Genomic DNA, 128,852 nt, shown 5'->3' on the forward strand with positions numbered 1-128,852 from the left:
TCGGTGGGCCCATGACTCCTCAGGCCATCAAGGGAGAGATGCGACATATAGATGGGCTCGTGACCGAGGGGTGGACTTGACCATGGACACTATTGCACAGGTCATCCATGAATGTGAGACATGCGCTGCGATCAAACAAGCCAAGCGTTTGAAGCCTCTTTGGTATGGAGGGCGATGGCTGAAATACAAATATGGGGAGGCCTGGCAGATTGATTATATCACGCTGCCACAAACCCGTCAAGGCAAGCGCTATGTGCTCACAATGGTGGAAGCAACCACTGGATGGCTGGAAACATACCCTGTGCCCCATGCCACTGCCCGGAACACTATCCTGGGCCTTGAAAAGCAAGTCCTGTGGCGACATGGTACCCCAGAGAGAATTGAGTCGGACAATGGGACTCATTTCCGAAACAGCCTCATAGACACCTGGGCCAAAGAGCATGGTATCGAGTGGGTGTATCACATCCCCTATCACGCCCCAGCCTCTGGGAAGATAGAACGATACAATGGACTGTTAAAAACTACACTGAGAGCAATGGGTGGTGGGACTTTCAAACACTGGGATACGCATTTAGCAAAAGCTACCTGGCTAGTTAACACCAGGGGATCTAACAATCGGGCTGGCCCTGCCCAATCAAAACTTCCACGTACTGTAGAAGGGGATAAAGTCCCCGTAGTGCACATGAAGAATATGCTAGGGAAGACAGTCTGGGTTAGTCCTGCCTCAGGCAAAGGCAAACCCATCCGTGGGATTGCTTTTGCCCAAGGACCTGGGTGCACTTGGTGGGTGATGCGGAAGGATGGGGAAGTCCAATGTGTACCTCATGGAGATCTGATTTTGGGTGAGAATAGCCAATAAATCAGATTGTGTGCTGTTAATTGCTAAGTAACACCGTCACTGTATGTCCTCATTGCTATAATTGCTATCAGTTGTACTACAAGTAAGGCACAGGGATGATGGGATAAGAACTGATCTCAGCAGCTGGCGCCCAGCAGTTTCCTAAAGATCTACATCTTCAGCCCATGGACTGCGTGCATGAGCCACACCAGGTGCACCAGTCACAAGCTCCGAAAAAAAATACAGCATGCAACAGACCAGCACCACCCAGCATCTCACCTGCCCTGACAGACTGTTCTAACAGATGGAGCCCAAAGCCGTGGATTAAAAGAACTCAACGGACACTTTGGAGGGATGACCCATAAACTAAGGGCATTATATGTGTGTGTATATATATATATATAACAGGGGAAAGTGGTGGCAATTCATTGGAACCTGCTGGGCATGGCATAGATGGTATGGAATAAGGGGTGGATAATGTCCTGGTTCCGGTGGGGATAGGGTTAACTTTTCCTGGTATTCCATGCCATGTGAGCCACGCCCACCCTGAGCTGCCGGGGGAGGGGGCAGGAAGTTGCTGCTTAAAAGCGGGCTGGGGCGGCCTGGGTCTGGCCGGCGAGCAGCGAGGGAACGGTGGTTCCGTAATCGCATTTGTATATTCCCCTATCCGTGTTGTTGTTGTTTGCCTGTTCCCTTTGCTGTTCTGTTAAACTGCCTTTGTCTCAACCCAAGAGTCTTGCCTTTTCTTACGATTCTTCCTGTATTTGGAAGGCACGAGCGAGCGGCACGTGGTTCTTTGTTGCCGTCTGAGGCTAAACCACGACAACAACCTACTTGGATCCTGCGGACACGGGTACAGGAGTTGCAAGGAAGGACAACCACAAAAGGGGATCCCTCCAGGAAAAGTGCCGCCCCACTTTCCAGCGGGCAGTTCCCCAGACAGAGCAGAAGGCCTGATCTTGCTTCTGATCCTCTTGAAGGAACTTCCAAGTCATTTCTGCAAGAAGTGAGTGAGTAATGGATACTATGACTGGTATTAGAGGGGCCCTGCCTCCGGCCAGGTGGAAGAAAGGGACAACCGGGTTTATTGGACGGTGTGGGCTCGATGGCCTGGCACATCAGACCCTCAGGAGTATAAGGCTCTAGTGGACACAGGTGCACAGTGCACTCTAATACCGTCAAGCTATAGAGGGTCAGAACCCATTTGTATTTCTGGGGTCACAGGGGGATCCCAAGAGTTGACTGTACTGGAGGCGGAAGTAAGCCTAACTGGGAATCATAGAATCAGAGACTCTTCATGGCTGGAAAGGACCTTTGAGATCATCGAGTCCAACCATACACGCACCAAAAAAACCCAAAACCAAAACCAAACAACCAAAAAACCCACAAACAAACAACCTGCAATCTCTGCCACTAGAGCATGCCCTGAAGTGCCAAATCTAGATGTTTTTTAAACACCTCTAGGGATGGTGACTCCACCACCTCCCTGGGCAGGTCATTCCAGTGCCTGACCACTCTTTCAGTGAAGTAATTCTTCCTACTATCTAATCTAAACCTCCCCTGCCGCAGCTTCAGACCATTTCCTCTGGTCCTGTCATTATTCACCTGGGAGAAGAGGCCAACACCCACCTCTCTCCAACCTCCTTTCAGGGACTTGTGGAGGGCAATGAGGTCTCCCCTCAGCCTCCTCTTCTCCAAGCTAAACATGCCCAGCTCCCTCAGCCTCTCCTCATAGGACTTGGTCTCCAGACCCCTCACCAGCCTGGTAGCTCTCCTCTGGACACGCTCCAGCACTTCAAGGTCCCTCTTGTACAGAGGGGCCCAGAACTGAACACAGCACTCCAGGTGAGGCCTCACCAGTGCCGAGTACAGAGGCACGGTCACTTCCCTGCTCCTGCTGGCCACGCTATTCCTCATACAAGCCAGAATGCTGTTGGCCTTCTTGGCCACCTGGGCACACTGCTGGCTCATGGTAAGCTGGCCGGCCACCAGCACCCCCAGGTCCTTTTCTGCGGGGCAGCTTTCCAGCCACTCTTCCCCAAGCCCCTAGCGTTGCTTGGGGTTGTTGTGACCGAAATGCAGGACCCGGCCCTTGGCCTTATTAAACCTCATCCAATTGGCCTTGGCCCATCCATCCAGCCTGTCCAGGGCCCTCTGGAGAGCCTTCCTTCCCTCAAGCAGATCAACACTCCCACCTAGCTTGGTGTCATCTGCAAACCTACCGAGGGTGCACTCAATCCCCTCATCCAGATCATTGATAAAGATTTTAAACAAAACTGGCCCCAAAACTGAGCCCTGAGGGACACCACTGGTGACCGGCCGCCAAGAGGATTTCACCCCACTAATCACAACTCTCTGGGCACGGCCATCCAGCCAGTTTTTAACCCAGCAAAGAGTACACTTGTCTATGCCAGGATTCGCCAGCTTCTCCAGGACAATGCTGTGGGGGACGGTGTCAAAGGCCTTACCAAAGTCCAGAGAGACAACGTCCACAGCCTTCCCCGCATCCAGCAGGCGGCTCACATGGTCATAGAAAGAGATCAGGTTGGTTAAGCAGGACCTCCCTTTCCTAAACCCATGCTGGCTGGCCCTGATTCCGTGGCTGCCCTGCACTTGCCGTGAGAGCTCACTCAAGATGATCCTCTCCACGATCTTCCCTGGTACCGACGTCAGGCTCACAGGCCTGTGGTTCCCCGGATCCTCCTTCCGACCCTTCTTGTAGATGGGAAAGAAACACATTCCAAAGGCTGCAGATCGTTTATGCTGACATGCCTCCTGTGGAAGGTGTTAAGCACCTGCTGGTAATCATGGATCAACCCTCAGGAGGAGTAGAAGCTTTTCCTACCAGGAAAGCTGATCCCCCAGGAATGGTCAAAGCACTTTTGTGGGAAATCATTCCCAGATACTGACTGAAATGAAACCAGACGGTCAGACAGGGGTTCTCATTTTTCAGCAGGAATACTGAATAATATCTATAAAAGTTCAGTCTGGAGAAGAGAAGGCTCTGCGGAGACCTTGGAGCCCCTTCCAGTCCGTCAGGGGGTTCAAGGAAAGCTGGGGAGGGACTCTGGATGAGGGAGGGGAGCCATGGGACGAGGGGGAAGGGGTATCCACTGCAAGAGGGGAGATTGAACTGAGATCTCGGGCAGAAATTCTTGGCTGTGAGGGCGGTGAGCCCCTGGCCCAGGTTGCCCAGAGAAGCTGTGGCTGCCCCATCCCTGGAGGGGATCAAGGCCAGGTTGGACGGGGCTTGGAGCAAGGTGGGCTGGTGGGAGGTGTCCCTGCCCAGGGCAGGGGGTGGCACTGGGTGGGCTTTAGAGGTCCCTTCCCACCGAAACCATGCCCTGAAAGGGTGGGGCCCTTCTCCTTCTCCTTTTCCCCTTCTCCTTCTCCCTCCCTTCTTGTTATGGTTTGAGAAACCCACCACAATTTCTTATCCTTTAGACAATTACTCTCTCACCTGATGACCCCTCCCCACCCGGGAAGGGGAATTGGGGAAAAACAAGGAAACAGGAGGGTTGCAATAGAAATAGATTTACTAGGATAAAACTAAAGAATTAACATTAATAATGCTAAAGAAGCAGTGTCGATCCCGATATCAATATAAAATACCCAAGGACTACACCCAGCCCATTCCATCAGCAGGAAGCCGTGCACTCCCAGCAGGGGACAGCCAATGGGGGACACTGCGAGCGCTGCGGCTTCACGAGGAAGGGAAGGGCTCAGGGCTCCGAGACTACAGCAAGGAGTTCTCTGGACCACCGCCATCAAGGGAGAGTCGAACTACACAGCAGACTTTATAATTTATATTGAACGTGATGTTCATGCTATGAAATAGTCCTGTTGGCAGCTTGGGGCAAGAGCCCTCCTTCTCTTACTCTTCCTCATCCCCTGCTGAGTGTCACCAAGGGGGGCTTTGACTGCCCCACGATGTCAAAAAGGGGGGATGTGCCCCCCTGCCACACTACAAAAGAGGGACGCGGTCCCCACTGGAGCCGTCAGCGGATGCTGGGCACCGCAGTCTGGCATTGTCTGGGCAGACTGCAGCCTCGGCCTCTGACACCCCAGCAGTCTTGCGGGTCCCGTCACTGGGGACCCAGGAGGACACTGGGGAGCCGCATTGCGGTTCTGTGCTGGTGACTGGGAGCACCGCAGCGACACCGGAGTCGGTGCCATGGGGCGCTCTGACGCCGTGTCTCCCCTAGGCCATCTCCTCCTGATTGTGATGGGGCTCAGCATATTCTCATCTGTGCTGCAGAGCAAGCGGCTTCAGGTAGGTGACTGTTGCACCACACTGTGCTGCACCACACTGTGCTGCGGCGTGGAGTGGCGAGGAATGGCGTGGGGTGGTGTGGGGTGCCGTGGGGGGCTGTGGTGTGGGACTGGGAGGTGCTCCCGTCTCACCCAGCTCCTCGGAACCTTGCAGAAGTGGTTTAAGAAGAAGAAGAAGAAGAAGAAGAAAAAGCGTCAGACAAGGAAGACAAGAGCCCGGACAGAGAAGCAGAGCGGTGAGTGGCCCCAGCACCGAGCACCCTGCAAATGTCCTACACCCCACGGCAGCCCTGAGCCGGGGCTGTGCCGGCAGCTGCTGGCCGCTCACTCTGTCTCCTCCCTCCACAGCTTCTCAGCCAGTGGATAGAGGAGTTAGGAAATCCCGGCCCAAGCAGGAGAAGTGGTGAGTGTGGGGGAGACCCCAGATGCTGCCCCAGACCCTCACCCCGTGCCCTGCCCCTGCCTGCGCTGGGCAGCCCTGCCCACCGGCCAAGGAGGGGTGCTGCCCGCGGGTCCCGCTGGGCTCCGGGGTGCAGCGGGGTCTCTTTCTCCTCCTCTGCAGGGCGAGTGCGGAGGCCTTGAACAGGAAGCCCCTCTCCCCACGGGCCCCGCTGGCCACCATGGACTCTCTGACAGACAGAGGCTCCTCTTCCTTCAGCTCCCTCTACTCCTTCCCAGAGCCCTGGCCTGGTGTGATGGTGGAGCTGGCAGCGCTCAACCACTCAGGACCCCGCCATCCCCCCAGGGCTGTGAAGGGGAGGGTGGAGGAGCCAGGGCCAGCCCTCTGCCAGGAGTCCCCACTGGAACTGCCAACAAGGACTAAGCAAGAGTGGTCCCCAGGAAAGCAGGGACAGGGCGCAGAGCCCTGTGCACACACAGCCTTCACCCTGCAGCCCCCCAGCCATGGCCACGGACCAAGGGCAGCTGATCATGGGGCTCCTCCACTCTTTTGAGTCCACCCAGGAGATGGCCAGGCAGTGCTGTGAGATGCTGAAGGTGCTGCAGGCCCGTTGGCAAGGGCGGGAGCCTGTGACCAGAACCTCCCCGGGGAGCCCTTCCATCCATGGTGGTGCAGGAGCAGCTGGGGGCCACAGTGAAGCCCCGGCACCTGGGAGCGGAGCAGCCGTGGGTGGCTGCAAACACGGATAAGACTGAGGATGGGGACATGGACAAGGAGAAGGACACGGGACCAGACACAAGTGTGAAGGAGAAGGAAATGAGCAGCCCTGTGGAGCTCGGCAGGGGGAGCCTGGCAGAAGTGAAGAGAAACAGCAAGATGGGGCCGGGCGAGAACAACTCCATGGGGCCAAGCACCAGCAGCCCCCCAGGCTCAGGCAGGAGCACCCCCATGGATGTGGAAGGGAGGACGGACAGGGCGCAGAGCCCCGTGAACGTGCAGCTGCCCCCCAGCCGCCCCCCAGCCAAGGCCACAGACGAGAGGGAGCTCTACTTGGAGCTCTTGGACGCTTTCAAGACCTTGGAGGAGGAGGGGCAGCACCACAGCGAGCCCGTGGACAGGGAGTGTGACCAGGCATCCCCAGGGCTGTGCCCGCTAGGACGGTGCCTGTGTCACTGCTGCACCCGGCTCTGCCACCGCCTGAAGGACTGGTGGAGACGCTGCTGCCGGCCGCGCCGCATCTGCTTCAGCAATTTCCCCTAATGGCTGGGAAATGTGGGTCCAGGAACACACATCCTCCGTGACACCAAAGGGCTCTGACATGGGCACCAGTTAATTTACATCTGCTCTAGACGTTTGTGTTTTGCCAAAAGGGAGCAGAACCATGAATGCAGGCTGACGCAGGCTACAGCTCTGCAAGCAAACAGGGTGCACGGACTCCTCTCCTCATGAGCAGATTGCCCTGCAAAAGGGTGGGGTTCAGAAAAATCGGAAAGGATAAGAAAGTTGTCAGTTACTAGAACAAGCCTAAAGCTTTTTCACAAAATTGAGGTTTTCCTGCCTGAAAAGCTCTTTTTGCTCACAGCTGACATCCCAGCACCAGTATTTTGGGTGTTTCAGCTTTTTATGAGGGCAACCTGACATCAGCCTGACAGTGAAGACTGGCATAACGGGCATCGCAACTGGACAAGGACAACAACCTCAACCAGGCTAGAGTGGAACACCGCAGTGGCTCGCTTATGAAAATGACCCTCTGGCCATAACACTGAAGTGGTCAGGAATTCCTCCTGCTGAGCGCTGCTATGCAGAAGGCCCGGAGGATCACTTTGCTTAGCTTTGTGATACCGCGGTGAGATGTCACTCTGGGTTCCCGTACCTGCAGAACACACCAGGAGGCTGGGAGGAGGTTGGTGAGGGTGCGTCTCATTCTCCAGCCTGGGTCTCTGAAACTGTAGCTCCGCAGACTCTTATGCTGCTGACTGGCATCTCCGCTAGCAGGATCCTGGCTAGGTGATCGTGCTTCGTGACTCTTTCAAAGAAGAGGTTCACGCGCAGTTTTGGGGCTCTCTTGGCCAAGTTGGCCCACGACGTTCCCCTGACCACTTGCCCATGAGGGTCGTGGATATGACATTTGATATTCAAGGTGCACAGGGAACGAGTGCTGTGCTCCCGCAGGGTGTGCAAGTCAGCCCACCACGTTTCCGTGACGGTGACTACGTCATAGCTGTCCTGCTGCACAATGGCTTCCAGCTCCTCCTCTTTGTTGCCCATGCTGCAGGCATGAGTGTGGAAGCACTTCAGCTGGCCTGCTGATCCTGACACCTTTTTGCTGGAAGAAGGCTTCACTCCTACCTGACCATTCCCAGGAGCAGCCGTAGCTTCTAACCCATCAACGACCCTTGTGTCTCTGCTGCCGGATTCATCCCTTTCCCCCTTCAAATCTACTTGAAAGCCCCTTTGATGAGCCCTGCCAACTCCTGTGCAAGGATCCGTTTCCCCTTTTGAGGCAGGTGTATCCCATCTGTCTCCAACAGGCCTGCTGTCCTGTCAAACCATGCTGTGATCAAAAACCCCAAAGTCCTGCCGCTGACACCAGGCTCGCAGCCAGGTATTGATCTGCTGGCTCTTCCTGTTGCTTTCCTCATCCTTCCCTGGGCCTGCAACGACAGAGGAGAACACGACTTGCGCTCCTGAGCCCTTTCCTAGTCATCCCAAGGCCCAGAAGTCTCTCTTGATCTCCCTTGGGATTCTCGGTAACAGATCATCTCTGCCTGTCTGAAAAATGAGGAGCGGTTAATAATCTGAGGGGCTTACCAGGGAGAGAAGTTTTCTTCTGGTATCTTTAACCCGGGCCCCTTCCCTGAGCACACTTCCCTGAGAAGTGGGTCTGGTCTGCATATCGGGCCTTGCGCTCCCTTCAGGATGGAGTCGCCTACAACAGTGACCCGTCTTTTCTTCTTAACTGAAGACGTTTTGATGCGAGGTGTGGTTTGGCTTAACCTTGGCAACACCTCTGTGGACACTGCATTATCTTCCTCGTCAGCATTAGGTTCCCCTTGCAGAGCCTCGTACCTGGTTTTTCAGGGTACCTGGAAGGCCAGGGAGTTACTGGGGAGACACGCCTGCTTCGCCGGGCAGGAACATGTTCCCACAGCCCCCTGTCCTCTTAGTTACCTTCTTCAGCTAGGCAGAGGGAGGGCGGGGAATCTGCTGTGTCCCCCATCTTGTCAGCAGCCCCCCTGGGAGCTGCTGGCTCTGCTGGGCGGCCTGCGCTCTCCCGGCCTTTCCCCAGCTCCGGAAAAGCCCCTGTTTTGCCTTTTTTCGCCACCAACCCCCGCTCCCTTGCGGACGTACCTGCCCCGAAGCTGTCCCTCGGGAAGCGACCGGTGGGGGCCGTTACACCCCGTTTAAATTGAGCGCCGTTCCTGCTCGCCCCGGCCCGGCCCGTCAGCGCCCCCCCGCCAGCTGCCGGCCCTCGCGGCCGGCCTGCGCCCTCCCGGCCTTTCCCCGGCCCCGGGCAGCTCCGGAATAGCCCCTTTTTTGCCTTTTTTCGCCACCAACCCCCGCTCCCTTGCGGACGTACCTGCCCCGAAGCTGTCCCTTGGCGAGTGAGAATTCGCGAGAAGACACAGACGGCCCTTCAGCACTAGTTCCTGATCACGTTGCAGGGATATGCGGGGGGAACACCGCCGCCTCCTCGGAGGGAACCCCCGAGCGCCGCCATCGGCCGCCGCTGTGGGCCGGGCCGGGCCGGGCCGGGGCCGGGGCCGGGGCCGGGGCCGGGGCCTGGGGCGGGGCTGCGGCCGGCTGTGGGGCGGCTGAGGGCCCGGCGCCGTGGCCTGTGCTCCAGAGCCCTCAGCAGCTCCCTTGCCCTTCTCTGGACACACAGAATGGGAAGTGGGAAAGGGAGGAAAGTCGTGGCGTGAGAGAAAGGCAGTTTAATACGCAAAGCAAAAGCCGCGCGCACAAGCAAAGCCAAACAAGGAACCCGTTGGCTGCTTCCCATTGCAGGCGGGGGTTCAGCCGTCTCCAGGAAAGCCGGGCTCCGGCAGCGTGACGGTGACTTGGGAAGACAAACGCCATCACTCTGAACATCAGCCCTTCCTTCTTCTTTCCCCGGCTTTATATACTGAGCGTGACGTCAAATGGCACGGAATGTCCCTTTGCTCAGTCGGGGTCAGCTGTCCTGGCTCTGTCCCCTCCCAACTCCCTGTGCCCCCCAGGCCACTGTCGGTCGGGCAGCGTGAGGAGCAGAAAAGGCCTTGAGAGCTCAGCAACAGCTAAAACCACCAGTGCGCTACCAACACTGTTTTCATCCCAAATCCAAAACACAGCGCTACACCACCTGCTCGCAAGGAAGTCATCCCCACCCCAGCCGAAAGCGTGACACCCCAGTGCCTTGGGAGGGAGCAACTGGGGCTGGGGGCAGACAGGGACATGGACGCAGATGCAGACGTGAACAAGGACAGGGACACGGACACAGGAGCAGGCAGGAGCAGCCTGGGGAAGAGCAGACACAAGAGGGAAGGCTTGCGGACAGAAAGGGAAGGGGGTGGAGGGTCAGCAAGGGATAGAAGGGGAGGTGCGGGCATCCCTGAGAAGACACACCTTTGAGTCGATCCCTTCCAGGCAAAATGCTTTCAGAGGCTCCACACATTTGCCTTCTGGGCCCACAGAAAAGTGTGGGAGCACAAGTCTGAGGCCTGTGCGCCCCAAAGGGAGAGAAGGAGATGTTCAGCAAAGGGACAGGAGGACTTGGCATTACCCCTTCACGGGTCTCACACCATCCCAAAACCTCCCATGAACTCAGCAGCGCCCCGAGCTGCTGCCACTGCTCACGGCGGTGATGACCAGCTCCAGCCTCCGTCCTCTTGGCACCCTCCCTGCAGGTATTGATGTGCGTGGAGGAGATCCCCCTGAGCCGCCTCTTCTCCAGGCTGAGCACTCCCAGCCCTGCCCAGACTTGGCACTTGAACTTCAGCAGCAGAGACCATTTCACTGTTTAGCTAGACCGAAGGCCAAAAAGTTAAAGGATGTGGCCTGTGCTTGTACCGTGATTCTTTTTCACTCATTGGGCTGGTTTTGGTTGTTTTGTTGGGGTTTTTTTAGGCGTTTAGTAACTGGGAACTTTCTTATCCTTTCCGATTTTTCTGAACCCCACCCTTTTGCAGGGAAATGTGCTCATGAGGAGAGGAGTCCGTGCGCCCTGTTTGCTTGCAGAGCTGTAGCCTGCGTCAGCCTGCACTCGTTGTTCTGCTCCCTTTTGGCAACACACAAACGTCTAGAGCGGATGTAAATTAAGTGGTGCCCATGTCACAGCCCTGTGGTGTCACGCAGGATGTGCCACCAAAGGTGTGCGACAGCCTTGACCCGCGTCAATGAGCATCAGGTCTTTGCACGCCTGAGGGAAGCACACGGCCTGATGGTTGCTGACAGCGCTCTTTAGGTTCTGTTGCGCTGCAGAGCTTCCAAGGAACAGCCGGGATCTGCAAAGCTTTCTAGAAATTGTCTTTGGATCTACTCTCGTACCGGGGATAATTTCCAATATGTCAAGTAAGATCATGGCATGAGCTGAGGGTACGACATCTTCTAACGGTAATAGAAGTTGTCTATCTCTCTGGGTGGGGTGTAATGCTCAAGGGCCCCCCCATCTCCACGGGAGAGTGGGCATTACTGTAGCATCTACTGTTGTCGTTACCCAAAACTGATTCTCTGCTCCTGTCAAGGGACAAAACTGATCTGCTGACAGTCACAGGGATAGAGAAAATATTGACTTTTTTATTGGTTCAGAAGAGGGGCACCCCAGGGGGTTCCTGGCCCCACACTTCCCACCCATTGGGGGAAATTGCTGAAGCAGACACGGCGCGGCCAGCAGCAGCGTCTCCAGCAGTCCTTCAGGCGGTGCCAGAGCCGGGTGCAGCAGTGACACAGGCACCGTCCTAGTGGGCACAGCCCTGGGGACGCCTGGTCACACTCCCTATTCAAAGGCTTGCCATGCTGCTGCCTCTCCTCCTCCAAGGTCTTGACAGTGTCCAAGAGCTCCAAGAAGAGCTCCCTCTCGTCCGTGGCCTTGGCTGGGGGGCTGCTGGGCGGCGGAAGCACAATCATGGGGCTCTGCGCCCTGTCCCTCCTCCCTTCCGCATCCATGGGGGTGCTCCTGCCTGAGCCTGGGGGGCTGCTGGTGCTTGGCCCCATGGAGTTGTTCTCGCCCGGCCCCACGTTGCTTTTTCTCTACACTTCTGCCAGGCTCCCCCTGCCGAGCTCCACAGGGCTGCTCCTTTCCTTCTCCTTCACACTTATGTCTGCTCCCGTGTCCTTCTCCTTGTCCATGTCCCCATCCTCAGCCTTATCCGTGTTTGCATCCACTCACGGCCACTCCACTCCCAGGTGCCGGGGCTTCACTGTGGCCCACAGCTGCTCCTGCGCCGCCATCGTGCCCAGGGGATGGAGGGGCTCCCCGGGGAGGTTCTGGTCACAGGCTCCCGCTGCCCCTTGCCAACGGGCCTGCAGCACCTTCAGCATCTCACAGCACTGCCTGGCCATCTCCTGGGTGCACTCGAAACAGCGGAGGAGCTCCATGACCAGCTCCCCTTGGTCCGTGGCCATGGCTGGGGGGCTGTAGGGTGAAGGCTGCGTGTGCACAGGGCTCTGCGTCCTGTCCCTGCTTTCCCTGGGGACCGGCTCTTGCTTGGTCCTTGTTGGCAGTTCCTGTGGGGGCTCCTGGCAGAGGGCTGGCCCTGGCTCCTCCACCCTCCCGTTGACAGCCCTGGGGGGATGGCACGGTCCTGAGCGGTCGAGTGCTGCCAGCTCCGCCATCGCACCAGGCCAGGGCTCCGGGAAGGAGTAGAGGGAGCTGAAGGAAGAGCAGCCTCTGTCTGTCATTGTGTTCATGGTGGCCATTGGGGCCCATGGGGAGAGGGGCTTCCTGTTCAAGGCCTCCGCACTCGCCCTGCAGAGGAGGAGAAAGAGACCCCGCTGCACCCCAGACCCCAGCGGGACCCGCGGGCAGCACCCCTCCTTGGCCGGTGGGCAGGGCTGCCCAGCGCAGGCAGGGACAGGGCACGGGGTGAGGGTCTGGGGCAGCATCTGGGGTCTCCCCCACACTCGCCGCTTCTCCTGCTTGGGCCGGGATTTCTCCACTCCTCCATCCACTGGCTGAGAAGCTGCGGAGGGAGGAGACAGAGTGAGCGGCCAGCAGCTGCCGGCACAGCCCCGGCTCAGGGCTGCCGTGGGGTGTCGGCTGTTTGCAGGGTGCTCCATACTGGGGCCACTCACCGCTCTGCTTCTCTGGCCGGGCTCCTGTCTTGCTTGTCTGACGCTTCTTCTTGTTCTTCTTCCACCACTTCTGCAAGGTCCCCAGGAGCTGGGTGAGACGGGAGCACTTCCCAGTCCCACACCACAGGCCCCCACAGCACCCCACACCACCCCATGCCATCCCTCGCCACCCCACGCCGCAGCACAGTGTGGTGCAACAGTCACCTACCTGAAGCCGCTTGCTCTGCAGCACGGATGAGAATATGCTGAGCCCTGTCACGATCAGGATTAGAGGGCCCAGGGGAGACATGGCGTCAGAGCGCCCCATGGCACCGACTCCGGTGTGGCTGCGGTGCTCCTAGTCACCAGCACAGAACCGCGATGCGGCTCCCCAGTGTCCTCCTGGGTCCCCAGTGACGGGACCCGCAAGACTGCTGGGGTGTCAGAGGCCGAGGCTGCAGTCTGCCCAGACAATGCCAGACTGCGGTGCCCAGCATCCGCTGACGGCTCCAGTGGGGACCGCGTCCCCCATTTATAGTGTGGCCGGGGTTTACGTGCCCGCTTTGTGACATCGTGGGGCAGTCAGAGCCCCGCTTTGTGACATCACAGGGCAGTCAGGGCCCCCCTTGGTGACACGCAGCAAGGGATGAGGAAGAGCAAGAGAAGGAGGGCACTTGCCCCAAGCTGCCAACAGGACTATTTCATAGCACGAACATCACATTTAATATAAATTATAAAGTCTGCTGTGTAGTTCGACTCTCCCTTGATGGCGGTGGTCCAGAGAACTCCTTGCCGCGGTCTCGGAGCCCTGAGCCCTTCCCTTCCTCCCGAAGCCACAGCGCTCGCAGTGTCCCCCATTGGCTGTCCCCTGCTGGGAGTGCACGGCTTCCTGCTGATGGAATGGGCTGGGTGTAGTCCTTGGGTATTTTATATTGATATCGGGATCGACACTGCTTCTTTAGCATTATTAAGGTTAATTCTTTAGTTTTATCCTAGTAAATCTATTTCTATTGCAACCCTCCTGTTTCCTTGTTTTTCCCCAATTCCCCTTCCCGGGTGGGGAGGGGTCATCGGGTGAGAGAGTAGTTGTCTAAAGGACAAGAAATTGTGGTGGGTTTCTCAAACCATAACAAGAAGGGAGGGAGAAGGAGAAGGGGAAAAGGAGAAGGAGAAGGGCCCCACCCTTTCAGGGCATGGTTTGGGTGGGAAGGGACCTCTAAAGCCCACCCAGTGTCACCCCCTGCCCTGGGCAGGGACACCTCCCACCAGCCCAGCTTGCTCCAAGCCCCGGCCAACCTGGCCTTGAACCCCTCCAGGGATGGGGCAGCCACAGCTTCTCTGGGCAACCTGGGCCAGGGGCTCACTGCCCTCACAGCCAAGAATTTCTGCCTCAGATCTCAGCTCAGTCTCCCCTCTTGCAGTGGATACCCCTTCCCCCTCGTCCCATGGCTCCCCTCCCTCATCCAGACTCCCTCCCCAGCTTTCCTGGAGCCCCCTGAGGGGCTGGAACGGGCTCCAAGGTCTCCCCGCAATCTTCTCTTCTCCAGGCTGAACTTTTATAGATATTATTTAGTATTCCTGCTGAAAAATGAGAACCCCTGTCTGATCCTCTGGTTTCATTTTAGTCAGTATCTGGGAATGATTTCCCACAAAAGTGCTTTGACCATTCCTGGGGGATCAGCTTTCCTGGTAGGAAAAGCTTCTACTCCTCCTGAGGGTTGATCCATGATTACCAGCAGGTGCTTAACGCCTTCCACAGGAGGCACGTCAGCATAACCCATCTGCAGCCTTTGGAATGGGAAGTATGACCACGGTTGCCCTCCAGCCTCCTGCTTGGGTTTTGCACCGGAAAACTTCCAACCTGTGGGCCAAGAACTCACAATCCCCTTTACTGCCATATGTCTTCCGGGGACTGTCCACCTTTTCTCAATCTGGTTAAAAATTGTCACCCGTGTTGAGGAATGGCTATATGAGAACGGACACGGCGCCATGCAGGATTGTCAGAAGTAAGCTATGCCTGCCTGCATGGAGAATTCCGAGTCACACTGATAAGAAAGATGCTGAAGGCCGTGCTGACCTTCCTTAAGTCAGATAAACAACTTTGAGAAAGTAGACTGTGAGAGAACAGGAACTAACCTGGACCCAAGAAACTGCATGTAGGAGGAGTATGAATAATGTAATCTTTAGCGCACAGCCAATGGTTGTAAGACAAATAGGCATATCTAAGTATAAGAGTATAAAAGTCTGATGAAGCTGCGATGAAGCTGCAATAAATCTGAAGCTTGCTTTATCACTCATATTGAGTCGACTGCTTGTTTCCCTCACTCGTCGCACACGCGTCCATGTGTTTTATCACAAAACCGCCTAGCCAAAGCCATTGAGTATTTTCTTGGTAAGACGGGGCTTCCCCCAGTAGTCCAAATTCCAGTTTCATCTTTTGTGGAGGAGGGAGGGATCCCGAGTGCAGGGCCCAATTCCATTTTTACAGAGCAAGGCAGCGTTACATCTGTCCCTGTCGTCTGACCAATGGAAGACACGTCTCAGACAGACATCAGGTAGGTGAGCCCAGCGATTCTGCTCAGCTTCGCTGTCATCTTCCATTGAGAAGACAGTTTTTCACTTCTCCTCTGGGTGTTGAGCCAAACCTAGAGGAAGACTCTCTCCAGCAGGCTCCTGAAAAGACCAAAGTCCCCCCTCCAGAAGCCCATGGTGGCAGTTCTGCTGGCACCCTTCCTTGCTTCCCTAAGAATCAAAAACTCTGTCATTTCATGGTCACTGTGCCCAAGACGGCCTCCAACATCACATCCCCCACAAGTCCTTCTCTGTTCACAAACAGCAGGTCCAGCAGGGCTCCTTCCCTGGTGCGTTCCCTCACCAGCTGTGTCAGGAATTTATCCCCACACACCCCAGAAACCTCCAAGACTCTTCCCTCTCAGCTGTATGGTGTTCCCAGCTGATATCTGGTAGGTTGAAGTCTCCCATCAGGGCAAGGGCCAGCAATCGTGAGATTTCTCCCACCTGCTTACAGAATATTTCACCTGCCTCTCTGTCCTGGTTGGGCAGTCTATAACAGACCATCATATCAGCCTTGTTGGCCCTCCCCCTCATTCTTACCCAGAAACACTCAACCCCAGTGTTTACCATCATTAAGGTCTCGATGTTCACAACACTCCCCAACATACAGGGCCACACCACCTCCTCTCCTTCCTTGCCTGTCCCTTCTGAAGGGTTTGTAGCCATCTAATGCAGCACTCCAGTCGTGCGAGTCAGCCCACCACGTTTCCGTGACAGCGACTACGTCATAGCTGTCCTGCTGCACAATGGCTTCCAGCTCCTCCTCTTTCTTGCCCATGCTGCAGGCATTGGTGTGGAAGCACTTCAGCTGGCCTACTGGTCCTGACACCTTTTTGCTGGAAGAAGGCTTCACTCCTACCTGACCATTCCCAGGAGCAGCCGTAGCTTCTAACCCATCAACGACCCTTGTGTCTCTGCTGCCGGATTCATCCCTTTCCCCCTTCAAATCTACTTGAAAGCCCCTTTGATGAGCCCTGCCAGCTCCTGTGCAAGGATCCTTTTCCCCTTTTGAGGCAGGTGTATCCCATCTGTCTCCAACAGGCCTGCTGTCCTGTCAAACCATGCTGTGATCAAAAACCCCAAAGTCCTGCCGCTGACACCAGGCTCGCAGCCAGGTATTGATCTGCTGGCTCTTCCTGTTGCTTTCCTCATCCTTCCCTGGGCCTGCAACGACAGAGGAGAACACGACTTGCGCTCCTGAGCCCTTTCCTAGTCATCCCAAGGCCCAGAAGTCTCTCTTGATCTCCCTTGGGATGCTCAGTAACAGATCATCTCTGCCTGTCTGAAAAATTAGGAGCAGTTAATAATCGGAGGCGGGGGAACACCGCCGCGTCCTGTGAGGGAACCCCCGAGCGCCGCCATCAGCCGCCGCTGTGGGCCGGGCCGGTGCCGGGGCCGGGGCCTGCGGCGGGGCTGCGCCCGGCTGTGGGGCGGCTGAGGGCCCGGCGCCGTGGCCTGTGCTCCAGAGCCCTCAGCAGCTCCCTTGCCCTTCTCTGGACACACAGAATGGTGGGAGAAATAAGTTCCGGTCCGAATGAAATAGGCTCAGGCAGAATCCTCTGGGAGGCACATTTTTATTCACGCTCTTGCAAGAGCGGGTGACCTAGCAAGTAGGCACACTTTCCGTTCTTGAAACACCACACCTTTTTATTTCCTAATCCCGGCCCAATTTTTCCCTCCCCTCTTTCCTGTTGGTTGGGTACTCCAGGGTTTACAGTCTGTGCGAGGCGCCTAAAATTCTTGCCGCATGTCCTGCCGCTGTTTGCTTCTCTTTATGCTACACCTAAAGGGATTATCTGACTGGTTGATTTCTTTCCTTTTTGGTAAAAAAATTGCTCAATGTCATTAGCCCTGGTTAAATGTATGACTACCCTTCCAGACGCTAATCCAGTAGGAATCACTTTGTCCTTTTGTCTGTGTGATAAGAGATGTTCTACAAGCCTTTGCTGGAGCCTCTTTGTCTCAGTCATTCCCTTATCGTGTCACCTCTGATGGAAACGGCTTTTCTCCTTCGGGTCAGGCATGACAGCTTTTGAGAATTTTGAATATCCTTGGGATGCTCAAACCAGCATGTTCCTAGTGTTATGTCTCTTGAATACGTTGCAGGTCTTGTTTAGGGCTAAACGACTATTTAAGACTACCGCCCAGAGATCTGCTCCGAGGCTGGCTAGGTGAGGAGAAATAACTGGCCTCCAGACGATCCAATGTGAACCAACAGAAGCCGTTTATTAAGCACAGATCATCACCTTTTATACCCTGTGTTGTCGCCGTACACGCGACTCGCTTATTTCTGATTAGCTAGTTACGCTGTCCACGCGCTGTCCATGCAGTTCGTTCACACAGCAGATTGGTTACAAGAATTCGCATAGTAAATTGCTTAGTCATTAGCACAACATGTTTTCTGCCTTCTCAGTTCCCGTTTTTGCCATGTACTGATTCCATCTTCTACCACCTGTTTTGCTCTTGCTCTAATCTCTCATAGTAGGGAGGCTGGCTCACATGACCATTTTCTCTCAGACACATTCCTACAATCCCCCCTTTTTCTTCTTGAGCCAGCCAGACCTTATGCATGGCATTTTCTATCATGTCAGTCACTTTGCGGAGAACACACGAGGCTACCATAACCAATAGTAATATAACCAACAATAGCATGAGCCCTTGCTTTAGTAAATCTGATAACCATCCCGTTATACCCCATGAGCTTAACCAATCATCGAAACCTTTTTGACCACTTTTAATTTGGACATGTTATCCTTCAGATCCCGCAACTGCTTATGAATGGATGATGAGTGGTTGGAAAGGTTCATGCAACACATACCTTCAAAATCTTCACATCCATGACCCTGAGCTAACAGCAAAAAATCAATAGCCGCTCGATTTTGCAACATAGCATGCCGAATGCTATCAACATCAGTGAGCAAGCTAGATATGATTTCAGTTGTAAGGTTTATCTGTTTACTTGCCCAACACCCTATCTTATTCAACATATTCAATGCCATGGCTGTTCCCAGCGAAGGAAGAATACTTAGCCCTATTCTTTGTCCGAGATTCGGGAACGTTATATGGTCGTCACAGGATGGAGTGAAGGTACGAACTGTTCTCTTGGCTCTGTGTTTACTGTGTGCTCTGCTCACTGTGTCTTTGGCCGTACGCAGGCCTCTGCTCGTAGATCTGCCCCATCTCCCCCTTTTTTGTTTAACACCAGACCATTTATTAACAAGGTGGCCATGACTCGTGCTTCTACTCGTTGTGACGCTCTTAGCAGGTTATATATCATACTAAACACAATTAAAAACAGAATCAAGAAGAACCCTGCTAAGGCAATAAATACCCAGATTCCTAAACTTAGCCCAGAAAGCCAATTTCTTTGGATTTACCCACGAGAAATCCTTTTGTAATATTTCAAATACATTGCGGTTCATTAAGTCTTGAATGTTTAGTATTTGGGCTTTTAGCTGGTCATGTAAAGGACGAATATTTTCTTGCAACGACATGTCAAAAGCACCTTGGAGATGGTGTTTAACCATTTCTCAGCCATGTAGCAACGTATTCCAGGGGAGAGATGTAACACAAAGTCTTCGAGAGTTGTACTCCCAATCACAATACAGAGAAAGACGTGTTTTTAATGCGTTTTGCCGATTCCCTATCCATATTACTGCTGTTTTATACCTTACTAGCATTAACTTTACACAATAAGATTGATTACATTCTTGTATACTTGCATTTTGAGCCGAAGCAAAGAGACGGATGAGAAGTACAAATCATTACAGAATTGTCTTGCTCGCAACTTCTATTTGTTGCAGTATTATCTGTGGTTAGCATGCACCCCGATTTAGGGTGCTTATAATACACCTTTGGTTGTTCAGGCCATTCAACACTTCTTACAAAATGTCGCTCTACTGCTGTGGATGACAAAGAAGACATGTTTAGAAAACTTAAAACATGAGTTGCTTTATACACTCACTCTTGAGGTGTCATACCTACGGGATTCCCCCTTTTTTGTTTAGCAAGCATGGTTTTTAAAGTATGATGCATACGCTCCACAATTGCTTGCCCAGTCGGGGAATGAGGAATACTGGTGACATGTTTAATACCTCATATCTGTAAAAAAAAAAAGACCTGTACTTTAGCGGACACATAAGCTGGTTCATTATCAGTTTTTATAGTTTTCGGTACTCCCATGACTGCGATGCATTGCAACCAACGTCGAATAACATCACAAGCCTTCTCTCCTGTATGAGCAGTAGCTACAACAAAGTGAGAAAACAAATCAACTGAAACATGTCCAAATTCCATAATGCGCGTAACATCGGATTGCCAAAGTTCATCAGGTGTAAGCCCTCGCGGGTTAACCCCCGCAAAGGATGGCAGAGGAGCCAGCTGCTGACAACCGGCACACGTTCACACAGTATCACGTGCTTGTTGTTGTGTCAAAAGAAAATTGCTTCCTCAATGCCTTCGCATTTTGATGAAAAAAAATCATGCGACATTTTAGCTTGCTGCATAATGTTGGGAGTTGTTACCAACAGTGTGATAATCCGCAACTGTGTTTCCCTCAGTTAACGGGCCAAGTAAACAGCTATGAGAGCGTATCTGGACAATAAAATAAGGAAACTGTCTTTTTCATAAAAGCAACAGTAATTGCAGTAAGAGACTAAATAACCATTGGTTCTCTACTTGTTTTAGAAATGCTCCTTCAAGTCTTTGAACAATACCAGTAACACATTGAGATTCTGCCTACATTTAGCAGTTCCTGTTGAAATAAGTCCAAAGCCTTTACTGTGTCCCTGAACCATCTGCAAACACCGAACAGGTGCCATCAAGAGGCTTTGGTGCTAGCAGGATGCGCGGCTGTAAAGGAATTTGTGAAAGTGACTGTAATAGTCTGTGCCAGGGGAAAGAATAATTTATTTGCCCAATATAATGTACTAAGGAGGTTAAGACTTTGTGCTAACCAAGGGTCAAGGTCATCCTTTTTGGTGGGGACATGTATGTGGCTTGGATCCATTCCAGAAAGCTGCTGACAGCACAAACGACCCTGGAAAAACAATCGCGGTAACATTTCAATCATCGTAGTTACTGGTTTTGAAAAGGTATGTGGCAAAAATACCCACTCTAGTGCAGTCAGGCTCTTTGCGAGTGCATCATCCCACTGTCCTATCAGGGCATAAAGTTGAAATTCTTGTAGGAAGGTGTTCAATGCGTCTTGCAGCAGTAGTAGACTATATCTTATCTTGCAACATGCTGTAATGCCTTCGGAGCTGTTGGGGTTAATGAACATAGAACTTATGGGGGGGGGGCGGGGGCAGACACAGTGCTTCAGGGCATCCCCTGTATCTTCAAAGTGCGCTCATGTCTCTCTCCCCCTCGCTCATGTCTCTCTCCCCGTCTCTGACCCGAGACAGCCCCCTTATATCCTGCACTGGATTGAGTGGAGAAGTACAGGCTAGAGTCACTGCACGCGTGGCCAGTGCACGCAGCAAGTCCCACCAGACTCTCCTGCACTGGACTGAGTAGAAAAGTACAGGCCAGAGTCGCTGCACGCGTGGCCAGCGTATGCAGCGAGTCTCACCAAACTCATGATCCAGCTTTGCTAACAGCGGCTGTCTGATACGTGACTACATTGTTGTAATCCCGTCTTAGCTTCTTCTGTGAAGGTCGGGTTCTCATGGATACACACATAGTTTTTAGAGCAACATATTCTACAACTCGTACGAGGGTACGATGCAAAGCGGCATTTACAACTGATCGTATAATGCTTATTACACACGGCAAACAGCATACTAAACATAACAGACAAATTCCTTCCACACAGGCAATGAGTATAATTTGCTTCAACCAACCCCACCCCCAAGTCCAGCCAGCAAAGAGATTTCACCCAGTGGTCTCCACAAGTTGCTGGTTCGGTCGGTGCAGTTCCTGCAACTGGGCATGGATGGATTTGGAGTGGTCACTTAGATTCATACAATGCAGTCCTTTAAAATCTTGACAACCATGTCTGTGAGCTGAAAGCAAAAAATCAGTAGCAGTTCTGTTTTGCAACATCGCATATCGAATACTATCTACATCCAGCAACAACTCAGAAATAGCGGTACTAGTAGCATTGTTAAACTTATCCTTGGCAGCAAGAGAGTCCTTGTTATCACGAATCCTTGGCAGCAAAAGAGTCCTCGTTAGCAGGAGCGCATGCGGACTCCCTGTTCTTGCTGGTACTGTGCTTTGATCTTCTTCCACAACAGGCCAAGATTCTCAAGCAGCTAGATGAGGTGTCTGTGAGTCCATCACAGGCTTATGTCATCCAAACGTTTTTCTTGCCAGCACCCGAGACTGAATAACGATTGGTGTGATATATGTGTTTTCCAGCACCCAGGTGCGAGTCCCTTGAGTGTATTTACAATCCTCCTCGCTGATCTGCCATTGCTTTCCCATATTCCACCCCCTTGCTCAGGAGACCGCTTCTGCTGGGTTCATTTTAGTCTCGCAGGGCATAACACAGAGCAGTCTACTAAGGCATGCAATAACATACATGTTGGGGGATGCGGCGGGCCCGTAGACCCTTTGACAGAAGAGATAGAGATTGCAGTGTAGCCGTAAGAAGGCCGCGAGTTGCGTCATATAAGGGCAAAGTAACAAAAAGGAGAAAGAAGAAGATCGCTTCAGAGAAGAAGGAGAGTCAGGCTGTGAGGAAGCCAGATTTTGAGCAATGCGAACAGGATTTCAATAACCAATCGTATTGTAGCTACGAGCGCGTGTGCTATGTAACCTAACCAATTGAAAGCGTAGAAAGAACACGTGAACGGAGTGTCAACAAAAGATTAGATATATAAGAAAGCCAAGTTTGTAATAAAGAGAGAGCTTAACTTAACTTTTCAAGGAGAGTCTTGTCGTTTGTCCGTCCCGACTGAAACGACAATTGGTGACCCCGACGTGATACTGAGGAAGAAGACGACTGGAAATAGTCGTGGGGACGGAGCCCAGTGAAGCTGAAGACAGCGGGCAGAGCTGTTGACGGATCCGGATCATATTTCAGAAGACACCTGTAGTAGGTGAGCCACTGGGGACATGGGAGAGAAGTTAACTAAGGAAGAGCAGACTGTACTCTCCACATGGACGCTGCTGTTAAAGCGGCAGGGCGTAATCCTCCCTGAAGTGACCTTGCGAAAAATGCTATTGTGGGGAAAGGAAGAGGGAGTAGAAGTAACGTCGGTTACGGCATTTAGTGTAACGCAATGGACAAACCTAGGGCAGACATTATTTGAGGAAGCTACGCTAATGCGTAGAAAGAACACATGAACAAAAGATTAGATATATAAGAAAGCCAAGTTTGTAATAAAGAGAGAGCTTAACTTAACTCTTCAAGGAGAGTCTTGTCGTTTGTCCGTCCCGACTGATTCACCCAAGAGTACTCAGGGAGCTGGCGAGAGAGCTCACCACGCCTCTCTCCATCATTTATCAACAATCCTGGTCAACAGGGCAGGTACCAGATGACTGGAGAGTGACTAATGTGACGCCCATCTACAAGAAGGGTCGGAAGGAGGATCCGGGGAACTACGGGCCTGTGAGCCTGACGTCGGTACCAGGGAAGATCATGGAGAGGATCATCTTGAGTGAGCTCTCACGGCAAGTGCAGGGCAGCCACGGAATCAGGGCCAGCCAGCATGGGTTTAGGAAAGGGAGGTCCTGCTTAACAACCTGATCTCTCTCTATGACCATGTGAGCCGCCTGCTGGATGCGGGGAAGGCTGTGGACGTTGTCTCTCTGGACTTTGGTAAGGCCTTTGACACCGTCCCCCACAGCATTCTCCTGGAGAAGCTGGCGAATCGTGGCATAGACAAGTGTACTTTTTGCTGGGTTAAAAACTGGCTGGATGGCCGTGCCCAGAGAGTTGTGATTGGTGGGGTGAAATCCTCTTGGCAGCCGGTCACCAGTGGTGTCCCTCAGGGCTCAGTTTTGGGGCCAGTTTTGTTTAATATCTTTATCAATGATCTGGATGAGCGGATTGTGTGCACCTTCAGTAAGTTTGCAGACGACACCAAACTAGGTGGGAGTGTTGATTGGCTTGAGGGAAGGAAGGCTCTACAGAGGGCCCTGGACAGGCTGGCTGGCTGGCTGGATGGATACACTACTACTGGACTGCACCTTCAGTCCAGTCGTGCTCATGAACTAGCACGGCCACTCTCGAGTCTTTGGTCGCGTTCGGTGAGAAACCAAAAGGACAAGCTACTTCAAAAAGTGCAGTTTATTTAAGCAACAGATAGATAGGTTCTTAGGGCAGCCGGTGATAAATACACTGTCTGCAAAGCACGTGCAAATGAAAGTATTGTTACATCTACAAAACGCGGGACAAAGTTCTAACGATACAGCCTGGCTATACATGTAGAAAAGAGAGTCTCTAGAGAAATTTCTAAGTTTCCCGAGGAAGCCCTCGGTATAATCTAAGTCTTACCCAAAGGCGTCCCTATGGGGGGGAAGAGAGGCTCAGCCCGTCGCCTGCTCCCAGAAGTCAGTGATGGAATTCTTTGCGATGGTGTCTTCCCTGGGTATCCCCCCTCTCTCGGGCTATTTTTCTACTATTTGTTATCTTCGAGGTGGAGTTTGAGTGACTTTAGTCATACATACTTTTATCATGAGTGGTGTAAATTTTTCTCGCTTCACAATTAAAGGTCTAGTTTACGAGAAGCTCAGGGCGCAGGCTCAAGAAGGAGCAGTTGCACCTTGCAGGCGGGTAGCCTTCAGGGTGGAGATGTGTTTTGGTATTATAATGACATTCTAATGAGCAAAGTTCGCACAAAGGACAGCATTTCATCAAAATTTGACAAAATGTTGGCTCCGAGTATGGAGCAGGCAGCTAATTGGCAGCTTATCTGTTTCCTGGTATCATCCCATTCCCGTATCCGCTATACATCCTAAGGTAAAGCCGCAGAATAATTGCATCCCGTCCCGTACCTCATGTAGCTTATCAGGGAACCACAGGTGTTGTATTCTTCATGCCAGCTGCGGCTGTTTTCTCCCTCAGAAGCCTCTTGATTTTCTACTTTTCCTTCCTGTGTGAACAATGCTGTACTTTTGTGTTTTTAGCCAATGTAGTATTTATTCCACAGGGGGGCAGCGAGGTCTGTCCCTGTCCCCCTCCCCCACCCTCTGCCCTCGGCAGGACAAGGTGAACCAGGTCCTCACCTCCTACCTGTGGGTCCGTCAGGCCTGGCTGGACGCCCACCTCGCCTGGGACAAGGACGCTTACGGTGGCATTGACAGCATCCGCATCCCCAGCAGCTACGTCTGGCGGCCGCACATCATCATCCTCTACAACGAGTGGGTGCTGCTCACCCTCCCCCACCCCCCGGCTGCTCCCGGAGCTGGGGGGGCTGAGGCTGGGGCTGGGGGTGTTGCCAACGGGGAGCAGGGGGGGTCCTGGTGTGGGGGATGTGGGGAGACGGTCACCTCGACTGGGTGAGAAGGCGGCGGCAGGAGGTGCTGGCATCAGCCTGGTGTGCCACCCACCTGGCAGCTGGGATGTGCCACCACGGGGGTGACCAGGGGCAGCGAGCCCCCTCTTCCTGGGGGTGACGTGGGGAGGGGACACGGGGTTGGGGACCAGTGCTCGGCCCCGGCCCCGCAGACCCTTGCCCCACGTGGGGCTCGGGGCCATCCTGGCCCCACAGCGATCCCTCCCCCAGCACCGACGACGGCTTTGGCGGCTCGGTGGAGACCAACGTGGTGCTGCGCTCCGACGGGCACATCACATGGGACTCGCCCGCCATCACCAAGAGCTCCTGCAAGGTGGATGTCTCCTACTTGCCCTTTGACGGGCAGCGGTGCCGCCTCACCTTCGGCTCCTGGACCTACAACGGGAACCAGATCGACCTCCGCAACCGGCTGGGCACCGGGGACCTGACGGACTTCGTGGAGAACGTGGAGTGGGAGGTGCTGGGCATGCCGGCTGTAATAAATAGAATCATGTTTGTTAATCAAATCAGGCTTTCTTAAAGGCTGGTGAAAACTTACACTGTTTCGACTCTTCACATACTTAAATCCCAGGCATCCGGTGTGCTGTCTGGTGCACTTTGATACCTCAAGGCCTAAATCACAGGCATCTGGTGTGTTTTAACACTTCAAAGGGAAGAGCTAAGTTGTGAGATAAGCTGAAAAGAGTCTCCCCAAGGACACTGATAAAGATGAGGAGCCTTCAGCCCCACCACCATCAGGAGGCGGGACAAGACCGACCCCCTAGCAACACGTCGCTCAGACACAGAATATACCAGGATTGACACATATACGGGAACCAGAAGAGTATATAATCAACTACTTTCGGGAAGTGGCTGTGCGCCGTTGGCGGAGCAAAGACTCCCCGGCCGCCCAGCGCTGTTTTGCTTGCTGCCGCTTGCTTAATAAACTAATTTGATTAATTGGACTGGTTCCTGTCAATTATTGGGCCACAATCTATAACAAATTTGGTGCCGTGACTCGGATAGAGGCAATTTGGCTGTAAACCTCACAGGGGGGCGCCCCGCTGAGTAAGCGGCCCCTGTTGGGGGTTTTTACACCCAAAACCTCTACCGACGAACTCGAAATTCGGCAGCAAGCAAATAAAAGCCGGCAACCCCGTAAACTTTGTGCACGAAGACCCGAACGAAGACTCAGGAGTGAGTAAGTATAGGCCGGTGATCCGTTCGGTTGGGGTTGGGTATCCTGGAGTGTGCCTGTGTGAGACGTCCACTTGAGGACGAAGCAAGTGCGGACCCCTTAGTAGTGTGGTTCCCATCTCCCGCGAGGGACTGGGCCACGAACAGGGGGAAAAGATTGTGTGCGTGTGTGAAGGCACTCCGGAAGATGGGACAGAAGAAAAGCAAGCCTTCTGATCCCATGGGTGGGTCGGTGCCTAAGGTTAGGTTACCCCAGATACCGCCAGACAGTTCGTTAGGATTAATGATTAAATATTGGGATGATTACCCTTCTAGGCAGGGTAAGGATAAAGCAAAAATGATACGTTATTGTATGGAAGTTTGGGGTGGGAAACAAATTAGAAGTGACCACCTGTATTGGCCCGTTTTTGGGTCCTTTGAAGATTGGATATGCCAGGCTTTACATACTTATGTTAATTCTAAGGAACCCTTTAGCCTGGAGGAGAGTGAATATGCACACTTGTGGATAAGGTCAGAGACTAGAGTAAATCTATATCACTTGAGAGAGAAGAAACAGGGGGGTAGGAAAAAAACCAATTTGTAGCTAAATCATGGACGGACATTAGAAAGAAGCTGGAGAAAGTGGAGGATTGGCAGGATAGGGGTTTGGATGAATTGTTAAGGGAAGCCCAGAAAGTGTATGTCCGCAGGGAGGAGGAAATACATAAGAAACAAGCCAGAATGTTGGTAGCTGCAGTCAGAGAAGGGCAAAGGACGTCAACCCCTGGAAAAGGGTTTGAAGCTCGCCAGATAAGACAGGAGACCCGAAAACCTTTAAGAGGGAGAGAATGGGGAACTGTGGTTTGTTTTTATTGTGGAGGAAAAGGGCATGTTAAAAAGGACTGCAGAAAGAGAATGATGGATGAGAAAATGTTCAAAGACTAGGGGTGTCAGGGGCTCTATTTGCTGGGAACCCGAGGAAAAAAAAACAAAAAAAACAAAAAAAAAAAACACGAGAGCCCTTGATAAAACTAAAAGTGGGTCCCCAGCAACAAGAAATTGAGTTCCTAGTGGACTCGGGAGCAGAAAGATCTACCGTTCAAAAATTGCCCCAAGGATGTAAAATATCCTCGGCGACTACACAGGTTATTGGAGCAAAAGGAGAACCTTTTGGAATACCCGTAATAAAGGATGTGTTTTTTGAAACCCATTCTAAGGTAGGGGTGGGGTCCCTGCTACTCATGCCTGAAGCAGACTATAATTTATTGGGCCGAGATTTGATGATTGAATTAGGAATTGGCTTAGAAGTAAAAAATGAAACACTAAAAAAAATTAAACTGTGTCCCTTACGAGTAATAGATGAAGAGAAAATAAATCCTGAAGTCTGGTACACCCCGGAAACAGTAGGTAAGTTAGATATTGAACCCTTTTCAGTAACAATAAGGAACCCAGAAATACCAGTCAGAATAAAACAATACCCCCTTCCTAGAGAAGGGAGGCTAGGTTTGAAACCTGAGATCCAAAGATTACTTGAAAAGGGGTTGCTAGAACCCTGTATGTCTCCTTTTAATACTCCCATCCTGCCTGTAAAAAAAAAAAAAAACAAAAAAAAAAAAACAAAAAAAAAAAGCCGGATGGAAAATATAGGTTAGTACATGACTTATGAGAAATTAACCAGAGAACAATAGCTAGATTCCCGGTGGTGGCGAATCCACACACCCTCCTGAGTCAAATAGGGCCCGATAATCAATGGTATAGTGTAATAGATCTGAAGGATGCATTCTGGGCATGCCCTCTCAAAGAAGATTGCCGAGATTACTTTGCTTTTGAATGGGAAGACCCAGATAACCATCGGAAACAATTACGGCGGACGGTATTGCCCCAAGGGTTTACCGAATCTCCGAACTTGTTCGGACAAGCCTTAGAACAAATCCTGAAGGGGTATGAGTTAAGTGAAGGAGTCACACTGGTCCAATCTGTGGATGATTTGCTCCTAGCTGGTGATAGCGAAGAAAAAGTGAGGCAGGAAAGTATTAAGTTACTAAATTTTTTGAGTTTACAAGGATTGAAGGTATCAAAATCAAAACTACAATTTGTTGAGAAAGAAGTAAAATATCTGGGACACAGACTAAGCAAGGGAACTAAGAAATTAGACCCCGAAAGGGTGAATGGCATATTGTCATTACCGGCTCCTAGAACTAAAAGACAGGTTAGGCAATTATTAGGTCTCTTTGGCTATTGCAGGCAATGGATTGAGAACTATAGCAAAAAGGTGAAGTTCCTCTATACCAAATTAACTAAGGATGGATTATTGAAATGGTCGGAGGATGATGATAAACAATTAGAAACACTAAAAACTGATTTAGTAAATGCCCCAGTTTTGAGCCTGCCAGATGTAAAGAAACCATTTTATCTATTTATCAATGTTGATGAAGGGACCGCATTTGGGGTATTAGCACAAGAATGGGCAGGAAGAAAGAAACCTGTGGGATACTTATCTAAACTCCTGGACCCTGTAAGTAGGGGTTGGCCTACCTGCCTTCAAGTGGTAGTAGCCGCAGCCCTTTTGGTAGAGGAAGCCCATAAAATTACCTTTGGAGGAGAATTGAGGGTATTATCACCTCACAACATCAGGGGAATTTTGCAACAAAAAGCTGACAAATGGATAACAGATGCCCCGGCTCCTAAAATATAAAGGCATCCTAATTTCCTCTCCCAAACTGGAACTCGAGGTAACAAGCGTGCAGAATCCAGCACAGTTTTTGTATGGGGAGCCGAGTGACAAAATAAATCATGATTGTCTTTACAACATTGAGGAGCAAACAAAAATCAGACCAGATTTAGATGAGGAAGAACTTGGAGAAGGAGAAAAGCTATTTGTAGATGGATCATCCCGGGTAGTTGAAGGAAAGAGAAAATCAGCATTTGCAATCATTGATGGGAAAACATTTAGTGTAATAGAATCAGGACCTCTGAGTCCTAGTTGGTCTGCACAGGCTTGTGAACTATATGCTGTATTAAGAGCCTTGCAACTTTTAAAAGGTAAAATTGGAACCATATATACGGATTCAAAATATGCCTTTGGCGTAGTGCATACTTTTGGAAAAATTTGGGAAGAAAGGGGTTTAATAAATTCTCAAGGAAAAGGATTAATACACCAGGAATTAATAATCCAGGTCTTACAAGCATTACGAGGACCAGCGGGAATAGCCGTAGTACATTTAAAAGGACACCAAAAAGGATTAAGCCCATTAGTCAGAGGAAACAATCTTGCTGATCAAGAAGCAAAAAGAGCGGCATTAATGGTGATCCAGACTAAAAGAACTCGGGAGGACTGTATAACTTGTGGAAAGGAATCAGACGAATTCCCATGTTATGAGTGTTGGAAGGATTTTGGAATCGATGCAGTCCCTGAAGACTACCCCTGCTGCCGAGAAGATGATACCCCTCGTGGCTCAAAGCAACCGAGTTGACGAGCGAGGCAGAGGAGTACAAAGCTGTGGAGAACAGAACCCAAAGAGTGGGACTGTACAAAGACACTGGGAGGACTGCCTCAGTGTTAACCAAGGGAATCGCACGAAATGCCCCGGGAGGAGTGATAGCACTGAAAAGGACTGGGTAATTGGAGTGAGTGTTCAAACTAAACTTATTAGCCGGCCGGGTTTCCACCCTTCTCGCCACACTCTAATTTTAATTTTACTAAATCTTGTAGGTGTCTTATTGTTTGCACAGCAAGGGGGGTTGTGTGTTGCTCTGGATGAGGAATGCTGCGTATATGCAGATCACACTGGAGTAGTTAGAGACACCATGACAAAACTACGAGAAGGATTAGAAAAAAGAAAGAAAGAAAGAGAAGCACAGCAAAGTTGGTATGAATCCTGGTTCAATTATTCCCCATGGATGACTACGCTATTGTCTACCATTGCGGGACCTATGCTACTATTAATTTTGGGATTAACATTTGGCCCTTGTATATTGAACAGAGTAATTGAAATTGTAAAGGGCAGACTGGAAGCTGCCCATTTAATGCTTCTCAGGGCTAAATACGAGTCATTAGATCAGGAACCAGCAATAGAAGAAACATTAGCTTTAAGTCACGCTGAACTCCAAAGATTTGATGAACAAAATGGTAAATAAAAAAAAAAAAAAAAAAGGGGGGGGGGATTGTAATAAACAGAATAATGTTTGTTAATCAAATCAGGCTTTCTTAAAGGCTGGTGAAAACTTACACTGTTTCGACTCTTCACATACTTAAATCGCAGGCATCCAGCGTGCTATCTGGTGCACTTTGACACCTCAAGGCCTAAATCACAGGCATCCGGTGTGCTGTCTGGGGCACTTTGATACCTCAAGGCCTAAATCACAGGCATCTGGTGTGTTTTAACACTTCAAAGGGAAGAGCTAAGTTGTGAGATAAGCTGAAAAGAGTCTCCCCAAGGACACTGATAAAGATGAGGAGCCTTCAGCCCCACCACCATCAGGAGGCGGGACAAGACCGACCCCCTAGCAACACGTCGCTCAGACACAGAATATACCAGGATTGACACATATACGGGAACCAGAAGAGTATATAATCAACTACTTTCGGGAAGTGGCTGTGCGCCGTTGGCGGAGCAAAGACTCCCCGGCCGCCCAGCGCTGTTTTGCTTGCTGCCGCTTGCTTAATAAACTAATTTGATTAATTGGACTGGTTCCTGTCAATTATTGGGCCACAATCTATAACACCGGCCACGAGGAACGTCATCACCTATGGCTGCTGCTCTGAGCCCTACCCTGATGTCACCTACACGCTGCTCCTCCGCCGCCGCGCCTCCTTCTACATAGAATCATAGAATCGCTGAGGTTGGAAGGGACCTTTAAGATCATCAAGTCCAACCTTTAACCTACCCTGACAAAAGCCACTTCTAAACATGTCCCTAAGTGCCCCATCTACCCTTTTTTTTAAACACCTCCTGGGATGGTGAATCCACCACCTCCCTGGGCAGCCTATTCCAATGTTTAATAACCCTTTCAGTGAAAAAATGTTTCCTAATATCCAATCTAAACCTCCCCTGACATAACTTGAACCCGTTTCCTCTCACCCTATCACTTGTCACCAGGGAGAAGAGGTCAGCCCCCATCTCTCTCCAACCTCCTTTCAGGGAGTTGCAGAGAGCGAGAAGGTCTCCCCTCAGCCTCCTCTTCTCCAGGCTAAACAACCCCAGCTCCCTCAGTCGTTCTTCATAAGGTTTGTCCTCCAGACCCCTCACCAGCTTTGTAGCCCTTCTCTGGACACGCTCCAACACCTCAATGTCCCTCTTGTAGCGAGGGGCCCAAAACTGAACGCAGTACTCGAGGTGGGGCCTCACCAGTGCCGAGTACAGGGGGATGATCACTTCCCTAGTCCGGCTCACCACGCTATTCCTGATACAGGCTAGGACGCTGTTGGCCTTCTTGGCCACCTGGGCACACTGCTGGCTCCTATTCAACCGGCTGTCAACCAACACCCCCAGGTCCTTTTTTGACGGGCTGCTTTCGAGCCACTCTGCCCCAATCCTGTAGCGCTGCATGGGGTTGTTGTGACCCAAGTGCAGGACCCGGCACTTGGCCTTGTTGAACCTCATACCATTGGTCTCAGCCCATCGGTCCAGCCTGTCCACATCCCTCTGCAGAGCCAACCTCCCCTCAAGCAGATCAACACGCCCGCCCAGCTTAGTGTCATCTGCAAACTTACGGAGGGTGCGTTCGATCCCCTCATCCAGATCATTGATAAAGATATTAAAGAGAACCGGCCCCAGCACCGAGCCCTGGGGGACACCACTTGTGACCGGACACCAACTGGATTTAACTCCATTTACCACCACTCTCTGGGCACGGCCATCCAGCCAGTTTTTTACCCAGCGAAGAGTACACCTGTCCAGGCCATGAGCAGCCAGTTTCTCCAGGAGAATGCTGTGGGAAACGGTGTCAAAAGCTTTGCAAAAATCCAAGTAGATAACATCCACAGCTTTTCCCTCATCCACTAAGTGGGTCACCTTATCGTAGAAGGATCTTAGGTTTGATAGGCATGACCTGCCCTTCACAAACCCATGCTGACTGGGCCTGATCACCCTGTTCTCCTGCATGTGCCGTGTAATGGCACTGAGGAGGATCTGTTCCATGACCTTCCCAGGCACCGAGGTCAGACTGACTGGCCTGTAGTTCCCCGGATCCTCCTTCCGACCCTTCTTGTGGATGGGTGTCACATTTGCTAACCTCCAGTCAGCTGGGACCTCCCCGGTTGTCCAGGACTGCTCATAAATGATGCAAAGTGGCCTGGCGAGCACTTCCGCCAGCTCTTTCAATACCCTTGGGTGGATCCCATCCGGCCCCATAGATTTGTGCAGCTCCAGGTGCTGAAGCAGGTCCCTCACCGTTTCCCTTTGGATTACAGGGGCTTCATTCTGCTCCCCATCCCTGTCTTCTAGCTCAGGGGTCTGGGTACTCAGGGAACAACTGGTCCTACTGCTGAAGACTGAGGCAAAGACTGCATTAAGTACCTCAGCCTTTTCCTCATCCTTGGTCACTATGTTCACATCTTCAGCCTGCTCCTGCCCTGCATCATGGTCTCCTTCCTGGCACCCCTTGGCTTCTACCTGCCGGCCGACTCCGGGGAGAAGGTCTCACTGGGGGTGACAGTGCTGCTGGCCCTCACCGTCTTCCAGCTGCTGGTGGCGGAGAGCATGCAGCCCTCGGAGAGCGTCCCGCTCATCGGTGAGCCTTGATGGCACCCAGGACCCTCCCATGGGACCAGGGCGTCTGCACCGGGGTGGTGGGCACCCCCCCATGCCAGGGGGGGTTTCGATGGGGGGAGGTGGGCACAGGTCTCTCCCCACCCCGCTGCGGCATCACCACCCATTACCCACGCAGGGAAGTACTACATCGCCACCATGACCATGATCACGGCCTCCACCGCGCTGACCATCTTCATCATGAACGTCCACCACTGCGGCCCGGGGCCCCGGCCCGTGCCCCCCTGGGCCAGGTGGCTCATCCTCCACCACATGGCCCAGCTCTGCTGTGTCTACGAGGTGGGCGAGAGCTGCAAGAGCCCCCAGCGGGTGCTGGGCAGGCGGGCGGGCAGGGAGAACACTGGGGGGCCGGGGGAGAGCCCCATGGAGGGGGAGGTGGGTGCCGAGGCAGGGGGCTGTCCCCGGGACCGCTGCCTGTGCCACCATGATGGCCTGCTGAGGAACGTGGGCTACGTCGCCAGCTGCTTCTGGCATCACCAAGCCTCCCAGCGCCGGACCGGCGAGTGGAAGAAGGTGGCCAAGGTGATGGACCGCTTCTTCATGTGGGTCTTCTTCCTCATGGTCGTCCTCATGAGTGTGCTGGTCCTGGGCAATGCTGCCTGATGGCCCCGTGGACTCACTGCCCCCAGGGGCAGTGGTGGCCACGGGTGCCCCATGAGGGTGGCTCGTCCTGAGCCCCCCTTGGCCCTTCATGGACCTGCAGGGTGGAAGATCCACCAGCGCCAGGGAAGAGGAGCCTGAGAGCGGGAACCTGACTCGGCCGGGGCTGCCCCAGCTGCAGGGTTGAGGGGTCACGGCCCCCCGAGCAGTTGTCTGGGTGGTGACGTAGAGAAATATAGATGTAGAATCATAGAATCACAGAATGGTTTGGGTGGGAAGGGACCTTAAAGATCATCTCATTCCACCCCCCTGCCCTGGGCAGGGACACCTCCCACCAACCCAGCTTGCTCCAAGCCCCGGCCAACCTGGCCTTGAACCCCTCCAGGGATGGGGCAGCCACAGCTTCTCTGGGCAACCTGGGCCAGGGGCTCACCGCCCTCACAGCCAAGAATTTCTGCCTCAGATCTCAGCTCAATCTCCCCTCTTGCATTGGAAACCCCTTCCCCCTCGTCCCATGGCTCCCCTCCCTCATCCAGAGTCCCTCCCCAGCTTTCCTGGAGCCCCTTGAGGGACTGGAAGGGGCTCCAAGGTCTCCACGGACCTTTCTTTCTCCAGCCTGAACGCCCCCAACTCTCTCAGCCTGTCCTCACAGCAGAGGGCCTCCAGCCCTCCCAGCATCTCCGGGGCCTCCTCTGGACCACATATATATATTTATATATATATATAAAGAGACACCTTCCGCTCCTCCTGTGTCCCCACCGGTGCCTGCCACCCTGCCTGGCCAGGGGCCGGGTCTGCTGCAGCCCCCCGAGATGCCACTCCAGTGTCCGGCAGCCCTGCTGAGGGTCCCAGGGGAGTAGGGCAGCCCCCACCCCGTCCCCTCCGGGTGCTGGCTGGGGCCAGGATGGTGCCCAGGAGGGACGGAGGGGTCTGGCCCTCGATGCCTTTGGTGACAGAGTGCGGGGCTCGTGGAGCTCTGGGGCTGCTGCCCACCCAGGGCAGGGCAGGTCAGTGCTGGGGTCCATCATAGCACCCATGGCGGGTGTGGGGCAGCACTTGGGTGCCGCGGGTGGCTGGCAGGGTCCCGCAGCAGCTGCAGGGCTCTCGCCGGGTTGGAGTGGGGGAATTTGAAGGGGAAGCTGCCGTTGGAGCCGCACAAGGGGAAGCCGCCACGTTCAGGGGCGGGTGCAGGTTGTTGCGCGGGTAGGGGACGGTGGGTGAGGGGTGCGCCCCTGCTGTGTGAGCGAACCGCACTTGGGTGCAGGCAGATGCTCAGCCAAACCCAAGTTAATGCTCTTGCGTGAGGCCGTCAGCGAGAGCTCAGCACCAAAACCAAAAACCAGCCCTGTTTCGGCTGGAGATCGGGCTGGTAAGTGGCTGAAACAGCCTGAACGCAGCAGAAAACCCGACTACGACTCAACCCCTCGATGCTCTAAACACCCGCAGCCATCGGGTCTGTGGAGCTCCCCCTGCCCAGGTGGGGACTGTCCCCTGGAGCAGGGACCCCTCTCAAGGTTACCCCTCGAGGCTGAGAGACACCGTACCTGGCACCAACGGGTTGGTATGTGACATTTTTTGCATACCTGTGACATTAAAGGTACATACGGGAAGCCGACGTCATGACCTTTGTATCCCACCCAAACCCTGCGTGCCGTAAATAGCGGAGCATTTCCTGCTGATCCATCCGGGCTTACGGAATATCTCACCCCCCTGCATTTACTGATCCGTCCTCAATAAAATAACGACTCCATCAGCTCTGGCTGACTGACCTCTGGCTCTTCTCCTGCGACAGCGACGGCGGCTGGTCTGCGCTCACCCTGCCCGACAGCCTGTGCCGGGGGGGGGCTGGGCCCCTCGTCCCCATCCCTGCCCCACACCCCACGGACTGGCTGTCGGAGGCCTCGGGGCTCATGCCATCTTGTCACCGGTGGAGGGGACTGATCAGCTGGTGGGGAGGGGGACGGTGGCCAAACCCGGGGGGACACCCGTGGGTGATGGGGGAACCTGGGGATGAGAGCCGGAGGCGCTGGGGCAGCCGGAACAGGGTGCGGGGGACACGGAGTGCCCTCGGGCTGGCTGGGATGGCGCACAGACGCTGGCAGCAGGGATGGCCGTAGCGAGGGGAGTGCGGGGGGGCAGCAGCACCGCCCCCGGCTGAGTGCAGGGACCCGGCTGGGGGGACATGGCGAGGGGAAGGAGCCGCTGTCCCCGCGGGGAGCCCCGGGGTGAGGAGGGAGCCCGGCCAGGGCAGCCCCAGCGGCCGAGGAGGAAGGCAAAGGGGCCAGGCAGCATGGAAAGCGCAGGGCAGCGGGGACGGGTGTCCCACCGAGACCCCAGCCCTGCGCCAACTCCGCTCAGGGGTGTAAGAAAGGCAGGTGTTGCTTTTGCAGAGGAGAAAAGCCGTTTCCATCAGAGGTGACACGATAAGGGAATGACTGAGACAAAGAGGCTCCAGCAAAGGCTTGTAGAACATCTCTTATCACACAGACAAAAGGACAAAGTGATTCCTACTGGATTAGCATCTGGAAGGGTAGTCATACATTTAACCAGGGCTAATGACTTTAAGCAATTTTTTTGTTACCAAAAAGGAAGGAAATAAACTAGTCAGATAATCTCTTTAGGTGTAGCATGAAGAGAAGCAAACAGCGGCAGGACATGCGGGAAGAATTTTAGGCGCCTCGCACAGACCGTGAACCCTGGAGTACCCAACCAACGGGAAAGAGGGGAGGGAAAAATTGGGCCGGGATTAGGAAATAAAAAGGTGTGGTGTTTCAAGAACGGAAAGTGTGCCTACTTGCTAGGTCACCCGCTCTTGCAAGAGCGTGAATGAAAATGTGCCTCCCAGAGGATTCTGCCTGAGCCTATTTCATTCGGACCGGAACTTATTTCTCACAATTTGGGGGCTCGTCCGGGAGCAGAAGTCATCTTCTTGGGAGTCCGTGTTGCCGAAGGACGGGAAGACGCGTCCCGTTGTTTTCAACGGTCTCGTGGATCGTCGCAGGGATTCCGGGAGGAATCGACTAAGATCTCGAGACCCAGTTGTACAGCAGACTCTGTGAACCACAGGGGGAAAAGGGATAGGTGCAGTCGGCACAGAGAGTACGACCAGGCAACTCCGTGCACGGACCAAGGTAAGAAAAATCGGACCGTTAAAGTATTGCCTTGGTGGTCGGGACATTCTAAGAGACTTGTGTGTGAGTGACTGAGACGTACTGCGGTACGAAGCGAGTGTGGAGTCGGGGTCCGCGGTTCTGTAGTCCCGCGAGGGGCGCAGCCGGAGAAGGACGAAGCGAAAGGAAGGGGTGTAAGAAAAGTCTCTGTTCAGAATGGGAAATAAGGATTCTAGGCCTAGGGATGAAGAAGGGGATACTAAGAAAGACCCCGGGAACATTGCCCCAGACAGTCCTTTAGGGGAGAATGCTGAGGTTTCGGAATGATTCTTCTTGTACAAGGGATAAAGATAAAAAGAAAATGATTTGTTTTGTTCGGACCGCATCCCGGAGGAGCCGGGGGCGGACGGGGGGGCCGTGGACATCCTGGGAAGGGTCTCAGGGGTGTCCTAGGGGTCCTGTGTCTGTCTTAGAGGATCCCAGAGGTGTCCCAGGTGGGACACGTTTGCATTTGCATTTGAATTTGTTTGGACCAAAGAACCCATAAGACCTCCTAGTGTATTTTGGTCCAAATTTGGATCTGATGAAGACTGGGTCTGTCAGACTTTAAACATGTATGTGAATAATAAGGACTAATAAGGAAGTTGAAGAAGGTGAATATGCTTTTTGCTGGGTCAAGGTGAATAGATTCAGGAACGCCCAAATCCATTTTATATGTTCGCAGCCCAGACCGTCGGTGATGTTTCAATCGACAAAGAAATTGAATCCCCAAAGTGGGACCCCTTAGGCTGTTACTTGGGGGCGAGGGAGAGGGGTGAATAACAGGGGACGAGGACTGCCCCGACCGCTCCTACCAGCAGCTCGAGGTTCACCGGTAGGGTGTTATCATTGTGGGATTTACAGAATCCCCTAATTTGCTTGGCAAGTGTTAGAACAAGTGCTTGAACAATCCAGCCCTCCATCGGGAGTAGCCCTGCTTCAGTATGTGGATGATTATTGGTATCTGGGGAGGAAGAAGGCAGGGTAAAAGAAGCCACGAATGAGTTACTGAACTTTTTGGGACAGTAAGGTTTGAGGGTCTCAAAAAAAAAAAATAAAAAAAATTGCAATAGGTGGAAACAGAAGTGAAGTACTTGGGACATGTAGTCAGTGAAGGGAGTCGAAAAAATAAATCCTATAAATCCTGAGAGGATCAAAGGAATAGTAGACTTACCTCTGCCAAAGACCAAGAGGGAACTGAGAAAATTTTGGGGGCTGACTGGGTACTGTAGACTGTGGATAGAGGAGTATGCTCAAAAGACTAAAGGACTATATTCCAAACTGTTAGCTGAAGATCCGAATGTATTGGTTTGGACAGAAGAAGAGGAGGATTTAGTGTAAGATTGAAAACAGAGCCTAATCAGAGCTCCAGTTTTAGCCTTATCTTCTTTGAAGAAATCTTTTCAACTATTTGTAACTGTAGACAAAGGGGCTGCGTTAGGAACTCAAGAGTGGGGGGGGATAAGCGGCAGCCAGTGGCCTGTTCATCTAAACTCTCAGATCTGGTCTCCTGAGGGTGGCCAGGGGAATGATAGAAGTTAGCACCCCTCACCAAGTAAAAATCATTTTAGCCCAAACCACGGGAAAACGGCTAACCAATTCAAGAATACTGAAGTATGAAGGAATTTTAATTGAAAAGGATGATTTGATTTTAACTACCCGCCCTTGCCTTAACCCAGTGAGCTTTTTGTGAAAAAAATAGAGGCAAAGGATGAAGAACTTACACACGAATGCATAGATGTAATTGAGTACCAGACTAGGACACGATCTGACTTAAGGGAAGAACCCCTATCTGGGGGTCTTCATTTGTTCGTAGACGGTCCTTCAAGAGGGATAGAAGGAGAGAGGTGTAATGGCTATGCGGTGGTGCATGGAGTGAGTCGACTGTGGAATGTGGATAATGAGGTGAAGTCTCTGTGCTCAAAGAGCAATTAAGACTGGCTTTGCTATCTCTTGTGCAACCCAGGGGAGTGAAGGCTTGTCTGGCTATCACAGGCTACATAAATGACGGGGTAGTCTTGGGGAGCCAGGACAGCCCTGCTTTTCATCAGCAGAGACAGTAAAATCAAGAGACCTCGTGTAGCTCTTTGTTTCCTTGAGAGGCTGCCATGTCTGGTAATTGACCTTTGCCTCCTTACCTGTGAAATGCATATTAAAGTTGACGCCCCTGTATATGCTAATGAAGCTTTTAGAGATCATGCTAAACATATATGACTACAGCACTCGTCTCTCCACCCCAATCATACTACACGTCACCTAGGGGAGGGAAACCTTGTAAGTCTGGGGATAAAAGGATGGAGAAAATGACTGTTAAATTGGGAGAGAAGAAACTTGATACGTGACGGACCAGTCGACGGGCTGTGTTCTCTCCCTCCGCCCCAGGCAGGGACGCCTTTCTGGGTAAGCGCTGCGCCTTTCACCCTCTGGTGAATGTTACCCCGGGTTGCTGTACTATCATTATTTTTGCTAGCAATGTTAACCTGAAGTAATTAGCGCTATTGTAGTTAGTGAATTTATCAATGGCAATCTCAAGTCTGTTCTGTCGCTCTCAATAAAACAACTAATTTCGATTATTTGTGAATCTGATTCAGTGAAAGTCCTGTGGTGGGACTCTGATAGTAAATCAGTGAAAGTCCGGGACTCTGACAGACAAATATGGAAACTACAGCCCTTTTTACGCGACACCAACAAGTAAAAGCATCTGAAAAATTACCTAGTGCACGGTCCGCTCAAATATGTGAGATGTATACCTTAAACCAGGCACTTAAATTAACTGGAGAAAGGAGAAGGAACAATATACACAGAGTCTCGCTATGCCTTTGGGGTAGTGCATACCTTTGGTAAAATTTGGGAAGAACGAGGACTAATAAACAGCAAAGGGAAAGAACTTTTACACAAAGAACTTACACAGCAGGTGTTAGCTAATATATTAATACCAAGTGAAATAGCAGCTTTACATGTTAAAGGTCACCAGAGAGACAATTCATTACCGCAAGGGGAAACAGATTAGCGGACAAGGTGGCAAAAGAGGCAGCCTTGGGGCAGGAGAAGCAATGACAGAAGCAGGGGCAGTGGAGAAAGGTGGTAAATGGATTCTGCCTGACGGAAGGGAAATGGTCAACAAACAATGAGAGAAACAGTGACAGTGTTACAACAGGGAAGCCATTGGGGAACGCATGCAACGTGCGAATAGTTTTGTGGAAGTACAGGTGCTTTGGCATATACACAGTAGCCAAACAAATTTGTGAGGGATGTGCTATTTGTAAGAAAGTAAACAAGAAAGCCTTGAGAAAGCAATCTTTGGGAGGAGGAGAGCCCGGCTTGAGACCATTCCAAAGTATACAGGTAGACTTCAGTGAACTACCACCAACAGGCAGGCGAAAAGATCTTTTAGTCCTAGTGGACCGTCTTACTGGATGGGTGGAAGCCTACCCCTTGGTGTCAGCTACTGCAGCAGGGGTAATTAAGATAATACTCGAACAGATTATTCCCAGATACGGGTTAGTGGAGAATAGAAACTCAGATCGCGGCAGTCATTTTATCTAAAATCCTTCAAGGAATTCTGGAAAGTTTAGGGATGGTGTGGGAATTTCATATCCCCTAGCATCCCCCGTCATCAGGAAAAGTTGAGGATGAACCAGACCATTAAGAGACAATTCAGTAAGAGACAATTGTCGAAATTACCACGGACTAAATGTTTACCCATAGCATTGTTGAGGATCCAGGCTTCTAGAAAAGATACAGGTCTCTCGCCCTATGAGACGCTTTTTGGACTACCTTATATGGGTAACAGAGAAGACTTGCCCACTTTTGAAACTAAAGATATGTTTCTTAAGAACCGTATACTGGGGTTGTCGTCTTCTTTCTCTCTCCTCAGAAATAAAGGATTTCTTGCTCAAACTCCGCCGTTGGAATTTGTCGTCCATCCGTATAAACCAGGGGACTGGGTACTAGTCAAATCCTGGACGGAGAGTAAGCTACAACCGGAGTGGGAAGGACCATTCCAAGTCCTCCTCACTACTGAAACCGCAGTAAGGACAGCAGAAAAAGGATGGGCTCACTACACTCAGCAAAAAGGAGCAGTTGAACCCCCGCCAACAGATCCGGTAGAACGGTGGACTGTACATTCTACTGACAGCCCACTGCGAGTAACCCTAAAGAGACAATAAGCCGTGGGTTGGGGCGGGATGATCCAGTTGGGAGACATAAATCTGTGCATGCCATGAATTTTAAGAAGCGTTTTGCGATGATACTGGTCATAGGGGCGGTGTTGAGCTTCCCACTAGGAAGCTGGAGTGTACACCTAGATCACCTACGAAGTGCACACCCAGATTACCCGGTTAGGCTTATCATAAATATCACTAAAGGAGATACCCCACAGACTGTACGCTTTGATGCCTGTCAAGTACTGAAGTGTGGGAAGCTAGAGGCCCAAAGACGGTTGAGTGGTGAAAACAGTTACCTGTTCCCAGAAATTTGGAGGGTCGCAGAGGGATATCAGGAGGCTGCACCTTGTGATCGATGGAGTGAAGCGTGGTGGACCACCCAAATTGGAGGGTGGGCCATTGATGACAAGTGGTTCAAATCTTCTTATTATTACCCTCTCAAAAAGAAAATACATTTTTACAAAGGATCACCTTCCCCAGAGCGTGGCCTTTTTGAATGGACTCCTCGGTTGATAACTATAACCCAGAGGGACGATACAGCTAACCTGAGGTATGGAATAGGAGCAGATGTGTCTGGAAGAGAGCCAAGGGGAAGATTTAGAATAGACCTACTGGAAAATAGCAGTTAAGCAGAAGGGACAGCTATGACTACTAAAACTCCCAGTAATACAACAGTGGGAACCACTGAATGATCCAGCTTTGGTAACGGTTGCTGAGATTACAGATCTTAGACAAACATTTGAGATTGAGACAGGGTACGGTGAGACGAATGCTTGGGTAGAATGGGTAAAATATACTGTTAATAGTTTGAACCAAAGCAATTGCTCTGCTTGTGCCTCAGGAAGGCCCACAGCACAGATTGTCCCTTTTCCCTTAGGGTGGACGAAAGATTCCCTAGGGATGTGGTGTATGATAGCATTATACCAAGAAAGGACGGCCTGGGGAAACGAGGCTTGTCATTCACTTTCCTTACTGTTTCCTGCCTTGGAATCTAGAGATGTTAAAGTGCCACCAGCATTTTCCACAGCAATTGGTAACCATCCAGCGTGCCTCTCACGGCAGGGTGTGAATGCTACCAAACCTGGGGGGGGATTTACCCTGTGCACTGAAACTCTGAATGGGACCAAGGATGTAAAAGGAAACTACTCAGCGATACGAGTGCCTTGGGTGGATCTCTGGCGGTATTGTGGAGGGAAGACCTTGCGATCTGTGTTGCCGGCTAACTGGAAAGGTACATGTGGAATGGTACAATTGGCAATACCATTCACCCTAGCATTTGAAAAAGGAACAGGAACCCTGAGCTCAGGCAGTAGAGTAGAAAGAAGTGTGGGTGTATCCTTTGATGAACGGATATATATAGATCCCATTGGAGTCCCTAGAGGAGTCCCAGATGAACACAAAGCAAGGAATCAGACAGGAGCAGGATTCGAGTCTGTCTTTTTCTGGTGGATAACTATAAGCAAAAATGTAGATTGGATAAATTATATGTACTATAACCGACAGAGGTTTATTAATTATACCAGAGATGCTTTGAAAGGAATAGCTGAACGATTGGATGCAACCAGCGGATGGCATGGGAAAATAGGATTGCCCCGGACGTGATCTTAGCAGAGAAGGGAGGTGTGTGTGTAATGTTAGGGAACCGGTGCTGCACCTTCATCCCCAACAATACAGCTCCAGATGGTGCTATAACTAAAGCCCTTCAAGGGCTCACCAGTCTAGCTGATGAGTTAGCTGAGAACTCTGGAATAGACACCTCACTGACAAGTTGGCTGGATTCCCGGTTTGGGAAACGGAAAGGTATGGTGGTATCAATATTGACTTCTCTTATAACGGTAGCGGGAATGTTAGCGGCTGTCGGACGCTGTATCATTCCCTGTGTGCGAGGATTAGTTCAACGATTAATTGAAACTGCCCTCACGAAACGAATGGAAGTAGACCCTCCCCCATACCCTGGGAAAATGCTTCATCTAGAAGACAATAAAAACTGTCGAGAAGAAGAAGAATGTAACATCACGCTGTCGGCTCCAGAGGCCTCATATGGAACCATGCCCTGGAAATGCAAAAGACAATAAGATTATGAGAAAGGAAAGGGGGAAATTGTAAGAAAGGCAGGTGTTGCTTTTGCAGAGGAGAAAAGCCGTTTCCATCAGAGGTGACACGGTAAGGGAATGACTGAGACAAAGAGGCTCCAGCAAAGGCTTGTAGAACATCTCTTATCACACAGACAAAAGGACAAAGTGATTCCTACTGGATTAGCGTCTGGAAGGGTAGTCATACATTTAACCAGGGCTAATGACATGGAGCAATTTTTTTGTTACCAAAAAGGAAGGAAATAAACTAGTCAGATAATCTCTTTAGGTGTAGCATGAAGAGAAGCAAACAGCGGCAGGACATGCGGGAAGAATTTTAGGCGCCTCGCACAGACCGTGAACCCTGGAGTACCCAACCAACGGGAAAGAGGGGAGGGAAAAATTGGGCCGGGATTAGGAAATAAAAAGGTGTGGTGTTTCAAGAACGGAAAGTGTGCCTACTTGCTAGGTCACCCGCTCTTGCAAGAGCGTGAATGAAAATGTGCCTCCCAGAGGATTCTGCCTGAGCCTATTTCATTCGGACCGGAACTTATTTCTCACAGGGGGGTCCCAGCAGGGCCCCCAGGCACAGCCAGGTCCCGGCAGCGGCAGGGGGGTCCCCAGCCCCATCTCAGCCCCCGTCCGGCGGGGACGGGCTCAGCCACAGCTGGGGAGAGAGGGCGGGGGCTGCGGGGGCCACCAGGCAGTGCCGGGGGGGGGCGGCTCCCAGGTCTCTCCCGGCTCCCTTCGAGGCAGCATCACCCAGGCGGGTTGTGCTGAGGCCGGCACAAGCCCGGGCAGCGGCGGGGAAGCGCAGCTCGCCCGCGGGCACCCGCAGCTCGGCCGCAGCTGGCGCGAGGGCGGGGGGCGAGGCGGGGGCGGGGCCTGCAGCCGCCGCGGCCAGACCCCACCCCCGTCAAAGGCGGCCCCGGGGAGGGCGGCGAGCGGGAGCGGGAGCGGGAGCGGGGCGAGCAGCCAGGGCGCGGGAGGTCACGCGAGAGTTGAGCTCGCGCGGGATTTCGCGCGGGAGTTGAGCTCGCGCGGGACGCCGAGGCAGGGCGAGGCGGGGGAGCTCAGCCATGGCCTGTGCCCGAAAGGCGCAGCCTCCCGCGTGTTGCGCACTTTCCAGAGGAGACGCGGCCACGCAGACAGAGCCCCCCTGGACGCCTGCAGCCCCCCCGGGCTGCGTCTGCAGGGAGCGCCTTCACCTCTCCCGGGTAGCGGAGGGTAGAAGGGATGCCGGGTGCGTGAGGTGCGAGCAGGCGGCTGATCCGCTCGGCCTGGCGGCAGAGGTCAAAGAGGGAGCAGAAAGGCTGCGGAGCGTCAGGGAGAGGGCAGAGCAGCAGAGAGTTGGGGTTGTTCAGCCTGGAGAAGAGAAGGCTGCGGGGAGACCTTATTAATGTTTACAAGTATCTGAAGGGTGGGCTGAAGGAGGATGGAGGCAGACTCTTTTCAGTGGCTGCCAGTAAGAGGACGAGGGGTAACGGGCACAAGCTGGAACAGAGGAAGTTCCGATCAAACATGAGGAAAAACTTCTTCACGGTGAGGGTGAGAGCGCACTGGAAGAGGCTGCCCAGGGAGGTTGTGGAGTCTCCTTCTCTGGAGACTTTCAAGACGTGCCTGGCTGCAGTCTTGAGTAGTGTGCTGTGGGCAATGCTGCTTTAGCAGGGGAGTTGGATAGATGATCTCTAGAGGTCCCTTCCAACTCTGAAATTCTGTGATTCGATGAAACGTTCAGCCTGGAGAAGAGAAGAGAAGGCTCCGCGGAGACCTTGGAGCCCCTTCCAGTCCCTCAAGGGGCTCCAGGAAAGCTGGGGAGGGACTCTGGATGAGGGAGGGGAGCCATGGGACGAGGGGGAAGGGTTTTCCACTGCAAGAGGGGAGACTGAGCTGAGATCTCAGGCAGAAATTCTTGGCTGTGAGGGCGGTGAGCCCCTGGCCCAGGTTGCCGAGAGAAGCTGTGGCTGCCCCATCCCTGGAGGGGTTCAAGGCCAGGTTGGCCGGGGCTTGGAGCAAGCTGGGCTGGTGGGAGGTGTCCCTGCCCAGGGCAGGGGGTGGCACTGGGTGGGCTTTAAGGTCCCTTCCCACCCAAACCATTCCCTGAAGGGGTGGGACCCTTCTCCCTCTCCTTTTCTCCCTCTCCTTTTCTCCCTCTCCTTTTCTCCCTCTCCTTTTCTCCCTCTCCTTTTCTCCCTCTCCTTTTCTCCCTCTCCTGCTCGTTATGGTTTGAGAAACCCACCACAATTTATTGTCCTTTAGACAACTACTCTCTCACCCGATGACCCCTCCCCAACCGGGAAGGGGAATTGGGGAAAAACAAGGACCCAGGAGGACACTGGGGAGCTACATCGCGGTTCTGTGGTGGTGACTCAGAGCTCTGCAGCCACACTGGAGTCCGTGCCATGGGCGCTGTGATGCCTTGTCTCCCCTGGGCCCTCTCATCCTGATCATGACAGGGCTCAGCATATTCTCATCTCTGCTGCAGAGCAAGCGGCTTCAGGTAGGTGACTGTTGGACCACACTGTGCTGCACCACACTGTGCTGCGGCGAGGGATGGCGTGGAGTGGTGTGGGTGGCTGTGGTGTGGGACTGGTTGGGGCTCCCGTCTCACCCAGCTCTGGGGACCTTGCAGAAGTGAAGAAGAAGCGTCAGACAAGGAAGACAAGAGCCCAGCCGGAGAAGCAGAGCGGTGAGTGGCCCCAGCACCGAGCACCCTGCAAATGTCCTACACCCCACGGCAGCCCTGAGCCGGGGCTGTGCCGGCAGCTGCTGGCCGCTCACTCTGTCTCCTCCCTCCGCAGCTTCTCAGCCAGTGGATGGAGGAGTGGAGAAATCCCGGCCCAAGCAGGAGAAGCGGTGAGTGTGGGGGAGACCCCAGATGCTGCCCCAGACCCTCACCCCGTGCCCTGCCCCTGCCTGCGCTGGGCAGCCCTGCCCACCGGCCAAGGAGGGGTGCTGCCCGCGGGTCCCGCTGGGCTCCGGGGTGCAGCGGGGTCTCTTTCTCCTCCTCTGCAGGGCGAGTGCGGAGGACTCAAGAAGGAAGCCCCTCTCCCCATGGGCCCCGCTGGCCACCATGGACTGCAAGACAGATGGAGGCTCCTCTTCCTTCAGCTCCCTCTACTCCTTCCCGGAGGCCTGTCCTGGTGGGATGGCGGAGCTGGCAGCAGTCAACTGCTCAGGACCCCGCCATCCCCCCAGGGCTGTCAAGGGGAGGGTGCAGGAGCCAGGGCCAGCCCTGTGCCAGGAGCCCCCACTGGAACTGCCAACAAGGACCACGCAAGAGCTCTACTTGAGCTCTTGCGCATTTTCAGGTCGTGGGGGGAGAGGCAGCAGCGCGGCGAGCCCATGGCCAGACTGCCATGGCCAGACAGTCCATGGCCAGAGCTGGCTGCCGGCCGCGCTGCATCTGCATCAGAAATTTCCCCTAATGGCTGGGAGGTGTGGGGCTGGGAACCCCCTGGGGTGCCCCACTTCTGATCCAATAAAAAAGTCAATATTTTCTCTATCCCTGTGACTGTCAGCAGATCAGTTTTGTCCCTTGACAGGAGCAGAGAATCAGTTTTGTGTAATGACAACAGTATGTGCTACAGTAATGCCGACTCTCCTGTGGAGATGGGGGGGCCCTTGCCCCTTGTGCATTACACCCCACCCGAAGAGAGAGACAATGTCTGTTATTTCGTTTACTATCTTTATCAGATCATGTATTGTTATGTGTAACAATAATGCACCCTCAGTGAGTTTGCAGATGACACCAAGCTAGGAGGGAGTGTCGATCTGCTTGAGGGAAGGAAGGCTCTCCAGAGGGCCCTGGACAGGCTGGAGGGATGGGCCAAGGCCAATTGGATGAGGTTTAATAAGGCCAAGGGCCGGGTCCTGCATTTCGGTCACAACAACCCCAAGCAACGCCAGGGGCTTGGGGAAGAGTGGCTGGAAAGCTGCCCCGCAGAAAAGGACCTGGGGGTGCTGGTGGCCGGCCAGCTTAACATGAGCCAGTCCTCCCCCAAATGAGCTGGGATCACTGGAAACCTGCTCAGCTCTCTCCAACCCCCCCCAAAGCAGCACAGCCCTCCCCAAAATGAGCTGGGACCGCTGGCATCCAGCTCGACCCTGCCCAGCCCCCCCAGACCAGCGCAACCCCCCAAAGGCAGCCCAGCCCTCGGGACCCTTGCAGAGGCCGCCAGGCTGGGGCCCAGGGGGCGGGTCGGGGGTGTCGCATGGAAAGGGGCAAAGCGGTTTTGGCAGAAAAGGAACCCCCTTGTGTTCTAACACTCCTCACCGAGGTGGGAGGCCAGGTGCGGCTGGGTTTAAATCCTGAGGGATGCCCAATTCAGCACTATCAGCCCAATGGCGTTTAATGTGTATTAAAGTGTTACGATTTGGATACACTACTAGTGGACTGCACCTTCCGTCTAGTCGTGCTCATGAACTAGCACGGCCACTCTCGAGTCTTTGGTCGCGTTCGGTGAGAAACCAAAAGGACGAGCTACTTCAAAAAGTGCAGTTTATTTAAGCAACAGATAGATAGGTTCTTAGGGCAGCCGGTGATAAATACACTGTCTGCAAAGCACGTGCAAATGAAAGTATTGTTACATCTACAAAACGCGGGACAAAGTTCTAACGATACAGCCTGGCTATACATGTAGAAAAGAGAGTCTCTAGAGAAATTTCTGAGTTTCCCGAGGAAGCCCTCGGTATAATCTAAGTCTTACCCAAAGGCGTCCCTGTGGGGGGGAAGAGAGGCTCAGCCCGTCGCCTGCTCCCAGAAGTCAGTGATGGAATTCTTTGCGATGGTGTCTTCCCTGGGTATCCCCCCTCTCTCGGGCTGTTTTTCTACTATTTGTTATCTTCGAGGTGGAGTTTGAGTGACTTTAGTCGTACATACTTTTATCATGAGTGGTGTAAATTTTTCTCGCTTCACAATTAAAGGTCTAGTTTAGGAGAAGCTCAGGGCGCAGGCTCAAGAAGGAGCGGTCGCACCTTGCAGGCGGGTAGCCTTCGGGGTGGAGGTGTGTTTTGGTATTATAATGACATTCTAACGAGCAAAGTTCGCACAAAGGACAGCATTTCATCAAAATTTGGCAAAATGTTGGCTCCGAGTATGGAGCGGGCAGCTAATTGGCAGCTTATCTGTTTCCTGGTATCATCCCATTCCCGTATCCGCTATACATCCTAAGGTAAAGCCGCGGAATAATTGCATCCCGTCCCGTACCTCATGTAGCTTATCAGGGAACCACAGGTGTTGTATTCTTCATGCCAGCTGCGGCTGTTTTCTCCCTCAGAAGCCTCTTGATTTTCTACTTTTCCTTCCTGTGTGAACAATGCTGTACTTTTGTGGTTTTAGCCAATGTAGTATTTATTCCACAGGGGGGCAGCGAGGTCTGTCCCTGTCCCCGTCCCCGTCCCCCACCCTCTGCCCTCGGCAGGAGGAGAGGGACCAGGTCCTCACCTCCTACCTGTGGGTCCGTCAGGCCTGGCTGGACGCCCACCTCGCCTGGGACAAGGACGCTTACGGCGGCATCGACAGCATCCGCATCCCCAGCAGCTACGTCTGGCGGCCGCACATCATCATCCTCTACAACGAGTGGGTGCTGCTCACCCTCCCCCACCCCTCGGCTGCTCCCGGAGCTGGGGGGGCTGAGGCTGGGGCTGGGGGTGTTGCCAACGGGGAGCAGGGGGGTCCTGGTGTGGGGGATGTGGGGAGACGGTCACCTCGACTGGGTGAGAAGGCGGCGGCAGGAGGTGCTGGCATCAGCCTGGTGTGCCACCCACCTGGCAGCTGGGATGTGCCACCACGGGGGTGACCAGGGGCAGTGAGCCCCCTCTTCCTGGGGGTGATGTGGGGAGGGGACACGGGGTTGGGGACCAGTGCTCGGCCCCGGCCCCGCAGACCCTTGCCCCACGTGGGGCTCGGGGCCATCCTGGCCCCACAGCGATCCCTCCCCCAGCACCGACGACGGCTTTGGCAACTCAGTGGAGACCAACGTGGTGCTGCGCTCCGACGGGCACATCATGTGGGACTCGCCCGCCATCACCAAGAGCTCCTGCAAGGTGGATGTCTCCTACTTGCCCTTCGACGGGCAGCGGTGCCGCCTCACTTTTGGCTCCTGGACCTACAACGGGAACCAGATCGACCTCCACAACCGGCTGCACACCGGGGACCCGATGGATTCCATGCCAGCGGGGGTTTCGATGCGGGGAGGTGGGCAGGGGTCTCTCCCCACCCTGCCGTGGCATCACCACCCATTACCCACACAGGGAAGTACTACATCGCCACCATGACCATGATCACGGCCTCCACCGCGCTGACCATCTTCATCATGAATGTCCACCACTGCGGCCCGGGGGCCCGGCCCATGCCCCCCTGGGCCAGGTGGCTCATCCTCCACCACATGGCCCGGCTCTGCTGTGTCTACGAGGCAGGCGAGAGCTGCAAGAGACCCCAGCGGGTGCTGGGCAGGAGGGCGGGCAGGGAGGACACTGGGGGGCCGGGGGAGAGCCCCATGGAGGGGGAGGTGGGTGCCGAGGCAGGGGGCTGTCCCCGGGACCGCTGCCTGTGCCACCACGATGGCCTGCTGAGGAACGTGGGCTACGTCGCCGGCTGCTTCCGGCATCACCAAGCCTCCCAGCGCCAGACTGGCGAGTGGAAGAAGGTGGCCAAGGTGATGGACCGCTTCTTCATGTGGGTCTTCTTCCTCATGGTCTTCCTCATGAGTGTGCTGGTCCTGGGCAATGCTGCATGATGGCCCCGTGGACTCACTGCCCTTAGGGACAGTGGTGGCCACCGGTGCCCCATGAGGGTGGCTCGTCCTGAGCCCCCCTTGGCCCTTCATGGACCTGCAGGGTGGAAGCTCCACCAGCGCCAGGGAAGAGGAGCCTGAGAGCGGGAACCTGACTCGGCCGGGGCTGCCCCAGCTGCAGGGTTGAGGGGTCACGGCCCCCCAAGCAGTTGTCTGGGTTGTGACGTAGAGAAATATAGATATAGAATCACAGAACCACAGAATGGTTTGGGTGGGAAGGGACCTTAAAGATCATCTCATTCCACTCCCCTGACCTGGGCAGGGACACCTCCCACCAGCCCAGCTTGCTCCAAGCCCCGTCCAACCTGGCCTTGAACCCCTCCAGGGATGGGGCAGCCACAGCTTCTCTGGGCAACCTGGGCCAGGGGCTCACCGCCCTCACAGCCAAGAATTTCTGCCTCAGATCTCAGCTCGATCTCCCCTCTTGCAGTGGAAACCCCTTCCCCCTTGTCCCATGGCTCCCCTCCCTCATCCAGAGTCCCTCCCCAGCTCTGAGGCTCTGAGGCTGGACAGGCAGGGGTGGCATGGCATGTGGGAGAACAGGGGCAGGTACCTAGAGAACTTCTCGCCTCCAATGCTCTGGGACTTCACCCCTGAACAATTACAGGACCCTGAGAGAGGAGTAGAATATCTGCAGGGGAAATACTGGGGCTCTTCCAGAGAGGCACAACTCACCGCACTGTGCTGGGCCCTGGCCACTATCTACCAGGCACTGCTCAGTGTTATGCAGCACCCTCAGGGGAAAGAGATGGAGACCAGACCGACAGCACCAGTATAGGTTAGGGGTGGACATGCTGGGAAGCAGCTCTGAGGAGAAGGACCTGGGGGTCCTAGTAGACAGCAAACTATCCATGAGCCAGCAGTGTGCCCTTGTCGCCAAGAAGGCCAATGGCATCCTGGGCTGCATATTGAAGACTGTGGCCAGTAGGTCGAGGGAGGTCATTCTCCCCCTCTACTCTGCACTGGGGAGGCCACAACTGGAGTATTGTGTCCAGTTTTGGGCTCCCCAGTTCAAGAGGGACAGGGAACTACCGGAGCGAGTCCAGCGAAGGGCAACCAAGATGATTATGGGACTGGAGCATCTCCCTTACGAGGAAAGGCTGAAAGAGCTGGGACTCTTTAGCCTGGAGAAGAGAAGGTTGAGGGGGGACCTGATTAATGTTTACAAATATCTAAAGGGTGGGTTTAAGGAGGACGGAGCCAGGCTCTTTTCAATGGTTCCCAGTGACAGGACAAGGGGCAATGGGCACAAGCTAGAACATAGGAAGTTCCGTTCAAATACACGGAAAAACTTCTTCACGGTGAGGGTGACAGAGCACTGGAACAGGCTGCCCAGGGAGGTTGTGGAGTCCCCTTCTCTGGAGATTTTCAAGACCCGCCTGGATGCAGCCCTGAGGGATGTGCTTTAGGCAATCCTGCTCTAGCAGGGGAGTTGGACTAGATGATCTCTAGAGGTCCCTTCCAACTCTGAAGATTCCGTGATTCCGTGACAGACACTGCGGCTACTGCAAGCCCTGTGGCAGACACTGCCGCTGAACCAGGGAACCAACCCGTGCCAGTATCAGTTGCCCCCATACAGAAGAAGTACACGAAGAAATCAGTTCGCTTAGTAAGAGATGATGATGAACCAGGGCCATCATGAGAAGAGGAGGAAGGGGCAGAACCAGAGATAATTACCTGATCCCTATCCTTGAGTGAGCCGCGGGATATGCGAGAAGATTTTAGCCCACTTTCAGGCGAGCACATTGTCACCTGGCTGCTTCGGTGTTGGGATAACGGGGCCAGTAGCCTGGAATTAGAGGGTAGGGAAGCCAGGCAGCTGGGATCCCTGTCTAGGGAAGGCGGCATTGACAAGGCAATTGGAAAGAAGACCCAAGCCCTCAGCCTCTGCCAACGACTCCTGTCAGGCGTGAGGGAGAGGTACCCCTTCAGTGAAGATGTTGTATGTCAACCAAGCAAGAGGACTACCATGGAAAGAGGTATCCAGTACCTGAGAGAATTAGCCGTGCGGGAGATGATTTATTATGACTCGGACAATGCAGACTTACCCACAGACCCTGATGAGGTGCAATGCACAAGGCCCATGTGGCGGAAGTTTGTACGAAGCGCACCATCGTCATATGCCAACTCACTGGCAGTAACGGAATGGAAAGGCGAAGAGGGACCAACGGTGGATGAGGTGGCTGGCCGGCTCCGGCGATATGAAGAAAGTCTCTCTTCCCGCCTTGTCCCAGCTGTGGAGAAACTGTCCCGAAAGGTCCAGCAACTTGAAGAGAATATGTCCTACTCCCCACCTATACGGGCCAGCATCTCAGGTACACACCACGAGGCACCCTGTGGTTCTTCTACCTGCGTGACCACGGGGAGGACATGAGGAAGTGGGATGGGCAACCTACTTGGATCCTGCGGACATGGGTACAGGAGTTGCAAGGAAGGACAACCACAAAAGGGGATCCCTCCAGGAAAAGTGCCGCCCCACTTTCCAGCGGGCAGTTCCCCAGACAGAGCAGAAGGCCTGATCTTGCTTCTGATCCTCTTGAAGGAACTTCCAAGTCATTTCTGCAAGAAGTGAGTGAGTAACGGATACTATGACTGGTATTAGAGGGGCCCTGCCTCCGGCCAGGTGGAAGAAAGGGACAACCGGGTTTATTGGACGGTGTGGGCTCGATGGCCTGGCACATCAGACCCTCAGGAGTATAAGGCTCTAGCGGACACAGGTGCACAGTGCACTCTAATACCATCAAGCTATAGAGGATCAGAACCCATTTGTATTTCTGGGGTCACAGGGGGATCCCAAGAGTTGACTGTACTGGAGGCGGAAGTAAGCCTAACTGGGAATCATAGAATCAGAGACTCTTCATGGCTGGAAAGGACCTTTGAGATCATCGAGTCCAACCATACACACACACAAAAACCCCCTACAATCTCTGTCACTAGAGCATGCCCTGAAGTGCCAAATCTAGGCGTTTCTTAAACACCTCTAGGGATGGTGACTCAACCACCTCCCTGGGCAGGTCATTCCAGTGCCTGACCACTCTTTCAGTGAAGTAATTCTTCCTACTATCTAATCTAAACCTCCCCTGCCGCAGCTTCAGACCATTTCCTCTGGTCCTGTCATTGTTCACCTGGGAGAAGAGGCCAACACCCACCTCTCTCCAACCTCCTTTCAGGGACTTGTGGAGGGCAATGAGGTCTCCCCTCAGCCTCCTCTTCTCCAAACTAAACATGCCCAGCTCTCTCAGCCTCTCCTCATAGGACTTGGTCTCCAGATCCCTCACCAGCCTGGTAGCTCTCCTCTGGACACGCTCCAGCACTTCAAGGTCCCTCTTGTACAGAGGGGCCCCGAACTGAACACAGCACTCGAGGTGAGGCCTCACCAGTGCCGAGTACAGAGGCACGGTCACTTCCCTGCTCCTGCTGGCCACGCTATTCCTCATACAAGCCAGAATGCTGTTGGCCTTCTTGGCCACCTGGGCACACTGCTGGCTCACGTTAAGCTGGCCGGCCACCAGCACCCCCAGGTCCTTTTCTGCGGGGCAGCTTTCCAGCCACTCTTCCCCAAGCCCCTAGCGTTGCTTGGGGTTGTTGTGACCGAAATGCAGGACCCGGCCCTTGGCCTTATTAAACCTCATCCAATTGGCCTTGGCCCATCCATCCAGCCTGTCCAGGGCCCTCTGGAGAGCCTTCCTTCCCTCAAGCAGATCAACACTCCCACCTAGCTTGCTGGCATCTGCAAACCTACCGAGGGTGCACTCAATCCCCTCATCCAGATCATTGATAAAGATTTTAAACAAAACTGGCCCCAAAACTGAGCCCTGAGGGACACCACTGGTGACCGGCCGCCAAGAGGATTTCACCCCACTAATCACAACTCTCTGGGCACGGCCATCCAGCCAGTTTTTAACCCAGCAAAGAGTACACTTGTCTATGCCAGGATTCGCCAGCTTCTCCAGGACAATGCTGTGGGGGACAGTGTCAAAGGCCTTACCAAAGTCCAGAGAGACAACGTCCACAGCCTTCCCCGCATCCAACAGGCGGCTCACATGGTCATAGAAAGAGATCAGGTTGGTTAAGCAGGACCTCCCTTTCCTAAACCCATGCTGGCTGGCCCTGATTCCGTGGCTGCCCTGCACTTGCCGTGAGAGCTCACTCAAGATGATCCTCTCCACGATCTTCCCTGGTACCGACGTCAGGCTCACAGGCCTGTGGTTCCCCGGATCCTCCTTCCGACCCTTCTTGTAGATGGGAAAGAAACACATTCCAAAGGCTGCAGATCGTTTATGCTGACATGCCTCCTGTGGAAGGTGTTAAGCACCTGCTGGTAATCATGGATCAACCCTCAGGAGGAGTAGAAGCTTTTCCTACCAGGAAAGCTGATCCCCCAGGAGTGGTCAAAGCACTTTTGTGGGAAATCATTCCCAGATACTGACTGAAATGAAACCAGACGGTCAGACAGGGGTTCTCATTTTTCAGCAGGAATACTGAATAATATCTATAAAAGTTCAGTCTGGAGAAGAGAAGGCTCTGCGGAGACCTTGGAGCCCGTTCCAGCCCCTCAGGGGGCTCCAGGAAAGCTGGGGAGGGAGTCTGGATGAGGGAGGGGAGCCATGGGACGAGGGGGAAGGGGTATCCACTGCAAGAGGGGAGACTGAGCTGAGATCTGAGGCAGAAATTCTTGGCTGTGAGGGCGGTGAGCCCCTGGCCCAGGTTGCCCAGAGAAGCTGTGGCTGCCCCATCCCTGGAGGGGATCAAGGCCAGGTTGGACGGGGCTTGGAGCAAGCTGGGCTGGTGGGAGGTGTCCCTGCCCAGGGCAGGGGGTGGCACTGGGTGGCCTTTAAGGTCCATTCCTACACAAACCATGCCCGGAAGGGGTGGGGCCCTTCTCATTCTCCTTTTCCCCTTCTCCTTCTCCCTCCCTTCTTGTTATGGTTTGAGAAACCCACCACAATTTCTTATCCTTTAGACAATTACTCTCTCACCTGATGACCCCTCCCCACCCGGGAAGGGGAATTGGGGAAAAACAAGGAAACAGGAGGGTTGCAATAGAAATAGATTTAATAGGATAAAACTAAAGAATTAACATTAATAATGCTAAAGAAGCAGTGTCGATCCCGATATCAATATAAAATACCCAAGGACTACACCCAGCCCATTCCATCAGCAGGAAGCCGTGCACTCCCAGCAGGGGACAGCCAATGGGGGACACTGCGAGCGCTGCAGCTTCACGAGGAAGGGAAGGGCTCAGGGCTCCGAGACTACAGCAAGGAGTTCTCTGGACCACCGCCATCACGGGAGAGTCGAACTACACAGCAGACTTTATAATTTATATTGAACGTGATGTTCATGCTATGAAATAGTCCTGTTGGCAGCTTGGGGCAAGTACCCTCCTTCTCTTGCTCTTCCTCATCCCCTGCTGAGTGTCGCCAAGGGGGGCTTTGACTGCCCCACGATGTCACAAAGGGGGATGTGCCCCCCTGCCACACTACAAAAGAGGGACGCGGTCCCCACTGGAGCCGTCAGCGGATGCTGGGCACCGCAGTCTGGCATTGTCTGGGCAGACTGCAGCCTCGGCCTCTGACACCCCAGCAGTCTTGCGGGTCCCGTCACTGGGGACCCAGGAGGACACTGGGGAGCCGCATTGCGGTTCTGTGCTGGTGACTCGGAGCACCGCAGCGACACCGGAGTCGGTGCCATGGGACGCTCTGACGCCGTGTCTCCCCTAGGCCATCTCCTCCTGATTGTGATGGGGCTCAGCGTATTCTCATCTGTGCTGCAGAGCAAGCGGCTTCAGGTAGGTGACTGTTGCACCACACTGTGCTGCACCACACTGTGCTGCAGCGTGGGGTGGCGAGGAATGGCGTGGGGTGGTGTGGGGTGCCGTGGGGGGCTGTGGTGTGGGACTGGGAGGTGCTCCCGTCTCACCCAGCTCCTCGGAACCTTGCAGAAGTGGTTTAAGAAGAAGAAGAAGAAGAAGAAGAAAAAGCGTCAGACAAGGAAGACAAGAGCCCAGCCGGAGAAGCAGAGCGGTGAGTGGCCCCAGCACCGAGCACCCTGCAAACGGCCTACACCCCACGGCAGCCCTGAGCCGGGGCTGTGCCGGCAGCTGCTGGCCGCTCACTCTGTCTCCTCCCTCCACAGCTTCTCAGCCAGTGGATAGAGGAGTTAGGAAATCCCGGCCCAAGCAGGAGAAGCGGTGAGTGTGGGGGAGACCCCAGATGCTGCCCCAGACCCTCACCCCGTGCCCTGCCCCTGCCTGCGCTGGGCAGCCCTGCCCACCGGCCAAGGAGGGGTGCTGCCCGCGGGTCCCGCTGGGCTCCGGGGTGCAGCGGGGTCTCTTTCTCCTCCTCTGCAGGGCGAGTGCGGAGGCCTTGAACAGGAAGCCCCTCTCCCCACGGGCCCCGCTGGCCACCATGGACTCTCTGACAGACAGAGGCTCCTCTTCCTTCAGCTCCCTCTACTCCTTCCCAGAGCCCTGTCCTGGTGTGATGGTGGAGCTGGCAGCACTCGACCGCTCAGGACCCCGCCATCCCCCCAGGGCTGTGAAGGGGAGGGTGGAGGAGCCAGGGCCAGCCCTCTGCCAGGAGTCCCCAGTGGAACTGCCTACAAGGACCAAGCAAGAGCCGGTCCCCAGGAAAGCAGGGACAGGGCGCAGAGCCCTGTGCACACGCAGCCTTCACCCTGCAGCCCCCCAGCCATGGCCACGGACCAAGGGCAGCTGATCATGGGGCTCCTCCACTCTTTTGAGTCCACCCAGGAGATGGCCAGGCAGTGCTGTGAGATGCTGAAGGTGCTGCAGGCCCGTTGGCAAGGGCGGGAGCCTGTGACCAGAACCTCCCCGGGGAGCCCTTCCATCCATGGTGGTGCAGGAGCAGCTGGGGGCCACAGTGAAGCCCCGGCACCTGGGAGCGGAGCAGCCGTGGGTGGCTGCAAACACGGATAAGGCTGAGGATGGGGACATGGACAAGGAGAAGGACACGGGACCAGACACAAGTGTGAAGGAGAAGGAAATGAGCAGCCCTGTGGAGCTCGGCAGGGGGAGCCTGGCAGAAGTGAAGAGAAACAGCAAGATGGGGCCAGGCGAGAACAACTCCATGGGGCCAAGCACCAGCAGCCCCCCAGGCTCAGGCAGGAGCACCCCCATGGATGTGGAAGGGAGGACGGACAGGGCGCAGAGCCCCGTGAACGTGCAGCTGCCCCCCAGCCGCCCCCCAGCCAAGGCCACAGACGAGAGGGAGCTCGACTTGGAGCTCTTGGACACTTTCAAGACCTTGGAGGAGGAGGGGCAGCACCACAGCGAGCCCGTGGACAGGGAGTGTGACCAGGCGTCCCCAGGGCTGTGCCCGCTAGGACGGTGCCTGTGTCACTGCTGCACCCGGCTCTGACACCGCCTGAAGGACTGGTGGAGACGCTGCTGCCGGCCGCGCCGTGTCCGCTTCAGCAATTTCCCCTAACGGCTGGGAAGTGTGGGTCCAGGAACACACATCCTCCGTGACACCAAAGGGCTCTGACATGGGCACCACTTAATTTACATCTGCTCTAGACGTTTGTGTTTTGCCAAAAGGGAGCAGAACCATGAGTGCAGGCTGACGCAGGCTACAGCTCTGCAAGCAAACAGGGTGCACGGACTCCTCTCCTCATGAGCAGATTGCCCTGCAAAAGGGTGGGGTTCAGAAAAATCGGAAAGGATAAGAAAGTTGTCAGTTACTAGAACAAGCCTAAAGCTTTTTCACAAAATTGAGGTTTTCCTGCCTGAAAAGCTCTTTTTGCTCACAGCTGACATCCCAGCACCAGTATTTTGGGTGTTTCAGCTTTTTATGAGGGCAACCTGACATCAGCCTGACAGTGAAGACTGGCATAACGGGCATCGCAACTGGACAAGGACAACAACCTCAACCAGGCTAGAGTGGAACACCGCAGTGGCTCGCTTATGAAAATGACCCTCTGGCCATAACACTGAAGTGGTCAGGAATTCCTCCTGCTGAGCGCTGCTATGCAGAAGGCCTGGAGGATCACTTTGCTTAGCTTTGTGATACCGCGGTGAGATGTCACTCTGGGTTCCCGTACCTGCAGAACACGCCAGGAGGCTGGGAGGAGGTTGGTGAGGGTGCGTCTCATTCTCCAGCCTGGGTCTCTGAAACTGTAGCTCCGCAGACTCTTATGCTGCTGACTGGCATCTCCGCTAGCAGGATCCTGGCTAGGTGATCGTGCTTCGTGACTCTTTCAAAGAAGAGGTTCACGCGCAGTTTTGGGGCTCTCTTGGCCAAGTTGGCCCACGACGTTCCCCTGACCACTTGCCCATGAGGGTCGTGGATATGACATTTGATATTCAAGGTGCACAGGGAACGAGTGCTGTGCTCCCGCAGGGTGTGCAAGTCAGCCCACCACGTTTCCGTGACGGTGACTACGTCATAGCTGTCCTGCTGCACAATGGCTTCCAGCTCCTCCTCTTTCTTGCCCATGCTGCAGGCATGAGTGTGGAAGCACTTCAGCTGGCCTGCTGATCCTGACACCTTTTTGCTGGAAGAAGGCTTCACTCCTACCTGACCATTCCCAGGAGCAGCCGTAGCTTCTAACCCATCAACGACCCTTGTGTCTCTGCTGCCTGATTCATCCCTTTCCCCCTTCAAATCTACTTGAAAGCCCCTTTGATGAGCCCTGCCAACTCCTGTGCAAGGATCCTTTTCCCCTTTTGAGGCAGGTGTATCCCGTCTGTCTCCAACAGGCCTGCTGTCCTGTCAAACCATGCTGTGATCAAAAACCCCAAAGTCCTGCCACTGACACCAGGCTCGCAGCCAGGTATTGATCTGCTGGCTCTTCCTGTTGCTTTCCTCATCCTTCCCTGGACCTGCAACGACAGAGGAGAACACGACTTGCGCTCCTGAGCCCTTTCCTAGTCATCCCAAGGCCCAGAAGTCTCTCTTGATCTCCCTTGGGATTCTCGGTAACAGATCATCTCTGCCTGTCTGAAAAATGAGGAGCGGTTAATAATCTGAGGGGCTTACCAGGGAGAGAAGTTTTCTTCTGGTATCTTTAACCCGGGCCCCTTCCCTGAGCACACTTCCCTGAGAAGTGGGTCTGGTCTGCATATCGGGCCTTGCGCTCCCTTCAGGATGGAGTCGCCTACAACAGTGACCCGTCTTTTCTTCTTAACTGAAGACGTTTTGATGCGAGGTGTGGTTTGGCTTAACCTTGGCAACACCTCTGTGGACACTGCATTATCTTCCTCGTCAGCATTAGGTTCCCCTTGCAGAGCCTCGTACCTGGTTTTTCAGGGTACCTGGAAGGCCAGGGAGTTACTGGGGAGACACGCCTGCTTCGCCGGGCAGGAACATGTTCCCACAGCCCCCTGTCCTCTTAGTTACCTTCTTCAGCTAGGCAGAGGGAGGGCGGGGAATCTGCTGTGTCCCCCATCTTGTCAGCAGCCCCCCTGGGAGCTGCTGGCTCTGCTGGGCGGCCTGCGCTCTCCCGGCCTTTCCCCAGCTCCGGAAAAGCCCCTGTTTTGCCTTTTTTCGCCACCAACCCCCGCTCCCTTGCGGACGTACCTGCCCCGAAGCTGTCCCTCGGGAAGCGACCGGTGGGGGCCGTTACACCCCGTTTAAATTGAGCGCCGTTCCTGCTCGCCCCGGCCCGGCCCGTCAGCGCCCCCCCGCCAGCTGCCGGCCCTCGCGGCCGGCCTGCGCCCTCCCGGCCTTTCCCCGGCCCCGGGCAGCTCCGGAATAGCCCCTTTTTTGCCTTTTTTCGCCACCAACCCCCGCTCCCTTGCGGACGTACCTGCCCCGAAGCTGTCCCTTGGCGAGTGAGAATTCGCGAGAAGACACAGACGGCCCTTCAGCACTAGTTCCTGATCACGTTGCAGGGATATGCGGGGGGAACACCGCCGCCTCCTCGGAGGGAACCCCCGAGCGCCGCCATCGGCCGCCGCTGTGGGCCGGGCCGGGCCGGGCCGGGGCCGGGGCCGGGGCCGGGGCCTGGGGCGGGGCTGCGGCCGGCTGTGGGGCGGCTGAGGGCCCGGCGCCGTGGCCTGTGCTCCAGAGCCCTCAGCAGCTCCCTTGCCCTTCTCTGGACACACAGAATGGGAAGTGGGAAAGGGAGGAAAGTCGTGGCGTGAGAGAAAGGCAGTTTAATACGCAAAGCAAAAGCCGCGCGCACAAGCAAAGCCAAACAAGGAACCCGTTGGCTGCTTCCCATTGCAGGCGGGGGTTCAGCCGTCTCCAGGAAAGCCGGGCTCCGGCAGCGTGACGGTGACTTGGGAAGACAAACGCCATCACTCTGAACATCAGCCCTTCCTTCTTCTTTCCCCGGCTTTATATACTGAGCGTGACGTCAAATGGCACGGAATGTCCCTTTGCTCAGTCGGGGTCAGCTGTCCTGGCTCTGTCCCCTCCCAACTCCCTGTGCCCCCCAGGCCACTGTCGGTCGGGCAGCGTGAGGAGCAGAAAAGGCCTTGAGAGCTCAGCAACAGCTAAAACCACCAGTGCGCTACCAACACTGTTTTCATCCCAAATCCAAAACACAGCGCTACACCACCTGCTCGCAAGGAAGTCATCCCCACCCCAGCCGAAAGCGTGACACCCCAGTGCCTTGGGAGGGAGCAACTGGGGCTGGGGGCAGACAGGGACATGGACGCAGATGCAGACGTGAACAAGGACAGGGACACGGACACAGGAGCAGGCAGGAGCAGCCTGGGGAAGAGCAGACACAAGAGGGAAGGCTTGCGGACAGAAAGGGAAGGGGGTGGAGGGTCAGCAAGGGATAGAAGGGGAGGTGCGGGCATCCCTGAGAAGACACACCTTTGAGTCGATCCCTTCCAGGCAAAATGCTTTCAGAGGCTCCACACATTTGCCTTCTGGGCCCACAGAAAAGTGTGGGAGCACAAGTCTGAGGCCTGTGCGCCCCAAAGGGAGAGAAGGAGATGTTCAGCAAAGGGACAGGAGGACTTGGCATTACCCCTTCACGGGTCTCACACCATCCCAAAACCTCCCATGAACTCAGCAGCGCCCCGAGCTGCTGCCACTGCTCACGGCGGTGATGACCAGCTCCAGCCTCCGTCCTCTTGGCACCCTCCCTGCAGGTATTGATGTGCGTGGAGGAGATCCCCCTGAGCCGCCTCTTCTCCAGGCTGAGCACTCCCAGCCCTGCCCAGACTTGGCACTTGAACTTCAGCAGCGGAGACCATTTCACTGTTTAGCTAGACCGAAGGCCAAAAAGTTAAAGGATGTGGCCTGTGCTTGTACCGTGATTCTTTTTCACTCATTGGGCTGGTTTTGGTTGTTTTGTTGGGGTTTTTTTAGGCGTTTAGTAACTGGGAACTTTCTTATCCTTTCCGATTTTTCTGAACCCCACCCTTTTGCAGGGAAATGTGCTCATGAGGAGAGGAGTCCGTGCGCCCTGTTTGCTTGCAGAGCTGTAGCCTGCGTCAGCCTGCACTCGTGGTTCTGCTCCCTTTTGGCAATACACAAACGTCTAGAGCGGATGTAAATTAACTGGTGCCCATGTCACAGCCCTGTGGTGTCACGCAGGATGTGCCACCAAAGGTGTGCGACAGCTTTGACCCGCGTCAATGAGCATCAGGTCTTTGCACGCCTGAGGGAAGCACACGGCCTGATGGTTGCTGACAGCGCTCTTTAGGTTCTGTTGCGCTGCAGAGCTTCCAAGGAACAGCCGGGATCTGCAAAGCTTTCTAGAAATTGTCTTTGGATCTACTCTCGTACCGGGGATAATTTCCAATATGTCAAGTAAGATCATGGCATGAGCTGAGGGTACGACATCTTCTAACGGTAATAGAAGTTGTCTATCTCTCTGGGTGGGGTGTAATGCTCAAGGGCCCCCCCATCTCCACGGGAGAGTGGGCATTACTGTAGCATCTACTGTTGTCGTTACCCAAAACTGATTCTCTGCTCCTGTCAAGGGACAAAACTGATCTACTGACATTCACAGGGATAGAGAAAATACTGACTTTTTTATTGGTTCAGAAGAGGGGTACCCCAGGGGGTTCCCAGCCCCACACTTCCCACCCACTGGGGGAAATTGCTGAAGCAGACACGGCGTGGCCGGCAGCAGCGTCTCCAGCAGTCCTTCAGGCGGTGCCAGAGCCGGGTGCAGCAGTGACACAGGCACCGTCCTAGTGGGCACAGCCCTGGGGAAGCCTGGTCACACTCCCTATTCAAAGGCTTGCCATGCTGCTGCCTCTCCTCCTCCAAGGTCTTGACAGTGTCCAAGAGCTCCAAGAAGAGCTCCCTCTCGTCCGTGGCCTTGGCTAGGGGGCTGCTGGGCGGCGGAAGCACAGTCATGGGGCTCTGCGCCCTGTCCCTCCTCCCTTCCGCATCCATGGGGGTGTTCCTGCCTGAGCCTGGGGGGCTGCTGGTGCTTGGCCCCATGGAGTTGTTCTCGCCCGGCCCCACGTTGCTTTTTCTCTACACTTCTGCCAGGCTCCCCCTGCCGAGCTCCACAGGGCTGCTCCTTTCCTTCTCCTTCACACTTGTGTCTGCTCCCGTGTCCTTCTCCTTGTCCATGTCCCCATCCTCAGCCTTATCCGTGTTTGCATCCACTCACGGCCACTCCACTCCCAGGTGCCGGGGCTTCACTGTGGCCCCCAGCTGCTCCTGCGCCGCCATCCTGCCCAGGGGATGGAAGGGCTCCCCGGGGAGGTTCTGGTCACAGGCTCCCGCTGCCCCTTGCCAACGGGCCTGCAGCACCTTCAGCATCTCACAGCACTGCCTGGCCATCTCCTGGGTGCACTCGAAACAGCGGAGGAGCTCCATGATCAGCTCCCCTTGGTCCGAGGCCATGGCTGGGGGGCTGCAGGGTGAAGGCTGCGTGTCCACAGGGCTCTGCGCCCTGTCCCTGCTTTCCCTGGGGACCGGCTCTTGCTTGGTCCTTGTAGGCATTTCCAGTGGGGGCTCCTGGCAGAGGGCTGGCCCTGGCTCCTAAACCCTCCCCTTGACAGCCCTGGGGGGATGGCACGGTCCTGAGCGGTCGAGTGCTGCCAGCTCCGCCATCGCACCAGGCCAGGGCTCCGGGAAGGAGTAGAGGGAGCTGAAGGAAGAGCAGCCTCTGTCTGTCATTGTGTTCATGGTGGCCAGCGGGGCCCATGGGGAGAGGGGCTTCCTGTTCAAGGCCTCCGCACTCGCCCTGCAGAGGAGGAGAAAGAGACCCCGCTGCACCCCAGACCCCAGCGGGACCCGCGGGCAGCACCCCTCCTTGGCCGGTGGGCAGGGCTGCCCAGCGCAGGCAGGGGCAGGGCACGGGGTGAGGGTCTGGGGCAGCATCTGGGGTCTCCCCCACACTCACCGCTTCTCCTGCTTGGGCCGGGATTTCTCCACTCCTCCATCCACTGTCTGAGAAGCTGCGGAGGGAGGAGACAGAGTGAGCGGCCAGCAGCTGCCGGCACAGCCCCGGCTCAGGGCTGCCGTGGGGTGTAGGCCATTTGCAGGGTTCTCGGTGCTGGGGCCACTCACCGCTCTGCTTCTCTGTCCGGGCTCTTGTCTTCCTTGTCCGACGCTTCTTCTTCTTCTTCTTAAACCACTTCTGCAAGGTTCCGAGGAGCTGTGTGAGACGGGAGCACCTCCCAGTCCCACACCACAGCCCCCCACGGCACCCCACACCACCCCACGCCATCCCTCGCCACCCCACGCCGCAGCACAGTGTGGTGCAACAGTCACCTACCTGAAGCCGCTTGCTCTGCAGCACAGATGAGAACACGCTGAGCCCCATCACAATCAGGAGGAGAGGGCCCAGGGGAGACACGGCGTCAGAGCGCCCCATGGCACCGACTCCGGTGTGGCTGCGGTGCTCCCAGTCACCAGCACAGAACCGCGATGCGGCTCCCCAGTGTCCTCCTGGGTCCCCAGTGACGGGACCCGCAAGACTGCTGGGGTGTCAGAGGCCGAGGCTGCAGTCTGCCCAGACAATGCCAGACTGCGGTGCCCAGCATCCGCTGACAGCTCCAGTGGGGACCGCGTCCCCCATTTATAGTGTGGCCGGGGTTTACGTGCCCGCTTTGTGACATCGTGGGGCAGTCAGAGCCCCGCTTTGTGACATCGTGGGGCAGTCAAAGCCCCCCTTGGTGACACTCAGCAAGGGATGAGGAAGAGCAAGAGAAGGAGGGTACTTGCCCCAAGCTGCCAACAGGACTATTTCATAGCATGAACATCACGTTCGATATAAATTATAAAGTCTGCTGTGTAGTTCGACTCTCCCGTGATGGCGGTCGTCCAGAGAACTCCTTGCCGTAGTCTCGGAGCCCTGAGCCCTTCCCTTCCTCCCGAAGCCGCAGCGCTCGCAGTGTCCCCCATTGGCTGTCCCCTGCTGGGAGTGCACGGCTTCCTGCTGATGGAATGGGCTGGGTGTAGTCCTTGGGTATTTTATATTGATATCGGGATTGACACTGCTTCTTTAGCATTATTAATGTTAATTCTTTATTTTTATCCTATTAAATCGATTTCTATTGCAACCCTCCTGTTTCCTTGCTTTTCCCCAATTCCCCTTCCCGGGTGGGGAGGGGTCATCGGGTGAGAGAGTAGTTGTCTAAAGGACAAGAAATTGTGGTGGGTTTCTCAAACCATAACAAGAAGGGAGGGAGAAGGAGGAGAGAAGGAGAAGGGCCCCACCCCTTCAGGGCATGGTTTGGGTGGGAAGGGACCTCTAAAGGCCACCCAGTGCCACCCCCTGCCCTGGGCAGGGACACCTCCCACCAACCCAGCTTGCTCCAAGCCCCGGCCAACCTGGCCTTGAACCCCTCCAGGGATGGGGCAGCCACAGCTTCTCTGGGCAACCTGGGCCAGGGGCTCACCGCCCTCACAGCCAAGAATTTCTGCCTCAGATCTCAGCTCAGTCTCCCCTCTTGCAGTGGATACCCCTTCCCCCTCGTCCCATGGCTCCCCTCCCTCATCCAGACTCCCTCCCCAGCTTTCCTGGAGCCCCCTGAGGGGCTGGAACGGGCTCCAAGGTCTCCCCGCAATCTTCTCTTCTCCAGGCTGAACTTTTATAGATATTATTTAGTATTCCTGCTGAAAAATGAGAACCCCTGTCTGACCCTCTGGTTTCATTTCAGTCAGTATCTGGGAATGATTTCCCACAAAAGTGCTTTGACCATTCCTGGGGGATCAGCTTTCCTGGTAGGAAAAGCTTCTACTCCTCCTGAGGGTTGATCCATGATTACCAGCGGGTGCTTAACGCCTTCCACAGGAGGCACGTCAGCATAACCCATCTGCAGCCTTTGGAATGGGAAGTATGACCACGGTTGCCCTCCAGCCTCCTGCTTGGGTTTTGCACCGGAAAACTTCCAACCTGTGGGCCAAGAACTCACAATCCCCTTTACTGCCATATGTCTTCCGGGGACTGTCCACCTTTTCTCAATCTGGTTAAAAATTGTCACCCGTGTTGAGGAATGGCTATATGAGAACGGACACGGCGCCATGCAGGATTGTCAGAAGTAAGCTATGCCTGCCTGCATGGAGAATTCCGAGTCACGCTGATAAGAAAGATGCTGAAGGCCGTGCTGACCTTCCTTAAGTCAGATAAACAACTTTGAGAAAGTAGACTGTGAGAGAACAGGAACAAACCTGGACCCAAGAAACTGCATGTAGGAGGAGTATGAATAATGTAATCTTTAGCGCACAGCCAATAGTTGTAAGACAAATAGGCATATCTAAGTATAAGAGTATAAAAGTCTGATGAAGCTGCAATAAAGCTGAAGCTTGCTTTATCACTCATATTGAGTCGACTGCTTGTTTCCCTCGCTCGTCGCACACGCGTCCATGTGTTTTATCACAAAACCGCCTAGCCAAAGCCATTGAGTATTTTCTTGGTAAGACGGGGCTTCCCCCAGTAGTCCAAATTCCAGTTTCATCTTTCGTGGAGGAGGGAGGGATCCCGAGTGCAGGGCCCAATTCCATTTTTACAGAGCAAGGCAGCGTTACATCTGTCCCTGTCGTCTGACCAATGGAAGACACGTCTCAGACAGACATCAGGTAGGTGAGCCCAGGGGCTCTGCTCAGCTTCGCTGTCATCTTCCATTGAGAAGACAGTTTTTCACTTCTCCTCTGGGTGTTGAGCCAAACCTAGAGGAAGACTCTCTCCAGCAGGCTCCTGAAAAGACCAAAGTTCCCCCTCCAGAAGCCCATGGTGGCAGTTCTGCTGGCACCCTTCCTTGCTTCCCTAAGAATCAAAAACTCTGTCATTTCATGGTCACTGTGCCCAAGACGGCCTCCAACATCACATCCCCCACAAGTCCTTCTCTGTTCACAAACAGCAGGTCCAGCAGGGCTCCTTCCCTAGTGCGTTCCCCCACCAGCTGTGTCAGGAATTTATCCCCACACACCCCAGAAACCTCCAAGACTCTTCCCTCTCAGGTGTATGGTGTTCCCAGCTGATATCTGGTAGGTTGAAGTCTCCCACCAGGGCAAGGGCCAGCAATCGTGAGATTTCTCCCACCTGCTTACAGAATATTTCACCTGCCTCTCTGTCCTGGTTGGGCAGTCTATAACAGACCGTCATATCAGCCTTGTTGGCCCTCCCCCTCATTCTTACCCAGAAACACTCAACCCCAGTGTTTACCATCATTAAGGTCTCGATGTTCACAACACTCCCCAACATACAGGGCCACCCCACCTCCTCTCCTTCCTTGCCTGTCCCTTCTGAAGGGTTTGTAGCCATCTAATGCAGCACTCCAGTCGTGCGAGTCAGCCCACCACGTTTCCGTGACAGCGACTACGTCATAGCTGTCCTGCTGCACAATGGCTTCCAGCTCCTCCTCTTTCTTGCCCATGCTGCAGGCATTGGTGTGGAAGCACTTCAGCTGGCCTACTGGTCCTGACACCTTTTTGCTGGAAGAAGGCTTCACTCCTACCTGACCATTCCCAGGCGCAGCCGTAGCTTCTAACCCATCAACGACCCTTGTGTCTCTGCTGCCGGATTCATCCCTTTCCCCCTTCAAATCTACTTGAAAGCCCCTTTGATGAGCCCTGCCAACTCCTGTGCAAGGATCCTTTTCCCCTTTTGAGGCAGGTGTATCCCATCTGTCTCCAACAGGCCTGCTGTCCTGTCAAACCATGCTGTGATCAAAAACCCCAAAGTCCTGCCGCTGACACCAGGCTCGCAGCCAGGTATTGATCTGCGGGCTCTTCCTGTTGCTTTCCTCATCCTTCCCTGTGCCTGCAACGACAGAGGAGAACACGACTTGCGCTCCTGAGCCCTTTCCTAGTCATCCCAAGGCCCAGAAGTCTCTCTTGATCTCCCTTGGGATTCTCGGTAACAGATCATCTCTGCCTGTCTGAAAAATTAGGAGCAGTTAATAATCGGAGGCGGGGGAACACCGCCGCGTCCTGTGAGGGAACCCCCGAGCGCCGCCATCAGCCGCCGCTGTGGGCCGGGCCGGTGCCGGGGCCGGGGCCTGCGGCGGGGCTGCGCCCGGCTGTGGGGCGGCTGAGGGCCCGGCGCCGTGGCCTGTGCTCCAGAGCCCTCAGCAGCTCCCTTGCCCTTCTCTGGACACACAGAATGGTGGGAGAAATAAGTTCCGGTCCGAATGAAATAGGCTCAGGCAGAATCCTCTGGGAGGCACATTTTTATTCACGCTCTTGCAAGAGCGGGTGACCTAGCAAGTAGGCACACTTTCCGTTCTTGAAACACCACACCTTTTTATTTCCTAATCCCGGCCCAATTTTTCCCTCCCCTCTTTCCTGTTGGTTGGGTACTCCAGGGTTTACAGTCTGTGCGAGGCGCCTAAAATTCTTGCCGCATGTCCTGCCGCTGTTTGCTTCTCTTTATGCTACACCTAAAGGGATTATCTGACTGGTTGATTTCTTTCCTTTTTGGTAAAAAAATTGCTCAATGTCATTAGCCCTGGTTAAATGTATGACTACCCTTCCAGACGCTAATCCAGTAGGAATCACTTTGTCCTTTTGTCTGTGTGATAAGAGATGTTCTACAAGCCTTTGCTGGAGCCTCTTTGTCTCAGTCATTCCCTTATCGTGTCACCTCTGATGGAAACGGCTTTTCTCCTTCGGGTCAGGCATGACAGCTTTTGAGAATTTTGAATATCCTTGGGATGCTCAAACCAGCATGTTCCTAGTGTTATGTCTCTTGAATACGTTGCAGGTCTTGTTTAGGGCTAAACGACTATTTAAGACTACCGCCCAGAGATCTGCTCCGAGGCTGGCTAGGTGAGGAGAAATAACTGGCCTCCAGACGATCCAATGTGAACCAACAGAAGCCGTTTATTAAGCACAGATCATCACCTTTTATACCCTGTGTTGTCGCCGTACACGCGACTCGCTTATTTCTGATTAGCTAGTTACGCTGTCCACGCGCTGTCCATGCAGTTCGTTCACACAGCAGATTGGTTACAAGAATTCGCATAGTAAATTGCTTAGTCATTAGCACAACATGTTTTCTGCCTTCTCAGTTCCCGTTTTTGCCATGTACTGATTCCATCTTCTACCACCTGTTTTGCTCTTGCTCTAATCTCTCATAGTAGGGAGGCTGGCTCACATGACCATTTTCTCTCAGACACATTCCTACAATCCCCCCTTTTTCTTCTTGAGCCAGCCAGACCTTATGCATGGCATTTTCTATCATGTCAGTCACTTTGCGGAGAACACACGAGGCTACCATAACCAATAGTAATATAACCAACAATAGCATGAGCCCTTGCTTTAGTAAATCTGATAACCATCCCGTTATACCCCATGAGCTTAACCAATCATCGAAACCTTTTTGACCACTTTTAATTTGGACATGTTATCCTTCAGATCCCGCAACTGCTTATGAATGGATGATGAGTGGTTGGAAAGGTTCATGCAACACATACCTTCAAAATCTTCACATCCATGACCCTGAGCTAACAGCAAAAAATCAATAGCCGCTCGATTTTGCAACGTAGCATGCTGAATGCTATCAACATCAGTGAGCAAGCTAGATATGATTTCAGTTGTAAGGTTTATCTGTTTACTTGCCCAACACCCTATCTTATTCAACATATTCAATGCCATGGCTGTTCCCAGCGAAGGAAGAATACTTAGCCCTATTCTTTGTCCGAGATTCGGGAACGTTATATGGTCGTCACAGGATGGAGTGAAGGTACGAACTGTTCTCTTGGCTCTGTGTTTACTGTGTGCTCTGCTCACTGTGTCTTTGGCCGTACGCAGGCCTCTGCTCGTAGATCTGCCCCATCTCCCCCTTTTTTGTTTAACACCAGACCATTTATTAACAAGGTGGCCATGACTCGTGCTTCTACTCGTTGTGACGCTCTTAGCAGGTTATATATCATACTGAACACAATTAAAAACAGAATCAAGAAGAACCCTGCTAAGGCAATAAATACCCAGATTCCTAAACTTAGCCCAGAAAGCCAATTTCTTTGGATTTACCCACGAGAAATCCTTTTGTAATATTTCAAATACATTGCGGTTCATTAAGTCTTGAATGTTTAGTATTTGAGCTTTTAGCTGGTCATGTAAAGGACGAATATTTTCTTGCAACGACATGTCAAAAGCACCTTGGAGATGGTGTTTAACCATTTCTCAGCCATGTAGCAACGTATTCCAGGGGAGAGATGTAACACAAAGTCTTCGAGAGTTGTACTCCCAATCACAATACAGAGAAAGACGTGTTTTTAATGCGTTTTGCCGATTCCCTATCCATATTACTGCTGTTTTATACCTTACTAGCATTAACTTTACACAATAAGATTGATTACATTCTTGTATACTTGCATTTTGAGCCGAAGCAAAGAGACGGATGAGAAGTACAAATCATTACAGAATTGTCTTGCTCGCAACTTCTATTTGTTGCAGTATTATCTGTGGTTAGCATGCACCCCGATTTAGGGTGCTTATAATACACCTTTGGTTGTTCAGGCCATTCAACACTTCTTACAAAATGTCGCTCTACTGCTGTGGATGACAAAGAAGACATGTTTAGAAAACTTAAAACATGAGTTGCTTTATACACTCACTCTTGAGGTGTCATACCTACGGGATTCCCCCTTTTTTGTTTAGCAAGCATGGTTTTTAAAGTATGATGCATACGCTCCACAATTGCTTGCCCAGTCGGGGAATGAGGAATACTGGTGACATGTTTAATACCTCATATCTGTAAAAAAAAAAAGACCTGTACTTTAGCGGACACATAAGCTGGTTCATTATCAGTTTTTATAGTTTTCGGTACTCCCACGACTGCGATGCATTGCAACCAACGTCGAATAACATCACAAGCCTTCTCTCCTGTATGAGCAGTAGCTACAACAAAGTGAGAAAACAAATCAACTGAAACATGTCCAAATTCCATAATGCGCGTAACATCGGATTGCCAAAGTTCATCAGGCGTAAGCCCTCGTGGGTTAACCCCCGCAAAGGATGGCAGAGGAGCCAGCTGCTGACAACCGGCACACGTTCACACAGTATCACGTGCTTGTTGTTGTGTCAAAAGAAAATTGCTTCCTCAATGCCTTTGCATTTTGATGAAAAAAAATCATGCGACATTTTAGCTTGCTGCATAATGTTGGGAGTTGTTACCAACAGTGTGATAATCCGCAACTGTGTTTCCCTCAGTTAACGGGCCAAGTAAACAGCTATGAGAGCGTATCTGGACAATAAAATAAGGAAACAGTCTTTTTCATAAAAGCAACAGTAATTGCAGTAAGAGACTAAATAACCATTGGTTCTCTACTTGTTTTAGAAATGCTCCTTCAAGTCTTTGAACAATACCAGTAACACATTGAGATTCTGCCTACCTTTAGCAGTTCCTGTTGAAATAAGTCCAAAGCCTTTACTGTGTCCCTGAACCATCTGCAAACACCGAACAGGTGCCATCAAGAGGCTTTGGTGCTAGCAGGATGCGCGGCTGTAAAGGAATTTGTGAAAGTGACTGTAATAGTCTGTGCCAGGGGAAAGAATAATTTATTTGCCCAATATAATGTACTAAGGAGGTTAAGACTTTGTGCTAACCAAGGGTCAAGGTCATCCTTTTTGGTGGGGACGTGTATGTGGCTTGGATCCATTCCAGAAAGCTGCTGACAGCACAAACGACCCTGGAAAAACAATCACGGTAACATTTCAATCATCGTAGTTACTGGTTTTGAAAAGGTATGTGGCAAAAATACCCACTCTAGTGCAGTCAGGCTCTTTGCGAGTGCATCATCCCACTGTCCTATCAGGGCATAAAGTTGAAATTCTTGTAGGAAGGTGTTCAATGCGTCTTGCAGCAGTAGTAGACTATATCTTATCTTGCAACATGCTGTAATGCCTTCGGAGCTGTTGGGGTTAATGAACATAGAACTTATGGGGGGGGGGCGGGGGCAGACACAGTGCTTCAGGGCATCCCCTGTATCTTCAAAGTGCGCTCATGTCTCTCTCCCCCTCGCTCATGTCTCTCTCCCCGTCTCTGACCCGAGACAGCCCCCTTATATCCTGCACTGGACTGAGTGGAGAAGTACAGGCTAGAGTCACTGCACGCGTGGCCAGTGCACGCAGCAAGTCCCACCAGACTCTCCTGCACTGGACTGAGTAGAAAAGTACAGGCCAGAGTCGCTGCACGCGTGGCCAGCGTATGCAGCGAGTCTCACCAAACTCATGATCCAGCTTTGCTAACAGCGGCTGTCTGATACGTGACTACATTGTTGTAATCCCGTCTTAGCTTCTTCTGTGAAGGTCGGGTTCTCATGGATACACACATAGTTTTTAGAGCAACATATTCTACAACTCGTACGAGGGTACGATGCAAAGCGGCATTTACAACTGATCGTATAATGCTTATTACACACGGCAAACAGCATACTAAACATAACAGACAAATTCCTTCCACACAGGCAATGAGTATAATTTGCTTCAACCAACCCCACCCCCAAGTCCAGCCAGCAAAGAGATTTCACCCAGTGGTCTCCACAAGTTGCTGGTTCGGTCGGTGCAGTTCCTGCAACTGGGCATGGATGGATTTGGAGTGGTCACTTAGATTCATACAATGCAGTCCTTTAAAATCTTGACAACCATGTCTGTGAGCTGAAAGCAAAAAATCAGTAGCAGTTCTGTTTTGCAACATCGCATATCGAATACTATCTACATCCAGCAACAACTCAGAAATAGCGGTACTAGTAGCATTGTTAAACTTATCCTTGGCAGCAAGAGAGTCCTTGTTATCACGAATCCTTGGCAGCAAAAGAGTCCTCGTTAGCAGGAGCGCATGCGGACTCCCTGTTCTTGCTGGTACTGTGCTTTGATCTTCTTCCACAACAGGCCAAGATTCTCAAGCAGCTAGATGAGGTGTCTGTGAGTCCATCACAGGCTTATGTCATCCAAACGTTTTTCTTGCCAGCACCCGAGACTGAATAACGATTGGTGTGATATATGTGTTTTCCAGCACCCAGGTGCGAGTCCCTTGAGTGTATTTACAATCCTCCTCGCCGATCTGCCGTTGCTTTCCCATATTCCACCCCCTTGCTCAGGAGACCGCTTCTGCTGGGTTCATTTTAGTCTCGCAGGGCATAACACAGAGCAATCTACTAAGGCATGCAATAACATACATGTTGGGGGATGCGGCGGGCCCGTAGACCCTTTGACAGAAGAGATAGAGATTGCAGTGTAGCCGTAAGAAGGCCGCGAGTTGCGTCATATAAGGGCAAAGTAACAAAAAGGAGAAAGAAGAAGATCGCTTCAGAGAAGAAGGAGAGTTAGGCTGTGAGGAAGCCAGATTTTGAGCAATGCGAACAGGATTTCAATAACCAATCGTATTGTAGCTACGAGCGCGTGTGCTATGTAACCTAACCAATTGAAAGCGTAGAAAGAACACGTGAACGGAGTGTCAACAAAAGATTAGATATATAAGAAAGCCAAGTTTGTAATAAAGAGAGAGCTTAACTTAACTTTTCAAGGAGAGTCTTGTCGTTTGTCCGTCCCGACTGAAACGACAATTGGTGACCCCGACGTGATACTGAGGAAGAAGACGACTGGAAATAGTCGTGGGGACGGAGCCCAGTGAAGCTGAAGACAGCGGGCAGAGCTGTTGACGGATCCGGATCATATTTCAGAAGACACCTGTAGTAGGTGAGCCACTGGGGACATGGGAGAGAAGTTAACTAAGGAAGAGCAGACTGTACTCTCCACATGGACGCTGCTGTTAAAGCGGCAGGGCGTAATCCTCCCTGAAGTGACCTTGCGAAAAATGCTATTGTGGGGAAAGGAAGAGGGAGTAGAAGTAACGTCGGTTACGGCATTTAGTGTAACGCAATGGACAAACCTAGGGCAGACATTATTTGAGGAAGCTACGCTAATGCGTAGAAAGAACACATGAACAAAAGATTAGATATATAAGAAAGCCAAGTTTGTAATAAAGAGAGAGCTTAACTTAACTCTTCAAGGAGAGTCTTGTCGTTTGTCCGTCCTGACTGATTCACCCAAGAGTACTCAGGGAGCTGGCGAGAGAGCTCACCACGCCTCTCTCCATCATTTATCAACAATCCTGGTCAACAGGGCAGGTACCAGATGACTGGAGAGTGACTAATGTGACGCCCATCTACAAGAAGGGTCGGAAGGAGGATCCGGGGAACTACGGGCCTGTGAGCCTGACGTCGGTACCAGGGAAGATCATGGAGAGGATCATCTTGAGTGAGCTCTCACGGCAAGTGCAGGGCAGCCACGGAATCAGGGCCAGCCAGCATGGGTTTAGGAAAGGGAGGTCCTGCTTAACAACCTGATCTCTCTCTATGACCATGTGAGCCGCCTGCTGGATGCGGGGAAGGCTGTGGACGTTGTCTCTCTGGACTTTGGTAAGGCCTTTGACACCGTCCCCCACAGCATTCTCCTGGAGAAGCTGGCGAATCGTGGCATAGACAAGTGTACTTTTTGCTGGGTTAAAAACTGGCTGGATGGCCGTGCCCAGAGAGTTGTGATTAGTGGGGTGAAATCCTCTTGGCAGCCGGTCACCAGTGGTGTCCCTCAGGGCTCAGTTTTGGGGCCAGTTTTGTTTAATATCTTTATCAATGATCTGGATGAGCGGATTGTGTGCACCTTCAGTAAGTTCGCAGACGACACCAAACTAGGTGGGAGTGTTGATTGGCTTGAGGAAGGAAGGCTCTACAGAGGGCCCTGGACAGGCTGGCTGGCTGGCTGGCTGGATACACTACTACTGGACTGCACCTTCAGTCCAGTCGTGCTCATGAACTAGCACGGCCACTCTCGAGTCTTTGGTCGCGTTCGGTGAGAAACTAAAAGGACAAGCTACTTCAAAAAGTGCAGTTTATTTAAGCAACAGATAGATAGGTTCTTAGGGCAGCCGGTGATAAATACACTGTCTGCAAAGCACGTGCAAATGAAAGTATTGTTACATCTACAAAACGCGGGACAAAGTTCTAACGATACAGCCTGGCTATACATGTAGAAAAGAGAGTCTCTAGAGAAATTTCTAAGTTTCCCGAGGAAGCCCTCGGTATAATCTAAGTCTTACCCAAAGGCGTCCCTATGGGGGGGAAGAGAGGCTCAGCCCGTCGCCTGCTCCCAGAAGTCAGTGATGGAATTCTTTGCGATGGTGTCTTCCCTGGGTATCCCCCCTCTCTCGGGCTATTTTTCTACTATTTGTTATCTTCGAGGTGGAGTTTGAGTGACTTTAGTCATACATACTTTTACCATGAGTGGTGTAAATTTTTCTCGCTTCACAATTAAAGGTCTAGTTTACGAGAAGCTCAGGGCGCAGGCTCAAGAAGGAGCGGTCGCACCTTGGAGGCGGGTAGCCTTCGGGGTGGAGGTGTGTTTTGGTATTATAATGACATTCTAACGAGCAAAGTTCGCACAAAGGACAGCATTTCATCAAAATTTGGCAAAATGTTGGCTCCGAGTATGGAGCGGGCAGCTAATTGGCAGCTTATCTGTTTCCTGGTATCATCCCATTCCCGTATCCGCTATACATCCTAAGGTAAAGCCGCGGAATAATTGCATCCCGTCCCGTACCTCATGTAGCTTATCAGGGAACCACAGGTGTTGTATTCTTCATGCCAGCTGCAGCTGTTTTCTCCCTCAGAAGCCTCTTGATTTTCTACTTTTCCTTCCTGTGTGAACAATGCTGTACTTTTGTGGTTTTAGCCAATGTAGTATTTATTCCACAGGGGGGCAGCGAGGTCTGTCCCTGTCCCCGTCCCCCACCCTCTGCCCTCGGCAGGAGGAGAGGGACCAGGTCCTCACCTCCTACCTGTGGGTCCGTCAGGCCTGGCTGGACGCCCACCTCGCCTGGGACAAGGATGCTTACGGCGGCATCGACAGCATCCGCATCCCCAGCAGCTACGTCTGGCGGCCGCACATCATCATCCTCTACAACGAGTGGGTGCTGCTCGCCCTCCCCCACCCCCCGGCTGCTCCCGGAGCTGGGGGGGCTGAGGCTGGGGCTGGGGGTGTTGCCAACGGGGAGCAGGGGGGTCCTGGTGTGGGGGATGTGGGGAGACGGTCACCTCGACTGGGTGAGAAGGCGGCGGCAGGAGGTGCTGGCATCAGCCTGGTGTGCCACCCACCTGGCAGCTGGGATGTGCCACCACGGGGGTGACCAGGGGCAGCGAGCCCCCTCTTCCTGGGGGTGACGTGGGGAGGGGACACGGGGTTGGGGACCAGTGCTCGGCCCCGGCCCCGCAGACCCTTGCCCCACGTGGGGCTCGGGGCCATCCTGGCCCCACAGCGATCCCTCCCCCAGCACCGACGACGGCTTTGGCGGCTCGGTGGAGACCAACGTGGTGCTGCGCTCCGACGGGCACATCACGTGGGACTCACCCGCCATCACCAAGAGCTCCTGCAAGGTGGATGTCTCCTACTTCCCCTTTGACGGGCAGCGGTGCCGCCTCACCTTCGGCTCCTGGACCTACAACGGGAACCAGATCGACCTCCGCAACCGGCTGGACACCGGGGACCTGACGGACTTCGTGGAGAACGTGGAGTGGGAGGCGCTGGGCATGCCGGCTGTAATAAATAGAATCATGTTTGTTAATCAAATCAGGCTTTCTTAAAGGCTGGTGAAAACTTACACTGTTTCGACTCTTCACATACTTAAATCGCAGGCATCCAGCGTGCTATCTGGTGCACTTTGATACCTCAAGGCCTAAATCACAGGCATCTGGTGTGTTTTAACACTTCAAAGGGAAGAGCTAAGTTGTGAGATAAGCTGAAAAGAGTCTCCCCAAGGACACTGATAAAGATGAGGAGCCTTCAGCCCCACCACCATCAGGAGGCGGGACAAGACCGACCCCCTAGCAACACGTCGCTCAGACACAGAATATACCAGGATTGACACATATACGGGAACCAGAAGAGTATATAATCAACTACTTTCGGGAAGTGGCTGTGCGCCGTTGGCGGAGCAAAGACTCCCCGGCCGCCCAGCGCTGTTTTGCTTGCTGCCGCTTGCTTAATAAACTAATTTGATTAATTGGACTGGTTCCTGTCAATTATTGGGCCACAATCTATAACAAATTTGGTGCCGTGACTCGGATAGAGGCAATTTGGCTGTAAACCTCACAGGGGGGCGCCCCGCTGAGTAAGCGGCCCCTGTTGGGGGTTTTTACACCCAAAACCTCTACCGACGAACTCGAAATTCGGCAGCAAGCAAATAAAAGCCGGCAACCCTGTAAACTTTGTGCACGAAGACCCGAACGAAGACTCAGGAGTGAGTAAGTATAGGCCGGTGATCCGTTCGGTTGGGGTTGGGTATCCTGGAGTGTGCCTGTGTGAGACGTCCACTTGAGGACGAAGCAAGTGCGGACCCCTTAGTAGTGCGGTTCCCATCTCCCGCGAGGGACTGGGCCACGAACAGGGGGAAAAGATTGTGTGCGTGTGTGAAGGCACTCCGGAAGATGGGACAGAAGAAAAGCAAGCCTTCTGATCCCATGGGTGGGTCGGTGCCTAAGGTTAGGTTACCCCAGATACCGCCAGACAGTTTGTTAGGATTAATGATTAAATATTGGGATGATTACCCTTCTAGGCAGGGTAAGGATAAAGCAAAAATGATACGTTATTGTATGGAAGTTTGGGGTGGGAAACAAATTAGAAGTGACCACCTGTATTGGCCCGGTTTTGGGTCCTTTGAAGATTGGATATGCCAGGCTTTACATATTTATGTTAATTCTAAGGAACCCTTTAGCCTGGAGGAGAGTGAATATGCACACTTGTGGATAAGGTCAGAGACTAGAGTAAATCTATATCACTTGAGAGAGAAGAAACAGGGGGGTAGGAAAAAAACCAATTTGTAGCTAAATCATGGACGGACATTAGAAAGAAGCTGGAGAAAGTGGAGGATTGGCAGGATAGGGGTTTGGATGAATTGTTAAGGGAAGCCCAGAAAGTGTATGTCCGCAGGGAGGAGGAAATACATAAGAAACAAGCCAGAATGTTGGTAGCTGCAGTCAGAGAAGGGCAAAGGACGTCAACCCCTGGAAAAGGGTTTGAAGCTCGCCAGATAAGACAGGAGACCCGAAAACCTTTAAGAGGGAGAGAATGGGGAACTGTGGTTTGTTTTTATTGTGGAGGAAAAGGGCATGTTAAAAAGGACTGCAGAAAGAGAATGATGGATGAGAAAATGTTCAAAGACTAGGGGTGTCAGGGGCTCTATTTGCTGGGAACCCGAGGAAAAAAAAACAAAAAAAACAAAAAAAAAAAACACGAGAGCCCTTGATAAAACTAAAAGTGGGTCCCCAGCAACAAGAAATTGAGTTCCTAGTGGACTCGGGAGCAGAAAGATCTACCGTTCAAAAATTGCCCCAAGGATGTAAAATATCCTCGGCGACTACACAGGTTATTGGAGCAAAAGGAGAACCTTTTGGAATACCCGTAATAAAGGATGTGTTTTTTGAAACCCATTCTAAGGTAGGGGTGGGGTCCCTGCTACTCATGCCTGAAGCAGACTATAATTTATTGGGCCGAGATTTGATGATTGAATTAGGAATTGGCTTAGAAGTAAAAAATGAAACACTAAAAAAAATTAAACTGTGTCCCTTACGAGTAATAGATGAAGAGAAAATAAATCCTGAAGTCTGGTACACCCCGGAAACAGTAGGTAAGTTAGATATTGAACCCTTTTCAGTAACAATAAGGAACCCAGAAATACCAGTCAGAATAAAACAATACCCCCTTCCTAGAGAAGGGAGGCTAGGTTTGAAACCTGAGATCCAAAGATTACTTGAAAAGGTGTTGCTAGAACCCTGTATGTCTCCTTTTAATACTCCCATCCTGCCTGAAAAAAAAAAAACAAAAAAACAAACAAACGAAAAAAAAAAGCCGGATGGAAAATATAGGTTAGTACATGACTTATGAGAAATTAACCAGAGAACAATAGCTAGATTCCCGGTGGTGGCGAATCCACACACCCTCCTGAGTCAAATAGGGCCCGATAATCAATGGTATAGTGTAATAGATCTGAAGGATGCATTCTGGGCATGCCCTCTCAAAGAAGATTGCCGAGATTACTTTGCTTTTGAATGGGAAGACCCAGATAACCATCGGAAACAATTACGGCGGACGGTATTGCCCCAAGGGTTTACCGAATCTCCGAACTTGTTCGGACAAGCCTTAGAACAAATCCTGAAGGGGTATGAGTTAAGTGAAGGAGTCACACTGGTCCAATCTGTGGATGATTTGCTCCTAGCTGGTGATAGCGAAGAAAAAGTGAGGCAGGAAAGTATTAAGTTACTAAATTTTTTGAGTTTACAAGGATTGAAGGTATCAAAATCAAAACTACAATTTGTTGAGAAAGAAGTAAAATATCTGGGACACAGACTAAGCAAGGGAACTAAGAAATTAGACCCCGAAAGGGTGAATGGCATATTGTCATTACCGGCTCCTAGAACTAAAAGACAGGTTAGGCAATTATTAGGTCTCTTTGGCTATTGCAGGCAATGGATTGAGAACTATAGCAAAAAGGTGAAGTTCCTCTATACCAAATTAACTAAGGATGGATTATTGAAATGGTCGGAGGATGATGATAAACAATTAGAAACACTAAAAACTGATTTAGTAAATGCCCCAGTTTTGAGCCTGCCAGATGTAAAGAAACCATTTTATCTATTTATCAATGTTGATGAAGGGACCGCATTTGGGGTATTAGCACAAGAATGGGCAGGAAGAAAGAAACCTGTGGGATACTTATCTAAACTCCTGGACCCTGTAAGTAGGGGTTGGCCTACCTGCCTTCAAGTGGTAGTAGCCGCAGCCCTTTTGGTAGAGGAAGCCCATAAAATTACCTTTGGAGGAGAATTGAGGGTATTATCACCTCACAACATCAGGGGAATTTTGCAACAAAAAGCTGACAAATGGATAACAGATGCCCCGGCTCCTAAAATATAAAGGCATCCTAATTTCCTCTCCCAAACTGGAACTCGAGGTAACAAGCGTGCAGAATCCAGCACAGTTTTTGTATGGGGAGCCGAGTGACAAAATAAATCATGATTGTCTTTACAACATTGAGGAGCAAACAAAAATCAGACCAGATTTAGATGAGGAAGAACTTGGAGAAGGAGAAAAGCTATTTGTAGATGGATCATCCCGGGTAGTTGAAGGAAAGAGAAAATCAGCATTTGCAATCATTGATGGGAAAACATTTAGTGTAATAGAATCAGGACCTCTGAGTCCTAGTTGGTCTGCACAGGCTTGTGAACTACATGCTGTATTAAGAGCCTTGCAACTTTTAAAAGGTAAAATTGGAACCATATATACGGATTCAAAATATGCCTTTGGCGTAGTGCATACTTTTGGAAAAATTTGGGAAGAAAGGGGTTTAATAAATTCTCAAGGAAAAGGATTAATACACCAGGAATTAATAATCCAGGTCTTACAAGCATTACGAGGACCAGCGGGAATAGCCGTAGTACATTTAAAAGGACACCAAAAAGGATTAAGCCCATTAGTCAGAGGAAACAATCTTGCTGATCAAGAAGCAAAAAGAGCGGCATTAATGGTGATCCAGACTAAAAGAACTCGGGAGGACTGTATAACTTGTGGAAAGGAATCAGACGAATTCCCATGTTATGAGTGTTGGAAGGATTTTGGAATCGATGCAGTCCCTGAAGACTACCCCTGCTGCCGAGAAGATGATACCCCTCGTGGCTCAAAGCAACCGAGTTGACGAGCGAGGCAGAGGAGTACAAAGCTGTGGAGAACAGAACCCAAAGAGTGGGACTGTACAAAGACACTGGGAGGACTGCCTCAGTGTTAACCAAGGGAATCGCACGAAATGCCCCGGGGAGGAGTGATAGCACTGAAAAGGACTGGGTAATTGGAGTGAGTGTTCAAACTAAACTTATTAGCCGGCCGGGTTTCCACCCTTCTCGCCACACTCTAATTTTAATTTTACTAAATCTTGTAGGTGTCTTATTGTTTGCACAGCAAGGGGGGTTGTGTGTTGCTCTGGATGAGGAATGCTGCGTATATGCAGATCACACTGGAGTAGTTAGAGACACCATGACAAAACTACGAGAAGGATTAGAAAAAAGAAAGAAAGAAAGAGAAGCACAGCAAAGTTGGTATGAATCCTGGTTCAATTATTCCCCATGGATGACTACGCTATTGTCTACCATTGCGGGACCTATGCTACTATTAATTTTGGGATTAACATTTGGCCCTTGTATATTGAACAGAGTAATTGAAATTGTAAAGGGCAGACTGGAAGCTGCCCATTTAATGCTTCTCAGGGCTAAATACGAGTCATTAGATCAGGAACCAGCAATAGAAGAAACATTAGCTTTAAGTCACGCTGAACTCCAAAGATTTGATGAACAAAATGGTAAATAAAAAAAAAAAAAAAAGGGGGGGGGGGATTGTAATAAATAGAATCATGTTTGTTAATCAAATCAGGCTTTCTTAAAGGCTGGTGAAAACTTACACTGTTTCGACTCTTCACATACTTAAATCGCAGGCATCCAGCATGCTATCTGGTGCACTTTGACACCTCAAGGCCTAAATCACAGGCATCTGGTGTGCTGTCTGGGGCACTTTGATACCTCAAGGCCTAAATCACAGGCATCTGGTGTGTTTTAACACTTCAAAGGGAAGAGCTAAATTGTGAGATAAGCTGAAAAGAGTCTCCCCAAGGACACTGATAAAGATGAGGAGCCTTCAGCCCCACCACCATCAGGAGGCGGGACAAGACCGACCCCCTAGCAACACGTCGCTCAGACACAGAATATACCAGGATTGACACATATACGGGAACCAGAAGAGTATATAATCAACTACTTTCGGGAAGTGGCTGTGCGCCGTTGGCGGAGCAAAGACTCCCCGGCCGCCCAGCGCTGTTTTGCTTGCTGCCGCTTGCTTAATAAACTAATTTGATTAATCGGACTGGTTCCTGTCAATTATTGGGCCACAATCTATAACACCGGCCACGAGGAACGTCATCACCTACGGCTGCTGCTCCGAGCCCTACCCTGATGTCACCTACACGCTGCTCCTCTGCCGCCGCGCCTCCTTCTACATAGAATCATAGAATCGCTGAGGTTGGAAGGGACCTTTAAGATCATCAAGTCCAACCTTTAACCTACCCTGACAAAAGCCACTTCTAAACATGTCCCTAAGTGCCCCATCTACCCTTTTTTTTAAACACCTCCTGGGATGATGAATCCACCACCTCCCTGGGCAGCCTATTCCAATGTTTAATAACCCTTTCAGTGAAAAAATGTTTCCTAATATCCAATCTAAACCTCCCCTGACATAACTTGAACCCGTTTCCTCTCACCCTATCACTTGTCACCAGGGAGAAGAGGTCAGCCCCCATCTCTCTCCAACCTCCTTTCAGGGAGTTGCAGAGAGCAAGAAGGTCTCCCCTCAGCCTCCTCTTCTCCAGGCTAAACAACCCCAGCTCCCTCAGTCGTTCTTCATAAGGTTTGTCCTCCAGACCCCTCACCAGCTTTGTAGCCCTTCTCTGGACACGCTCCAACACCTCAATGTCCCTCTTGTAGCGAGGGGCCCAAAACTGAACGCAGTACTCGAGGTGGGGCCTCACCAGTGCCGAGTACAGGGGGGTGATCACTTCCCTAGTCCGGCTCACCACGCTATTCCTGATACAGGCTAGGATGCTGTTGGCCTTCTTGGCCACCTGGGCACACTGCTGGCTCCTATTCAACCGGCTGTCAACCAACACCCCCAGGTCCTTTTTTGACGGGCTGCTTTCGAGCCACTCTGCCCCAATCCTGTAGCGCTGCATGGGGTTGTTGTGACCCAAGTGCAGGACCCGGCACTTGGCCTTGTTGAACCTCATACCATTGGTCTCAGCCCATCGGTCCAGCCTGTCCACATCCCTCTGCAGAGCCAACCTCCCCTCAAGCAGATCAACACGCCCGCCCAGCTTAGTGTCATCTGCAAACTTACGGAGGGTGCATTCGATCCCCTCATCCAGATCATTGATAAAGATATTAAAGAGAACCGGCCCCAGCACCGAGCCCTGGGGGACACCACTTGTGACCGGACACCAACTGGATTTAACTCCATTTACCACCACTCTCTGGGCACGGCCATCCAGCCAGTTTTTTACCCAGCGAAGAGTACACCTGTCCAGGCCATGAGCAGCCAGTTTCTCCAGGAGAATGCTGTGGGAAACGGTGTCAAAAGCTTTGCAAAAATCCAAGTAGATAACATCCACAGCTTTTCCCTCATCCACTAAGTGGGTCACCTTATCGTAGAAGGATCTTAGGTTTGATAGGCATGACCTGCCCTTCACAAACCCATGCTGACTGGGCCTGATCACCCTGTTCTCCTGCATGTGCCGTGTAATGGCACTGAGGAGGATCTGTTCCATGACCTTCCCAGGCACCGAGGTCAGACTGACTGGCCTGTAGTTCCCCGGATCCTCCTTCCGACCCTTCTTGTGGATGGGTGTCACATTTGCTAACCTCCAGTCAGCTGGGACCTCCCCGGTTGTCCAGGACTGCTCATAAATGATGCAAAGTGGCCTGGCAAGCACTTCCGCCAGCTCTTTCAATACCCTTGGGTGGATCCCATCCGGCCCCATAGATTTGTGCAGCTCCAGGTGCTGAAGCAGGTCCCTCACCGTTTCCCTTTGGATTACAGGGGCTTCATTCTGCTCCCCATCCCTGTCTTCTAGCTCAGGGGTCTGGGTACTCAGGGAACAACTGGTCCTACTGCTGAAGACTGAGGCAAAGACTGCATTAAGTACCTCAGCTTTTTCCTCATCCTTGGTCACTATGTTCACATCTTCAGCCTGCTCCTGCCCTGCATCATGGTCTCCTTCCTGGCACCCCTTGGCTTCTACCTGCCGGCCGACTCCGGGGAGAAGGTCTCACTGGGGGTGACAGTGCTGCTGGCCCTCACCGTCTTCCAGCTGCTGGTGGCGGAGAGCATGCAGCCCTCGGAGAGCGTCCCGCTCATTGGTGAGCCTTGATGGCACCCAGGACCCTCCCATGGGACCAGGGCGTCTGCACCGGGGTGGTGGGCACCCCCCCATGCCAGGGAGGGTTTTGATGGGGGGAGGTGGGCACAGGTCTCTCCCCACCCCGCTGCGGCATCACCACCCATTACCCACGCAGGGAAGTACTACATCGCCACCATGACCATGATCACGGCCTCCACCGCGCTGACCATCTTCATCATGAACGTCCACCACTGCGGCCCGGGGGCCCGGCCCGTGCCCCCCTGGGCCAGGTGGCTCATCCTCCACCACATGGCCTGGCTCTGCTGTGTCTACGAGGTGGGCGAGAGCTGCAAGAGCCCCCGGCGGGTGCCAGGCAGGCGGGCGGGCAGGGAGGACACTGGGGGGCCGGGGGAGAGCCCCATGGAGGGGGAGGTGGGTGCCGAGGCAGAGGGCTGTCCCCGGGACTGCTGCCAGTGCCACCACGATGGCCTGCTGAGGAACGTGGGCTACGTCGCCGGCTGCTGCCGGCATCACCAAGCCTCCCAGTGCCGGACCGGCGAGTGGAAGAAGGTGGCCAAGGTGATGGACCGCTTCTTCATGTGGGTCTTCTTCCTCATGGTCTTCCTCATGAGTGTGCTGGTCCTGGGCAATGCTGCCTGATGGCCCTGTGGACTCACTGCCCCCAGGGACAGTGGTGGCCACGGGTGCCCCATGAGGGTGGCTCGTCCTGAGCCCCCCTTGGCCCTTCATGGACCTGCAGGGTGGAAGATCCACCAGCGCCAGGGAAGAGGAGCCTGAGAGCGGGAACCTGACTCGGCCGGGGCTGCCAAAGCTGCAGGGTTGAGGGGTCACGGCCCCCCGAGCAGTTGTCTGGGTTGTGACGTAAAGAAATATAGATATAGAATCACAGAACCACAGAATGGTTTGGGTGGGAAGGGACCTTAAAGATCATCTCATTCCACCCCCCTGCCCTGGGCAGGGACACCCACCAGCCCAGCTTGCTCCAAGCCCCGGCCAACCTGGCCTTGAACCCCTCCAGGGATGGGGCAGCCACAGCTTCTCTGGGCAACCTGGGCCAGGGGCTCACCACCCTCACAGCCAAGAATTTCTGCCTCAGACCTCAGCTCAATCTCTCCTCTTGCAGTGGAAACCCCTTCCCCCTCGTCCCATGGCTCCCCTCCCTCATCCAGAGTCCCTCCCCAGCTCTGAGGCTCTGAGGCTGGACAGGCAGGGGTGGCATGGCATGTGGGAGAACAGGGGCAGGTACCTAGAGAACTTCTCGCCTCCAATGCTCTGGGACTTCACCCCTGAACAATTACAGGACCCTGAGAGAGGAGTAGAATATCTGCAGGGGAAATACTGGGGCTCTTCTAGAGAGGCACAACTCACCGCACTGTGCTGGGCCCTGGCCACTATCTACCAGGCACTGCTCAGTGTTATGCAGCACCCTCAGGGGAAAGAGATGGAGACCAGACCGACAGCACCAGTATAGGTTAGGGGCGGACATGCTGGGAAGCAGCTCTGAGGAGAAGGACCTGGGGGTCCTAGTAGACAGCAAACTATCCATGAGCCAGCAGTGTGCCCTTGTCGCCAAGAAGGCCAATGGCATCCTGGGCTGCATATTGAAGACTGTGGCCAGTAGGTCGAGGGAGGTCATTCTCCCCCTCTACTCTGCACTGGGGAGGCCACAACTGGAGTATTGTGTCCAGTTTTGGGCTCCCCAGTTCAAGAGGGACAGGGAACTACCGGAGCGAGTCCAGCGAAGGGCAACCAAGATGATTATGGGACTGGAGCATCTCCCTTACGAGGAAAGGCTGAAAGAGCTGGGACTCTTTAGCCTGGAGAAGAGAAGGTTGAGGGGGGACCTGATTAATGTTTACAAGTACCTAAAGGGTGGGTTTAAGGAGGACGGAGCCAGGCTCTTTTCAGTGGTTCCCAGTGACAGGACAAGGGGCAATGGGCACAAGCTAGAACATAGGAAGTTCCGTTCAAATACACGGAAAAACTTCTTCACGGTGAGGGTGACAGAGCACTGGAACAGGCTGCCCAGGGAGGTTGTGGAGTCCCCTTCTCTGGAGATTTTCAAGACCCGCCTGGATGCAGCCCTGAGGGATGTGCTTTAGGCAATCCTGCTCTAGCAGGGGAGTTGGACTAGATGATCTCTAGAGGTCCCTTCCAACTCTGAAGATTCCGTGATTCCGTGACAGACACTGCGGCTACTGCAAGCCCTGTGGCAGACACTGACGCTGAACCAGGGAACCAACCCGTGCCAGTATCAGTTGCCCCCATACAGAAGAAGTACACGAAGAAATCAGTTCGCTTAGTAAGACATGATGATGAACCAGGGCCATCATGAGAAGAGGAGGAAGGGGCAGAACCAGAGATAATTACCTGATCCCTATCCTTGAGTGAGCCGTGGGATATGCGAGAAGATTTTAGCCCACTTTCAGGCGAGCACATTGTCACCTGGCTGCTTCGGTGTTGGGATAACGGGGCCAGTAGCCTGGAATTAGAGGGTAGGGAAGCCAGGCAGCTGGGATCCCTGTCTAGGGAAGGCGGCATTGACAAGGCAATTGGAAAGAAGACCCAAGCCCTCAGCCTCTGGCAACGACTCCTGTCAGGCGTGAGGGAGAGGTACCCCTTCAGTGAAGATGTTGTATGTCAGCCAAGCAAGAGGACTACCATGGAAAGAGGTATCCAGTACCTGAGAGAATTAGCCGTGCGGGAGATGATTTATTATGACTTGGACAATGCAGACTTACCCACAGACCCTGATGAGGTGCAATGCACAAGGCCCATGTGGCGGAAGTTTGTACGAAGCGCACCATCGTCATATGCCAACTCACTGGCAGTAACGGAATGGAAAGGCGAAGAGGGACCAACGGTGGATGAGGTGGCTGGCCGGCTCCGGCGATATGAAGAAAGTCTCTCTTCCCGCCTTGTCCCAGCTGTGGAGAAACTGTCCCGAAAGGTCCAGCAACTTGAAGAGAATATGTCCTACTCCCCACCTATACGGGCCAGCATCTCAGGTACACACCACGAGGCACCCTGTGGTTCTTCTACCTGCGTGACCACGGGGAGGACATGAGGAAGTGGGATGGACAACCTACTTGGATCCTGCGGACACGGGTACAGGAGTTGCAAGGAAGGACAACCACAAAAGGGGATCCCTCCAGGAAAAGTGCCGCCCCACTTTCCAGCGGGCAGTTCCCCAGACAGAGCAGAAGGCCTGATCTTGCTTCTGATCCTCTTGAAGGAACTTCCAAGTCATTTCTGCAAGAAGTGAGTGAGTAACGGATACTATGACTGGTATTAGAGGGGCCCTGCCTCCGGCCAGGTGGAAGAAAGGGACAACCGGGTTTATTGGACGGTGTGGGCTCGATGGCCTGGCACATCAGACCCTCAGGAGTATAAGGCTCTAGCGGACACAGGTGCACAGTGCACTCTAATACCATCAAGCTATAGAGGATCAGAACCCATTTGTATTTCTGGGGTCACAGGGGGATCCCAAGAGTTGACTGTACTGGAGGCGGAAGTAAGCCTAACTGGGAATCATAGAATCAGAGACTCTTCATGGCTAGAAAGGACCTTTGAGATCATCGAGTCCAACCATACACGCACCAAAAAAACCCAAAACCAAAACCAAACAACCAAAAAACCCACAAACAAACAACCTGCAATTTCTGCCACTAGAGCATGCCCTGAAGTGCCACATCTAGATGTTTCTTAAACACCTCTAGGGATGGTGACTCCACCACCTCCCTGGGCAGGTCATTCCAGTGCCTGACCACTCTTTCAGTGAAGTAATTCTTCCTACTATCTAATCTAAACCTCCCCTGCCGCAGCTTCAGACCATTTCCTCTGGTCCTGTCATTATTCACCTGGGAGAAGAGGCCAACACCCACCTCTCTCCAACCTCCTTTCAGGGACTTGTGGAGGGCAATGAGGTCTCCCCTCAGCCTCCTCTTCTCCAAACTAAAAATGCCCAGCTCCCTCAGCCTCTCCTCATAGGACTTGGTCTCCAGACCCCTCACCAGCCTGGTAGCTCTCCTCTGGACACGCTCCAGCACTTCAAGGTCCCTCTTGTACAGAGGGGCCCAGAACTGAACACAGCACTCCAGGTGAGGCCTCACCAGTGCCGAGTACAGAGGAACGATCCCTTCCCTACTCCTGCTGGCCACCCTATTCCTCATACAAGCCAGAATGCTGTTGGCCTTCTTGGCCACCTGGGCACACTGCTGGCTCATGGTAAGCTGGCCGGCCACCAGCACCCCCAGGTCCTTTTCTGCGGGGCAGCTTTCCAGCCACTCTTCCCCAAGCCCCTGGCGTTGCTTGGGGTTGTTGTGACCGAAATGCAGGACCCGGCCCTTGGCCTTATTAAACCTCATCCAATTGGCCTTGGCCCATCCATCCAGCCTGTCCAGGGCCCTCTGTAGAGCCTTCCTTCCCTCAAGCAGATCAACACTCCCACCTAGCTTGGTGTCATCTGCAAACCTACCGAGGGTGCACTCAATCCCCTCATCCAGATCATTGATAAAGATTTTAAACAAAACTGGCCCCAAAACTGAGCCCTGAGGGACACCACTGGTGACCGGCCGCCAAGAGGATTTCACCCCACTAATCACAACTCTCTGGGCACGGCCATCCAGCCAGTTTTTAACCCAGCAAAGAGTACACTTGTCTATGCCAGGATTCGCCAGCTTCTCCAGGAGAATGCTGTGGGGGACGGTGTCAAAGGCCTTACCAAAGTCCAGAGAGACAACGTCCACAGCCTTCCCCGCATCCAGCAGGCGGCTCACATGGTCATAGAAAGAGATCAGGTTGGTTAAGCAGGACCTCCCTTTCCTAAACCCATGCTGGCTGGCCCTGATTCCATGGCTGCCCTGCACTTGCCGTGAGAGCTCACTCAAGATGATCCTCTCCACGATCTTCCCTGGTACCGACGTCGGGCTCACAGGCCTGTGGTTCCCCGGATCCTCCTTCCGAACCCTTCTTGTAGATGGGAAAGAAACACATTCCAAAGGCTGCAGATCGTTTATGCTGACATGCCTCCTGTGGAAGGTGTTAAGCACCTGCTGGTAATCATGGATCCACCCTCAGGAGGAGTAGAAGCTTTTCCTACCAGGAAAGCTGATCCCCCAGGAGTGGTCAAAGCACTTTTGTGGGAAATCATTCCCAGATACTGACTGAAATGAAACCAGACGGTCAGACAGGGGTTTCATTTTTCAGCAGGAATACTGAATAATATCTATAAAAGTTCAGCCTGGAGAAGAGAAGGCTCTGCGGAGACCTTCCAGCCCCTTCCAGTCCATCAGGGGGCTCAAGGAAAGCTGGGGAGGGACTCTGGATGAGGGAGGGGAGCCATGGGACGAGGGGGAAGGGGTTTCCACTGCAAGAGGGGAGATTGAGCTGAGATCTTGGGCAGAAATTCTTGGCTGTGAGGGCGGTGAGCCCCTGGCCCAGGTTGCCCAGAGAAGCTGTGGCTGCCCCATCCCTGGAGGGGATCAAGGCCAGGTTGGACGGGGCTTGGAGCAAGCTGGGCTGGTGGGAGGTGTCCCTGCCCAGGGCAGGGGGTGGCACTGGGTGGCCTTTAAGGTCCATTCCTACCCAAACCATGCCCGGAAGGGGTGGGGCCCTTCTCCTTCTCCTTTTCCCCTTCTCCTTCTCCCTCCCTTCTTGTTATGGTTTGAGAAACCCACCACAATTTCTTGTCCTTTAGACAATTACTCTCTCACCCGATGACCCCTCCCCACCCGGGAAGGGGAATTGGGGAAAAACAAGGAAACAGGAGGGTTGCAATAGAAATAGATTTACTAGGATAAAACTAAAGAATTAACCTTAATAATGCTAAAGAAGCAGTGTCGATCCCGATATCAATATAAAATACCCAAGGACTACACCCAGCCCATTCCATCAGCAGGAAGCCGTGCACTCCCAGCAGGGGACAGCCAATGGGGGACACTGCGAGCGCTGCAGCTTCACGAGGAAGGGAAGGGCTCAGGGCTCCGAGACTACGGCAAGGAGTTCTCTGGACCACCGCCATCAAGGGAGAGTCGAACTACACAGCAGACTTTATAATTTATATTGAACGTGATGTTCATGCTATGAAATAGTCCTGTTGGCAGCTTGGGGCAAGTACCCTCCTTCTCTTGCTCTTCCTCATCCCCTGCTGAGTGTCACCAAGGGGGGCTTTGACTGCCCCACGATGTCAAAAAGGGGGGATGTGCCCCCCTGCCACACTACAAAAGAGGGACGCGGTCCCCACTGGAGCCGTCAGCGGATGCTGGGCACCGCAGTCTGGCATTGTCTGGGCAGACTGCAGCCTCGGCCTCTGACACCCCAGCAGTCTTGCGGGTCCCGTCACTGGGGACCCAGGAGGACACTGGGGAGCCGCATCGCGGTTCTGTGCTGGTGACTCGGAGCACCGCAGCCACACCAGAGTCGGTGCCATGGGGCGCTCTGACGCCGTGTCTCCCCTAGGCCATCTCCTCCTGATTGTGATGGGGCTCAGCATATTCTCATCTGTGCTGCAGAGCAAGCGGCTTCACGTAGGTGACTGTTGCACCACACTGTGCTGCACCACACTGTGCTGCGGCGTGGGGTGGCGAGGAATGGCGTGGGGTGGTGTGGGGTGCCGTGGGGGGCTGTGGTGTAGGACTGGGAGGTGCTCCCGTCTCACCCAGCTCCTCGGAACCTTGCAGAAGTGGTTTAAGAAGAAGAAGAAGAAGAAGAAGAAGCGTCGGACAAGGAAGACAAGAGCCCGGACAGAGAAGCAGAGCGGTGAGTGGCCCCAGCACCGAGCACCCTGCAAACGGCCTACACCCCACGGCAGCCCTGAGCCGGGGCTGTGCCGGCAGCTGCTGGCCGCTCACTCTGTCTCCTCCCTCCACAGCTTCTCAGCCAGTGGATAGAGGAGTTAGGAAATCCCGGCCCAAGCAGGAGAAGTGGTGAGTGTGGGGGAGACCCCAGATGCTGCCCCAGACCCTCACCCCGTGCCCTGCCCCTGCCTGCGCTGGGCAGCCCTGCCCACCGGCCAAGGAGGGGTGCTGCCCGCGGGTCCCGCTGGGCTCCGGGGTGCAGCGGGGTCTCTTTCTCCTCCTCTGCAGGGCGAGTGCGGAGGCCTTGAACAGGAAGCCCCTCTCCCCACGGGCCCCGCTGGCCACCATGGACTCTCTGACAGACAGAGGCTCCTCTTCCTTCAGCTCCCTCTACTCCTTCTCAGAGCCCTGGCCTGGTGCAATGGCGGAGCTGGCAGCGCTCAACCACTCAGGACCCCGCCATCCCCCCAGGGCTGTGAAGGGGAGGGTGGAGGAGCCAGGGCCAGCCCTCTGCCAGGAGTCCCCACTGGAACTGCCAACAAGGACTAAGCAAGAGTGGTCCCCAGGAAAGCAGGGACAGGGCGCAGAGCCCTGTGCACACACAGCCTTCACCCTGCAGCCCCCCAGCCATGGCCACGGACCAAGGGCAGCTGATCATGGGGCTCCTCCACTCTTTTGAGTCCACCCAGGAGATGGCCAGGCAGTGCTGTGAGATGCTGAAGGTGCTGCAGGCCCGTTGGCAAGGGCGGGAGCCTGTGACCAGAACCTCCCCGGGGAGCCCTTCCATCCATGGTGGTGCAGGAGCAGCTGGGGGCCACAGTGAAGTCCCAGCACGTGGGAGCAAAGCAGCCGTGGGTGGCTGCAAACACGGATAAGGCTGAGGATGGGGACATGGACAAGGAGAAGGACACGGGACCAGACACAAGTGTGAAGGAGAAGGAAATGAGCAGCCCTGTGGAGCTCGGCAGGGGGAGCCTGGCAGAAGTGAAGAGAAACAGCAAGATGGGGCCGGGCGAGAACAACTCCATGGGGCCAAGCACCAGCAGCCCCCCAGGCTCAGGCAGGAGCACCCCCATGGATGTGGAAGGGAGGACGGACAGGGCGCAGAGCCCCGTGAACGTGCAGCTGCCCCCCAGCCGCCCCCCAGCCAAGGCCACAGACGAGAGGGAGCTCTACTTGGAGCTCTTGGACGCTTTCAAGACCTTGGAGGAGGAGGGGCAGCACCACAGCGAGCCCGTGGACAGGGAGTGTGACCAGGCGTCCCCAGGGCTGTGCCCGCTAGGACGGTGCCTGTGTCACTGCTGCACCCGGCTCTGCCACCGCCTGAAGGACTGGTGGAGACGCTGCTGCCGGCCGCGCCGCATCTGCTTCAGCAATTTCCCCTAATGGCTGGGAAATGTGGGTCCAGGAACACACATCCTCCGTGACACCAAAGGGCTCTGACATGGGCACCACTTAATTTACATCTGCTCTAGACGTTTGTGTTTTGCCAAAAGGGAGCAGAACCATGAGTGCAGGCTGACGCAGGCTACAGCTCTGCAAGCAAACAGGGTGCACGGACTCCTCTCCTCATGAGCAGATTGCCCTGCAAAAGGGTGGGGTTCAGAAAAATCGGAAAGGATAAGAAAGTTGTCAGTTACTAGAACAAGCCTAAAGCTTTTTCACAAAATTGAGGTTTTCCTGCCTGAAAAGCTCTTTTTGCTCACAGCTGACATCCCAGCACCAGTATTTTGGGCGTTTCAGCTTTTTATGAGGGCAACCTGACATCAGCCTGACAGTGAAGACTGGCATAACGGGCATCGCAACTGGACAAGGACAACGACCTCAACCAGGCTAGAGTGGAACACCGCAGTGGCTCGCTTATGAAAATGACCCTCTGGCCATAACACTGAAGTGGTCAGGAATTCCTCCTGCTGAGCGCTGCTATGCAGAAGGCCTGGAGGATCACTTTGCTTAGCTTTGTGATACCGCGGTGAGATGTCACTCTGGGTTCCCGTACCTGCAGAACACACCAGGAGGCTGGGAGGAGGTTGGTGAGGGTGCGTCTCATTCTCCAGCCTGGGTCTCTGAAACTGTAGCTCCGCAGACTCTTATGCTGCTGACTGGCATCTCCGCTAGCAGGATCCTGGCTAGGTGATCGTGCTTCGTGACTCTTTCAAAGAAGAGGTTCACGCGCAGTTTTGGGGCTCTCTTGGCCAAGTTGGCCCACGACGTTCCCCTGACCACTTGCCCATGAGGGTCGTGGATATGACATTGGATATTCAAGGTGCACAGGGAACGAGTGCTGTGCTCCCGCAGGGTGTGCAAGTCAGCCCACCACGTTCCCGTGACGGTGACTACGTCATAGCTGTCCTGCTGCACAATGGCTTCCAGCTCCTCCTCTTTCTTGCCCATGCTGCAGGCATGAGTGTGGAAGCACTTCAGCTGGCCTGCTGATCCTGACACCTTTTTGCTGGAAGAAGGCTTCACTCCTACCTGACCATTCCCAGGCGCAGCTGTAGCTTCTAACCCATCAACGACCCTTGTGTCTCTGCTGCCGGATTCATCCCTTTCCCCCTTCAAATCTACTTGAAAGCCCCTTTGATGAGCCCTGCCAACTCCTGTGCAAGGATCCTTTTCCCCTTTTGAGGCAGGTGTATCCCGTCTGTCTCCAACAGGCCTGCTGTCCTGTCAAACCATGCTGTGATCAAAAACCCCAAAGTCCTGCCACTGACACCAGGCTCGCAGCCAGGTATTGATCTGCTGGCTCTTCCTGTTGCTTGCCTCATCCTTCCCTGGGCCTGCAACGACAGAGGAGAACACGACTTGCGCTCCTGAGCCCTTTCCTAGTCATCCCAAGGCCCAGAAGTCTCTCTTGATCTCCCTTGGGATTCTCGGTAACAGATCATCTCTGCCTGTCTGAAAAATGAGGAGCGGTTAATAATCTGAGGGGCTTACCAGGGAGAGAAGTTTTCTTCTGGTATCTTTAACCCGGGCCCCTTCCCTGAGCACACTTCCCTGACAAGTGGGTCTGGTCTGCATATCGGGCCTTGCGCTCCCTTCAGGATGGAGTCGCCTACAACAGTGACCCGTCTTTTCTTCTTAACTGAAGACGTTTTGATGCGAGGTGTGGTCTGGCTTAACCTTGGCAACACCTCTGTGGACACTGCATTATCTTCCTCGTCAGCATTAGGTTCCCCTTGCAGAGCCTCGTACCTGGTTTTTCAGGGTACCTGGAAGGCCAGGGAGTTACTGGGGAGACACGCCTGCTTCGCCGGGCAGGAACATGTTCCCACAGCCCCCTGTCCTCTTAGTTACCTTCTTCAGCTAGGCAGAGGGAGGGCGGGGAATCTGCTGTGTCCCCCATCTTGTCAGCAGCCCCCCTGGGAGCTGCTGGCTCTGCTGGGCGGCCTGCGCTCTCCCGGCCTTTCCCCAGCTCCGGAAAAGCCCCTGTTTTGCCTTTTTTCGCCACCAACCCCCGCTCCCTTGCGGACGTACCTGCCCCGAAGCTGTCCCTCGGGAAGCGACCGGTGGGGGCCGTTACACCCCGTTTAAATTGAGCGCCGTTCCTGCTCGCCCCGGCCCGGCCCGTCAGCGCCCCCCCGCCAGCTGCCGGCCCTCGCGGCCGGCCTGCGCCCTCCCGGCCTTTCCCCGGCCCCGGGCAGCTCCGGAATAGCCCCTTTTTTGCCTTTTTTCGCCACCAACCCCCGCTCCCTTGCGGACGTACCTGCCCCGAAGCTGTCCCTTGGCGAGTGAGAATTCGCGAGAAGACACAGACGGCCCTTCAGCACTAGTTCCTGATCACGTTGCAGGGATATGCGGGGGGAACACCGCCGCCTCCTCGGAGGGAACCCCCGAGCGCCGCCATCGGCCGCCGCTGTGGGCCGGGCCGGGCCGGGGCCGGGGCCGGGGCCTGGGGCGGGGCTGCGGCCGGCTGTGGGGCGGCTGAGGGCCCGGCGCCGTGGCCTGTGCTCCAGAGCCCTCAGCAGCTCCCTTGCCCTTCTCTGGACACACAGAATGGGAAGTGGGAAAGGGAGGAAAGTCGTGGCGTGAGAGAAAGGCAGTTTAATACGCAAAGCAAAAGCCGCGCGCACAAGCAAAGCCAAACAAGGAACCCGTTGGCTGCTTCCCATTGCAGGCGGGGGTTCAGCCGTCTCCAGGAAAGCCGGGCTCCGGCAGCGTGACGGTGACTTGGGAAGACAAACGCCATCACTCTGAACATCAGCCCTTCCTTCTTCTTTCCCCGGCTTTATATACTGAGCGTGACGTCAAATGGCACGGAATGTCCCTTTGCTCAGTCGGGGTCAGCTGTCCTGGCTCTGTCCCCTCCCAACTCCCTGTGCCCCCCAGGCCACTGTCGGTCGGGCAGCGTGAGGAGCAGAAAAGGCCTTGAGAGCTCAGCAACAGCTAAAACCACCAGTGCGCTACCAACACTGTTTTCATCCCAAATCCAAAACACAGCGCTACACCACCTGCTCGCAAGGAAGTCATCCCCACCCCAGCCGAAAGCGTGACACCCCAGTGCCTTGGGAGGGAGCAACTGGGGCTGGGGGCAGACAGGGACATGGACGCAGATGCAGACGTGAACAAGGACAGGGACACGGACACAGGAGCAGGCAGGAGCAGCCTGGGGAAGAGCAGACACAAGAGGGAAGGCTTGTGGACAGAAAGGGAAGGGGGTGGAGGGTCAGCAAGGGATAGAAGGGGAGGTGCGGGCATCCCTGAGAAGACACACCTTTGAGTCGATCCCTTCCAGGCAAAATGCTTTCAGAGGCTCCACATATTTGCCTTCTGGGTCCACAGAAAAGTGTGGGAGCACAAGTCTGAGGCCTGTGCGCCCCAAAGGGAGAGAAGGAGATGTTCAGCAAAGGGACAGGAGGACTTGGCATTACCCCTTCACGGGTCTCACACCATCCCAAAACCTCCCATGAACTCAGCAGCGCCCCGAGCTGCTGCCACTGCTCACGGCGGTGATGACCAGCTCCAGCCTCCGTCCTCTTGGCACCCTCCCTGCAGGTATTGATGTGCGTGGAGGAGATCCCCCTGAGCCGCCTCTTCTCCAGGCTGAGCACTCCCAGCCCTGCCCAGACTTGGCACTTGAACTTCAGCAGCAGAGACCATTTCACTGTTTAGCTAGACCGAAGGCCAAAAAGTTAAAGGATGTGGCCTGTGCTTGTACCGTGATTCTTTTTCACTCATTGGGCTGGTTTTGGTTGTTTTGTTGGGGTTTTTTTAGGCGTTTAGTAACTGGGAACTTTCTTATCCTTTCCGATTTTTCTGAACCCCACCCTTTTGCAGGGAAATGTGCTCATGAGGAGAGGAGTCCGTGCGCCCTGTTTGCTTGCAGAGCTGTAGCCTGCGTCAGCCTGCACTCGTGGTTCTGCTCCCTTTTGGCAATACACAAACGTCTAGAGCGGATGTAAATTAAGTGGTGCCCATGTCACAGCCCTGTGGTGTCACGCAGGATGTGCCACCAAAGGTGTGCGACAGCCTTGACCCGCGTCAATGAGCATCAGGTCTTTGCACGCCTGAGGGAAGCACACGGCCTGATGGTTGCTGACAGCGCTCTTTAGGTTCTGTTGCGCTGCAGAGCTTCCAATGAACAGCCGGGATCTGCAAAGCTTTCTAGAAATTGTCTTTGGATCTACTCTCGTACCGGGGATAATTTCCAATATGTCAAGTAAGATCATGGCATGAGCTGAGGGTACGACATCTTCTAACGGTAATAGAAGTTGTCTATCTCTCTGGGTGGGGTGTAATGCTCAAGGGCCCCCCCATCTCCACGGGAGAGTGGGCATTACTGTAGCATCTACTGTTGTCGTTACCCAAAACTGATTCTCTGCTCCTGTCAAGGGACAAAACTGATCTACTGACATTCACAGGGATAGAGAAAATACTGACTTTTTTATTGGTTCAGAAGAGGGGTACCCCAGGGGGTTCCCAGCCCCACACTTCCCACCCACTGGGGGAAATTGCTGAAGCAGACACGGCGCGGCCGGCAGCAGCGTCTCCAGCAGTCCTTCAGGCGGTGCCAGAGCCGGGTGCAGCAGTGACACAGGCACCGTCCTAGTGGGCACAGCCCTGGGGAAGCCTGGTCACACTCCCTATTCAAAGGCTTGCCATGCTGCTGCCTCTCCTCCTCCAAGGTCTTGACAGTGTCCAAGAGCTCCAAGAAGAGCTCCCTCTCGTCCGTGGCCTTGGCTAGGGGGCTGCTGGGCGGCGGAAGCACAGTCATGGGGCTCTGCGCCCTGTCCCTCCTCCCTTCCGCATCCATGGGGGTGTTCCTGCCTGAGCCTGGGGGGCTGCTGGTGCTTGGCCCCATGGAGTTGTTCTCGCCCGGCCCCACGTTGCTTTTTCTCTACACTTCTGCCAGGCTCCCCCTGCCGAGCTCCACAGGGCTGCTCCTTTCCTTCTCCTTCACACTTGTGTCTGCTCCCGTGTCCTTCTCCTTGTCCATGTCCCCATCCTCAGCCTTATCCGTGTTTGCATCCACTCACGGCCACTCCACTCCCAGGTGCCGGGGCTTCACTGTGGCCCCCAGCTGCTCCTGCGCCGCCATCCTGCCCAGGGGATGGAAGGGCTCCCCGGGGAGGTTCTGGTCACAGGCTCCCGCTGCCCCTTGCCAACGGGCCTGCAGCACCTTCAGCATCTCACAGCACTGCCTGGCCATCTCCTGGGTGCACTCGAAACAGCGGAGGAGCTCCATGATCAGCTCCCCTTGGTCCGTGGCCATGGCTGGGGGGCTGCAGGGTGAAGGCTGCGTGTCCACAGGGCTCTGCGCCCTGTCCCTGCTTTCCCTGGGGACCGGCTCTTGCTTGGTCCTTGTAGGCATTTCCAGTGGGGGCTCCTGGCAGAAGGCTGGCCCTGGCTCCTCCACCCTCCCCTTGACAGCCCTGGGGGGATGGCACGGTCCTGAGCGGTCGAGTGCTGCCAGCTCCGCCATCGCACCAGGCCAGGGCTCCGGGAAGGAGTAGAGGGAGCTGAAGGTAGAGCAGCCTCTGTCTGTCATTGTGTTCATGGTGGCCAGCGGGGCCCATGGGGAGAGGGGCTTCCTGTTCAAGGCCTCCGCACTCGCCCTGCAGAGGAGGAGAAAGAGACCCCGCTGCACCCCAGACCCCAGCGGGACCTGCGGGCAGCACCCCTCCTTGGCCGGTGGGCAGGGCTGCCCAGCGCAGGCAGGGGCAGGGCACGGGGTGAGGGTCTGGGGCAGCATCTGGGGTCTCCCCCACACTCGCCGCTTCTCCTGCTTGGGCCGGGATTTCTCCACTCCTCCATCCACTGTCTGAGAAGCTGCGGAGGGAGGAGACAGAGTGAGCGGCCAGCAGCTGCCGGCACAGCCCCGGCTCAGGGCTGCCGTGGTGTGTAGGCCATTTGCAGGGTTCTCGGTGCTGGGGCCACTCACCGCTCTGCTTCTCTGGCCGGGCTCTTGTCTTCCTTGTCCGACGCTTCTTCTTCTTCTTCTTAAACCACTTCTGCAAGGTTCCGAGGAGCTGTGTGAGACGGGAGCACCTCCCAGTCCCACACCACAGCCCCCCACGGCACCCCACACCACCCCACGCCATCCCTCGCCACCCCACGCCGCAGCACAGTGTGGTGCAACAGTCACCTACCTGAAGCCGCTTGCTCTGCAGCACAGATGAGAACACGCTGAGCCCCATCACAATCAGGAGGAGAGGGCCCAGGGGAGACACGGCGTCAGAGCGCCCCATGGCACCGACTCCGGTGTGGCTGCGGTGCTCCGAGTCACCAGCACAGAACCGCGATGCGGCTCCCCAGTGTCCTCCTGGGTCCCCAGTGACGGGACCCGCAAGACTGCTGGGGTGTCAGAGGCCGAGGCTGCAGTCTGCCCAGACAATGCCAGACTGCGGTGCCCAGCATCCGCTGACAGCTCCAGTGGGGACCGCGTCCCCCATTTATAGTGTGGCCGGGGTTTACGTGCCCGCTTTGTGACATCGTGGGGCAGTCAGAGCCCCGCTTTGTGACATCGTGGGGCAGTCAAAGCCCCCCTTGGCGACACTCAGCAAGGGATGAGGAAGAGCAAGAGAAGGAGGGTACTTGCCCCAAGCTGCCAACAGGACTATTTCATAGCATGAACATCACGTTCGATATAAGTTATAAAGTCTGCTGTGTAGTTCGACTCTCCCGTGATGGCGGTCGTCCAGAGAACTCCTTGCCGTAGTCTCGGAGCCCTGAGCCCTTCCCTTCCTCCCGAAGCCGCAGCGCTCGCAGTGTCCCCCATTGGCTGTCCCCTGCTGGGAGTGCACGGCTTCCTGCTGATGGAATGGGCTGGGTGTAGTCCTTGGGTATTTTATATTGATATCGGGATTGACACTGCTTCTTTAGCATTATTAATGTTAATTCTTTATTTTTATCCTATTAAATCGATTTCTATTGCAACCCTCCTGTTTCCTTGCTTTTCCCCAATTCCCCTTCCCGGGTGGGGAGGGGTCATCGGGTGAGAGAGTAGTTGTCTAAAGGACAAGAAATTGTGGTGGGTTTCTCAAACCATAACAAGAAGGGAGGGAGAAGGAGGAGAGAAGGAGAAGGGCCCCACCCCTTCAGGGCATGGTTTGGGTGGGAAGGGACCTCTAAAGGCCACCCAGTGCCACCCCCTGCCCTGGGCAGGGACACCTCCCACCAACCCAGCTTGCTCCAAGCCCCGGCCAACCTGGCCTTGAACCCCTCCAGGGATGGGGCAGCCACAGCTTCTCTGGGCAACCTGGGCCAGGGGCTCACCGCCCTCACAGCCAAGAATTTCTGCCTCAGATCTCAGCTCAGTCTCCCCTCTTGCAGTGGATACCCCTTCCCCCTCGTCCCATGGCTCCCCTCCCTCATCCAGAGTCCCTCCCCAGCTTTCCTGGAGCCCCCTGAGGGGCTGGAACGGGCTCCAAGGTCTCCCCGCAATCTTCTCTTCTCCAGGCTGAACTTTTATAGATATTATTTAGTATTCCTGCTGAAAAATGAGAACCCCTGTCTGACCCTCTGGTTTCATTTCAGTCAGTATCTGGGAATGATTTCCCACAAAAGTGCTTTGACCATTCCTGGGGGATCAGCTTTCCTGGTAGGAAAAGCTTCTACTCCTCCTGAGGGTTGATCCATGATTACCAGCGGGTGCTTAACGCCTTCCACAGGAGGCACGTCAGCATAACCCATCTGCAGCCTTTGGAATGGGAAGTATGACCACGGTTGCCCTCCAGCCTCCTGCTTGGGTTTTGCACCGGAAAACTTCCAACCTGTGGGCCAAGAACTCACAATCCCCTTTACTGCCATATGTCTTCCGGGGACTGTCCACCTTTTCTCAATCTGGTTAAAAATTGTCACCCGTGTTGAGGAATGGCTATATGAGAACGGACACGGCGCCATGCAGGATTGTCAGAAGTAAGCTATGCCTGCCTGCATGGAGAATTCCGAGTCACGCTGATAAGAAAGATGCTGAAGGCCGTGCTGACCTTCCTTAAGTCAGATAAACAACTTTGAGAAAGTAGACTGTGAGAGAACAGGAACAAACCTGGACCCAAGAAACTGCATGTAGGAGGAGTATGAATAATGTAATCTTTAGCGCACAGCCAATAGTTGTAAGACAAATAGGCATATCTAAGTATAAGAGTATAAAAGTCTGATGAAGCTGCAATAAAGCTGAAGCTTGCTTTATCACTCATATTGAGTCGACTGCTTGTTTCCCTCGCTCGTCGCACACGCGTCCATGTGTTTTATCACAAAACCGCCTAGCCAAAGCCATTGAGTATTTTCTTGGTAAGACGGGGCTTCCCCCAGTAGTCCAAATTCCAGTTTCATCTTTCGTGGAGGAGGGAGGGATCCCGAGTGCAGGGCCCAATTCCATTTTTACAGAGCAAGGCAGCGTTACATCTGTCCCTGTCGTCTGACCAATGGAAGACACGTCTCAGACAGACATCAGGTAGGTGAGCCCAGCGATTCTGCTCAGCTTCGCTGTCGTCTTCCATTGAGAAGACAGTTTTTCACTTCTCCTCTGGGTGTTGAGCCAAACCTAGAGGAAGACTCTCTCCAGCAGGCTCCTGAAAAGACCAAAGTCCCCCCTCCAGAAGCCCATGGTGGCAGTTCTGCTGACGCCCTTCCTTGCTTCCCTAAGAATCAAAAACTCTGTCATTTCATGGTCACTGTGCCCAAGACGGCCTCCAACATCACATCCCCCACAAGTCCTTCTCTGTTCACAAACAGCAGGTCCAGCAGGGCTCCTTCCCTAGTGCGTTCCCCCACCAGCTGTGTCAGGAATTTATCCCCACACACCCCAGAAACCTCCAAGACTCTTCCCTCTCAGCTGTATGGTGTTCCCAGCTGATATCTGGTAGGTTGAAGTCTCCCACCAGGGCAAGGGCCAGCAATCGTGAGATTTCTCCCACCTGCTTACAGAATATTTCACCTGCCTCTCTGTCCTGGTTGGGCAGTCTATAACAGACCATCATATCAGCCTTGTTGGCCCTCCCCCTCATTCTTACCCAGAAACACTCAACCCCAGTGTTTACCATCATTAAGGTCTCGATGTTCACAACACTCCCCAACATACAGGGCCACCCCACCTCCTCTCCTTCCTTGCCTGTCCCTTCTGAAGGGTTTGTAGCCATCTAATGCAGCACTCCAGTCGTGCGAGTCAGCCCACCACGTTTCCGTGACAGCGACTACGTCATAGCTGTCCTGCTGCACAATGGCTTCCAGCTCCTCCTCTTTCTTGCCCATGCTGCAGGCATTGGTGTGGAAGCACTTCAGCTGGCCTACTGGTCCTGACACCTTTTTGCTGGAAGAAGGCTTCACTCCTACCTGACCATTCCCAGGAGCAGCTGTAGCTTCTAACCCATCAACGACCCTTGTGTCTCTGCTGCCGGATTCATCCCTTTCCCCCTTCAAATCTACTTGAAAGCCCCTTTGATGAGCCCTGCCAGCTCCTGTGCAAGGATCCTTTTCCCCTTTTGAGGCAGGTGTATCCCATCTGTCTCCAACAGGCCTGCTGTCCTGTCAAACCATGCTGTGATCAAAAACCCCAAAGTCCTGCCGCTGACACCAGGCTCGCAGCCAGGTATTGATCTGCTGGCTCTTCCTGTTGCTTTCCTCATCCTTCCCTGGGCCTGCAACGACAGAGGAGAACACGACTTGCGCTCCTGAGCCCTTTCCTAGTCATCCCAAGGCCCAGAAGTCTCTCTTGATCTCCCTTGGGATTCTCGGTAACAGATCATCTCTGCCTGTCTGAAAAATTAGGAGCAGTTAATAATCGGAGGCGGGGGAACACCGCGGCGTCCTGTGAGGGAACCCCCGAGCGCCGCCATCAGCCGCCGCTGTGGGCCGGGCCGGTGCCGGGGCCGGGGCCTGGGGCGGGGCTGCGCCCGGCTGTGGGGCGGCTGAGGGCCCGGCGCCGTGGCCTGTGCTCCAGAGCCCTCAGCAGCTCCCTTGCCCTTCTCTGGACACACAGAATGGTGGGAGAAATAAGTTCCGGTCCGAATGAAATAGGCTCAGGCAGAATCCTCTGGGAGGCACATTTTTATTCACGCTCTTGCAAGAGCGGGTGACCTAGCAAGTAGGCACACTTTCCATTCTTGAAACACCACACCTTTTTATTTCCTAATCCCGGCCCAATTTTTCCCTCCCCTCTTTCCTGTTGGTTGGGTACTCCAGGGTTTACAGTCTGTGCGAGGCGCCTAAAATTCTTGCCGCATGTCCTGCCGCTGTTTGCTTCTCTTTATGCTACACCTAAAGGGATTATCTGACTGGTTGATTTCTTTCCTTTTTGGTAAAAAAATTGCTCAATGTCATTAGCCCTGGTTAAATGTATGACTACCCTTCCAGACGCTAATCCAGTAGGAATCACTTTGTCCTTTTGTCTGTGTGATAAGAGATGTTCTACAAGCCTTTGCTGGAGCCTCTTTGTCTCAGTCATTCCCTTATCGTGTCACCTCTGATGGAAACGGCTTTTCTCCTTCGGGTCAGGCATGACAGCTTTTGAGAATTTTGAATATCCTTGGGATGCTCAAACCAGCATGTTCCTAGTGTTATGTCTCTTGAATACGTTGCAGGTCTTGTTTAGGGCTAAACGACTATTTAAGACTACCGCCCAGAGATCTGCTCCGAGGCTGGCTAGGTGAGGAGAAATAACTGGCCTCCAGACGATCCAATGTGAACCAACAGAAGCCGTTTATTAAGCACAGATCATCACCTTTTATACCCTGTGTTGTCGCCGTACACGCGACTCGCTTATTTCTGATTAGCTAGTTACGCTGTCCACGCGCTGTCCATGCAGTTCGTTCACACAGCAGATTGGTTACAAGAATTCGCATAGTAAATTGCTTAGTCATTAGCACAACATGTTTTCTGCCTTCTCAGTTCCCGTTTTTGCCATGTACTGATTCCATCTTCTACCACCTGTTTTGCTCTTGCTCTAATCTCTCATAGTAGGGAGGCTGGCTCACATGACCATTTTCTCTCAGACACATTCCTACAATCCCCCCTTTTTCTTCTTGAGCCAGCCAGACCTTATGCATGGCATTTTCTATCATGTCAGTCACTTTGCGGAGAACACACGAGGCTACCATAACCAATAGTAATATAACCAACAATAGCATGAGCCCTTGCTTTAGTAAATCTGATAACCATCCCGTTATACCCCATGAGCTTAACCAATCATCGAAAGCTTTTTGACCACTTTTAATTTGGACATGTTATCCTTCAGATCCTGCAACTGCTTATGAATGGATGATGAGTGGTTGGAAAGGTTCATGCAACACATACCTTCAAAATCTTCACATCCATGACCCTGAGCTAACAGCAAAAAATCAATAGCCGCTCGATTTTGCAACGTAGCATGCTGAATGCTATCAACATCAGTGAGCAAGCTAGATATGATTTCAGTTGTAAGGTTTATCTGTTTACTTGCCCAACACCCTATCTTATTCAACATATTCAATGCCATGGCTGTTCCCAGCGAAGGAAGAATACTTAGCCCTATTCTTTGTCCGAGATTCGGGAACGTTATATGGTCGTCACAGGATGGAGTGAAGGTACGAACTGTTCTCTTGGCTCTGTGTTTACTGTGTGCTCTGCTCACTGTGTCTTTGGCCGTACGCAGGCCTCTGCTCGTAGATCTGCCCCATCTCCCCCTTTTTTGTTTAACACCAGACCATTTATTAACAAGGTGGCCATGACTCGTGCTTCTACTCGTTGTGACGCTCTTAGCAGGTTATATATCATACTGAACACAATTAAAAACAGAATCAAGAAGAACCCTGCTAAGGCAATAAATACCCAGATTCCTAAACTTAGCCCAGAAAGCCAATTTCTTTGGATTTACCCACGAGAAATCCTTTTGTAATATTTCAAATACATTGCGGTTCATTAAGTCTTGAATGTTTAGTATTTGAGCTTTTAGCTGGTCATGTAAAGGACGAATATTTTCTTGCAACGACATGTCAAAAGCACCTTGGAGATGGTGTTTAACCATTTCTCAGCCATGTAGCAACGTATTCCAGGGGAGAGATGTAACACAAAGTCTTCGAGAGTTGTACTCCCAATCACAATACAGAGAAAGACGTGTTTTTAATGCGTTTTGCCGATTCCCTATCCATATTACTGCTGTTTTATACCTTACTAGCATTAACTTTACACAATAAGATTGATTACATTCTTGTATACTTGCATTTTGAGCCGAAGCAAAGAGACGGATGAGAAGTACAAATCATTACAGAATTGTCTTGCTCGCAACTTCTATTTGTTGCAGTATTATCTGTGGTTAGCATGCACCCCGATTTAGGGTGCTTATAATACACCTTTGGTTGTTCAGGCCATTCAACACTTCTTACAAAATGTCGCTCTACTGCTGTGGATGACAAAGAAGACATGTTTAGAAAACTTAAAACATGAGTTGCTTTATACACTCACTCTTGAGGTGTCATACCTACGGGATTCCCCCTTTTTTGTTTAGCAAGCATGGTTTTTAAAGTATGATGCATACGCTCCACAATTGCTTGCCCAGTCGGGGAATGAGGAATACTGGTGACATGTTTAATACCTCATATCTGTAAAAAAAAAAAGACCTGTACTTTAGCGGACACATAAGCTGGTTCATTATCAGTTTTTATAGTTTTCGGTACTCCCACGACTGCGATGCATTGCAACCAACGTCGAATAACATCACAAGCCTTCTCTCCTGTATGAGCAGTAGCTACAACAAAGTGAGAAAACAAATCAACTGAAACATGTCCAAATTCCATAATGCGCGTAACATCGGATTGCCAAAGTTCATCAGGCGTAAGCCCTCGCGGGTTAACCCCCGCAAAGGATGGCAGAGGAGCCAGCTGCTGACAACCGGCACACGTTCACACAGTATCACGTGCTTGTTGTTGTGTCAAAGAAAATTGCTTCCTCAATGCCTTTGCATTTTGATGAAAAAAAATCATGCGACATTTTAGCTTGCTGCATAATGTTGGGAGTTGTTACCAACAGTGTGATAATCCGCAACTGTGTTTCCCTCAGTTAAAGGGCCAAGTAAACAGCTATGAGAGCGTATCTGGACAATAAAATAAGGAAACTGTCTTTTTCATAAAAGCAACAGTAATTGCAGTAAGAGACTAAATAACCATTGGTTCTCTACTTGTTTTAGAAATGCTCCTTCAAGTCTTTGAACAATACCAGTAACACATTGAGATTCTGCCTACCTTTAGCAGTTCCTGTTGAAATAAGTCCAAAGCCTTTACTGTGTCCCTGAACCATCTGCAAACACCGAACAGGTGCCATCAAGAGGCTTTGGTGCTAGCAGGATGCGCGGCTGTAAAGGAATTTGTGAAAGTGACTGTAATAGTCTGTGCCAGGGGAAAGAATAATTTATTTGCCCAATATAATGTACTAAGGAGGTTAAGACTTTGTGCTAACCAAGGGTCAAGGTCATCCTTTTTGGTGGGGACATGTATGTGGCTTGGATCCATTCCAGAAAGCTGCTGACAGCACAAACGACCCTGGAAAAACAATCGCGGTAACATTTCAATCATCGTAGTTACTGGTTTTGAAAAGGTATGTGGCAAAAATACCCACTCTAGTGCAGTCAGGCTCTTTGCGAGTGCATCATCCCACTGTCCTATCAGGGCATAAAGTTGAAATTCTTGTAGGAAGGTGTTCAATGCGTCTTGCAGCAGTAGTAGACTATATCTTATCTTGCAACATGCTGTAATGCCTTCGGAGCTGTTGGGGTTAATGAACATAGAACTTATGGGGGGGGGGCGGGGGCAGACACAGTGCTTCAGGGCATCCCCTGTATCTTCAAAGTGCGCTCATGTCTCTCTCCCCCTCGCTCATGTCTCTCTCCCCGTCTCTGACCCGAGACAGCCCCCTTATATCCTGCACTGGATTGAGTGGAGAAGTACAGGCTAGAGTCACTGCACGCGTGGCCAGTGCACGCAGCAAGTCCCACCAGACTCTCCTGCACTGGACTGAGTAGAAAAGTACAGGCCAGAGTCGCTGCACGCGTGGCCAGCGTATGCAGCGAGTCTCACCAAACTCATGATCCAGCTTTGCTAACAGCGGCTGTCTGATACGTGACTACATTGTTGTAATCCCGTCTTAGCTTCTTCTGTGAAGGTCGGGTTCTCATGGATACACACATAGTTTTTAGAGCAACATATTCTACAACTCGTACGAGGGTACGATGCAAAGCGGCATTTACAACTGATCGTATAATGCTTATTACACACGGCAAACAGCATACTAAACATAACAGACAAATTCCTTCCACACAGGCAATGAGTATAATTTGCTTCAACCAACCCCACCCCCAAGTCCAGCCAGCAAAGAGATTTCACCCAGTGGTCTCCACAAGTTGCTGGTTCGGTCGGTGCAGTTCCTGCAACTGGGCATGGATGGATTTGGAGTGGTCACTTAGATTCATACAATGCAGTCCTTTAAAATCTTGACAACCATGTCTGTGAGCTGAAAGCAAAAAATCAGTAGCAGTTCTGTTTTGCAATATCGCATATCGAATACTATCTACATCCAGCAACAACTCAGAAATAGCGGTACTAGTAGCATTGTTAAACTTATCCTTGGCAGCAAGAGAGTCCTTGTTATCACGAATCCTTGGCAGCAAAAGAGTCCTCGTTAGCAAGAGCGCATGCGGACTCCCTGTTCTTGCTGGTACTGTGCTTTGATCTTCTTCCACAACAGGCCAAGATTCTCAAGCAGCTAGATGAGGTGTCTGTGAGTCCATCACAGGCTTATGTCATCCAAACGTTTTTCTTGCCAGCACCCGAGACTGAATAACGATTGGTGTGATATATGTGTTTTCCAGCACCCAGGTGCGAGTCCCTTGAGTGTATTTACAATCCTCCTCGCCGATCTGCCGTTGCTTTCCCATATTCCACCCCCTTGCTCAGGAGACCGCTTCTGCTGGGTTCATTTTAGTCTCGCAGGGCATAACACAGAGCAATCTACTAAGGCATGCAATAACATACATGTTGGGGGATGCGGCGGGCCCGTAGACCCTTTGACAGAAGAGATAGAGATTGCAGTGTAGCCGTAAGAAGGCCGCGAGTTGCGTCATATAAGGGCAAAGTAACAAAAAGGAGAAAGAAGAAGATCGCTTCAGAGAAGAAGGAGAGTTAGGCTGTGAGGAAGCCAGATTTTGAGCAATGCGAACAGGATTTCAATAACCAATCGTATTGTAGCTACGAGCGCGTGTGCTATGTAACCTAACCAATTGAAAGCGTAGAAAGAACACGTGAACGGAGTGTCAACAAAAGATTAGATATATAAGAAAGCCAAGTTTGTAATAAAGAGAGAGCTTAACTTAACTTTTCAAGGAGAGTCTTGTCGTTTGTCCGTCCCGACTGAAACGACAATTGGTGACCCCGACGTGATACTGAGGAAGAAGACGACTGGAAATAGTCGTGGGGACGGAGCCCAGTGAAGCTGAAGACAGCGGGCAGAGCTGTTGACGGATCCGGATCATATTTCAGAAGACACCTGTAGTAGGTGAGCCACCGGGGACATGGGAGAGAAGTTAACTAAGGAAGAGCAGACTGTACTCTCCACATGGACGCTGCTGTTAAAGCGGCAGGGCGTAATCCTCCCTGAAGTGACCTTGCGAAAAATGCTATTGTGGGGAAAGGAAGAGGGAGTAGAAGTAACGTCGGTTACGGCATTTAGTGTAACGCAATGGACAAACCTAGGGCAGACATTATTTGAGGAAGCTACGCTAATGCGTAGAAAGAACACATGAACAAAAGATTAGATATATAAGAAAGCCAAGTTTGTAATAAAGAGAGAGCTTAACTTAACTCTTCAAGGAGAGTCTTGTCGTTTGTCCGTCCCGACTGATTCACCCAAGAGTACTCAGGGAGCTGGCGAGAGAGCTCACCACGCCTCTCTCCATCATTTATCAACAATCCTGGTCAACAGGGCAGGTACCAGATGACTGGAGGGTGGCTAATGTGACGCCCATCTACAAGAAGGGTCGGAAGGAGGATCCGGGGAACTACGGGCCTGTGAGCCTGACGTCGGTACCAGGGAAGATCATGGAGAGGATCATCTTGAGTGAGCTCTCACGGCAAGTGCGGGGCAGCCACGGAATCAGGGCCAGCCAGCATGGGTTTAGGAAAGGGAGGTCCTGCTTAACAACCTGATCTCTCTCTATGACCATGTGAGCCGCCTGCTGGATGCGGGGAAGGCTGTGGACGTTGTCTCTCTGGACTTTGGTAAGGCCTTTGACACCGTCCCCCACAGCATTCTCCTGGAGAAGCTGGCGAATCGTGGCATAGACAAGTGTACTTTTTGCTGGGTTAAAAACTGGCTGGATGGCCGTGCCCAGAGAGTTGTGATTAGTGGGGTGAAATCCTCTTGGCAGCCGGTCACCAGTGGTGTCCCTCAGGGCTCAGTTTTGGGGCCAGTTTTGTTTAATATCTTTATCAATGATCTGGATGAGCGGATTGTGTGCACCTTCAGTAAGTTTGCAGACGACACCAAACTAGGTGGGAGTGTTGATCTGCTTGAGGGAAGGAAGGCTCTACAGAGGGCCCTGGACAGGCTGGCTGGCTGGCTGGATGGATACACTACTACTGGACTGCACCTTCAGTCCAGTCGTGCTCATGAACTAGCACGGCCACTCTCGAGTCTTTGGTCGCGTTCAGTGAGAAACCAAAAGGACAAGCTACTTCAAAAAGTGCAGTTTATTTAAGCAACAGATAGATAGGTTCTTAGGGCAGCCGGTGATAAATACACTGTCTGCAAAGCACGTGCAAATGAAAGTATTGTTACATCTACAAAACACGGGACAAAGTTCTAACGATACAGCCTGGCTATACATGTAGAAAAGAGAGTCTCTAGAGAAATTTCTAAGTTTCCCGAGGAAGCCCTCGGTATAATCTAAGTCTTACCCAAAGGCGTCCCTATGGGGGGAAGAGAGGCTCAGCCCGTCACCTGCTCCCAGAAGCCAGTGATGGAATTCTTTGCGATGGTGTCTTCCCTGGGTATCCCCCCTCTCTCGGGCTATTTTTCTACTATTTGTTATCTTCGAGGTGGAGTTTGAGTGACTTTAGTCATACATACTTTTATCATGAGTGGTGTAAATTTTTCTCGCTTCACAATTAAAGGTCTAGTTTACGAGAAGCTCAGGGCGCAGGCTCAAGAAGGAGCGGTTGGACCTTGCAGGCGGGTAGCCTTCGGGGTGGAGATGTGTTTTGGTATTATAATGACATTCTAACGAGCAAAGTTCGCACAAAGGACAGCATTTCATCAAAATTTGGCAAAATGTTGGCTCCGAGTATGGAGCGGGCAGCTAATTGGCAGCTTATCTGTTTCCTGGTATCATCCCATTCCCGTATCCGCTATACATCCTAAGGTAAAGCCGCGGAATAATTGCATCCCGTCCCGTACCTCATGTAGCTTATCAGGGAACCACAGGTGTTGTATTCTTCATGCCAGCTGCGGCTGTTTTCTCCCTCAGAAGCCTCTTGATTTTCTACTTTTCCTTCCTGTGTGAACAACGCTGTACTTTTGTGTTTTTAGCCAATGTAGTATTTATTCCACAGGGGGGCAGCGAGGTCTGTCCCTGTCCCCGTCCCCCACCCTCTGCCCTCGGCAGGACAAGGTGAACCAGGTCCTCACCTCCTACCTGTGGGTCCGTCAGGCCTGGCTGGACGCCCACCTCGCCTGGGACAAGGATGCTTACGGCGGCATCGACAGCATCCGCATCCCCAGCAGCTACGTCTGGCGGCCGCACATCATCATCCTCTACAACGAGTGGGTGCTGCTCGCCCTCCCCCACCCCCCGGCTGCTCCCGGAGCTGGGGGGGCTGAGGCTGGGGCTGGGGGTGTTGCCAACGGGGAGCAGGGGGGGTCCTGGTGTGGGGGATGTGGGGAGACGGTCACCTCGACTGGGTGAGAAGGCGGCGGCAGGAGGTGCTGGCATCAGCCTGGTGTGCCACCCACCTGGCAGCTGGGATGTGCCACCACGGGGGTGACCAGGGGCAGCGAGCCCCCTCTTCCTGGGGGTGACGTGGGGAGGGGACACGGGGTTGGGGACCAGTGCTCGGCCCCGGCCCCGCAGACCCTTGCCCCACGTGGGGCTCGGGGCCATCCTGGCCCCACAGCGATCCCTCCCCCAGCACCGACGACGGCTTTGGCGGCTCGGTGGAGACCAACGTGGTGCTGCGCTCCGACGGGCACATCACGTGGGACTCACCCGCCATCACCAAGAGCTCCTGCAAGGTGGATGTCTCCTACTTCCCCTTTGACGGGCAGCGGTGCCGCCTCACCTTCGGCTCCTGGACCTACAACGGGAACCAGATCGACCTCCGCAACCGGCTGGGCACCGGGGACCTGACGGACTTCGTGGAGAACGTGGAGTGGGAGGCGCTGGGCATGCCGGCTGTAATAAATAGAATCATGTTTGTTAATCAAATCAGGCTTTCTTAAAGGCTGGTGAAAACTTACACTGTTTCGACTCTTCACATACTTAAATCCCAGGCATCCAGCGTGCTATCTGGTGCACTTTGATACCTCAAGGCCTAAATCACAGGCATCTGGTGTGTTTTAACACTTCAAAGGGAAGAGCTAAGTTGTGAGATAAGCTGAAAAGAGTCTCCCCAAGGACACTGATAAAGATGAGGAGCCTTCAGCCCCACCACCATCAGGAGGCGGGACAAGACCGACCCCCTAGCAACACGTCGCTCAGACACAGAATATACCAGGATTGACACATATACGGGAACCAGAAGAGTATATAATCAACTACTTTCGGGAAGTGGCTGTGCGCCGTTGGCGGAGCAAAGACTCCCCGGCCGCCCAGCGCTGTTTTGCTTGCTGCCGCTTGCTTCATAAACTAATTTGATTAATTGGACTGGTTCCTGTCAATTATTGGGCCACAATCTATAACAAATTTGGTGCCGTAACTCGGATAGAGGCAATTTGGCTGTAAACCTCACAGGGGGGCGCCCCGCTGAGTAAGCGGCCCCTGTTGGGGGTTTTTACACCCAAAACCTCTACCGACGAACTCGAAATTCGGCAGCAAGCAAATAAAAGCCGGCAACCCTGTAAACTTTGTGCACAAAGACCCGAACGAAGACTCAGGAGTGAGTAAGTATAGGCCGGTGATCCGTTCGGTTGGGGTTGGGTATCCTGGAGTGTGCCTGTGTGAGACGTCCACTTGAGGACGAAGCAAGTGCGGACCCCTTAGTAGTGCGGTTCCCATCTCCCGCGAGGGACTGGGCCACGAACAGGGGGAAAAGATTGTGTGCGTGTGTGAAGGCACTCCGGAAGATGGGACAGAAGAAAAGCAAGCCTTCTGATCCCATGGGTGGGTCGGTGCCTAAGGTTAGGTTACCCCAGATACCGCCAGACAGTTTGTTAGGATTAATGATTAAATATTGGGATGATTACCCTTCTAGGCAGGGTAAGGATAAAGCAAAAATGATACGTTATTGTATGGAAGTTTGGGGTGGGAAACAAATTAGAAGTGACCACCTGTATTGGCCCGGTTTTGGGTCCTTTGAAGATTGGATATGCCAGGCTTTACATATTTATGTTAATTCTAAGGAACCCTTTAGCCTGGAGGAGAGTGAATATGCACACTTGTGGATAAGGTCAGAGACTAGAGTAAATCTATATCACTTGAGAGAGAAGAAACAGGGGGGTAGGAAAAAAACCAATTTGTAGCTAAATCATGGACGGACATTAGAAAGAAGCTGGAGAAAGTGGAGGATTGGCAGGATAGGGGTTTGGATGAATTGTTAAGGGAAGCCCAGAAAGTGTATGTCCGCAGGGAGGAGGAAATACATAAGAAACAAGCCAGAATGTTGGTAGCTGCAGTCAGAGAAGGGCAAAGGACGTCAACCCCTGGAAAAGGGTTTGAAGCTCGCCAGATAAGACAGGAGACCCGAAAACCTTTAAGAGGGAGAGAATGGGGAACTGTGGTTTGTTTTTATTGTGGAGGAAAAGGGCATGTTAAAAAGGACTGCAGAAAGAGAATGATGGATGAGAAAATGTTCAAAGACTAGGGGTGTCAGGGGCTCTATTTGCTGGGAACCCGAGGAAAAAAAAACAAAAAAAACAAAAAAAAAAAACACGAGAGCCCTTGATAAAACTAAAAGTGGGTCCCCAGCAACAAGAAATTGAGTTCCTAGTGGACTCGGGAGCAGAAAGATCTACCGTTCAAAAATTGCCCCAAGGATGTAAAATATCCTCGGCGACTACACAGGTTATTGGAGCAAAAGGAGAACCTTTTGGAATACCCGTAATAAAGGATGTGTTTTTTGAAACCCATTCTAAGGTAGGGGTGGGGTCCCTGCTACTCATGCCTGAAGCAGACTATAATTTATTGGGCCGAGATTTGATGATTGAATTAGGAATTGGCTTAGAAGTAAAAAATGAAACACTAAAAAAAATTAAACTGTGTCCCTTACGAGTAATAGATGAAGAGAAAATAAATCCTGAAGTCTGGTACACCCCGGAAACAGTAGGTAAGTTAGATATTGAACCCTTTTCAGTAACAATAAGGAACCCAGAAATACCAGTCAGAATAAAACAATACCCCCTTCCTAGAGAAGGGAGGCTAGGTTTGAAACCTGAGATCCAAAGATTACTTGAAAAGGGGTTGCTAGAACCCTGTATGTCTCCTTTTAATACTCCCATCCTGCCTGAAAAAAAAAAAAAACCAAAAAAAAAAACCAAAAAAAAAAAGCCGGATGGAAAATATAGGTTAGTACATGACTTATGAGAAATTAACCAGAGAACAATAGCTAGATTCCCGGTGGTGGCGAATCCACACACCCTCCTGAGTCAAATAGGGCCCGATAATCAATGGTATAGTGTAATAGATCTGAAGGATGCATTCTGGGCATGCCCTCTCAAAGAAGATTGCCGAGATTACTTTGCTTTTGAATGGGAAGACCCAGATAACCATCGGAAACAATTACGGCGGACGGTATTGCCCCAAGGGTTTACCGAATCTCCGAACTTGTTCGGACAAGCCTTAGAACAAATCCTGAAGGGGTATGAGTTAAGTGAAGGAGTCACACTGGTCCAATCTGTGGATGATTTGCTCCTAGCTGGTGATAGCGAAGAAAAAGTGAGGCAGGAAAGTATTAAGTTACTAAATTTTTTGAGTTTACAAGGATTGAAGGTATCAAAATCAAAACTACAATTTGTTGAGAAAGAAGTAAAATATCTGGGACACAGACTAAGCAAGGGAACTAAGAAATTAGACCCCGAAAGGGTGAATGGCATATTGTCATTACCGGCTCCTAGAACTAAAAGACAGGTTAGGCAATTATTAGGTCTCTTTGGCTATTGCAGGCAATGGATTGAGAACTATAGCAAAAAGGTGAAGTTCCTCTATACCAAATTAACTAAGGATGGATTATTGAAATGGTCGGAGGATGATGATAAACAATTAGAAACACTAAAAACTGATTTAGTAAATGCCCCAGTTTTGAGCCTGCCAGATGTAAAGAAACCATTTTATCTATTTATCAATGTTGATGAAGGGACCGCATTTGGGGTATTAGCACAAGAATGGGCAGGAAGAAAGAAACCTGTGGGATACTTATCTAAACTCCTGGACCCTGTAAGTAGGGGTTGGCCTACCTGCCTTCAAGTGGTAGTAGCCGCAGCCCTTTTGGTAGAGGAAGCCCATAAAATTACCTTTGGAGGAGAATTGAGGGTATTATCACCTCACAACATCAGGGGAATTTTGCAACAAAAAGCTGACAAATGGATAACAGATGCCCCGGCTCCTAAAATATAAAGGCATCCTAATTTCCTCTCCCAAACTGGAACTCGAGGTAACAAGCGTGCAGAATCCAGCACAGTTTTTGTATGGGGAGCCGAGTGACAAAATAACTCGTGATTGTCTTTACAACATTGAGGAGCAAACAAAAATCAGACCAGATTTAGATGAGGAAGAACTTGGAGAAGGAGAAAAGCTATTTGTAGATGGATCATCCCGGGTAGTTGAAGGAAAGAGAAAATCAGCATTTGCAATCATTGATGGGAAAACATTTAGTGTAATAGAATCAGGACCTCTGAGTCCTAGTTGGTCTGCACAGGCTTGTGAACTATATGCTGTATTAAGAGCCTTGCAACTTTTAAAAGGTAAAATTGGAACCATATATACGGATTCAAAATATGCCTTTGGCGTAGTGCATACTTTTGGAAAAATTTGGGAAGAAAGGGGTTTAATAAATTCTCAAGGAAAAGGATTAATACACCAGGAATTAATAATCCAGGTCTTACAAGCATTACGAGGACCAGCGGGAATAGCCGTAGTACATTTAAAAGGACACCAAAAAGGATTAAGCCCATTAGTCAGAGGAAACAATCTTGCTGATCAAGAAGCAAAAAGAGCGGCATTAATGGTGATCCAGACTAAAAGAACTCGGGAGGACTGTATAACTTGTGGAAAGGAATCAGACGAATTCCCATGTTATGAGTGTTGGAAGGATTTTGGAATCGATGCAGTCCCTGAAGACTACCCCTGCTGCCGAGAAGATGATACCCCTCGTGGCTCAAAGCAACCGAGTTGACGAGCGAGGCAGAGGAGTACAAAGCTGTGGAGAACAGAACCCAAAGAGTGGGACTGTACAAAGACACTGGGAGGACTGCCTCAGTGTTAACCAAGGGAATCGCACGAAATGCCCCGGGAGGAGTGATAGCACTGAAAAGGACTGGGTAATTGGAGTGAGTGTTCAAACTAAACTTATTAGCCGGCCGGGTTTCCACCCTTCTCGCCACACTCTAATTTTAATTTTACTAAATCTTGTAGGTGTCTTATTGTTTGCACAGCAAGGGGGGTTGTGTGTTGCTCTGGATGAGGAATGCTGCGTATATGCAGATCACACTGGAGTAGTTAGAGACACCATGACAAAACTACGAGAAGGATTAGAAAAAAGAAAGAAAGAAAGAGAAGCACAGCAAAGTTGGTATGAATCCTGGTTCAATTATTCCCCATGGATGACTACGCTATTGTCTACCATTGCGGGACCTATGCTACTATTAATTTTGGGATTAACATTTGGCCCTTGTATATTGAACAGAGTAATTGAAATTGTAAAGGGCAGACTGGAAGCTGCCCATTTAATGCTTCTCAGGGCTAAATACGAGTCATTAGATCAGGAACCAGCAATAGAAGAAACATTAGCTTTAAGTCACGCTGAACTCCAAAGATTTGATGAACAAAATGGTAAATAAAAAAAAAAAAAAAAGGGGGGGGGATTGTAATAAACAGAATCATGTTTGTTAATCAAATCAGGCTTTCTTAAAGGCTGGTGAAAACTTACACTGTTTCGACTCTTCACATACTTAAATCCCAGGCATCCAGCGTGCTATCTGGTGCACTTTGACACCTCAAGGCCTAAATCACAGGCATCCGGTGTGCTGTCTGGGGCACTTTGACACCTCAAGGCCTAAATCACAGGCATCTGGTGTGTTTTAACACTTCAAAGGGAAGAGCTAAGTTGTGAGATAAGCTGAAAAGAGTCTCCCCAAGGACACTGATAAAGATGAGGAGCCTTCAGCCCCACCACCATCAGGAGGCGGGACAAGACCGACCCCCTAGCAACACGTCGCTCAGACACAGAATATACCAGGATTGACACATATACGGGAACCAGAAGAGTATATAATCAACTACTTTCGGGAAGTGGCTGTGCGCCGTTGGCGGAGCAAAGACTCCCCGGCCGCCCAGCGCTGTTTTGCTTGCTGCCGCTTGCTTAATAAACTAATTTGATTAATTGGACTGGTTCCTGTCAATTATTGGGCCACAATCTATAACACCGGCCACGAGGAACGTCATCACCTATGGCTGCTGCTCTGAGCCCTACCCTGATGTCACCTACACGCTGCTCCTCCGCCGCCGCGCCTCCTTCTACATAGAATCATAGAATCGCTGAGGTTGGAAGGGACCTTTAAGATCATCAAGTCCAACCTTTAACCTACCCTGACAAAAGCCACTTCTAAACATGTCCCTAAGTGCCCCATCTACCCTTTTTTTTAAACACCTCCTGGGATGGTGAATCCACCACCTCCCTGGGCAGCCTATTCCAATGTTTAATAACCCTTTCAGTGAAAAAATGTTTCCTAATATCCAATCTAAACCTCCCCTGACATAACTTGAACCCGTTTCCTCTCACCCTATCACTTGTCACCAGGGAGAAGAGGTCAGCCCCCATCTCTCTCCAACCTCCTTTCAGGGAGTTGCAGAGAGCGAGAAGGTCTCCCCTCAGCCTCCTCTTCTCCAGGCTAAACAACCCCAGCTCCCTCAGTCGTTCTTCATAAGGTTTGTCCTCCAGACCCCTCACCAGCTTTGTAGCCCTTCTCTGGACACGCTCCAACACCTCAATGTCCCTCTTGTAGCGAGGGGCCCAAAACTGAACGCAGTACTCGAGGTGGGGCCTCACCAGTGCCGAGTACAGGGGGGTGATCACTTCCCTAGTCCGGCTCACCACGCTATTCCTGATACAGGCTAGGATGCTGTTGGCCTTCTTGGCCACCTGGGCACACTGCTGGCTCCTATTCAACCGGCTGTCAACCAACACCCCCAGGTCCTTTTTTGACGGGCTGCTTTCGAGCCACTCCGCCCCAATCCTGTAGCGCTGCATGGGGTTGTTGTGACCCAAGTGCAGGACCCGGCACTTGGCCTTGTTGAACCTCATACCATTGGTCTCAGCCCATCGGTCCAGCCTGTCCACATCCCTCTGCAGAGCCAACCTCCCCTCAAGCAGATCAACACGCCCGCCCAGCTTAGTGTCATCTGCAAACTTACGGAGGGTGCATTCGATCCCCTCATCCAGATCATTGATAAAGATATTAAAGAGAACTGGCCCCAGCACCGAGCCCTGGGGGACACCACTTGTGACCGGACACCAACTGGATTTAACTCCATTTACCACCACTCTCTGGGCACGGCCATCCAGCCAGTTTTTTACCCAGCGAAGAGTACACCTGTCCAGGCCATGAGCAGCCAGTTTCTCCAGGAGAATGCTGTGGGAAACGGTGTCAAAAGCTTTGCAAAAATCCAAGTAGATAACATCCACAGCTTTTCCCTCATCCACTAAGTGGGTCACCTTATCGTAGAAGGATCTTAGGTTTGATAGGCATGACCTGCCCTTCACAAACCCATGCTGACTGGGCCTGATCACCCTGTTCTCCTGCATGTGCCGTGTAATGGCACTGAGGAGGATCTGTTCCATGACCTTCCCAGGCACCGAGGTCAGACTGACTGGCCTGTAGTTCCCCGGATCCTCCTTCCGACCCTTCTTGTGGATGGGTGTCACATTTGCTAACCTCCAGTCAGCTGGGACCTCCCCGGTTGTCCAGGACTGCTCATAAATGATGCAAAGTGGCCTGGCAAGCACTTCCGCCAGCTCTTTCAATACCCTTGGGTGGATCCCATCCAGCCCCATAGATTTGTGCAGCTCCAGGTGCTGAAGCAGGTCCCTCACCGTTTCCCTTTGGATTACAGGGGCTTCATTCTGCTCCCCATCCCTGTCTTCTAGCTCAGGGGTCTGGGTACTCAGGGAACAACTGGTCCTACTGCTGAAGACTGAGGCAAAGACTGCATTAAGTACCTCAGCCTTTTCCTCATCCTTGGTCACTATGTTCACATCTTCAGCCTGCTCCTGCCCTGCATCATGGTCTCCTTCCTGGCACCCCTTGGCTTCTACCTGCCGGCCGACTCCGGGGAGAAGGTCTCACTGGGGGTGACAGTGCTGCTGGCCCTCACCGTCTTCCAGCTGCTGGTGGCGGAGAGCATGCAGCCCTCGGAGAGCGTCCCGCTCATCGGTGAGCCTTGATGGCACCCAGGACCCTCCCATGGGACCAGGGCGTCTGCACCGGGGTGGTGGGCACCCCCCCATGCCAGGGGGGGTTTCGATGGGGGGAGGTGGGCACAGGTCTCTCCCCACCCCGCTGCGGCATCACCACCCATTACCCACGCAGGGAAGTACTACATCGCCACCATGACCATGATCACGGCCTCCACCGCGCTGACCATCTTCATCATGAACGTCCACCACTGCGGCCCGGGGGCCCGGCCCGTGCCCCCCTGGGCCAGGTGGCTCATCCTCCACCACATGGCCTGGCTCTGCTGTGTCTACGAGGTGGGCGAGAGCTGCAAGAGCCCCCAGCGGGTGCTGGGCAGGCGGGCGGGCAGGGAGGACACTGGGGGGCCGGGGGAGAGCCCCATGGAGGGGGAGGTGGGTGCCGAGGCAGGGGGCTGTCCCCGGGACCGCTGCCTGTGCCACCATGATGGCCTGCTGAGGAACGTGGGCTACGTCGCCAGCTGCTTCCGGCATCACCAAGCCTCCCAGCGCCGGACCGGCGAGTGGAAGAAGGTGGCCAAGGTGATGGACCGCTTCTTCATGTGGGTCTTCTTCCTCATGGTCTTCCTCATGAGTGTGCTGGTCCTGGGCAATGCTGCCTGATGGCCCCGTGGACTCACTGCCCCCAGGGACAGTGGTGGCCACGGGTGCCCCATGAGGGTGGCTCGTCCTGAGCCCCCCTTGGCCCTTCATGGACCTGCAGGGTGGAAGATCCACCAGCGCCAGGGAAGAGGAGCCTGAGAGCGGGAACCTGACTCGGCCGGGGCTGCCCCAGCTGCAGGGTTGAGGGGTCACGGCCCCCCGAGCAGTTGTCTGGGTGGTGACGTAGAGAAATATAGATGTAGAATCATAGAATCACAGAATGGTTTGGGTGGGAAGGGACCTTAAAGATCATCTCATTCCACCCCCCTGCCCTGGGCAGGGACACCTCCCACCAGCCCAGCTTGCTCCAAGCCCCGTCCAACCTGGCCTTGATCCCCTCCAGGGATGGGGCAGCCACAGCTTCTCTGGGCAACCTGGGCCAGGGGCTCACCGCCCTCACAGCCAAGAATTTCTGCCTCAGATCTCAGCCCAATCTTCCCTCTTGCATTGGAAACCCCTTCCCCCTCGTCCCATGGCTCCCCTCCCTCATCCAGAGTCCCTCCCCAGCTTTCCTGGAGCCCCTTGAGGGACTGGAAGGGGCTCCAAGGTCTCCACGGACCTTTCTTTCTCCAGCCTGAACGCCCCCAACTCTCTCAGCCTGTCCTCACAGCAGAGGGCCTCCAGCCCTCCCAGCATCTCCGGGGCCTCCTCTGGACCATATATATATATTTATATATATATATAAAGAGACACCTTCCGCTCCTCCTGTGTCCCCACCGGTGCCTGCCACCCTGCCTGGCCAGGGGCCGGGTCTGCTGCAGCCCCCCGAGATGCCACTCCAGTGTCCGGCAGCCCTGCTGAGGGTCCCAGGAGAGTAGGGCAGCCCCCACCCCGTCCCCTCCGGGTGCTGGCTGGGGCCAGGATGGTGCCCAGGAGGGACGGAGGGGTCTGGCCCTCGATGCCTTTGGTGACAGAGTGCGGGGCTCGTGGAGCTCTGGGGCTGCTGCCCACCCAGGGCAGGGCAGGTCAGTGCTGGGGTCCATCATAGCACCCATGGCGGGTGTGGGGCAGCACTTGGGTGCCGCGGGTGGCTGGCAGGGTCCCGCAGCAGCTGCAGGGCTCTCGCCGGGTTGGAGTGGGGGAATTTGAAGGGGAAGCTGCCGTTGGAGCCGCACAAGGGGAAGCCGCCACGTTCAGGGGCGGGTGCAGGTTGTTGCGCGGGTAGGGGACGGTGGGTGAGGGGTGCAGCCCTGCTGTGTGAGCGAACCGCACTTGGGTGCAGGCAGATGCTCAGCCAAACCCAAGTTAATGCTCTTGCGTGAGGCCGTCAGCGAGAGCTCAGCACCAAAACCAAAAACCAGCCCTGTTTCGGCTGGAGATCGGGCTGGTAAGTGGCTGAAACAGCCTGAACGCAGCAGAAAACCCGACTACGACTCAACCCCTCGATGCTCTAAACACCCGCAGCCATCGGGGTCTGTGGAGCTCCCCCTGCCCAGGTGGGGACTGTCCCCTGGAGCAGGGACCCCTCTCAAGGGGACCCCTCGAGGCTGAGAGACACCGTACCTTTGCATACCTGTGACATTTAAGATACATATGGGAAACCAACGTCATGACCTTTGTATCCCACCCAAACCCCGCGTGCGGTAAATAGCGGAGCATTTCCTGCCGATCCATCCGGGCTTACGGAATATCTCACCCCCCTGCATTTACTGATCCGTCCTCAATAAAATAACGACTCCATCAGCTCTGGCTGAGTGACCTCTGGCTCTTCTCCTGCGACAGCGATGGCGGCTGGTCCGCGCTCACCCTGCCCGACAGCCTGTGCCGGGGGGGGCTGGGCCCCTCGTCCCCATCCCTGCCCCACACCCCACAGACTGGCTGTCGGAGGCCTCGGGGCTCATGCCATCTTGTCACCGGTGGAGGGGACTGATCAGCTGGTGGGGAGGGGGACGGTGGCCAAACCCGGGGAGACACCCGTGGGTGATGGGGGAACTGGGGGATGAGAGCCGGAGGCGCTGGGGCAGCCGGAACAGGGTGCGGGGGACACGGAGTGCCCTCGGGCTGGCTGGGATGGCGCACAGACGCTGGCAGCAGGGATGGCCGTAGCGAGGGGAGTGCGGGGGGGCAGCAACACCGCCCCCGGCTGAGTGCAGGGACCCGGCTGGGGGGACATGGCGAGGGGAAGGAGCCGCTGTCCCCGCGGGGAGCCCCGAGGCGAGGAGGGAGCCCGGCCAGGGCAGCCCCAGCGGCCGAGGAGGAAGGCAAAGGGGCCAGGCAGCATGGAAAGTGCAGGGCAGCGGGGACGGGGGTCCCACCGAGACCCCAGCCCTGCGCCAACTCCGCTCAGGGGTGTAAGAAAGGCAGGTGTTGCTTTTGCAGAGGAGAAAAGCCGTTTCCATCAGAGGTGACACGATAAGGGAATGACTGAGACAAAGAGGCTCCAGCAAAGGCTTGTAGAACATCTCTTATCACACAGACAAAAGGACAAAGTGATTCCTACTGGATTAGCGTCTGGAAGGGTAGTCATACATTTAACCAGGGCTAATGACATGGAGCAATTTTTTTGTTACCAAAAAGGAAGGAAATAAACTAGTCAGATAATCTCTTTAGGTGTAGCATGAAGAGAAGCAAACAGCGGCAGGACATGCGGGAAGAATTTTAGGCGCCTCGCACAGACCGTGAACCCTGGAGTACCCAACCAACGGGAAAGAGGGGAGGGAAAAATTGGGCCGGGATTAGGAAATAAAAAGGTGTGGTGTTTCAAGAACGGAAAGTGTGCCTACTTGCTAGGTCACCCGCTCTTGCAAGAGCGTGAATAAAAATGTGCCTCCCAGAGGATTCTGCCTGAGCCTATTTCATTCGGACCGGAACTTATTTCTCACAATTTGGGGGCTCGTCCGGGAGCAGAAGTCATCTTCTTGGGAGTCCGTGTTGCCGAAGGACGGGAAGACGCGTCCCGTTGTTTTCAACGGTCTCGTGGATCGTCGCAGGGATTCCGGGAGGAATCGACTAAGATCTCGAGACCCAGTTGTACAGCAGACTCTGTGAACCACAGGGGGAAAAGGGATAGGTGCAGTCGGCACAGAGAGTACGACCAGGCAACTCCGTGCACGGACCAAGGTAAGAAAAATCGGACCGTTAAAGTATTGCCTTGGTGGTCGGGACATTCTAAGAGACTTGTGTGTGAGTGACTGAGACGTACTGCGGTACGAAGCGAGTGTGGAGTCGGGGTCCGCGGTTCTGTAGTCCCGCGAGGGGCGCAGACGGAGAAGGACGAAGCGAAAGGAAGGGGTGTAAGAAAAGTCTCTGTTCAGAATGGGAAATAAGGATTCTAGGCCTAGGGATGAAGAAGGGGATACTAAGAAAGACCCCGGGAACATTGCCCCAGACAGTCCTTTAGGGGAGAATGCTGAGGTTTCGGAATGATTCTTCTTGTACAAGGGATAAAGATAAAAAGAAAATGATTTGTTTTGTTCGGACCGCATACCGGAGGAGCCGGGGGCGGACGGGGGGGCCGTGGACATCCTGGGAAGGGTCTCAGGGGTGTCCTAGGGGTCCTGTGTCTGTCTTAGAGGATCCCAGAGGTGTCCCAGGTGGGACACGTTTGCATTTGCATTTGAATTTGTTTGGACCAAAGAACCCATAAGACCTCCTAGTGTATTTTGGTCCAAATTTGGATCTGATGAAGACTGGGTCTGTCAGACTTTAAACATGTATGTGAATAATAAGGACTAATAAGGAAGTTGAAGAAGGTGAATATGCTTTTTGCTGGGTCAAGATGAATAGATTCAGGAACGCCCAAATCCATTTTATATGTTCGCAGCCCAGACCGTCGGTGATGTTTCAATCGACAAAGAAATTGAATCCCCAAAGTGGGACCCCTTAGGCTGTTACTTGGGGGCGAGGGAGAGGGGTGAATAACAGGGGACGAGGACTGCCCCGACCGCTCCTACCAGCAGCTCGAGGTTCACCGGTAGGGTGTTATCATTGTGGGATTTACAGAATCCCCTAATTTGCTTGGCAAGTGTTAGAACAAGTGCTTGAACAATCCAGCCCTCCATCGGGAGTAGCCCTGCTTCAGTATGTGGATGATTATTGGTATCTGGGGAGGAAGAAGGCAGGGTAAAAGAAGCCACGAATGAGTTACTGAGCTTTTTGGGACAGTAAGGTTTGAGGGTCTCAAAAAAAAAAAATAAAAAAAATTGCAATAGGTGGAAACAGAAGTGAAGTACTTGGGACATGTAGTCAGTGAAGGGAGTCGAAAAAATAAATCCTATAAATCCTGAGAGGATCAAAGGAATAGTAGACTTACCTCTGCCAAAGACCAAGAGGGAACTGAGAAAATTTTGGGGGCTGACTGGGTACTGTAGACTGTGGATAGAGGAGTATGCTCAAAAGACTAAAGGACTATATTCCAAACTGTTAGCTGAAGATCCGAATGTATTGGTTTGGACAGAAGAAGAGGAGGATTTAGTGTAAGATTGAAAACAGAGCCTAATCAGAGCTCCAGTTTTAGCCTTATCTTCTTTGAAGAAATCTTTTCAACTATTTGTAACTGTAGACAAAGGGGCTGCGTTAGGAACTCAAGAGTGGGGGGGGATAAGCGGCAGCCAGTGGCCTGTTCATCTAAACTCTCAGATCTGGTCTCCTGAGGGTGGCCAGGGGAATGATAGAAGTTAGCACCCCTCACCAAGTAAAAATCATTTTAGCCCAAACCACGGGAAAACGGCTAACCAATTCAAGAATACTGAAGTATGAAGGAATTTTAATTGAAAAGGATGATTTGATTTTAACTACCCGCCCTTGCCTTAACCCAGTGAGCTTTTTGTGAAAAAAATAGAGGCAAAGGATGAAGAACTTACACAGGAATGCATAGATGTAATTGAGTACCAGACTAGGACACGATCTGACTTAAGGGAAGAACCCCTATCTGGGGGTCTTCATTTGTTCGTAGACGGTCCTTCAAGAGGGATAGAAGGAGAGAGGTGTAATGGCTATGCGGTGGTGCATGGAGTGAGTCGACTGTGGAATGTGGATAATGAGGTGAAGTCTCTGTGCTCAAAGAGCAATTAAGACTGGCTTTGCTATCTCTTGTGCAACCCAGGGGAGTGAAGGCTTGTCTGGCTATCACAGGCTACGTAAATGACGGGGTAGTCTTGGGGAGCCAGGACAGCCCTGCTTTTCATCAGCAGAGACAGTAAAATCAAGAGACCTCGTGTAGCTCTTTGTTTCCTTGAGAGGCTGCCATGTCTGGTAATTGACCTTTGCCTCCTTACCTGTGAAATGCATATTAAAGTTGACGCCCCTGTATATGCTAATGAAGCTTTTAGAGATCATGCTAAACATATATGACTACAGCACTCGTCTCTCCACCCCAATCATACTACACGTCACCTAGGGGAGGGAAACCTTGTAAGTCTGGGGATAAAAGGATGGAGAAAATGACTGTTAAATTGGGAGAGAAGAAACTTGATACGTGACGGACCAGTCGACGGGCTGTGTTCTCTCCCTCCGCCCCAGGCAGGGACGCCTTTCTGGGTAAGCGCTGCGCCTTTCACCCTCTGGTGAATGTTACCCCGGGTTGCTGTACTATCATTATTTTTGCTAGCAATGTTAACCTGAAGTAATTAGCGCTATTGTAGTTAGTGAATTTATCAACGGCAATCTCAAGTCTGTTCTGTCGCTCTCAATAAAACAACTAATTTCGATTATTTGTGAATCTGATTCAGTGAAAGTCCTGTGGTGGGACTCTGATAGTAAATCAGTGAAAGTCCGGGACTCTGACAGACAAATATGGAAACTACAGCCCTTTTTACGCGACACCAACAAGTAAAAGCATCTGAAAAATTACCTAGTGCACGGTCCGCTCAAATATGTGAGATGTATACCTTAAACCAGGCACTTAAATTAACTGGAGAAAGGAGAAGGAACAATATACACAGAGTCTCGCTATGCCTTTGGGGTAGTGCATACCTTTGGTAAAATTTGGGAAGAACGAGGACTAATAAACAGCAAAGGGAAAGAACTTTTACACAAAGAACTTACACAGCAGGTGTTAGCTAATATATTAATACCAAGTGAAATAGCAGCTTTACATGTTAAAGGTCACCAGAGAGACAATTCATTACCGCAAGGGGAAACAGATTAGCGGACAAGGTGGCAAAAGAGGCAGCCTTGGGGCAGGAGAAGCAATGACAGAAGCAGGGGCAGTGGAGAAAGGTGGTAAATGGATTCTGCCTGACGGAAGGGAAATGGTCAACAAACAATGAGAGAAACAGTGACAGTGTTACAACAGGGAAGCCATTGGGGAACGCATGCAACGTGCGAATAGTTTTGTGGAAGTACAGGTGCTTTGGCATATACACAATAGCCAAACAAATTTGTGAGGGATGTGCTATTTGTAAGAAAGTAAACAAGAAAGCCTTGAGAAAGCAATCTTTGGGAGGAGGAGAGCCCGGCTTGAGACCATTCCAAAGTATACAGGTAGACTTCAGTGAACTACCACCAACAGGCAGGCGAAAAGATCTTTTAGTCCTAGTGGACCGTCTTACTGGATGGGTGGAAGCCTACCCCTTGGCGTCAGCTACTGCAGCAGGGGTAATTAAGATAATACTCGAACAGATTATTCCCAGGTACGGGTTAGTGGAGAATAGAAACTCAGATCGCGGCAGTCATTTTATCTAAAATCCTTCAAGGAATTCTGGAAAGTTTAGGGATGGTGTGGGAATTTCATATCCCCTAGCATCCCCCGTCATCAGGAAAAGTTGAGGATGAACCAGACCATTAAGAGACAATTCAGTAAGAGACAATTGTCGAAATTACCACGGACTAAATGTTTACCCATAGCATTGTTGAGGATCCAGGCTTCTAGAAAAGATACAGGTCTCTCGCCCTATGAGACGCTTTTTGGACTACCTTATATGGGTAACAGAGAAGACTTGCCCACTTTTGAAACTAAAGATATGTTTCTTAAGAACCGTATACTGGGGTTGTCGTCTTCTTTCTCTCTCCTCAGAAATAAAGGATTTCTTGCTCAAACTCCGCCGTTGGAATTTGTCGTCCATCCGTATAAACCAGGGGACTGGGTACTAGTCAAATCCTGGACGGAGAGTAAGCTACAACCGGAGTGGGAAGGACCATTCCAAGTCCTCCTCACTACTGAAACCGCAGTAAGGACAGCAGAAAAAGGATGGGCTCACTACACTCAGCAAAAAGGAGCAGTTGAACCCCCGCCAACAGATCCGGTAGAACGGTGGACTGTACATTCTACTGACAGCCCACTGCGAGTAACCCTAAAGAGACAATAAGCCGTGGGTTGGGGCGGGATGATCCAGTTGGGAGACATAAATCTGTGCATGCCATGAATTTTAAGAAGCGTTTTGCGATGATACTGATCATAGGGGCGGTGTTGAGCTTCCCACTAGGAAGCTGGAGTGTACACCTAGATCACCTACGAAGTGCACACCCAGATTACCCGGTTAGGCTTATCATAAATATCACTAAAGGAGATACCCCACAGACTGTACGCTTTGATGCCTGTCAAGTACTGAAGTGTGGGAAGCTAGAGGCCCAAAGACGGTTGAGTGGTGAAAACAGTTACCTGTTCCCAGAAATTTGGAGGGTCGCAGAGGGATATCAGGAGGCTGCACCTTGTGATCGATGGAGTGAAGCGTGGTGGACCACCCAAATTGGAGGGTGGGCCATTGACGACAAGTGGTTCAAGTCTTCTTATTATTACCCTCTCAAAAAGAAAATACATTTTTACAAAGGATCACCTTCCCCAGAGCGTGGCCTTTTTGAATGGACTCCTCGGTTGATAACTATAACCCAGAGGGACGATACAGCTAACCTGAGGTATGGAATAGGAGCAGATGTGTCTGGAAGAGAGCCAAGGGGAAGATTTAGAATAGACCTACTGGAAAATAGCAGTTAAGCAGAAGGGACAGCTATGACTACTAAAACTCCCAGTAATACAACAGTGGGAACCACTGAATGATCCAGCTTTGGTAACGGTTGCTGAGATTACAGATTTTAGACAAACATTTGAGATTGAGACAGGGTACGGTGAGACGAATGCTTGGGTAGAATGGGTAAAATATACTGTTAATAGTTTGAACCAAAGCAATTGCTCTGCTTGTGCCTCAGGAAGGCCCACAGCACAGATTGTCCCTTTTCCCTTAGGGTGGACGAAAGATTCCCTAGGGATGTGGTGTATGATAGCATTATACCAAGAAAGGACGGCCTGGGGAAACGAGGCTTGTCATTCACTTTCCTTACTGTTTCCTGCCTTGGAATCTAGAGATGTTAAAGTGCCACCAGCATTTTCCACAGCAATTGGTAACCATCCAGCGTGCCTCTCACGGCAGGGTGTGAATGCTACCAAACCTGGGGGGGGATTTACCCTGTGCACTGAAACTCTGAATGGGACCAAGGATGTAAAAGGAAAAACTCAGCGATACGAGTGCCTTGGGTGGATCTCTGGCGGTATTGTGGAGGGAAGACCTTGCGATCTGTGTTGCCGGCTAACTGGAAAGGTACATGTGGAATGGTACAATTGGCAATACCATTCACCCTAGCATTTGAAAAAGGAACAGGAACCCTGAGCTCAGGCAGTAGAGTAGAAAGAAGTGTGGGTGTATCCTTTGATGAACGGATATATATAGATCCCATTGGAGTCCCTAGAGGAGTCCCAGATGAACACAAAGCAAGGAATCAGACAGGAGCAGGATTCGAGTCTGTCTTTTTCTGGTGGATAACTATAAGCAAAAATGTAGATTGGATAAATTATATGTACTATAACCGACAGAGGTTTATTAATTATACCAGAGATGCATTGAAAGGAATAGCTGAACGATTGGATGCAACCAGCGGATGGCATGGGAAAATAGGATTGCCCCGGACGTGATCTTAGCAGAGAAGGGAGGTGTGTGTGTAATGTTAGGGAACCGGTGCTGCACCTTCATCCCCAACAATACAGCTCCAGATGGTGCTATAACTAAAGCCCTTCAAGGGCTCACCAGTCTAGCTGATGAGTTAGCTGAGAACTCTGGAATAGACACCTCACTGACAAGTTGGCTGGATTCCCGGTTTGGGAAACGGAAAGGTATGGTGGTATCAATATTGACTTCTCTTATAACGGTAGCGGGAATGTTAGCGGCTGTCGGACGCTGTATCATTCCCTGTGTGCGAGGATTAGTTCAACGATTAATTGAAACTGCCCTCACGAAACGAATGGAAGTAGACCCTCCCCCATACCCTGGGAAAATGCTTCATCTAGAAGACAATAAAAACTGTCGAGAAGAAGAAGAATGTAACATCACGCTGTCGGCTCCAGAGGCCTCATATGGAACCATGCCCTGGAAATGCAAAAGACAATAAGATTATGAGAAAGGAAAGGGGGAAATTGTAAGAAAGGCAGGTGTTGCTTTTGCAGAGGAGAAAAGCCGTTTCCATCAGAGGTGACACGGTAAGGGAATGACTGAGACAAAGAGGCTCCAGCAAAGGCTTGTAGAACATCTCTTATCACACAGACAAAAGGACAAAGTGATTCCTACTGGATTAGCGTCTGGAAGGGTAGTCATACATTTAACCAGGGCTAATGACATGGAGCAATTTTTTTGTTACCAAAAAGGAAGGAAATAAACTAGTCAGATAATCTCTTTAGGTGTAGCATAAAGAGAAGCAAACAGCGGCAGGACATGCGGGAAGAATTTTAGGCGCCTCGCACAGACCGTGAACCCTGGAGTACCCAACCAACGGGAAAGAGGGGAGGGAAAAATTGGGCTGGGATTAGGAAATAAAAAGGTGTGGTGTTTCAAGAACGGAAAGTGTGCCTACTTGCTAGGTCACCCGCTCTTGCAAGAGCGTGAATGAAAATGTGCCTCCCAGAGGATTCTGCCTGAGCCTATTTCATTCGGACCGGAACTTATTTCTCACAGGGGGGTCCCAGCAGGGCCCCCAGGCACAGCCAGGTCCCGGCAGCGGCAGGGGGGTCCCCAGCCCCATCTCAGCCCCCGTCCGGCGGGGACGGGCTCAGCCACAGCTGGGGAGAGAGGGCGGGGGCTGCGGGGGCCACCAGGCAGTGCCGGGGGGGGGCGGCTCCCAGGTCTCTCCCGGCTCCCTTCGAGGCAGCATCACCCAGGCGGGTTGTGCTGAGGCCGGCACAAGCCCGGGCAGCGGCGGGGAAGCGCAGCTCGCCCGCGGGCACCCGCAGCTCGGCCGCAGCTGGCGCGAGGGCGGGGGGCGAGGCGGGGGCGGGGCCTGCAGCCGCCGCGGCCAGACCCCACCCCCGTCAAAGGCGGCCCCGGGGAGGGCGGCGAGCGGGAGCGGGAGCGGGAGCGGGGCGAGCAGCCAGGGCGCGGGAGGTCACGCGAGAGTTGAGCTCGCGCGGGATTTCGCGCGGGAGTTGAGCTCGCGCGGGACGCCGAGGCAGGGCGAGGCGGGGGAGCTCAGCCATGGCCTGTGCCCGAAAGGCGCAGCCTCCCGCGTGTTGCGCACTTTCCAGAGGAGACGCGGCCACGCAGACAGAGCCCCCCTGGACGCCTGCAGCCCCCCCGGGCTGTGTCTGCAAGGAGCGCCTTCACCTCTCCCGGGTAGCGGAGGGTAGAAGGGATGCCGGGTGCGTGAGGTGCGAGCAGGCGGCTGATCCGCTCGGCCTGGCGGCAGAGGTCAAAGAGGGAGCAGAAAGGCTGCGGAGCGTCAGGGAGAGGGCAGAGCAGCAGAGAGTTGGGGTTGTTCAGCCTGGAGAAGAGAAGGCTGCGGGGAGACCTTATTAATGTTTACAAGTATCTGAAGGGTGGGCTGAAGGAGGATGGAGGCAGACTCTTTTCAGTGGCTGCCAGTAAGAGGACGAGGGGTAACGGGCACAAGCTGGAACAGAGGAAGTTCCGATCAAACATGAGGAAAAACTTCTTCACGGTGAGGGTGAGAGCGCACTGGAAGAGGCTGCCCAGGGAGGTTGTGGAGTCTCCTTCTCTGGAGACTTTCAAGACGTGCCTGGCTGCAGTCTTGAGTAGTGTGCTGTGGGCAATGCTGCTTTAGCAGGGGAGTTGGATAGATGATCTCTAGAGGTCCCTTCCAACTCTGAAATTCTGTGATTCGATGAAACGTTCAGCCTGGAGAAGAGAAGAGAAGGCTCCGCGGAGACCTTGGAGCCCGTTCCAGTCCCTCAAGGGGCTCCAGGAAAGCTGGGGAGGGACTCTGGATGAGGGAGGGGAGCCACGGGACGAGGGGGAAGGGTTTTCCACTGCAAGAGGGGAGATTGAGCTGAGATCTGAGGCAGAAATTCTTGGCTGTGAGGGCGGTGAGCCCCTGGCCCAGGT

At 52.9% G+C, this 128,852-nt stretch overlaps 3 protein-coding genes across 3 annotated transcripts; all 3 read left to right on the forward strand.

Annotated features, from left to right (window-relative positions):
• The first annotated feature begins 5,174 nt into the window (after positions 1–5,174).
• LOC128901263 (neuronal acetylcholine receptor subunit alpha-10-like) lies at positions 5,175–33,330 on the forward strand. The gene is made up of 6 exons (XM_054183134.1): positions 5,175–5,189; positions 24,496–24,647; positions 25,013–25,271; positions 30,682–30,777; positions 32,512–32,689; positions 32,846–33,330. Exons 1-6 carry the CDS (start codon positions 5,175–5,177, stop codon positions 33,328–33,330), a joined length of 1,185 nt encoding a protein of 394 aa, XP_054039109.1.
• Positions 33,331–34,946: 1,616 nt separating this feature from the next.
• Positions 34,947–83,492, forward strand: LOC128901301 (neuronal acetylcholine receptor subunit alpha-10-like). Its single transcript, XM_054183205.1, has 6 exons — positions 34,947–34,955; positions 74,661–74,812; positions 75,177–75,435; positions 80,844–80,939; positions 82,674–82,851; positions 83,008–83,492. Exons 1-6 carry the CDS (start codon positions 34,947–34,949, stop codon positions 83,490–83,492), a joined length of 1,179 nt encoding a protein of 392 aa, XP_054039180.1.
• Positions 83,493–94,390: 10,898 nt separating this feature from the next.
• Positions 94,391–117,552, forward strand: LOC128901319 (neuronal acetylcholine receptor subunit alpha-10-like). The gene is made up of 6 exons (XM_054183241.1): positions 94,391–94,438; positions 108,723–108,874; positions 109,240–109,498; positions 114,904–114,999; positions 116,734–116,911; positions 117,068–117,552. Exons 1-6 carry the CDS (start codon positions 94,391–94,393, stop codon positions 117,550–117,552), a joined length of 1,218 nt encoding a protein of 405 aa, XP_054039216.1.
• Positions 117,553–128,852: the final 11,300 nt, after the last annotated feature.

Source organism: Rissa tridactyla, chromosome 1, assembly GCF_028500815.1.
Source record: "Rissa tridactyla isolate bRisTri1 chromosome 1, bRisTri1.patW.cur.20221130, whole genome shotgun sequence".
Taxonomy (NCBI): Eukaryota; Metazoa; Chordata; class Aves; order Charadriiformes; family Laridae; genus Rissa; species Rissa tridactyla.

Bases quoted from the DNA above. Each gene is read 5' to 3' on its own strand.
- LOC128901301 (XM_054183205.1), top strand. The intron at 75,436-80,843 runs CCGGCTGTAATA...CAATCTATAACA, and splicing joins AGTGGGAGGCGCTGGGCATG to CCGGCCACGAGGAACGTCAT. The intron at 80,940-82,673 runs ATAGAATCATAG...CACTATGTTCAC, and splicing joins GCCGCCGCGCCTCCTTCTAC to ATCTTCAGCCTGCTCCTGCC.
- LOC128901263 (XM_054183134.1), top strand. The intron at 24,648-25,012 runs GTGGGTGCTGCT...TCCCTCCCCCAG, and splicing joins ATCATCATCCTCTACAACGA to CACCGACGACGGCTTTGGCG. The intron at 30,778-32,511 runs ATAGAATCATAG...CACTATGTTCAC, and splicing joins GCCGCCGCGCCTCCTTCTAC to ATCTTCAGCCTGCTCCTGCC.
- LOC128901319 (XM_054183241.1), top strand. From the start codon at position 94,391: ATGCTTTCAGAGGCTCCACATATTTGCCTTCTGGGTCCACAGAAAAGT. The intron at 109,499-114,903 runs CCGGCTGTAATA...CAATCTATAACA, and splicing joins AGTGGGAGGCGCTGGGCATG to CCGGCCACGAGGAACGTCAT. The intron at 116,912-117,067 runs GTGAGCCTTGAT...TTACCCACGCAG, and splicing joins GGAGAGCGTCCCGCTCATCG to GGAAGTACTACATCGCCACC.